Source organism: Opisthocomus hoazin, chromosome 5 (genome assembly GCF_030867145.1).
Source record: "Opisthocomus hoazin isolate bOpiHoa1 chromosome 5, bOpiHoa1.hap1, whole genome shotgun sequence".
NCBI classification, from domain to species: domain Eukaryota; kingdom Metazoa; phylum Chordata; class Aves; order Opisthocomiformes; family Opisthocomidae; genus Opisthocomus; species Opisthocomus hoazin.
In genome coordinates, this window is record NC_134418.1 from 21341076 (window position 1) to 21484167 (window position 143092).

General features: G+C 41.5%; 4 protein-coding genes and 1 long non-coding RNA gene across 5 annotated transcripts; 4 read left to right on the forward strand and 1 right to left on the reverse strand.

The window, feature by feature from the left end:
* Positions 1 to 25389: 25389 nt before the first annotated feature.
* SEPSECS (Sep (O-phosphoserine) tRNA:Sec (selenocysteine) tRNA synthase) lies at positions 25390 to 52899 on the reverse strand. The gene is made up of 11 exons (XM_075420649.1): positions 52698 to 52899; positions 51307 to 51461; positions 48939 to 49057; positions 48694 to 48852; positions 45193 to 45346; positions 41087 to 41189; positions 38691 to 38820; positions 38480 to 38571; positions 31070 to 31163; positions 30356 to 30446; positions 25390 to 28342 (listed from the first exon to the last, which is right to left on the reverse strand). Exons 1-11 carry the CDS (start codon positions 52809 to 52811, stop codon positions 28093 to 28095), a joined length of 1461 nt encoding a protein of 486 aa, XP_075276764.1. The 5' UTR covers positions 52812 to 52899; the 3' UTR covers positions 25390 to 28092.
* Positions 52900 to 55715: 2816 nt separating this feature from the next.
* On the forward strand, positions 55716 to 80018 carry PI4K2B (phosphatidylinositol 4-kinase type 2 beta). The gene is made up of 10 exons (XM_075420650.1): positions 55716 to 55997; positions 60578 to 60735; positions 65936 to 66136; positions 66652 to 66783; positions 68168 to 68321; positions 69902 to 69969; positions 70485 to 70584; positions 73760 to 73893; positions 74992 to 75051; positions 78408 to 80018. Exons 1-10 carry the CDS (start codon positions 55721 to 55723, stop codon positions 78579 to 78581), a joined length of 1458 nt encoding a protein of 485 aa, XP_075276765.1. The 5' UTR covers positions 55716 to 55720; the 3' UTR covers positions 78582 to 80018.
* A 271-nt stretch (positions 80019 to 80289) lies between these two features.
* Positions 80290 to 92580, forward strand: ZCCHC4 (zinc finger CCHC-type containing 4). The gene is made up of 13 exons (XM_075422085.1): positions 80290 to 80392; positions 80651 to 80769; positions 82125 to 82207; positions 82936 to 83211; positions 83717 to 83797; positions 84129 to 84201; positions 85926 to 86076; positions 86606 to 86706; positions 87947 to 88068; positions 88670 to 88745; positions 89249 to 89300; positions 90060 to 90204; positions 92350 to 92580. The coding sequence occupies exons 1-13, from the start codon at positions 80290 to 80292 to the stop codon at positions 92471 to 92473; spliced, it is 1506 nt and encodes a 501-aa protein (XP_075278200.1). The 3' UTR covers positions 92474 to 92580.
* Positions 92581 to 93405: 825 nt separating this feature from the next.
* Positions 93406 to 114542, forward strand: ANAPC4 (anaphase promoting complex subunit 4). The gene is made up of 28 exons (XM_075420652.1): positions 93406 to 93521; positions 94413 to 94518; positions 96097 to 96229; positions 97440 to 97514; positions 97643 to 97669; positions 97784 to 97828; positions 99571 to 99655; positions 100050 to 100160; positions 100743 to 100826; positions 101088 to 101174; positions 101867 to 101931; positions 102025 to 102067; positions 102178 to 102254; positions 102692 to 102792; positions 102872 to 102923; positions 103231 to 103286; positions 104450 to 104496; positions 105125 to 105181; positions 105346 to 105402; positions 105945 to 106038; positions 107671 to 107768; positions 108279 to 108340; positions 108424 to 108462; positions 108550 to 108651; positions 109708 to 109785; positions 110569 to 110739; positions 112735 to 112858; positions 113286 to 114542. The coding sequence occupies exons 1-28, from the start codon at positions 93414 to 93416 to the stop codon at positions 113499 to 113501; spliced, it is 2400 nt and encodes a 799-aa protein (XP_075276767.1). The 5' UTR covers positions 93406 to 93413; the 3' UTR covers positions 113502 to 114542.
* A 3132-nt stretch (positions 114543 to 117674) lies between these two features.
* Positions 117675 to 132709, forward strand: LOC142361539 (uncharacterized). The gene is made up of 3 exons (XR_012764157.1): positions 117675 to 117739; positions 130481 to 130558; positions 132433 to 132709. It is a non-coding gene; the product is annotated as an uncharacterized LOC142361539 (long non-coding RNA).
* The last annotated feature ends 10383 nt before the right edge of the window (positions 132710 to 143092 follow it).

A 143092-nucleotide genomic window follows, 5' to 3' on the forward strand; every position in this document is an offset into this window, starting at 1 on the left:
CCAGGGATGTCTAGATCAAGAAAGAAGCAGATGGAGGATGACACCATAGAATTATAGCTGCTTCGCAAAACATTATATTACATCTAATTAATTAGTACGTGCGCCTGTGTTAAGTAGTGAATGATCAAATCATGCTGTATCTGAATGCCTGAAAGGTACAAGAACCATGTGCAGAACTGCATTCAGGGTGCCCCGATTTGGATGGGACACCTCATGCGTGTGAATAATAGCATGACTCTTGTAACTCCATCCTCCGCATCCGAGCCTCTCTCCTTGATCGGCACGGGCCAGTTGTGAGGTTTTCGTGACAGTTTCTGCTGCTGCAGCCTGTGTCTGCTGCCTCTCACCGCCCGCTGGGCAGCTCCAGCACGGCCTCCCATGAGGTAGTTGAAGACAGCAGTTAGACTCCTCTTCTTCATGCCGAGCAGACCCAGGTCTCATCATCTCCAGCCGTACATAATCCCTCCAGAAGGCAAAAATTCAGAAAGCATGAGTAACACCTGGGTGAGTGGGTTAATTCCTCTAATGTCTGATTAGGTAGAAACAAAACAGAGAAATGATTTGAGGTCAGCGTACTCCCCATTTGCTTCGCTTTGGTTTGTCTTCTCAATGATTTTAATGATTCATGCAATACACCTCTTTGCAGGAGCTGTTATGCACACATCTGCATCTTTATTCAACAACCACAATAATGTCAGGATGTTTATGTCATTGGCAAGCGGACAGAAACTGTTGCAAACCGTGAGCCCTGTTGGATTTTCTTGTCATTCGCTTCTGGCTGGGTCACGGGTGCTTTATCCTGAAGTCACTGTAAACACCCAAAAAATAAAGACAAGAATACTATGAGAAATCAAAAGATTTTGGTACTGCCTCTCACAGTATCCTTTTGGATAAAAGGTCCAGCACACGGCTAGACAAGTCCATAATACATTGGCTGAGCAATGGGCTGGAGGGTCGGACTCAAAGAGTTTGAGTAAATGGGGTTACATCAGGCTGGTGGCCAGTCACCAGTGGGGTTCCCCAGGGCTCGATTTTAGGCCCAGTGCTCTTTAATGTTTTTATAAATGACCTGGACACAGGAATCAAATGTACATTAAATGAGTTTGCCAATGGTATCAAATTAGGAGGAGCTCTGGACTCCCTTGAGGGTAGCGAGGCCTTACCAAGAGATTGGAGGGACTAGAGAGCTGGGCAATCACCAACCGTATGAAATTTAACAAGAGTAAGTGCCGGGTTCTCCCCCTGGGATGGGGTAATCCTGGTTATACGTACAAACTGGGAGACGAGACGCTGGAGAGCAGCGCCCCGGAAAGAGATCTGGGGGTCTGGGTTGATGGCCAGTTGAACAGGAGCCAACAGTGTGCCCTGGCAGCCAGAAGGGCCAGCCATGTCCTGGGGTGCATCAAGCCCAGCATCGCCAGCCGGTCGAGGGAGGGGATTGTCCCACCCTACACCGCACTGGTGCAGCCCCACCTCGAGTACTGTATGCGGCTTTGGGCACCTCAGTGTAAGAAGGACATCAAACTACTAGAGTGTGTACAGAGGAGGGCAACCAAGGTGGTGAAAGGCCTTGAGGGCAACACTTATGAGGAGCAACTGAGGTCACTTGTTCGGCTCGGAGAAGAGAAGGCTGAGGGGTGACCTCATCACAGCCTACAGCTTCCTCGAGGGGGGTGGTGGAAGGGGAGGCGTTGACCTCCTCTCTCTGGTAACCAGTGATAGGACACGAGGCAATGGAGTGAAGCTGCGCCAGTGGAAGTTCAGATTGGACATTAGGAAAAGGTTCTTCACTGAGAGGGTGGCTGGTCACTGGAACAGGTTCCCTGGGGAACTGGTCACAGCACCAAGCCTGTCAGAGTTCAAGGAGTGTCTGGACAACGCTTTAGTCATACAGTTTAGTTTTAGGTAGTCCTGTGAGGAGCAGGGAGTTGGACTCGATGGTCCTTATGGGTGACTTCCAACTTGAGATATTCTATGAAATAAAAAAGGCACACCAATAATTTCCCAAAACGGCAGCAGAGTTGTGATGTTCCCATGAACCAGCCAAGACATTTCTCCAAGAAGGACAGCTGCTGTGGCCATCCAGGAATGTCACTTTGGGAAGCCTTTGATGTGTCCACCTTTCCAAGTGGCACTCAACATGCTGTCAGGAAACACAGTCTGGGGTTTGCTGTTGCTACAAGGTTTTAAATGTCTGCAAATGCCATGCTGGTATGTAAAGCACCTTCTCTAAAAGATACACACCTATTTCACCCCAAAGCCTTTAGAATCGCTGTTCCATGACTCAATTCTGCAACATTTAGTCGTGCTGAGCTGTTTCACACAGACGTCAAAATCTCGGGGCACGTCTCAGAAGGGAAGCCTGTTTGCCTGTATCGCTGCCCGTGATCAGTTTTGCAGACAGGGTGTTTTCCGATCTAACTGCAGTTTATTTGGCGATCATCTCCCCCTCCTCCCGGAAGATGAAGGAGGGTTTTTCTCTCGCTCTCTCCACCTGGGCGCTTCACGCAGCTTTGCCTACGTCAGCCCTTCTGCGGTGAGGGGCTGCCCGGCACCGACCATGCTCCCCGGGGCTCTCGGGGATGCCAAGGAGCCTTCCTCATACGCCAGAGGAGGATGAGGTGGAAGGGGAGGCAGGGGCAGCGGGGCTGGGTAAAGCGGGGAGGGAGCTGGTGCGGAGAGCGAGGTCTTGGCCGGAGGCTGAGGAGAGAGCCTGGGGCGCCGGCAGGATGGAGCAGACGGCCTTGTCGTGCTGAGACAAAGGATGAATGATTGCTTCAGAACATTCAAATGACAGAAAACAGGTGGGGGGGTGTGTGGAAATATTAATATGCATATACACAGGAGCGCGCACACACACACCTATATAGATTTCCTTAAAAGAACATTCAAAAATTGCTTGTTTTAAAAAGTGATGCCTGTTGTGTCCTTACAGTAGCCCTGCGTAAAAATGAAATCTTCTCTTTCAGAAGAAAGAAGGCATTGATACAGAGCGCTGAAGAATGAGAAATAACACTGAAATGTGCACTCTGTTGCTTTCCTTCAAATTCCAGTTCACAGGCTGAGGTGATTTTTTATGTAGACTTTGCAGGTGCATCCATTTAAGTCATGGCACAAATGAACGCAGCCAACTGCGTATGAATGATTGCGCTCTCAGACACCCATAGATGAAACGGCATTTCGAACGGGCGACACAATCAAAGCAGCGCTCCGACAGCACCTCAATGGGCACGATATAAAAATCTGAACAGGTACGTGAGGGGCAAAGGCTGGGCCACGTCTTTACACAGTCGCCGTGACCGGGTGTGCAGGGGAAGACGCGGGTCCCCTGGGGCACCGCACGTACCCCGGTGCGGACGCGTACAAGGGGGCACGTGACCCTCCGAGCGGACAGTGAGCGGAGAATATTCTGATTGCCAGGTGAGTACGGCTCAGACATCTTGTCACTTTGATGTATGACGTTATCACCGTCATTCCTGCTAACACGACGACTCTTTCTCTTTTCCAACATCTCGGATATTTATCTTGAATTGCCAAGAGAAATGGAATCAGATGAACATTTAGGAGCGCATATATATATATAAAAAAAATATACCCCGGTGTGAAAGTTGTCAGCTCTGTTCCTTCAAGATCAGGAAGGTATTTCACACATGTTCTCGTTTTCGCTTCTCAATCCCCTTTTCATAAAACCCCTGCTTTATTGAGTAAATATTAATGTAATTTCACTGTATTTTTTCCTGTAGCTTGACAGAAGTGGACAGAAAGCTGCCAGTCAGCTCACGCCATACAAAATGGGAACCATCGAGGGGAAGAACACTTCAACCATTTGTCTGAGAAAATCTAATTTGTAGGTTAATTTGCAAATAAAAATGAGCTTCACTGAATGACAACCGACCACCTGCACAACGTAAGAAATTTGGAAATAAAAAAATTGTGGGTGAGAGGAAAGTATGTCAGTGGAAATGTTCCCACTATGAGGACTCTTAATTGCTTGTGACCCTGCTGTGGAAGAAGGTATGGGAAAATTAATGCTCTGAGCAATATTCATCTTGCTGAGTGTTTTCCTTTCTTTCTTCACTCATGGTTGATGTGACCTTTTTGGACTCCAACTGCTAGAGGAGATGTACTGCAACATGCAGAGCACGTTATTATTATCTTGAATGTTCTCCAGCTTTCGTACCAAATGTTTAGTCTGCTTGGTCAGGCTTAAATGCCCTTTGCTTTTGACTTCTGAAGATTTCTGGTCCAGATCGCACACCTGGTATGTTACTGCAGTTTTCCTTTAAAGAAGCACAAAAGCAGTTTTTGTTGCTGAAATGCAGCACTACAGGATAGGCGTTTACAAAAACTATTTAAAACAAAATATTGTCAGAAATCAAACAAAAGTACAGCTTGCCAAATCCTACTTCGGGAGAGCTGGCAAGTCCTCCGCAGTGACACCCTGCTCACCAGGCCCGGGCTCTTACACCAGAGGTGGTGCCACGTGCGGTGGAGGTGGTTATTCACATTACACCAGAAAAAGAGGACTTGGTCACACATACTGTCCTTGCTTTCATGTTTATCCAAAAGGCCCCTAAACAGGGACTTACAGTGGCTCCGAACCCCCAGATCTGGAGATGGAAAGAGGAACAGGCAGAACAAGTTGGGTTTTCCAGAGGTTTTCACACATAGCTTCACCTACGGTCTTACCCTGCAATAAGAAGTCTTGAGAAAAGGTATTAGTAGTATATTAGCACCATGTACAGAGTAAAAACAGAAATCCATTTCTTTAGGACACCAGGCAAAAGAAAAACCCTATAGACAGGATGACAATTCTATGAGAAAAAGAGATTTTCATATTTGCAGGATGACTGCATTTCACTGATATGATGTATCAAATTTGGTATGCTATTTGACCCCCTAGCCCCCCCCCCCCCCAAATCAGTAAGGAATTGTAATTTTTCTCTTTCCACCTTAAGCTTTGGGAAAAATATTTCTGAATTGGACTTGTAAATGAAAGTAAAGTACAGAACAGCTGTAGCACTGGCTACAGAAAAAGTGGTCCACTCATGAGTAGATTATGCCCTTTGAAATCAATGAAACAGAATTGCTGTATTTTTTTCCATGTATGGCCAAAGCTCAGATAACCTGCAGTCCCTCAAAAGTATAGGCACTTGAATATAAATCCTTAGATAACCCATAATTTCAGATAACCCACAAAATGAGACAGGGAGGCTGCAGGAGAAGGAACGCAGGCTTTGTGGGAATCATATCAGGGGACTATTAAGATACAGAAGGCTAGATTTTGCCTTGTATATGCCTGTCTACTGACAACTTATACGATCAGCTAATAAATTTTGATGCCATTTGATCAACTGCAGTTTCCTGACCTTTTCACCCCAATTCCGCCTACTGATTTCACATGCACTGAACCCCTTCAAACCTTGCGATTCAAACTGGGATTGCTGTGTACAGCACCCTTACAGAACAAACAGTCACTAGGTTTTAGAAGAGGATCAGCCCTCTGCACTTCCAGTTTCCCTGAAAATGACCCCAAACTGGCTTCTGCACATTTGAGATGAAGCTAAAGATAATGTCCGTCACACCACAGACATTGCTCAGCTTGTGCGTGGTAAATCTCAGGTTTGTCTGAAGCAGTCAGACTCAATCTGACACAGCTTTGTTTGTGCCAGAAAGCGCTACAATATTTTCTGAATTTCAGGAAAGTCAAACCCTGTTTTCTTGGCAAAGGAGGACAGGCAGAACAGCCCAAACTACCTGAAGAGATGTGGAGCAGCTTGGGTGTATTGGCAACATGGTTTTTGGTGCCATCTTTGCCAGATTTTTCTCATCTTCCTCCTAATTCCTCTGTGGTTTCGGTCTGTTGTGCAGCCTGGGAATGCTCTGTGCTGCTGCAACCGTGAAGGGGGCAGCGGCGGCCATAGGGGAAGGGGCCTTGTCAAGCCCTGACTGCTCCTTTCTCTCCCTTGCAAGTCTGTCCTGCTCCATTTCCACCACTGGATTTACACACTGGAATGCTTGTAGACGTTTCTGTCCTCTCACCAGCTCATTCTTCATAAAGCAACAACCTGAAGGGGGATTGCTCATCGCTGGATGCCCTCCCGCCCACGTGGAGAGCATCGGGATGGAAGGAGGCTCCTCCGGTGCTGTTTGCGCTCGTTTCCATGCGAGATTCCCTCCCTTCATTTTCTCTTATCCCAGTCCCATGAAAATCATGTGTGGTAGCCACTGTGCTACAGGGTGTGAGTAGTACTTTCACTAAGTATGTTCCGTGTTTGATGATGTTACACTATGTTAAAACATGTTTTTTATTTAGTAGTTTAATTTGCCTACCGTTACTACACCATACAACCCAACCCAGTGCGCTGAAAAGCTTACCCCAGTGTACGCCAGTGAAGAAGGCAGGTTTGAAACTGCAGGTACTAAGGAGGTGGAAATCATGATGCGGAGACCACTAGGTTACGACAATCATAAGATCATTTTGCCTAACTTGGCAAACACTGCAGTTGACTTTGAGCAAAGGATAAAATTGCCAAGTCTGCCTATGTTACGTTTGTCAGACAGCTGACCAAGACCCATTTCTGTGAGGGAGTAGAAGCCCTCCTGTGTAACAAGATGAGGCGTATCCCTGTGTGTATTTTAGCAATTAACCCACTGTCATGTGCACGGGGAATGCTGAGGACCTCGGTGCTTACACCGCTGGTCCCCTCCGAAGGCAACGGCCGAGTCCCAGCTCAGCCTTTGAAAGCTAAAACTGACTCGGGTGGTGGCTTCGGGTGCGTGACTCCAGGTGCGTGACTCCAGGTGCACTTTCCCCACCCCTGCTCTGCCTGTGCCTGACTACCCAGCTCAGGAAGGCTTCCTGCCACTCTTCAAAAAGTTTTTTAAAAGCTGCCCATGCTTTTCACCCAAAGTGTTCATGACAAAAGTTGAATTTTTCCTCTCGACTCTCCTAGCCTGTTGCCTTGCCAGCAAAGGGACCCTGCCCTCTCTGTTTGCCCCACTGCTGGAACGCACCAGGAGTTCCCTCAGTCTGCCTACTCCTCCCTCTGCTCCAATAAACCTTACCCAGACCAGCCCTGGCACTTCCCAGCTGCCACCATCGCACCAGACCTTCAGCTGAGAGGCAGGGTTGGAGGAGGAGATGACCAGGAGCGGGTGAGGATCAAGCCAGGGACCTTGAGAGAACTCAGCCCATAAGTGTCCATGGGACCTGGTGGGCTGCAGCCAAGGCTGCTCACAGTGCTGGCTGCTGCCCTTGTAAGGGCAGCGTCACCTTTGGAAGGTCTTGGAGAGCAGGGCAGGTGCCCAGAAACTGGAGGAAGGCAAATCTTCCACCCGTCTTTGGAAAAGGCCAAAAGCACAACCTGGGGAACACAAGCCAGCCTGATTTCGGTCCGTGGGACCTGTCCAGTCTCTATCAATGGCACCATGAGTGCACTCTTATCAAGTTCATGGATGACACCAGACCAGGGGGACCAGCCAGTGCACTGGAGGGCAGGTCTGCCACCCAGAGAGACCTGGGCAGGCTGGAGGGATGGGCTAGCAGGCATCTCCTGAAATTCAGCAAGAGCAAACGCCATGTCCTGCGCTGGCAAAGGAAGAGTCTCCCGCAGCGACACAGCTGGGGCTGAGCTGTGCTTGAGCCAGCTGCGTGCCCCAGCAGCAACAGCAGCCGAGAGCAACCTGGGCTGCACCAGCAGGAGCCCGGCCAGGAGGTCCAAGGGAGTAACTAAACCCCTTTACTTGGCAGTGGTGAGACCACGCCTGCAGCAGTCTTGTGTCCAGTTTTGCCCCCCCTTAAATAAAAGAAAGATGATGATCAGTTGGGCTGAGTTCAGAAGAGGGCCCCCAGGCTGGCCAGGGTCTGCAGCACTTCCCTGTGAGGACCCACTGAGGAAACTGGGTCCAGCCTGGAGAAGAGATGGCTTTGGAGGCACCTAACAGCAGCCCCCCAGCACCCGCGGGGAGGTCATCGAGGAGGCAGGGCCAGGGTCTTCACTCACAGAAATGCATGGTTGGAGAATGAGAGACAACAAATAATAGAAACAAGAGAGGTTCAGGCTGGATATGTGGAGAAAGGTTTTCCCCAGGAGGACAATCTGGCCGCGGGACAGCTGCCCTGAGAGGCTATGCAGTCTCCATCCTTGGGGATTTCAGCGAACAGCTCTATCAAGCCCTGAGAAACCTGGCCTGACCTCAGCGCTGGCCCTGCTCCGAGCAGAGCCTGGACCAGCAACCTCCTGAGGGTTCTCCCAACCTGAATCATCCTGTGATCACATGAGTCGGTGGAAATGGAGCCTTGTGTATAGACTCCATAAGCAAGGGTCCTGGCTGTAGGTGATGTCACTGAGAAGAAGAAACGTAACTTGGAATTTTTTTGTCTTCCCTATGTTTAAACTCTCATTCAAAATGATGGATTATTTCAGGGTTTTCTTTTACATTACCCAGATATATTCATACACACACACACGTCCGTATATATAGAAACAGAGACCGCCTGTGCATTTTCCTCTGTGTATTTATCCACTAAACGCATGTTTTATAATCCTCAGTGTTTTGCCAGGCTACAGGGTAATCTGCTTCATTCAGTAGTTACCCTTGCTCAGGAAATGCACAACAGCCACAGACGCTCCACAGCTCGGTTGCTGGGTAAACCACAGCTCATTTGTATGCAGCGCCCTGCGCAAAAGTGATAAGAAGCCAAATACTCCTAGGAAACAGCACAAATGAAATACAGCACGCGGGAGGCGAAGTATTTATAGAAACAAAATATCAGCATTTTCCACACATTTACACAAAGCAATTTCAGTCTTTTCATAGGAAAATAAGAACATCTCTGGCACTCATTTACTCATTTCCCTGCAGTCATATATTTTGGCCGAAAAGCACTGACTACATAGAAAACCTTCAGGTCACAGCAAATTAAAGATCAATGACAACCTAAAATAGACGCTGTCATATTTTCACTCCTAACATGTCTTTGTAACAAGAGCATTGTTTTAGTGAGTAAATAACGTGACATTTCTGCTTGAGTGGGATTTTAGCACCGTGGCTGAACCCTGCCCGCAGATCCCCAGCCTGCTATGAGAGAAAGAACTATATCTGCACTTAACTGCTCGGGACCTCTGGATCGATTAGCTGAAGTCTCTTGAGTGCAAGACAGAGGCTCGCTGATGAGAAGAGCAGCTGACCACATCCTTGGCCACGGCTCTGTGCAGGGCGGTGAAGCCTTGCTGTGTCCGGGTGTGATGCCCACCGGCACCCCTGAGGACAGAGCCCCTGCTCCACTGCAGGCACCAGACCCGCCCCGGCTGAGGGTACTTCTGGCAATTTGGCCAAAATGCTTCAGCCTTGCTCACGGGAAGCAAGGAGAGGACCGTGACAGCCTGTTCCAGGACCAAACATTTGCATCCTGTTCGTGCCAAACACGGCAGAGAGAGAAGCGGGTCAGGCCAAGCCTCATCACCCACCCACGTCTGGTGTTGCTGCTGGCGTTTGCCCACCCATTCCCTCCCAGTGCATGCCGGGGCCACCGAGCACAGCACCCGTCCCGCTGCCTCCCTCGCCCGGCTGACGGAGCCGCCTGCCCTCTGCCTTGCAGTGGATAGGTAGGAACAGAGACCTACCTTTAAAATGCAGGTGGTGGACTCTTCAGTCTAACGGTGACATTTTAAGACTCTGATTTTGTAACGTGTACTCGGCCCTCCCTGCGTGTGTGGCTCATGTGGTCTTATGAGTAGCATTAAGCCTGTGGAATAACACTTAGGAACTGGAGCAACAGTACAGCTGTTTAGTCATTCCACAGTAAAGTAATAGAATATATAACAATTTTTGCAGGAAGGTCTGGAAATAAGCACCCATTCAGCTAATTCCAAGTATTATTCCCATTTAGCTAACGATGTGAGCAAAGGTTGGGCGACAGCATCAGCTGTACCTTCTGCTACAATCCTCTGGCTTAAATCATGCTTTCCCTTCTGTAGATTTTCGGGGTGGGGATTTGGGAATGCGTGAAAAATAGATGACAAAGTCCCAGCTGAAGTGGGAATGTATCTTTTATTGCTCTTTTATTGCTGGAGTTTTTATTACGAACATGGAGAAACAGGAAAAAATGAGAGAAAATGTTGGAACCTTCTAATACAAAGCAAAGAAACAAAACAGTGAATAAACGAGAGCATTTGAACTAGGAAATGGAAGAAAGACATAAAAATGTCTTTTTTTGCCGCCATAGCCTACCACTGAGTCAAAAAAAATTGTTAGGCAGAAATTGTCTTATCTATTAGTAGAAAAGTCATGAAATGTAATGGTACGAAGTAATCTTTTGCACGTCTCTATTTTAGCCTTTGTTCTCTTCAATCTCTGTCAAGGTTAAATAAGGGACTAGACATGCAGCGGTCAGTAGCTGCCGGTGATTTACAGAGAGCCAAAGGCAGGCTTGGGCACCAGCGGAGGCTGTGCGGCAGGAGCCATGAGGTGCTGCTGGTCGCACATCGTTCCACCAGGGATTTTCCCGAATCTGTTTTCTGGCTGTATCTACACACACAATGTGTGCAGGTAACGCAAAGACATTTAAAAAAATTCCTGCAGCACAGGTTTCTTGCTCAACAGGACAGCAACCTGCGAAGCTTCAAATCTGTTCCCACCTGCCAGAGGAGGGATGTTATGTACTGGCCCTACACAAGCCTGATAAAATGAAATAAACTGGGGGAAAAAGGACGCAGTTATAAAATATTTAAAAACCTAATCCTAAAGCAGCTGCAAAACAGCAAAGCTGAGACTCTTTTAGGCCAAAAATGTGGAGGCCTTGCAAGTGACTCTGCTTAGGAGGAACTGCTGCGATGCCGTTTTCTTACAAATTTTCCGAGCCCTGTTCCTTCGGGCATTGGAGGGATTAAGGAAACAAAGACAGCTTCTGTGCTTCTACCAGACGGCGTGTTTCCAAACCTGCCCCTCCAGGCTTTTTCTCAGGGTCACGCTTATTTAGGGTAGGTCTGACTTTCTGCTCAGTTCTCTGTTGTTCTCTTCCCTTGCATCTGTTGTCAAGGATCGGAAAAGTTCCTCTTCCCAGCTCCTTCCTATTCTTCAGTGAATTTACATACGTCTTCTACTGTGTCTGGTGCTGATACTAAGTGCAAGATGGTTGCTTCACCAACTCCTATAACACAGCTAGAGTAGTATAAAACCTATTGGAGACAAAGATGAATATCCAAGCTCAGGACATCTGTTTCACCCTTCAAGACACTTAGTGATTTACTGAGGTCTTTGAAATTAATGCGGACACTCCATTATGTTTCGGATCATATGGTTAACATGATCTGGGTTCTCCAGAGCTGTAACAAAGGCATCAATGTTTCCAACTTGCGTACCCAAACAGCATCTCTTTTCCTCATATCAGATTTCTGCTTCCCTTGCTAGGATCCTTGTCTATATTTCAATACTCATAAATCATACCGATGCAACAAAATAATTTCTTTTATTGAAGAGTCTCTTACAGGGTCAGCAAGATCTTATCTACAGCAATGCACACGCGTTAGAAGCTGCATTTTAGGACTTGTAACTTTCAGTTAAAGAAAAAAAGACAGGTTAGGAAAGTAAGCTAATAGCTCTCTGCACAAGGTCCGGGTGCAGAACACTGAAACCTCTGCAAGGCATCGGATGGACTTTGCAGGCCACATAAGGGAGGGCACAAGACTTGTCCCTCCTATAGGCAGAAGGATGGATCAGGGACAACAACTGACTCGGGGTAGGCTGGAGGTTAAAAGAAAAACAGCAAATCTGATGTAGAGATGCTAGGTTAAATGATTGAGGCATCCCTTCTTGTGCCTTGACCTTTCAGAGAAAATTGACCGTGTCTGAAGTCAAGCAGGCTGCACATCTTGGGAGTCCGGGCATCACCTACAGAACACGGTTTTCAGCAGCGAGGTGGCCACCTCTCAGATGGCTTGGTTGATGCCTCTCTCTGGTGATACCAAGTTCAAAAGGTGCCCATGCCCAACACTGCCCAAGACTTAGGGCTCCAGATCAGGGGTACTTAAATTCAAAGGAGATGTAGAAGCTGGACATTTCTTTGCCTCTGTCCCCATGAAAGCCTTGAGCCACTATGTTTGCTTAGAGCACCTTAACCTATCATGGCATCAAGGACCTCATGAAATGCAGTCCCAGCACTACTTCTAAAATATCATTATAAGTGCCACCTTCCGCCTTCCTTCATGTGCTGGTTTTGGCTGGGGTGGTGTTAATTTTCTTCACAGTAGCTGGTACGGGGCTGTGTTTTGGATTTGTGCTGCAAACAGTGTTGATAACACAGGGATGTTTTAGTCGCTGCTGAGCAGTGCTTACACAGCATCAAGGTCTTTTCTGCCTCACACACCACCCCACCAGCGAGTAGCCCAGGGGTGCAGAAGAAGCTGGGAGGGGACACAGCCGGGACAGCTGACCCCAACTGACCAAAGGGATATCCCATACCATATGACATCATGCTCAGCATGTAAAGCTGGGGGGACGACGAAGGAGAGGGGGGACATTCAGAGTGACAGCGTTTGTCTTCCCAAGTAACCGTCACACATGATGGAGCCCTGCTTTCCCAGAGATGGCTGAACACCGGCCCCGGCCGATGCGAAGTAGTGAATGAACTCCTTGTTTCGCTTTGCTTGTGCACGCGGCTTTTGCTTTACCTATTAAACTGTCTTTATCTGAATCCATGAGCTTTCTCACTTTTACCCTTCTGATTCTCTCCCCGATTCCACCAGGGGGGAGTGAGCGAGCGGCTGTCTGGTGCTTAGCTGCTGGCTGGGGTTAAACCATGACACCTCCACAGCTTTCTGATCACCATTTGTCAAGGAAATGACAAATCTATTCTCAGTTTTGCCCCAGGTGATTCTCTAAGCCTTGAGGAAGAGTCTTAGCCTAAGGCTTCGAGTCTCCTCTGGAGGAAGAGGAGGGATGTACTTCATCCTTCCAGGTGTGCCAAGGAGGGGGGAAAAAAAATCCCCCTCAACATTCATTAAACTGAGCAGGAGGCACAAATAGGTTGGTGGCCCGTGGCCTCGGGACTCAGGAGGGAGGGGGCAGAGCTCCAGGGATGCCACCGCTCTGTGAGTGAGGGTGCAGGTGCCTGGCTGAGGCATTCCCATGTCTGCCTGCACCTCCGAGTGAGGCACCTTGGTCCTTTGGATGTATCATAGGACTCGGAGTTTCACAGAATCACAGAATGTTAGGGGTTGGAAGGGACCTCTGTGGGTCATCTAGTCCAACCCCCCTGCCGGAGCAGGGTCACCTACAGCAGGCTGTAGAGGACCTTGTCCAGGCGGGTCTTGAATATCTCCAGAGAAGGAGACTCCACAACCTCCCTGGGCAGCCTGTTCCAGTGCTCCGTCACCCTCAGAGGGAAGAAGTTCTTCCTCATGTTCAGACGGAACTTCCTGTGCTTCAGTTTGTGCCCGTTGCTCCTTGTCCTGTCGCTGGGCACCACTGAAAAGAGCTTGGCCCCATCCTCCTGACACCCACCCTTGAGATATTTATAAGTATATATTAGGTCCTCTCTCAGCCTTCTCTTCTTCAGGCTGAACAAGCCCAGCTCCCTCAGCCTCCCCTCGTAGGAGAGATGTTCCAGTCCCCTCACCATCCTTGTAGCCCTCCGCTGGACTCTCTCCAGTAGCTCTGTAGTTTCGATATTTTTAGGTCAAAAAGTTTTGATTTTTTTTTCTCGATTTTTTGTAGTTTCGGTATTTTTAGGTCAAAAAGACTTCTGGCAGCTTCTTTATGAACACTTTGGAGGCTGTGGATGCCATTCAAAGGGGTTCGGGAGTGCAGCATCGCACTTTGACGTACCCATGTCTTTTTTTGTTTCTGACTGTTAGCAGATAAAAGTGTTCCGGCCTAGACATACCCTCTCTCAGGAATCGAGAGACAGCTGAGGGACATGGACTGGCCATAGTGTACTGCTGGGGCCCTGGAGATGGCAGCTTTCCTCCTCTGATGAGTTATGCCCCACTCCAGACCCAGGCTCGCAGACACCACCCCGAAGCACCCCAGTCAGCAGATCCTCAGTGTTGAGTCCATTGCCTATTTTACAGGCAGCACTGGAAAAAGGAGGCTTAGCAAAGCCCTCGCAAACGGCAGCACGTACCCGAGTACCACAGCTCAGGAGGAGGTTTGCTGTCTCTGGTGTGGAGGCTTGGCTCAGGCCGTCCCGCTCTGCCCCCGCAGCCACCGGCACCTCTGGGCTCCTGCACAGGGCTCGGGACAAGGCAATCTGCAGTGCTGACAGCCGAGTAGCGACGAGCCTGCTTCTCCCCGTCGAAGCAAATCTAACGCCATGGCTTGGGTCGGGAGAATCAGCGCTGCAATATCTGCTTGCTGGAGTAACGGAGCACTGCTCCGAACCAGGCAGCCACTGCACACAGCAAACACCTCTCAGTTCCAGTTCTGAATCTAGGAGCGAAAAGAGTATCCTTGCTTAAGACAAAAGACTAAAGCCACCGGAGCTATTCTACACCATTCGACTGACTGTGCTTTATATTTATATGACCTTTTCCTTTCCTAACATTTTCCCGTTTGCTTTTAAAAGCAGAATTAAAAAAAAAATTGCATTAAAGATGAGTTTGAGTGAAAATGATTTATTTGTTTTGGAGCAATCTTAAGACCCATTTCCAGGCAGAATGGAAAAATACAGTCAAGATCAACGTACTTTGAACAAAGACAAAGGTAAGCTCTTCGGGAGTGCAGCCAAAGCTCTGGGTGTGGGAATCACGTTCTCAGAGGTTCCTGCTTGACAGTTGGCTGCAACCAACTGGAGCACAGGGAAAACCCAAAGACCAGCATGCAAGAGCAACTAAAGGTCATAGCGGCAAAGAAGGAATATGGAAAGATGAGATTAATCTGTTGGAAATTGCACGTTTATCAAGAATAGGCTTTGAGGAAGATCTGCCAGGAAGAGGAGGCAGGCAGGAGAACTTGCTCCAGGAACAAATGGGAAGAACCTTGGATTGAATTTGGAAATAGTTAGCACCACCTATTGGTGACCATTTTAGATGGGAAAATGCTGGCATATTCCCAAGGATGTTTATGAGATAAAAGTGAAGAGCCATTGCTACTATGATGTTTGTTTTTATAATGGACACTTAAAATATTTATAAAGATGGGATTCTTAGTTGCACTTCTTGTGACATAGTTTAGGTTGCTTCTCCATAATGCCCTAAGTACTTGGAAAATACATATGTTTGAGCTTAACAAGATATGATTAGGCCAGCATTATGTCTGACCTCATTTCAATTAAAATGAGAGAAAATCCACTGAAAAGCCTCTCCCATGTCTCTCATACTTATTAGTATTTACAGATACATGCAAAAAACTCTATATGCACTAACAAGCAGCAGACTGGAAAAGACTACAAGATAAATATCTGTAATAAAGAACTTGGTGCCTTCTCTCCAAAGCCTGTCTAATCAATCAAAATGCATTTTGCTCTGCATATTTGCCTATTGTGTTTGCTGACCTGTGTGAGCACAGCTTGCAAATATTGGCAGTCTTGTGCTTTTTGGGAGAGGAGATTTCAAGCAAGGCGCCATCCATCATAGCATCGGCGCTCTGAGGAGCTGTTCAGAAATTGGCTACGAGCTCTTGGGTTGTTCTGGGGAATGTTGGTTAGCTCTTGTCATCGTTATAGGAATGGTTACTGAATGGTCACCAACAATGAAAGGGTTTCTATAATGGCACATTGGACATGGAGGAACACAGTCGCTGCCCTAATAAGCCTACAAAGTAAATGCATTAAATTGTCTGTTACCTGCGCACATTTTCTTTTATTTGACCTTTTTTTGTTGTTTGGATTTGTTGTTTGGTGGGGTTTTTTTCTTTTCTTGCCAGTCTGTCAGCTAGAACCCTCCCGTCAGAGGAATCGGACTCGTCTGCAGTTCAGACAGGTCCAACATCAGTGGGAAAGGCCTGTGTGGAGAGGCTTGATGAAGGTCCATCAGAAGCTGCACCTGCTGCCCAGGCTGATGCCAAGTACCAGCCCGAGCCTCAGCTTCCCCTGGACCTCATCTGCTGGTTGTCAACAGCCGGCAGGATCAGGCCCCCCTCCTGCAAGCTCAGTTAACATCTACTTGGATTTGTTCAAAGGCGTTCCCAAAGAGCGTTGTTTTGTCTCACGCCTTGGCTTCTCCTTCTCGCATTCAACAACCGGTTACGCAAAGGGCACCGGCAAGAGCGCACGATTCTGTGGGGACCTGGCAGTGCTCGGCCCAGCCGCGTGGCAGTGATCAATAACCCAGCGCGGTGCCAGCCCTCGCACAGACACAACCTGGCCTGAAACACAGAGTGCACCGCTTACATCTCTGTCTACCGCACGTGCCTATTGCTTAACGAATGCGGTTCTTATTTCTATTAACTATTAAACACGTCAGGGTTTCACAAAAATCTTGGAAAGGTATTTGTGTGCTGAAAGAATTCATGTAAAATGTGAAACCATAGGGGAAAATTTGTGCAGGCATGGATTAAGCGTGGGTAGGTGATCGGGATTTGCAGCACCTACTTTTTACTAAGAATAGTTTAAATTAAACTATTAGGATTTTTTTTTTTTTAATATGTCTCAGAAATGACTGGTTTTGTTAATTTTTGCCTTTAACTTTAGATATTTTTGTATGCCTTCTGTTTATTTTATTGTTGAGACTGTGCAGTAGAATTGACACCAGATCTCAGCAATGCCCAAAGTTTGGACAGAAGTTATACCCTCACTGGAAAACAAACCAAATCTCCGTGTATGGGTGCAGCGTACGCTGCTGCTCTTCTGCACTCTCGATCTGTTCAAAGTCAAAGATCTGCTCTAAGATAGAACCAGAAAGAAAATGAATGTTTCCAACTAGCTGATAGTACTGAAATTTTTGCTGTCAAAACCTTATTTTAGACACATTGTTTTCTGGAAAGCTACAAGTAACAGCTTAAAAAAAATAAAGTGTTATAATATGACCAGACTTCCATTGTGTGTGGATAAGTTATTGGCTTAACTTTAAACAAGCTGTACTAAACTTTCTTAAAACCATAGACTTCAAAGGTAGGATTGGCAGTGCACGAGAGGCTATGTAACTATCATTCCTGAGGTACTTCAAATACTTCAGAAAAATAGCTGTTGACAGGCCTGAAAACTGGCATTTTCTGGCAGGACACATTCAGTGAACTGGGAGCTATAGAAGCGGTGGTGGCTCAGTGTCACTTCCCTGCTCCTCCACTGTGCCTCTGGAAGGAAATCAGAGGGCTTTGTATTTTCTAAGCTCCTTTTATCTTGGGCCCTCTGAAATTATCAAAGGAGTCAGATAGTCAAAGCCACCAGCCTGGAAAACAGGAGCGGCTGATTTTACCCCTGTATATGCCCTAATGTGGTATTTGGTCCTGTGAATTCTATAGCAAAACTTCTTCAGAGAAAAATGTATTTATCCTTGTTTAAACAGAAAACAGTTAAAAATGGAAGAGTTGAAGTAATCTGCCCTGTAAAGAGAGAGATGCAAGGACAGGGGCAGCACGTGTCCTGAGCTACCTGTCTCGGGCATCATGGCCAAGCCCAGAGAGTGGTGGTGAATGGAGTTAAATCCAGCTGGTGGCCGGTCATGAATGGTGTCAGTTTTGGGTCAGGTCTTGTTTAACATCTTTATCAATGATCTGGATGAGGCGATTGAGTGCTCCCTCAGTAAGTCTGCAGATGACACCAAGCTGGGTGGAAGTGTCGATCTGCTCAAGGGTAGGAAGGCTTTGCAGAGGGATCTGGACGGGATGGTTCGATGGGACGAAGCCAACTGTATGAGTTTCAACAAGGCCAAATGCCTTGGGCCCTGCACTTTGGTCACAGCAACCCCATGCAATGCCACAGGCTTGGGGAGGAGTGGCTGGAAAGCTGCCCAGCAGAAAAGGACCTTGCGGTGTTGGTCAACAGCCGGCTGAACATGAGCCAGCAGTGTGCCCAGGTGGCCAAGGCGGCCAATGGCATCCTGGCTTGTATCAGGAATAGCGTGGTCAGCAGGAGTAGGGAGGTGATCGTGCACCTGTACTCAGCACTGCTGAGGCTGCACCTGGAGTACTGTGTTCAGTTTTGGGTCCCTCAGTACAAGAAGGACATTGAGGTGCTAGAGTGTGTCCAGAGAAGGGCAACGAGGCTGGTGAGGGGTCTAGAGTTCAAGTCTTAGGAGGAGCAGCTGAGGGAACTGGGGCTATTCAGTCTGGAGAAGAGAAGGCTCAGGGGAGATCTTATCACTCTCTACAACTACCTGAAAGGAGGTTGTAGTGAGGCAGGCGTTGGTCTCTTCTCCCAAGTAACTAGCAATAGGACAAGAGGCAATGGCCTCAAGTTGCATCAGAGGAGGTTTAGATTGGATATTTGGAAAAATTTCTCTACTGAAAGAGTGGTCAGGCACTGGAACAGGCTGCCCAGGGAAGTGGTGGAGTCCCCATCCCTGGAGGTGTTCAAAAAAACGTGTAGATGTGGCACTTCAGAACATGGTTTAGCAGGTGTGGTGCTGTTGGATTGACACTTGGACTTGATGATCTTAGAGGTCTTTTCTAACCTTAATGATTCTATTTTGGGCTCTCCAAGATGGACCCAAAGGCCATAACCAGCACCAGCCAGCACACCTACACGAAAGGCAATTGGGACTTGGAGGTGATACTTCTGTCTTTTCTATCCTACCTATAAAATGGGAAGGACACTGCCTTGGCTCCATCTCACGGAATGATGGAGAAATCCATGCTGTCCATTTCAGACTTTGTAGACCTCGGGCAAAATGAAAAAGTATGTGCAAGTGTTGTACTACAAAGATCATAAAATAAAGACTGAAACTGAATTTTATATGAAAAGATATAGGGGTTTTTTCGTATGTGCAAAGGTTTGTCTGAGATCAGCTTTTCCCCTTTTTATGCCAGCTGCTAGTTTCTACTGGTCTTTTTGGAAAGCCCTGAAGCAAGTCCCTCATGACGTGTGTGCTCTTAGTCTGGACCAGTGACACTATCAATCTTCTCAGCCACCCCCACCCCCTGCACTGTCATGACACAGTGCTTACACTGCTATATTTTACTGAGGAAACGAGGTCACCCAAGACTCACAGGCTCCTAAATACAAATGGCTGTTATTGTAGAGTAAGGCAGAAAACAGGAGCAACCTCAAACCCTGCGTGACTGGAGAGCAGAGCAGCCTGAACAGCCCTGCCAGGCAGTACAGCCGACAGGCATATATTTGTGCGTGGGGCCATGCAGCAAGTCCCACAGCACAGGATTTCTGCCAGGGAAATCTGTTTCGCTACATCCAACATAGGGGTGAGGAAGAGAGAGAAGAGCTTCAGGACTGCCTCCTAAATGCAAATAATATCAGCACTGCTGTGGGGGAACAACAACAACGGAGCAAACAGTGGGGAGGGGGAAGCTGAAACTGCCTTATTTAATAAATTCATGCCTGATCAGTACAGACGCAAAAGCAAATCTAAACCCCCTGGAGTCCTGCCTGCAGAAAGGACGGGGGTAAGGCTTGAATTAGGGCTAGCCCCTCCAGAGCGCTCTGGAGTTACAGCTCCTCTGCTCCACACTGAACTGCAGACCCGCTTGAACCTTTCCTGAGCAGCCCCGATCGGCACTTTCCAGACACTGGCTGCAGCCGTGGCACTGCCAGCCACGGTCAGGCTGGCCGGGGAGGCAGCTCCGCCTGCGTCTCCTCCACGAAGGACGGCCCCACCTTGGCTGAAGGTGGGATGCAGCCAGAGGTGGGATGCAGCGGCAGAAACACGAAGCAGCCGCACGCACAAAAACAAACCCGTAAGGTTAAAAGGCAGCAGGAGAACACCCAGCGACTGCAAGGAGAAAGGCAGAGGGTGACAGCAACCTGGTAAACTAACAAAGGAGGAACTGTTAGCAGGGAGAGATTTATCATTAAAAAAGTACCCTGCACTTCCCGATGTGTTTATTTTGGGAACACATTCATTGTGCACGTGCAGCTTATCTCTGTAGCTCAGAGAAGCGTACAGATCAGCAATGCGCTGCCACCTCGACTGACAGACAGCTGCTGCCGCAGCACAGTGACAGCTGAAAAGCAGCGCGATTGATTCCAGTATCGTCCTGCTCCACTGCAGCTAACGAGAGGCTTGTGTTCATTCCGCTTTTATTGAAGTGATCTCTTCTGATTGCCTATTTAATGCCTTAAAAAATACCGGGGGATCCAGGTCAGCGCTCAGGTAAGCGGTAAGCTGATGTCCAGGCAGTGTTTTCCAGGTACAAATGAAGATTTGCTTACGCTCAACACAAAGGCTGCAGAGAAAAAAACAATTAATGATCTTATCAGGTAAAGCAGGTGTTGTGGTCACACCGGCAAGGTCACGAGCATTAACAAAACACTCCAAAAACAGAATTGTGGCATGTTCCCAGCAAGGTGCTGGAGTGTTGTAGAGATAATGTGCTTGGCCTCGAGGGGAAAAAAATATGATGCGCTAACACTCGCTAACAGCTGTTAATGGCAGAGCATTGTGGACACGAAGGATGCTTGACCTACCAGTCCTTTGGAGGAAGATGTAAACAACTGGCTTGATTCCCCGCTGCCTTGCCCCTGCTATGGCCTTCTATGCTCGTGCCAAGTAAACGCAGCATATATGCTAAATGCTGTCACATCAAGAGAGCCGAGTTTTACCACCACTTGCAAGGATGTAAGGCAGGGGAAAATTCGGGCCTGGAAAAGCAGGAAGGGAGGCTTATGCAAGAACGAAGCGAACAGGGAGACTCAGAAATGCAGTTATATAGCAGCTAAACGAAAACAGCATCTTTCGACTCCGCTAAATGGTGCCCCACGAGCCTTGTGAGTCACAGCTACTGGCTTCCATGACAGAAATACACTGTTATTGCCTCTTCTTCCCGAGCCTGCTGCATCTAGAAAGCACCACTCCCTTCTGGATCAGCAGACCAAATCACCCAAGGCCAGCTGCACCGTTCACTTCTGCCTAGCTCAGACCTGCGGGAGGGCCACCGCAGCCCCCGCCTCACTTGGCAGCGCAACGGCATTTCATGATTCGGAGCACAGCGCGCACCCTCGCTGCCAGTGCTGGGGCTGGAACACCCCTGGCCCCGCTCCACTCTGGCGCCAAGCCCACACACACCTCACAGCCTTGTTTGTTCCACTCGCCGCAACTTTTAATACTGATAAGGGTGTGCAAACAATAAAGAAGCGTTTGTCCTGCCCATCTCAGTGCAAAGAGAGATCAAAAACTATTTACCTGTAAAAGAGCACGTGGATCCAGAAGTCACTGCATGAAGTCACCACTAAGCACCGTGAAGAGCACGTGCAGCCTACAAAGTCCTCCAGCAGCCACAACAGATTCCTTCTGAAGACACAGTCACTGGGAAACGTCTCACTTCCAAAGGCCTTGGAGCTAAGGAGGATGAAATTGCTCAGCATGCCTTCAGAGAGGGAAGGGGAACTGTGTGGGGCCTGACCACACAGCCGACTGCTGGAACACTGACACGGTGTGCGTCTCTGCCGAAACCTGAAGTGCTGCCCTGACACAGATTTAACATTCACATGAAATTTTTAGAAACAGAACCAATGAGAAAACCAGAGCGTGACAGTTTGTGCCATCTGCACCGAATACGAGCTTGAGTTTTAATAGCATCAGTTATATCATTATTAAAAAACATTTTTATATTCAAACCCATTTACTGATTATAAACCCTTCAACAAAAAAGGCCAGCAGCATGTGCACTTGCACCTGCTGCCTTTGTGCTCTCCAGCTGACTTCTTGCACGTGAAGCTCTGCGTCAGCGGGGATGGCAACACGCTTGTAGGCATCCTTCCCCCCTCCCCATCCTTCTTCTGATGCACTAGGACAGCAGACTCTGCTCAAAAAAGCCACCCAAAAATACTCAGTGGGGTGAGGGGAGGACGGAGTACTGGAAATTAATACTATTAGAGGGCAGGCTACTATTGCTACAAAATGAGAGCTGTGTTTTGACAGCATTCTCCAGTGCTTGCACCGTGCAGCAGGTCAAGCCTTTACTCTGCATACTCAGATCCTGCTGGACTGGCTGCTGCCTCAGCTGCACAGCAAGCATCTCAGGCTATTGCTATTTTTATAAGCTTCCTAGACACTTTCCTCGTCTTTCAGTAAAAAATGCCTCTTGAACTGTACCCCTCCACCCACTAAGCTACTTGCAATTCCTCTGCCACTATTGAAATTGTATAAAATCAGAAGCCAGAATCTGCATTGTAGCTTCAAAGAGGGATCCAGAAGAAAACAACGATAGTAGTAAGACAAACAGTATTTAATCAAGAGTTTACATAATACGTTGGAGAATTTTAAGAGATGCTCCTCTTTAGTTACGTTTGACAGATTCTTCTTCCCTCAACAGCTACATTCCTTGTTTGACACATCACAGACCAAACTCAGCACTCCTTCCGCCTGCAGTTCCTCAGACTCCAGAAAGACTAGTTACAGGATTAACTAGCTGCTCAAGAGTATTTGTGTCTACAAACTAGTCCTACCCATCACACCTGCTTGGCAGCCCAGTATCAAACCGAAGCGGGAACGCTTTCCCCTGCCTGGGCACCGAATCCTCCTCCAGCAGCCAGACCGCGCGGCTGCCCAGCGACCGGCCAGCTGCGGTGCTGGCGTGGCAGCCCCTGCCCCAGCGCCTGCCGAGGGGTCACGGCGCCGACGTGGTTCGGAAACAGCTTCGGTAAGGGACGAGAATGGCTGCCAGCATTTTTAAATACGAGCTTTATGCATAGCAAAAGCCAAAGGCACATAACCAATCTGGAGAGCTTCCAAAATGTTGGAGACCTTGCTCCTTTTCATGGGCCATGTGCACCTCTGGCACCCTTTGATGACAAGAAATGCGCCTGAGGAACGCATTGCCTTTGGAGAGCGCGGATCAGGAGGAACACTCAGTACTTGCCTCGAATTCCCATCAGTACGGTGCGCTCCTACTTGGGATGCCTCGAGAAAGATTAGTAGCGCGCACACCTCCGCTGCCGTCACGTTATTTGTTATTTTGACCAACTTTCCCCCCGACTCCCACTAAGTAACCAGAGACCAGGAGTGACAGTAGCCCAGCGTTTGCAGCTCTTCGAGAGCAACAGGAGAAAGGTAGTGCCGCACCCAGCTGAAACCCCTGCTTTCACTCCATCCACATTAGGTCAAAAAAAAGAAGCAGTTATAATTTTGCTATAGCTGACTCAACCTGGATTTGAATCCAGGATCTAAAGGCAAATTAAATTTCGCCATCCACGTTAAGAAAGCAATTCAGCTTCTGAACTGGATCAGCTTTGGTGCCACACTAAAGAGTTTAGTTGAAATGTGGTATGATGAAAGACTCCTGTTCAGCAGCAGATATAATTATCAAACCGATCTTAATTGGATCATGAACTTGACTTTAGAATCCCCAAAGGAGTATTAAAAGCTTGGTCCAGTTGCACTGAACTTGATCCAGAACACTGAAGCTTATCCATCACGATAAATGTATTACTAGTTCTTTGATGTGACAGATGCTTGATGAGTGACAGAGCAAATGCCTTTTTAGCTATGATTTTAAAAAAGAATTATTAAACCGCACTAAAGTGTATGCTGTTATCTTTGAGGGAAAAAAGTATAATACATGGAAACCAATTATTACAGAGCACATAGAGCACAATTTTTCAAGCACTGGTTTCAGAATTAAAAACATCTGAACAAAGGTTCTCTCTGTGGAGAGTCACTTTGTAACCAATTCAAGCCTTTAAATAGCTATTGTTTAAAAAAAAAAGTCAGCTACAGAAATTGTTTTCCTTCAGATTCCAAATCCTGTCAAGCCAGGTTGATTAAAATGTTGCATTAAAAAAAAAGAAAAAAAAAAAGGCAATCTAATGATTCCTTATAAAAAGTGAAAACAGCAACTCAATTTTGAAAGCACCATGAACAAATGGCTATGGCCCATCTATCATTCACATATGGATTCATGTAATGATTCTTCAATTAGAATTATTATCTATACAGCAGCTGAAGACTGAGAACTGCTGATACGCTGCAGATGAGAACATTTGCTAGTCTCTGGGCTCCAGCCTTTCTTGAAAAATGATGATCGCACAATATAGATTGCTCAGTTTATATGTGTATTAAGCTGCAATGCCAGCATTCACATTTGCAACATTACAATTTTGCCTTCTTAGGCTCAGGAGAATTTGCTGCATCTGGTAGATTTTATTTTCTTTGTATCTTAGGCAATCGTTACGAACAAAGTGTGAAAAGGCAGTATTATTGCTCAAACGGTCCTTCGTTTTGTTCATTATCTCGGATACTACAGAAGAAATAAGCTAAGAGTGGGCCTGTGAGATGGGTCATTCAGCACCAGTTTGCTTGCACCGTATTATCCCAGTGAAATTTTTACAAGGCAAGTCCATCTGCTCCTTCATTTCTTTCACCTATATAGATCCAGATAGCGTAAGATGTAGTATCAGAGGGAAAGTAAAGCATCTCGCAGAACCGTTACAGGGACCATAAGGGAGGAAAGTCACTTTGGCAATTCAGACTGCAGCAATCTGAGGGGCCTGTGCCTACCCACGCACCCTGCCCGTTGCCAGATGTTACTGTCTTCAGAAGCAGGTATCCGCAGAAGACAGGCTCTGCAGAAGCGGAACGGGAAACACGCTAGCTCTACAGCCACTGCTTCTCACCTCTGCAATGCCCAAACACACCCCAGCGTCAGTATTTCTCAGTACACTGAGAGCTGCGGTAGCCGCCAGACCGATCACTGCGCTGCCTCTGCTACGGGGCGGTAACTTCAGGCAGAGCAGCAGACTCGGTAGCAAGACTGGGAACCTCCTATACTTCTCTTTCTGAATCCTCAGCTCTTCTGGAATACTGCAAGCGCTTGCCCCTTCCGATTTCACAGCTGGCAGCCACATGGTGAGACCTAGGAGCTGATGGAGATGGGTAGCTACATAAATAGCAGCTGTGAGACAGCCTTACAAAACAGGCATCTGTTCCTGGTGTTCCTGTTAGGATTCTTGCTGTACGAGCCCCAAGTGTGTTCTGAAGCCCAGATACCCTTCCTAGGCATCTCACTGGCAATGTGGGTGCTGGAGACGGCAAGCTGGCTCTTGCAGATTTCTGAGGTATGTGGAAGCCCGTAGCAACATGTGCCTATATAGAGGTTAGGAAAAACGCTGCACAGGTAACCAAGTTAAGCAGCTTCTTACTTCACTGTACAATCTTAGAAAGATCTTCATAGAAGGCAAATATTGTTAATATATTTGTCTTACTCTGCACAGTTTGACACACCTATGCCCATGCTATTACCATCTTTCACAGTACTACTTTTAGTAGGAGAGACCTGCCGTAGCCATGAAATCTCTCCATATCTGTTATGCAAAGGAAATGAAAACTCTGCTCAATGTTATTTCACTACTTTATTATAGATATTAGTGAACAGAGAATAAGTGATTTACACTCTTCCTTGAAAAATACTTTTTATCTACTTAATCTCCTAAATAACCAATTACTTTCTACTTACTCGAAAGTATATTGCCATTCAAATTACTTAAAATTTCATTGTATTTACAATGACATTATATAATGCTTCAATCTCTAAAAATTTAATATTAATTAAATAGGCATTTAAGGGAACAAAGCAAGCAAACAAAACTGAAAACTGGTACACCAGCTTACCAAAGTAACACAACACAAATACTTCGTTCAAGAGTTTATACACATGATGGGGCACATTTCTCAAAATATTTTAAATTTCCTGACTTCAGGTGGCATCACTAAGATTGCATTGCAAAGAGATGTTATGACATATGAATTAAAAATGTGGGGTTTTTTCAGTTAAAGCCACCATCTTAAAATGTTGTGGTTTTTTACAATAGAAGGTTTAAAAGGTCAAAATCAGAACAAACCACTTAATTCTTTCCCTGGATACTTGTTTATAGAGATTTGTTGAAATTTTCAGCTTTGATTTCAAATGGGAAACATTTTGAAGACAGGAAAAACACTACCTGAGAAAGCAGTTCAACCTACAGTAGAAGTGAGTGAATTATTTGCAGCAGATAATTCGTTATGAGAACATAAAAGGTAGAGGCTTCTTCCTCTCAGAGAAGGCAACTGCTGTTTTCTTTATTCGGTTTCAGGATATTATTCATCAAATGCTTATTTTAGCTGCTAGCATACATCTCCCTAAACTCTCATAACAATAGTTCTAACGTTCGCATTATGTGACTAGTCATCTAAATTAATAATTCATACTCCTTCAGCAAAGAGCAGCAATATCGAAAACTAGAAAGAAAGGTATCACTAAGGCCTTGTGGTTTTCACTGGCTGCTCCTATATACTGAATACTGAGGCAGTGAGCTGTGGAGTTTTGGCTCCCAAGCTTGTGGAAGAGCTTTACTGACCGCAAAAACTGAGGTATAGCGTGCTCTCATTAAAAAAAAAAAAAAAAAAAAGGTGGGGGGGAGGGGGAGAGAAGGAAAAAAAAATTACATCTCCATATAGCCACAAGGACTCAGTGGTCAAGTTATATTACATTTCTCCTAGGGTGCGTTTGTACAGCAAAGAACAGCTGTGACTGTAGTACAGGGAGCCATACCTTCACAAGCTTTAATCAATCTAATGTGAAAGTGGAGCAATAACAATGTAGAAGCAGCAGTTCAATTTAAGCTTAAGACACAATGGACCTCACTAAGTGAGAGCACCTTCATGATTATTAGCATACTATTAACTTCTGTGTATTGATATCACTTCTTGTATCAATTCATTTGAACATGCTGGATCGACAAGCCCGTCAAAAGCACCACTATTTTGACTAAGCAATTTACAGAGGGCTCTGAAGGATTCATGTCTCGGATCCCACCAAACAAAGTAGCTAGAATACTTTTTGACATTTAGGATTCATTAACTGTGATGTCCCAAGTATTACTACATTACCAACAAGAAAATGTTTTTGAACATTAAGCTCACTTTGAACAGTAATTGACACAAAAAACTAAATACAATGTAGTAATTGCATTTAAGAATAATTAACCAAAAGTTTTGCAACCTACAGCACTGTCACTCTGGTGATACGGAACCTTTGTTTCAGGAACAGACTCTGAATCTATTGTTTGCTTAAAGAATTCAAATCAGCAACGGCACACAGCCACCGAAGCAACAGTGCCAATGGCAAGAGACACTTCAGAAATGGAAGTCTATACATTTTAACAACCATGGACTAAAAATGCCAAAATACCCTCAGGTCTCACTGGCTCTTGAAACCGCTGCATTAATCCCACAAGGCATTCCTCCTTTTCTGTGGGTCTCTGACCTCATCACCCTATCAAAGAGAACATGAAATGGAAAAAAAAAAAAAGCAAAAAAAAGACAAAAAAAAAAAAAGAATGTACCTCTCCACTCCACAACCCCTTGCTTTCATTATTAACATTCCTTTGGGTTGCTGAACTATGCAAATGTTTCCAAGAGCTGAGCACGGACAGGATATGAGGTATTCTAGGTTTTTCTTTGCCACTGAGGGCTGCTTTGTTCTAGGCAGTTCTTGAGAGGTGAGAACATCTGAAAACACTACTATTCCAACTCTATCATTTCCTCATGTAGTTTTAATATTGTATTTAGTAAGGGCTATCCCAATACTTCTATAAATCTTTGAAAAGTGATACGTATGCTGATGAGAAACAGGGGATATTCTGAGAACAGTGAAACGTTTCTTGCTGCATGGTCTATACCTAGGAAGGAATTCAATCACTGTCACAGAAAATCTTGTTAACCAAGAACATGTGAGTAAGCATTCTGTGATTTGCTGAACACTGGTCCAAATAGTCACCCACAGACTGAAAGGCCAGCTCCAGGTCTTTATGAATGTAAAGCTTTACTTTGGCAAGATATTAAGTGCGTATTTGTGCTGCAAAAAACTTGTATCTGGCACTCAGTCTTGGAAAGAATATCACCTACTTTCTTTAAAGCTGAATTTCACCCAAGTTTTTTTGTTGCTGTTGATTTCAGATCAGGAATAAATTTTCTCCACTGCTGATTCCCAATGCTAACCCAATACAAACCTGACATCCTTCAAACAAAAGCGTATCTTCCTGTGTTACCACATCTCTATCACCTACTCTTCAAGGTGTTCTGTGCCTGTATCAGAATTACCTATTTCATTTACACTTTTTTCTTTCTTGGCTTCTTTTCTAGAAGTCTTCAAACACTTGTCAAGTCTTTTCAGGAACACATCTACATCTTGCTTTTTAATTCCAATTGCTGAGGCAGCATTGAGGTAAGCACAGGGATAGTCATTTGTATGTGACATGAAGCCTTTAAAAGTGTAGTTATTCACTGTTTGTACAGACCCACAGGGAACAACCCTGAAACAAACAAAACCAAATTGTGATTCAGTTAAAGATGCCTTGGATATTTTCTGTGATACCCTATGATGAACACATTTACACAAGTTCCTATACAGTGTAATATCTACTAACTCTAAACAAATTAATGTAAGCAGGCTTAGATCAGGCATTCTCCAAGTTAGTGCCCAAGCATCGCCGTGAGTGACAGTAGTAGCAGATCCTGAATTAGCTCGAGGCTGTGTGCATATGCATATGTCCTTCCCCTCTTCAGTCAAATTATTAGTCTTCATTACTGGTATTTATGAGCTCCCCCAGTATGGGGGGCGGGGGAAAAGACATCTGCAGCAAACTTTCCTACTCCATAACAAGCCTTAACTATCTGACCTGCTCTGTCTCTGACCTGGGCCTGTTCACCCCTGCTTAGGCAACCTGGCGACCCCGAGTTCCCCGGGTGACCACTCTGACAGCAGCCTCAGCACAGGTATCTGCTTGGCACAGTGTACTGCAGTCCAAAACGTCTGGGCTCAAGTGATTCAGAGGGCTCAGGATGCCAACTTCTTCCCACCCATTCCTCCCTACTGCATCTCCTTTTCCACCATCCTATAATGTTAACCCCACGTTTACTCCCTCCCTGTAGCGTGTACTTTTTGCTACCGCTTTTACCTATTGCTCATACTAAGAACCTCTACCTGTTACACCCTATTTCTCAGCACTTTCAGTACATATCCATCCCTGATAAATCAAGACCGTAATCCACATTCTTACTTGTTAAAGGAACAACTTGCCTTGTGGCTACAGTTAAAGCCTACATAAGCAGTTAACACCAATCAATTGCTAAGAATTTACTACCTCTGTGGACACATTCCCTGCAGTTCATAAAAGAAACTGCATTCAGACAAATACCACTAGGATTAGCAGATCTTTCCTTGGTCCAAGAGCTCAGACCACAGGTTATAAAGAGCCTGCACACTAGTGAAGTAGGGAGTTGCTATTCCTACCACTGACATTCAGCACAAGCATAACATTTAAAATCTGTTGAAATGCTGGGTCAAACAGTGTATCTACTACAAAAGAATTACTCACATAAAAAAAAAAAAAAAAAAAGGAAAAACTTGAAACCTTTATATCAGACAAAGAATTGGAGAGTTATAACTTTTCAAAAACTGAACCTCTTGAATAATTTCAACCAAAGACGGCTGAAACTGCAGGACAAGCCAAGGTTAGGACAAATTAAAAAGAGCATCTAACTACAGTACATATAGATTTACTGCCATTCATCTGTGCAGGAAGTGAAATAATCCAAGCTAATGAAGCATACCTTCTGATGTGGAAACATTCAACTCTGCTACAAAAAAAATGACATTAAATCTATGGCAGAAGTTAGCATGGCAGCAGTAATATTCAGATTAAGGAATCCTGCCAAAACTTATTTTAAATCATTCTCTTCTTCTAAAAGGTTTAAACCAAAATCACTACAAATTATTTGGCCTGCATTTCTACATATCAGTGTCTCTAAGGGTAAATCCAACTCAGACTGGCTCAGGTTGTAGATTTTTTTTTTTTTTTAAAAAACACAATTAGTTCTGGAAAGCAGGATTTTCTTCCATATGACAAAAGGCTACGTAGGGTATTAAAAGCTTATTCCCCTGACATGCAGCACAACCATATTTGTGCTGCAATAAACAAAACAAAGATCTTCCCTAAGTAGCTTACAACTTAACTATAAGATCAGGCAACAGCTGGAAAACTAAATGAAACCAAGCGGCACTAGGGAATAATGACACTAAATTAAATGGGCATAGATTATCTATTTAGCCTACTACAGCTAACAGGGCCTCACTGCTAACTCAGGCAGGTAGGCATTATTAGTACATAACAGTGATGAAGAAGGGTATATTAGTCTCTGAGTTGTTATTGTCAGACTGTAGTCTGTAATCATGAGACAACTGTTACAAAACAAATAGTATTGGATTTCATAAAATATATGCAAATACAATCCCCATGAATTTTTAAAATTCACATCATTCTCACCTCGCTCCAGAAACTTGTCTGGTGAAAAGCATAGATCCAAGCTGGGTAACAGCAGCATCATTATTTTCATCAAGATTCTTCAGTGACATGGCTAAAGTAACAAAAGGTCGGGTTAAAACTGCTACAAAGCTTCTTTTTCTTGAAAGAACCACCACAGAGGACAAGCTGTTTTCCAACACCACCACCAAATATTTGTGTTTAAATACAAAGAAAAAAAAGACTTCATCATTTTTAATTTTCCCACAAGCTGTCATAGATTACTTCTTTGGTTAGAATGTCATGTAAGGCAGAGATTCTGCACAGGTAGGCAATATCACTTCGGTGTTCAGCAGAATTTTTGTTTAGAACAAATACCTTGAGTAGGAATTCCATAATCTCTTCTACAGCACTATAAGATGATGGGTAAAATAATTATAGCCTAATTTATTTTTAAATCTACTTATTTATAAAGTATTACTACATGCTAACATCTTCTGCCTGCCTTGATTACAACAAATGAGTATGTTGGACAGGAGCAATTCTGTAAAAAAAAAAAAAGCTCAAGTCACAACTCTTCTTTTATAGTGGGTTAAATTATTAGGTTCAATGGTTTCATCTCAGACGAAGAACAATCTAATGGAGCAATGTTTAATACATAGGAACTGTTTGTGAAAGTGCATTATGAATGTATAGTATATTAGAAATTTTATTTAAAAGATAAAAAACAACAATTACCTAAGGAAATGGGATTATGTGGTGTGTCTAACAATCTCTCATTATGGATATCTGCCAGCTTCTTCAGCTCACTTGAAAGATAGGAAAACATCTCCTGGAAAAAAAATATGCAATACTGTTCTTATTAGCTAAACAATAGAGAAAACAGTACCTATTTCACAAAACTGTTAAGTCTCCATTATATCTTACAGGTGGCCAGCGGATCCTCTTCTCATGTCTACTAAGTGGACCAGACAATTCTCCAAAATCATTCTATAAATGAATGGTTCCGTTACCTGAACACCGTTTTTCCCCTTCAAGCTGGTACAAAGCTCTCTATCTGGTCTAACACATGTGCTTGCGATCTCAGCCATTCTCTTTGCAGCCCTGAAACCTAGGGAGGTAAAATCTTGAAAAGATTCCCACGGCCCAGCACTCCTGCAAAAGCTTCCCCCCACCCTAGCACCCTGAGCCACAGAGAATGAACTGTTACCATCACAGATGGCCACCTTAAGGCAAATTGCTCCTTACTTTGGTTTCAGACTGAGTAGTGCATTTTGTTACTGTGTATCCCACAAGCACAATTACCACTGGCGCACAGACTCCTTTTTCTGTATGAGAATGGCAACAGTCTCTTAATGAGAAGGCTATGAGTACATATTTGAATGTATTTTGTCTCACACAATCCATACTCTCCTGAATACTGAGCTCTGTTGTGTAGCCAGTCCTCTTCCCAGGACCAAACCCTCCTGCTCAAGCCTACTAAAAGAATGGAGATATCTGAATCTCTGCTATCATTTCATTAGATTGCACCTTTATTGTGAAAGTGTCATAAAACTGAGATTCACAAATGTTTTGGCTCAGATACAAGTCACGCTGCACCTAAAAGGCTGCTTCTCCTACTTCATCTTTATTTCCTCCCTCTTCCCCAGTAGTAATCTATGATAATTGCTCACGGTCTTCCTCAGTTTAGTACCTTCCTCTTCATGTCTCAGCTCAAAACCCTTATGGCCAGAGCGAGAACAAACACCATTCTTCTTACTGCACCCTTGGGCTTCTTTGCCATCCTTTTTAATTCTTAGTCTCTAATAAAAAGTAGCAAAAAGATACAAACACTGGGTAGTCTTTTTAAAAGATACTAACCACCAGATTTTTCCTGTTTCTGGCCACAAAAATTGTGCTGCTCATCTGCTTCAGTCTGACTGCCTGTTTAAGCACCCTCATCAATTTCTGGACTTGACAAGTGATTTTTCATTCTTTAAATAGAGTTGCCTTTTCTGTTTGTAGACCAGGATCCTGTTCTGACCTGCGCACTCTGACAGATACAAATTATAGCTTGTGATCAAAACTATGTTTTTGAGCAGAATCTCCCAAAGGTCTTCTGAAACCAAATGAGCTTTGTGGTAGCTAAGCTGGGAGAATGTTACAGTTGCTTTCCTTCAGCCACTGCAGTGAACCCAGTCTCACTTCATGAGTGACCAAATGAACACAGCTCCCAACCCGTTCTTACTAATACCACAGAATGAATTCAGCCAGAGAGGAAAAAGTACCGTGCTTCTGTCTAAATGAATCAGGCTATTCATTCAACTATCAACAAGAGCATAACGCTTCTATAATACTTGGAACAACAGCAAAAAATTTTGGGAGGCATCTACGGTTAATGATCAGAACTTGAAATTTGTGAAAAATCATCCTTATTTTTCAGAGGCATTTGTAAATCACGTGATTTTAGGGTTTCAATTCAGAGCTTATTTACAGTTCACTCACAGAAGTTGAAAAACCTTTATGTTTCAAAAGTTCAGACACTTTTTTCCTTCCTTCTGGTCCCTCACTGAATATAAACACGTTACTTATTTGTTATTTGCTTCCCACAACAAGCATCACCAATGTGTTAGCGATTTTGTTAGTATTTTTTTGGAATCCAAACCATAAATTAATTTGTGCTCCCTCTGCTGGCTATTTACTTCTACAATTGAAGCAAAGTATTACAGAAATATACATATATTGTGTCTACTATGGAGATATTATTGGTGAAACTAGTACTGAGAAAAACCTGTCCCGGAACAGGAACAAATTCCCAAATAATTAATTTTTGTGTGTTGTACCTAGGGAATTCTCTATTGCACCTCTTAAGATTTATTACTTAAAGGACTGCAAGTTGGTATAACCAGCACTTATTTATACAATCACTGCATAAATGTATTGAATTAAATTTAGATTAAATACTTAGGTTACTAGATGAGCCTTTACATACACAGGAATTTGTCAAAGCAAGGGAGAATGGAAAGATGGCAAAAAAAATCCAAGTATGTATTTTCATCAGTTTGACTGAAGCTACCTGAATACAAATTCAGAACTTACTTTTATGAACGACACTATTTTGCATCTTTCCACTGGAAGCCCTCTAGACATTTTACAGTTTCAGAAGTTAAGCAGTTTGCTGCAAAGTAGATTCACGGCCTTTGCAAAAAAAAAGGAAAAAAGCAGTATTTTTGTGAGGTCAAATCTATAACCAACCTCCATCATAAAATATTTCTGTTACATGGAAAATTTATACGTGCCCTAAGCAATTATATACAAATGAGTTCTTACACAATTGATTTTCTGTGATAAGCACTCAAGTTTTCTCCAATGAAGCTAACTATTATGCTAAAGTTGCACTGAACAACCCAAGCACTAAATGTCAGTTAAGTTCCATTATTTAATTCACTCTTTTCCCTTAGAAACTTCTCGCAAAACCTCACCAGGCTAGTGAAATGAACGCTAAACCATGTGAAAATGTCTTGCACTTCTTCTGGTCTTTCTAGCGCCTAAAACAATAAAATACATCAAGAAATACGAAGAACATGTCAACAGTAGTGTATGCATCAAATGTGCCAAATTACTCAATTATTTGGGCAAAATGGTCTATTCCACATACGTATACAAAAATATTTTCAAGAAGTTTCATAACAACTATTAAAATATATGAAACACACTGTATTTACAGTATTAAACTATTTTTTAATAGAACCTACACTAATACAAGTGACTCTTCATTTGTTGCTCCATTGCGATGGGCACTGTTCTTCTTCCAAATGAAAAAAATAAGAGGGAAACAAGTAAGGAAAAAGCCAATAACTCTAGAGAAAAAGCAGAAGATGGGAGCACTCAATATGCCGTTAGTCCCGTATCAGGTGACAGACAGACAACTGGTGAAGGCCAGAAAACTTTCTGTGCGTGGTTGGAACTATCCTAGCTGGTTCTAACCACACAGCTTGCTTACGCTCCGAGTCTGTAACGCTCTGCCTTCCTCCCCATTTCATCTGAAAAAATGAGTTGTCCTTGGAGAACAGTCATATAGCTGTTTATGGCGCTGAAGACACTGCAGAAGAGTAATTTTACAACCTCTTTGCGCTAGATACAGACTGCCAACTCTCACATGCTGTACCTGAGACTGATCTGGTCCCATCTTAAATGAGTTTGCCGCAGCAGCTGTTTATAATGCAGCCACCCCAGCCTCTCTTCTGCTTTGTGTTAGACTGACCAGCTGCACCCGGCCTGGGATCTGATCTGGCCACTCGGCCAGCACATCGGTTCACGCAGACGAAGGGAGGCTGCAGTGCTGAGCATGGAGACCTGCTGAAGCACGTCCCGCAGAGCCCCGGCAGACGGCTTTTTCTTGAAATGCAGCCAAACACATGGCAGAAACTGTATCTGCACGTGTGTGGTACCTACACATGCCACCACAGATTCTCTTGCACTGCAAGATCGAGAATTTTGTGCTGAGTTTGTAATATACTGGAAAGTTTTAAAAATATGAAATTAATTACAGAACATTTAAATCTTTGTATCATATACAAGTAATCCAACAGAAGCTGCCCAGTAAGTCTTGCCAATTTGATATGGTAACACTAACGCTGACAATCACTGCACTCATATTGTTTTAAAAGGTCTTTCTTAACACCACCGATTAACACATTCTCTCTTCAGCACTTCCAAGACCTTGAGATCAAGCTGATTGTGGGACATACCTCTCCAATACATGCTTTAAGTACGTAGGCCTCTTTGAAGCTTCCACTCATACCTGACATTTGTTAAATTACACAACACAATTTAAAATAATGATTACACTCATTTGAACTATCTTGCCTCCAGCCAGTCTAAAACTTGGATATGGTTCCACATTTTTCACATGAGGAAAATCCTGCAGTATTCCCATGTTTGACAAACTACAGTGTAGCAAACTGATGATAAAAAAAAAGAGGAGTAACAATTGTCTGTCTTATTGTAAGAATATTTGATTTTTTTCCTTTTTCATATCCAGCATTAAACGGCTTTTATTCTTAAATTCAATCGTAAGTAGAGCAGCAACATAAACTCATGCTGAACTGTGTAAATAATTTATTCTTATAAGAATAATCACACCAATGATAAACCATGAAATGTAAAGCCAATATTTTACCGAATTGTAAAAACCAAACAATTTCCTCCCACTCAGTGTGACTTTAAGTATTTTAGATACATACTCCATAAGGACATAAAAATTACTCCAGTTAATCACTCTTAGAAAGTATACAGACAGATGGATACAGATATAAAAAGCTCCATCATGTCCAAGTAACACAGAAATACATTTAAGAAAATAAGAATTATCTTGATTGGTAGACTGTTATGGAAAATCTAACGAGGAAATTTGTAACTGCTGAAAACAAAATGAAGCCATCACCTCTTCAATAATACCAGTATAATAATTAGTTAAATGGATTAAATGGACCACACTGGCAAATAGTTAACATGTATTAAACCTGATACGCAGGGTCCTGAACACAAACCCTGAATGTTCTTGCACTCCTTCAATTCTGAGGTGACAACCGAAAGCTACTGTTTATGCCGTTACACAGTGTAACCACTATATTTGCTACTTGTGGCCTGGTTCAGACACATAAATACATACATGAAAATTGAGTTTTAGACCTGACGATGCAGAATATGGGACACAACATAACCTGCACCGAGGAAATCAAAGGAGTCGCTACAAAAACATAACCTTTACAAAATACTATGATTTCTTTATCAGGAAAGATATAAACAAATTTGACTACAGATCAACTGCCATTGTCTACATTACTAAAGAACCTAGAATCCCCTACTGAGATCAGAAAACCACTGTCTTAAACACTACACAAACATATAAAAAGGACTACTGAAAATTCAGAACAAGTGAAAAAACGTTACTGTTGGTGGTCTTCTTCCACTCTTTCCCTGGAAACATCAAGGCTAAATACGACTGTTGAAAACATTCCTTATTAAGCTTTCATATATGGCCACTTTTATTCAGACATTTGGACAGCACGTGTGTTATGCCCTTGCTCTTCTGCCCTCAGATGCACTGCACCATTTTACTCCTTCATATCCTAACATACAATAACATATAATCTCATACTCTCGGACAATTGCACGCTCCATGACTGCCAGCCTGTCAGAAAATCCCATTCCGTGTACATGCTCCTCTCCCTTATATAATCTCTCCCCTTCCTATATTAGTCCATCTGTGTAAAAGAAAAACTGGGCAGACTATTTCTTTCCTTGGTCGTGCAAGATAAATCTCCTCTCAGTAATATTCTGGTCTTTCTGTCTTGAGCTCAAACAACCTGAAGTAACACCATGTGAATACGGATAAGGTAAAAAGAGAAAGGAAAAAAAATACTTGAAGTTTTTTATAGCTGACTTTTTGTGTTAGTAGGTGTAGCTGCACCAATATAGAAAGGAGTACTCAATGTCAAGCTATAAATAGCTCCTGCTGGGAGCCTAATAGCTCTGCCTCTGCTTTCACAGAGCACAGGCAATAAACTATCACTATTACATTTTTACAATTCAGGAACAAATAGATTTAAGCAAAAAAACGTTTCTATTTCTACAGCAAATCCAATAAAAGAAACATATTTATGCCATATATAAGGCTGTGTTTATAGAGTATACTCACATTTGAAATAAAATACCTGAAGTTGTAAAAATATAATGCTTTATTCACTTTAGAATTCTACTTCAAAGAAAATTACATTATTCAAAATATAGAGCTATTCATTAAGACATTTTATTTATGAATTAATTATTATTTATGACTTGGAGAATATTTATACTGCCCATTATGTATCCGCTACAAGTGTAAATCTAACATCAAAATCAGCTTTGCAGAAGACATGGTAAAGCCACTCGAGATTTTTCTGGAGATTAGAGTAAAGGGGGAAAAATATAATTTGCTTCTAATGAAGACACAAACCATACATGGGAATACATACAACAGTCCAGAATAAAATGTTAGACACTGCATTGCAATAGCGGCAAAAGTGGTAACTGCTTTCAGTGTTTCACAACCGTGTTTTCACTTTAGTTGCACAGATCACTTCTTACTCTGTGTAAGGCCATTACGCCAGTTTGGTTTTCTATAGTCTAGCTACTCCAATGGGATCTCAATTCCAGTACAGAATTTTTGGATGCCTCTGAAAGCAGCTAGAAACAAGTCACAGCATCCAGCACTATTGCCCTGCCAGGCAATCAGAGGCACCAGCAAGCTGTCAGCAGGAAACAATTGGAATGTAGCTTCTAAATAAAATAATGGAACAGGTCATGCATGATTTGAAACTATTAACTTCACAGTACTCAGTTCACAGCATTTCCTTACCTAAAATCCTCTACAAAAGAATCCTCTGTGTTAATATATAAAGATAGCAAAATCAGGCCTGTTTTACTTCCAGAATTAAGGACAGTCAAGGAACCTGTACAGGTTCCAACCTTAGACCACTTGCATGCTTATGCAATGCAGTTATACCCAACACAAAACACATAGTCTGTGAGAGGCAGAGAAGAAACCTAGCTCTGTATCTAAATGAATATCTTAAATAACAGTACTTTTCTCTTTTTGTGGCCATGCACAGTATTTATAAGCTAACCAGAAGCTGTGATACTCCAGAGAATGTGGTACACAAACGATCAGTTAAACACTATCACAGCACAAAGGCACAACAGGGCCACAGGAAGAACAGCAGAGACCCCTGGGTTACCTCTGAATATCCCATCTCATGCTTTAGTCCTTGAAGCAGTGTGACCGTAATAACAAAGCACAGTACTTTTCAGACTAAGCTTTTGTGAGCAAAATTCTGCTGTATTAGTCACACTTTAAAACAACAAATGTGAATACTGTACAGGATAGTACAGGACCTCAGTTTAGCTTTCTGGTTTGGAAGACAACATGGAAATCATGCTTGCTCATGGCCACCAATTAGCCAAAAAGTAATTATATCATACTGCCTTTCCAGATTCGGAGCTGTGAGCTCCGAAGTAGTTAAATGGCTTTCTAGACAGAAACCGGATCTACTACATAAAGCATTTTTGCAACAAGGCTTTTTTAACAGCTGACTTCAACAACGTGCTGGTTGCCAAAAAGCTTACCTTTCTCTCTTTCAGCAACTGTTTGTAGCCACTGGCACCTAGAGACAGAAGCGTAATGAGGACATCTAAAGAAGGAGATGCAGATGCTCTTCCTGAAAAAAAACCCCACACAAATTAAATTGGCAAAAATAAACTTTATGTGAAAGAAGGCTGATAATCAAGTTTTCTACAGTTATTTCATATGGATGAAATCAGTCCATGAACTAGTTACCTGGATACATTTTGCTGATCTCCTGAATGAAGGACTCATTGAAGCCAGCAATGATAGCACCACCTACTGGAACCATAAAATTTTTGTCCAAGCTCTGAACAAAAGCATCTATTCTGCCTACTCGAGCACCCTTTATCAAAAAGGAACAACAAAAAAAATTACACAGCAGACATTAGACAAGGGAAACACATGCTAGCATCATAATTACACGGCAATGTAATAAAAATAAATACAATTCCTGAAACTCTCTCAGATATTGGATTTGTGATGAAAAATTAAAAATCACAGTATTAAGTTTTCCTAGCACTGCTCACTATTATTACCATTGTCTGCTTACATAGTACCTTACAAATTCCTATTCTGCTATGATTTAAAATATTGACTCTAGTTCCTGCAAGCCTAAGTGTAGCTTATTTTCAACAACAAACAAAAACAAAACCCTTTGAATTTAATGGGAATTATACAGTTAAAACCATACAACTCAAAACATTTCAGAGGTTCTCACAGTAAAGGGCTACAGGTTAATGCTTCATCAGAAAAGAATAGTATTTTTCTTGATACGTGTACAAATTTACATTAAAACAAGTGGGCTGTGACAGCACTACTCCTTATAAGACTGACTGCAAAACCAAGATCCAAGTAACTTCCTAAAACAGATTTCCCACTTCCCAGAAAACAAAATGTCCTTATACCTAGCTACTCAGATATTCTTAAAGGAGAAAAAAAAAAGAGTAGATTCTGCAGTATATCTTCAACTTGATTAATATGCCACTGTGAACCGAATAATTAAAAAGCATGAAGCATAGCAGAACCTGAAAACTATATTAAAGAACATACATAATAACGTATATTCAAATACATACATATTAAAGTACTACATACTAAAACCAAGAAACAGAAACAGAGCCTATGGAAAAGAGTAAAAAAAGCAGATCAGCTAACCACAGTTATTATTCCTATGTTTTAATAGCTCAGTGCACAGGAAATGGGAAGAAGCACTCCAAATTTGTCAGCTTTTTGATGGGAAGACGAATGCCAGCAGCTATCATTTGATTTAATTGACAGGAGACCACCAGAGAAAAAGCATGACAAATGAAGCGGTCACAAAAGCTCTTTCCTGTGATACTCATGCAAGTTCTGTTCACACTGTGCTCAGCATGTACATATTCCTAAGTATTCATTAAAAACTACTTCCTCATAGACAATACATATTCTATTGCAGGAAATAGATTTTTGTAAATAAATGTAGAATAAATCAGGGCTCAAATGTATACATTTGCATAAACAAAGAACAAACAAACAAAAAAAACCCAAACAACCTATCACGAAGCCAAGAGAAAACACAGAAACCAACACAGTAACAGTTCTATTTGTAGCTTTATAGTCTGAAAAGGTTATCATTAGACACATTTCATGCAGTAAAACTCAGCAATTCCACAGCACCATTCATGTTAGAATTTCACTAAACTTGTGCAAGTTAAACACAATAAACACGTACCAAGCACACTGCAAATAAAGCATATGCCATTTTCTGTTCCACATATCACTTCGACTTCTGTCGTATTCCTTCAGTTTCTCAAGATTTAGAAATGCCAACATGACGTTCCTGTCATTCTACACGGAACTGGTCTGTGCCCAGTTAATTGCAACGTGTTTGTCATTAGAAAAAAAATGACCAGCATATTTTAAATTCATGATAGTTCAGAATCCCATGTAGGCTGTTAAAAAATATCCCCCTATTCTTTTAATATGGGCAACAGAGAGAAAAGAGAAATATTGAAGAAACCGTGCATGTACACTGCAGTGAGCAAAAATGCAAGAATTCTAAGTTTCACGGCTGATCTTAGATACTAATCAACCTCCTCTTCAAATCAGACAGCAACAGAAATTAAATTTTTTTTGAGATAACACTGAACTTAACTGAGTTTCCTCAGCTGTTCTCTGTGCCAACAATATTTTAACAGTGACAACATCTATGAAGTGATGCTGTAGAATCTTGCACCTTCATTTGAAAATCGGTAACTTGCATTCTGTTGAAGGCTTAAGCCCTATTCAAGTATGATCCACTGTTTTATTTTTAGTCAACAAGTTTAGGAAATATTTTAGGAAAGCTTATTAAGGACATTTTTCCATTATGAAAATACATTTGAACATAAACAAAACCTAAATAAACATCAGTTTATTACACAAACAGCACATAACAGAAATAACAAATACTATTTTTAAGTTCTATTTCCCTCTGCTCTGCTTTCTCAGAAAATTGTTCAAATATCAGACAGGCATAGGATTAGTCTCGAAGCTGTGAAACACCCAATAAAATCTGCTAGTGTTGTCTACAATCAGAGATTTACTCATATGTGTAAAAAAAAATATTATTGGAAATACACAGCTCCTACCTGCTGGATAAGATGCATACATTTCGAAGACTGAACTCCATATGCATTGTTGACAATATGGGGAATGTCATAATTAGCACTAATCACAGCCAGTTCCTCCAGCCTATGAGCATAAAACTGTAATTTAGAGAAGCACTGATAACTGTAACTCATGTTACAAATGCGACCATTAAAAGACTGAAAGGTCTACAAGGAGGTCAGAATGAGAAAAGAAACTTTTTTTATTAGTACCTCAGGGCAGCACTTGTCACCTTAAGCCATAAAGGTTAAGAAGAAAATTCTGTTAGCTTTTACATATACTACAAATCGTTGACCTGGGCTGAAATTTTTCACGCTTCACTGAAAGTTTTGTCTGAAAACGAGTAAACAGATCCCAAATCATTCTGCTTCAGATAAGCTTTTTTTTTTTATACTACTTCAATGACAACTAACAGAGCTTTAGCTATTCACACTTTTTTTCCTTTTCTTCTAATATTCAACCTGAAAATGGCCTAATGGAAGTTTCAAGATGTGTCTTGGGAGTCAAAAGCATCACAGAACAGGAAGGTTTTACATGCTTCTGTTTATTTCAAAGAACCAATATTTCAACCCTTTGGCTGAAATCTCCCTTGCATATTTCAGATAAACTGACAAAAATAAAAAATATTCTTCAAAGGAATGGAGAGCCCCAAAATGTCTGAATGTGGAGATCCAACAAAATTTTGTTCAACTGTTTACTTAGAAATAAGGACAACACTTCATTTGCCTTTAGAAATCTCGAAATCACAGTGAGCTCAGCCTGGATTGATTTGTTGGTCAAACTAGGATTTATGTGAGTGCATAGGTCATTTTGGGTAAGGGCTTTCAGCATTTTAAACACACATGGACTTAGTACCCTTTTTTTAAGCACTCTGATCATGCTGTATTTTTTAAAAAGCTCTTTATTTTCCCTAAACTTGTGAAAATATTTTAGAAACAAAACCTATTTGAAAAAATAAAGTAACATATAATAAAGTGATGATAAAGGTAGTATTCTTTACAAAACCTAATCAGGAAACCCTAAACCTCCAATACATTTTTACTCCATCTCCTTCTGTACAGCCTCTCACTGTAATTTACTGACGTTCATATAAAACGTGTCAGAGTATGAAAACACTTTCCAAGAGGTGACATCCCTTAGCACTCTACTTCTATTACATTGCCCAGTGTTGTTTTGTAACGCAAAATTCAGCTGCAAACCTCAGATTAAATTTTCTGAATCTCGATCCTTAGGAAAACATCATCACCGTATTCTCCCTAAAGACATCACAAGTATTCAATGCTTAGGAACCACCAGCAGTCTAATGTACGTATGATCTTCTAAAGTCAAGATACTTGTCAGGAGCTGCATGTCCAGTAATTTTTCACGTTTATCAACATCCTGAATCCTGAACTACACAACGTTAACAGAATACTTCAGGAAATGTAACACTACACAGGGCAAAGTTTTTGCCTTCTGATCCGCTGATCTTAATCAGGCTCATTCCTTACCTTCCACGGAGATTCAAAGCAAAACAGTTCCCCTGTTACAGGCTTCTTTTCAAGTGCAGGTAGAGAATTTGACCAAACTGGAAACATAGAAGGTGTACTGCTAGGTACATTTGCTTTTCTCACCTCCCAAGACTTAAAGGAGCAATAAGCTAGCTTCTACAAGTACTGAAAACAGAAAAGTCTCTTTACCTAAAAATATTCTACTGAACAATTAGCTCCATATTACAATACAGGGCTAGAGTACTACAGTTTGAAAAGAATACGTGATTACGCAAGGGAAGCAAACAATTATGCACACCACTTGTCTGCTTCCAAGGCTTAAAACGAACCACTAAAAGTGCTGCTAGTTATATCAGAAAAATGAAGCATTAATATAACTTTCATTACTACTCAAGTTCCTAAAAGTCATAAATAGGACTCACAGAAATATTATCCAATTGATTCTTTCTCTCCTGCTTGTGCAAGTTCATAAAAAGAAAGCTTTGCTCTTTCTTCTAATATTAATGAAAGTAACAAGATACAGAGTTCTGCTAAGTACATAAACTGAAAAAGACACTTTTTTTTCCTGTAGTTCTACTTTAAATAAAGTAGTTACAGAGACAGCTCCCAGCAACAGCAGGTAAAAGGGAGAACTGATGTCTCTCCGAGGAAGGGGGTTTATACACTTAGTGAATTATTCTCATAAATTTAAATAATACTTCAAAGAAAAGCTACAGGTACACAGGCATAGAACTCTTACCCTGACCTTTTAACAATCCTAGGTCACTTAAAATCTTAAAGCACGTCCACCACAACTACACAAAGTCTTACAAATGCAAGATATTTAAAAACAGACGTTTAAAATGGTACTCTCCACAAATGCTGTACAGGATTTTTCTTCCTGTAGGAAGATGAATGTTATGGCCTTCAATAGTTGACAGTATCCTTTAAATAGAAAGTGCGTTCAAATCCTTCTATATCTTTAGTATATCATAACACAGTGCCACTACCTAATAATTCATCTCTTAGTTGCAGAGGACAAAACAATCGCATGTCAAAAAGAGGAGGCAGATAAGGAAAAGATTCATTTACCCAAGCTATAAAACAGACCATTCACTTTTGATAGCTGTGATTTAAGTTAGCCAATAAATCTGCAAGTCATCTTCAAGCAATGTTCATAGTATTCTGGCAGAATTATACAGTTTTAACTTCCCTCTAGCAACTGGGTTAACCTATGATAAATACTGTTGTTTTTTTTAAAGGTAGGAAAACAGAGTGAAACATATCTTTACTTGCCCTGTTTCAGACTCAACAATGTTTCTCTCCTACACTTGCAAATATTCAACTAAATTTTCCAGATAATAAAGTAATTAACAAAAAAGCATGCACTGCAGAGGAACTATAAACATAAGTCTTTTCAATTTTTGACAAATTAAAAACAATTAAAGTGGAACAGAGGCACTACATTCAAAACAATGTTAAAAAAAGACATCTTACTAATATCTCGTACTTCAGTGTACTGTACAGAAGCCCATAAAAATATACCTGTTCAATTGTAAAAACCAAACAAATTTGCTTCTTGATACTTCTTTTCATAAGCAAACAAAGCAAGCAGGCTTTGTGAGTAACAATGGTGCTCATTTTGGACAAATGACTCAATACACCAAGTACTTTAGCCACCTCTACCCCAACACGCCATTTTCAGATTAAGAAGTTTTTCAAGTATTTCATACCCAAGCTACACACTGAAATAATGTCTCTGATACTCTATTTCCCATCTATAACTGCAGCGTTCATTGCAGCTTCAGCCAGTGCTTGAATGACCACTTTATACATAACTTGCACAAGTGCTACATAGACACGTAGTAATAAGAAAGAATGCAATGTATTTTAAGCTTCTTTTGATGGTGATTTAACAGTGGGAAATTATAAGAAGTAGCATCATACAATCAGGCAGCAAATGTTCAAATCAAAGTAAATTACAGCAGGGCAAATCGTGTTATATTCATACAGCACATTTGCCCTAGATGCTTCCAAGAGCTTCCTTATGTCAGTACTTCTTAAATAGCCCAATAAACATCAGTATAATACATGAAAGAGTAACTTAAGCAAAGATTTTAAATTTCACTGTAGCTTTTATTTTTTTTTTTAATCTGTATTAAAAGCCTAGGAAAATTCATCACTGGCTAGAGGAGAAGAGTAGAAAAGGCAAAAGTAATATTAAAACGTGGCACTAGCTATGGAACTACATTCCTTGCAGTATTCCCTTACATAGACTAGGCTTCTATGAAAGTCTGTTTCTACTACTTCCATGAAATGGTGAGAAAATCACTGCCAAAAAGACATTCATTTCATCACAAGAGATCATCATTAACCTCAGCTATAAAACTGAAGGAAAACCTTCTGCATTATTCTCACTTATTTAACATACTTTTCTGAAAGTGGAACATTGTTTCAATCTGTCATTTTCCTTAAGCAAGGGGATTAAAGTATCTTTACTAATTGTTGGCAGTAATTAAGCAATTTTAGCATGATGGACATTCAAAACATGAAGGCTTTGTTTGCTTGTATTTTTTTTTACAGTAACAAACAGCACACATCTTACAAAGACTACTTACCTATCAGGTACCCTTGGAGCAAAGCAAGACGTTGTAGAATGTACACAAAGAATATTTTCAGCACCAAGAGCCTGGATTTTAGCCTCCACTGCTTCGATGTCTGTCCGTAGCTCATCACCTTCTAACACATTTTCTATCACCACAGGCTCAAAACCTGACCAAAAAAAGCAAGACCTGAATGTGCGTCATTAAATCTCTGACTAATGGCGGGTTTTTAGCTCCAGTACAAATCTGAAAAACCTTCTTGTTTCTGTTAAGAACGCAGATACATAAACTTTTTTACTGTACAATGTCCATATAACTGAAGACTACAATAATATTCTTGTTAAATACTGGACTTCAGACAAAAGCTTACCTTACACTCTTTGCATGCAACAGCAACAGGGTTGAAGATTGTTTTAAAAACAGATTAACCTCTTCCTTCCCAATTAAAAAGAAAGTGTTTGAGTGGTATTCTAGTAAAACATTAGCATGCTAAAATAGCCTCTAAAAAAGGATGCCATTAGATGTAGCAATGCAATAAAGATCATTATGAATTGGCTTTCTTCAAAAGCCACTGCCTTATTCAGTCTATAAACTTCCAAATTACTTCTTAAAAGATAAAAATGACCATGTTTTACCTCATTTTGAAAGTGAACTTTGTCATCTCATAAAAACCAAGCTATTTCCCAAGTCTTTTATTTTATTTAAGTTTCCAGTTTAAGTTTGTATTTAAGATGTACCACAGTTGAACCTCATGAAGTTGTTTCTCCAGGACACATATGAGAAACCTTTGAAAAAAGGAAGTTATCCCCTTCTTCTAAATGCTGGAATGCTTCCAGTTTTGGAATGGACTGCTCAGGAGGGATGCTGAAAAACCAGAGAGGGTCCATGAGAGGGCTACCAAGATGGTTAGAGTATAGCACATACAGCTTAGAAAGAAAGACTGCAAGACCTAGACTTTTCAAGCCTGAAGAGGCTCAGAAGAATATCTAACAGCAGCCCCCAACCATGTGAAAGGGAATTACAAAGACAAGAGAGCCAAACTCTCTGGGCCCCGCAATTTAAACAGGATGTGAAGGTCCCTGAGCACGTCCAGGGACAAGGACAGGAGGGCAACAAAGCTGGTGAAGGCCTGGAAGGCATACCCTGTGAGGAGCGGCTGAGGAGTTCAGGTTCATCTAGTTTGGAGAAAAGGGGGCTGAGGGGTGACCTCATTGCTCTCTACAGCTTCTTGAGGAGGGGCAGAGGAGAGGAAGATGATGAGGTCTTCTCCCTGGTATCCAGTGATAGGACGCGTGGGATTAGTTTAAAGCTGCGCCAGGGGAGGTTTAGACTGGACATTAGGAAACATTTCTTTACCAAGAGGGTCGTCAAATACTGGAACAGGCTTCCTAGAGAGGTGGTCGATGCTCCATGCCTGTCAGTAGTTGAGAGGCATTTGGACAATGCCCTTAATAACATGCTTTCATTTGGTCAGCCCTGAATTGGTCAGGCATTTGGACCAGATCATCTTTGTAGGTCCCTTGCAACTGTTCTGTTCTATTCCGTTCCTTGGTAACATGCAGTAAGAGGCAACAGCAACAAATTTTGGCTTGAGAGGTTCAGAATAAACAGCAAGAAAACCTTTTTGTCCAGAGAATAGTACAGCACTGGAACTGCTATCCAGAGGTTGTGGAATCACCATCCTCAAAGATTTTCAAGATTCAGCTAGACAAAGGCATGGCTGACCTAACTGAGCACTTAAAGAGTTTTATTTCTTAAAGAGGGAAGCCTGTTACAGTAGTTGCTCAAATTTCTGCCTCATAAATAAACAAATAAATCAGAAAGGTTCTGTTTACAGACTAAAACACTGGAAACCACATATTCGGTTCCACTGGAAACTGTATATTCCCCTCCCCAAACAGGTGTGGCATGGCAGCAACATCACGTCAGCTGAAGTGACTTACTTTCTTACAAAACAGAGAGATGTTCAGTTTACTGAATGAAAGTAAAGGAGAAGAGGGAGGGGAAAACGGACAGAGTGAATTCCAAACCAGTGTATCATGGCATCAGCTATGTGAATTTTTCCTTCATGGCTCAGCACCATGCCTTAACACTGGCACGTAAGGCTCAAACTCTACAGAACTCGGACTAGAATGATTTATTCACATTATTAGCCATAGTCTGGTTTTCAGTTAGTGATCCAGAAGACAGAGACCGCATTTAACAGATAGTTGTTAGATATCTGATACCTGCTTCTTCCTTATTTTTAGTTGATAATTCTTTTAATTAATTGTGATAGCTATCTTAAGTATTCAAAAAAATAAGAGATCAATTGTATTTCCTCACAACCACCTCCATTATAAATGTAATTTCCTTAGCTTGATGTTCTAAATTGAGCATAATATTCCAAAACCACTCCCACTTTTCTTAAATATATGTTCTATTTGTTCTGATCTGATTCCTTTTAAACACCTCTGCACCTTAGAATCACAGAACGGTTTGGGTTGGAAGGGACCTTACAGATCGTCAAGTCCCAACCCCCTGCCATGGGCAGGGACACCTTCCACCAGACCAGGGTGCTCAAAGCCCCATCCAGCCTGGCTTTGAACACTGCCAGGGAGGGGGCAGCCACAGCTTCTCTGGGCAACCTGTGCCAGTGCCTCACCACCCTCATAGTAAAAAATTTCTTTCTTTTACCTAATCTAAATCTACCCTCTTTCAGCTTGAAGCTATTACCTGGACAGAATCCAGTTCCTGCTTCCAATTGTTTAGTCATTTTTATCTAACAAGTCTTTTATGCAAAAAACAAATGTGTCCTAGGAACTAGGACCAGAATCTATGCCACCACCTGAAGGTACGTGCACTGAGCTGGAAAATTACGGCCTCCCTTACTTGCCCTTTCCTTGATCCCATGTATCTGTCTGCAGGAGGGGACAGCTTCAGTGCAGGGATAGACTTTTACCCTTAGTTTACTTGCAGTCTGGTAAACAAGGAATTCCATTTAAGAGAAATTAAGTTTTGAACTAAAAAAGGCACCAAACATATTTCCTGAGTGATCTGAGTGACACTGCAAGATTAAAAACAAACGGGGCACCTAACACTTCCCATGTTCTAGAAGAAAAACAATGTACAAATCAGACGGCTTGTCACCTTCTGATCACAATTCCTAGGACACACGTGCTTTTTGCATAAATCTAAGTAAGAAATTTGAACCATGAGCCTTTGTTTTACATAATTCTCAGGACAGCAAATTAGGCATCTAACTGGGAGAGCAAACTGTAAATTCCTTAGTATTGTGTTCTCTGTTGACTACTTTACACACCTCTGTACCTCAGCATACGCCTATATTTTACAAGGTGTTAACAAGACAACTCATACGTGCGATTGCATGTTAGAAATCAGGAGCATAGAAATAAAGCACGATCCTGCATTAGGCCTTCTCTGGATCCTACTGCAAGCATATAAATTGATCTCTGCTAGATGAAGTGTTATATCTGTTAAAAGAATACACTGTGTAATCAGTTACCTTCTCCTTACCTGCAGTTATCATTGATTTAAAGCAAGATTTCTGGTCTATCCGTGGCCAGATAATGTACTTTGCCTTTGGTCTCTTGTGCCGCAGTGTTAAAAAACACAGAGTTAGACTCATGCCAGTTGCCATAGGAACCACAAAGCAATTGGTCACCGTCCGGACACCTGCACATAAAAAGCAAGTCAGAAATTAACACGAAGAACCCATGACATTCCCCCCAAATGAGAGATATTTTCAGATTTACACCTACCAGCCAGCTTTATAATATCCAGAACTACTGAATTAGTAAGTTTGTTCAAAAGGCTAGACCCTGCAGCTTTAGGCTGGACTGCAGAAATATCACCTGACCTTCCAATTCCATGGATCAGCCTAAACAAAAAAGATTGAAAACATACATCAGGTTGTTTTCACATCCCAAAGCAGTAATTCTTGCTGACTGAAGAGAATTTAATTTGATAAACAATTGTGGAAAATGCTATATCCAATGCAACATCAATATCTGCTATAATGAGTTCCATTATAACAAGCTACATATATTCCTATCAAACTGCTATTTATTTTTTTTTTTAACAGTAGATTAACAATATTCCTGTATGCAAGTAAAAACTTTGAGAAGACCCACAGTAGCAACACCTTCAGCATCTGGCAGGCTTCCTTTTCAGCACACCTCAGCACTTCTTGATGTCTGTTGAACTAGCATTATAAATGCTGATGCGTTCAGAAATGCAACTCCAAGGAAAACAAAAGTCAGTCGCCTATAGTGCAGCATATCATAGGCATAGTGGTATTATACAGATGCTCCCCTGACAAATGCTTCATCTCCTCAGGGCAAAGAAATAATATGTACTGTGGCAAAACGTCCTGAAAGACAGTTAGGTTAATGTATCACTTTGCCCATCTTTTTCTACATCTACCTCATTCTACTATTCAATATTATGTATCATGCAATACCATCTCTCTCTGCATTCTGTTTATAAATTATGTTTATAAACAGCATTTATAAATGTTAGATATTATTTAGCACCTTTCAGGAGTGGAGGATCCTGAAATCGTTTATAAAATACATGCTTACAGAACTATCTTCACCCATGGCTGAAATGCAGCAGCTGCTCACATAAGCTAGTAACAATACGCATCTGTTTCTGACTTTGATTCTGGTTTTGTCTTGGGAATAGAGTAAAATGCAGTCCGATGAGTGTGTGGAACTCAAAACTCCTTGGAGCATAGTTTTACAGCTTGAAATTTTTCCCCATTTCAAGCTATAGGTTGAAATAAAAAATAGCTTGATAATTAGTGGAAACTTGCACATAATCCTCACTCCATTAGAAATATTTTCTTCCCTCGTTCCTGCTGCTATGTTCTTAATAGCTTTCTCATACTACTACTTTTTCTTTCCTGCACCTACATACTCCTTCCTAAAGAGCAATCCTCCCTGAGAGCGGCCCTTAGAATTTATTAAGTTGAAAGGAAAGGCAGCTTGAGAACCACCTCCTGCTATCTCCACCACTCCCAAAGTTACCTGTAAAACTTATTGCAGAAATAAGTAGAGTGGAGGATGCCTCTACCCCTTTCCTTGTTACTGCTGTCACTCACAGGTGAAGGTGAGATGCCAGGTGACAGAGCTGCATCGGACCAACAGCAGTTAAATGCCAGCGCAGGCGCGCTCTGGCCAGAAGCTGGGCATGCTTTCCCTAGCACTGCCAGAGAGCAGCACTTCCTCAGACACTCTCCCCGGTGTGATCCTCTGCCTCCCTCACCACGCATATCCAAGACGGAAAACAAAAACAACAAACTGATGTATTAGTGGTTTTCTCCATTCATTTTTCATGGTACTATAGGGCTTATGAAAGCCATTAAGCCTAAGTAATTCAACTTCCATATGGTAAAGCTTAGTAAATTTCTGGTCTCTAATATGCTTCTGTGTTTATCTTTCTAGGCAAAACAACCCAGGAAATATCACTTTGTTTCATTCCTGTTAGACAAAACATCACAGCAAGGTACTCGGCACAGAACTCCAGGCAAAAAAAGTATATTTTCATAAAGAAATTAACGCAGATCCTCTAGAATTATAGCATCCAATGTACCCACCAAGTGTCAGAAGGGCTGCAAGCTACTAAAAGCTCTTCTTGCCTTTATGGATCTGCTTACTTCGTATCAAATCTATTTTAGATGTACCGGGTTTTCGCTTGAATATCAACTAATCACATTATAAAGGTATTAATGAACAGAACATAACAAAATACAAATAGCTGTTGAGTAGGAATGTTTGATACTTTACAATCTGCAGTGTTTTTTAATAATATACTGATAAAAAATGGCCAGTGCTAAAAAAGGCAAGTAATGCATGGATTATTTTTAAAACAGGAACATCTCTGCTTCCCTTGCACGCAGTCAACTCAACATCTTAAGCTTCTACTGCTTCAGCATACAGGATGTAACCCCGACAAGATTTTGCTTCATTCAAGACTTTCCAATGAGTTATTAATGAAAATTCAATATTGTGTTATACTGTTCTTCTCAAATGCTATCAAGGTGTCAGATAACAATACACAACAAAATATGCCATTTGAAAGCATTAATAATAAATCTGAATAATTCAAGCTGGCAGTAATTTGTACCTGTAATGCCTTCGGGCAACGAGTCCTGACGCCACTCTTCCTTCCCTCTCACCCACACCACAGTTGCCCAGAAAGTTATTGCTATCCATTATAGCAAGTTCATGAAGAAACAGTTCAATGGTGCTTTCATCCCATCCATCTTCAGGACATTTTCCCTTAATAACAATAATATAAAGGTAACTACCAAACTTGGAAATTAAAAATGTACACAACTTTATGCAACTTGTTTGATTAATGTTACCCTTCTTTCCCACACCGAACAGCAGTTTATATTTTCGTTATGCTGTTTTATATTAGCTAATGTTATGACCCTGTATTCAGAGAAACGTTAAATAATTATTTTTTCCATACATTCAGTGTGATTACATTAGCATGTCCTGATACTCAAACAGTCCAGTTACTTTAACTTTCACGTTAAGGTACTCACAAAACCCCTGCAGCACATACGTGTTAATTACTCCCTACAAGACTATAGATTGTGTGATGTATTCTCTAGACAAGAATCTAGTGCTGTAGGAACTCAACAGAGAAAACTAGATGAAAGGGAGATAAGCGGGTATTACAGAACCAAAAATATTAATTATGATCAGAAGTGAAATATAGTTTCACTTGTACCACATCTTCCTACCTACGTATTTTCCTTCCTAGATCTAGTAAGTACGGAAACCACTTGCAGAACGTAATGTGCCAAAACTTTAACCAGAGGCATGCTCTTTCTTGCGCTCTCTACCGCGTTAAGAACCGCAATTGTCTTCGCAAGCTGCAGAACAGCTGCTCAGCAGAATGGCACCCGTAAAGCCACGGAGCGTTCCCTCAGCAGCCCGGAGGCTTTCTGCTAGCACGCCCCAACACCAGTGCCGGGAACTGGGTAAAACCGCTTCATTTCTGAGGTGGCGTAAGGCAGTGAAGTTTGAAGCAGCGGCTGACAGAATCACAGAATGGTAGGGGTTGGAAGGGACCTCTGTGGGTCATCTAGTCCAAGGACGCTGAAGGACTGAAACCTTTGGGAATTCGTCGGTGATGGTTTCTGCACACTGGAGACAAAGCAACACCTTGCCTGGGCGCCTTACACGGCCCGGTTTTTACCTCATGTAACAACCTGTTGGTATCTTATTGTTTTAAAACGTTTCTTTCGCTGCTCGCCGGGCCTTCCTCAGCAAACGCACAGCCTGAGGGAAATTTTTTTTCTCCCAAACGCGGCCTCTCACTCCGGGGCTCCGCCAGGTCCCTGCCACTACGACACGGCGGGCCGAGCCCTCCCGCGCCACCGAGCCCAGGCCGCAACAGCAGCGCGTGAGCGGCGGGGGCGGCAGGGCCCAGCAGAGCCCAGCACCGCCCCGCCGGGGCCCAGCGCCGCTCCCAGGCCCGGCCCCGCCGCCCGGCCCGGTTACCTGCTCCAGCAGCGCGCGCAGCCGCAGCTCGTGCGCGCGGCGGCCCTGCGCCCCCTGGCGCACATAGGCCGCCGTCACCAGCCGCTCGCTGGAGCCGAAGTTCTCCGCGTTCATGGCCGCGGGGGGGGCGGAAGGCGGCGGCGCGGCTCCCTCCCGGCGGCGCGGGGTCCCGCCGCCGCCGCTCCCCGTCAGCACCGGCGCTGAACGTACCGCCCCCGACCCCGCCAGTTCCCGCCGGGTGAGCGCGCTGCGCATGCGCCGCCGCGGCCCCTCCCCTCAGGCAAGCGGGGCAGCGCCGCGCCCACCCCGCTGCCGGGTGACGTGCTGAGGGCGGCGGCCTGCGGGCAGGCTTCGGCCTCTGGGTGCAGCGCTGCGCCGGCCCCTGCCAGAGGTACAGGGGCTCCCGCGGGCCCGCCGCCGCCTGCCTCCAGTTCCCGCGCTCGGGGCTGGCCCTCCGTGAGGGGAGGAAGCCCACCAGAAGCTAGGCTGTGGCGAGCCTGCTCGTGGGTGGCTTGTTCCCCCGGAGTTTAGGGTGAAGCAGCCGAGAGCAGGTTCCTGTCGGGGTGGGAAGCTCCTCTGCGCCTCACGGCGCGCCTCTGAGCGGAGGCGGCTGGGTGGCCGCCGGCAGCAGGTAACGGCTGGTCTCTTGCTGGGGACCGCTGCAGCCCGGCCTGCCCGCCGCGGCTCCGCAGGCAGCGGGGGACATCGCGTCACAGAGAGAAGGGCGTGCTGCCGGGACAGACCTGAGCTGCTGCTGCTTTACGTTCTTTGGGAAAAGGCAGGCCAGTAGGAAGTCTGGGGCAGGCATCGCACCTTTCCAAGGGACTGCTGGTGGAAACTCAGCAGGTGGAAGCTCGCCTGGCTTGAGCACCCGGCTGCCTCCACCGTCCTTGGCTCTCGGGCAGCCGTGGCGGCTGGCGGGCTGCCGTTGGCCTTCCCAAACCAACCGCTAGCGAGCGTGCAGAGATTGAAGGGGTGTACTAAGTACATGCTGTGCTCGTTCCAATGTTTAGTTTTAACCAGCCTGTACCTGGTCAACTGAATTCGCGTATGAAGTCTTATCTGATTCTTCTGGTTTATAGCTTTGAGCTCAGACGGCTGATTAACATGTACATAGTGACCGTCCTGCTTCTGTAGGTTTAATTAGCCTGATTAGGATCTTTCAGGCGTTCTGACAGAGTAACCTTAGACACCTGTTTGAACTGTTGGCTCAGACTAATTCACACAGTTTCTTAATCCTTTTGAGCAGAAAAGAGCTTTGCAAGTCGGATTGTCCTGCCTCTTAGTCCCCGCGGTCACGCTGCACCTGGATTGCTGCGATGTGCCGTGTGGCCGTTACTTCAGAAATACTGAGCAGCTGTTCCTCTTGTTCTTTGTTTTAAGGTATCACAAGAGGGCGCTCACTTAAAGCTAAAGTGCACGAACGGGCGTGTATTCCGGTGTTTTTTCTTTTCTGTTTTTCCCACTCCAGTGTCTTGACTTAGCGCTCAGGTGTGTGTTATAAACAGATGACTAAGTATGCCCTGTGGATTAGGAGAGTCGGGAAAAAAGTGTTAGCATGAGGAAAATGATCCAATTTATACATGATTTAATTGTTAGTAATTTTAATCCAAGTGGCTAATTAAGAGTATTAGCTACTCAGAATTAAAATTAATAGTTTGTTAATAACTATGATGGTGATGTGTATTTTGTTTAATTACGAGCTGTTGTAGTGTACGAGCTCTGCACTGCTGAAGACTGAGGCAATGTAAAGATTTCACTAGATCGAGGTCTGCAAGCAAGTTGCAGAATTCTCAGTGCAGCAGAGAACTGTCAGCTGCGTTTAGATATACACTGCCATGTGTAGATGAATCCCTAAGTCAGAAGAAATAACTAATGAGTTACTTCTTGTTTAGTTTATTGAAAAGAAAGAACTTTCAAACTTTTTAGAATCCCATGGATGAACTGTTTGACAGAACGTTATTGAAACAGCCACAACTCCCTCATAACTCCTGTAGCTGGAGGGAGATGCAGCCTTCCTCAGTAGGCTCCGGGGCAAGATGTCAGACTTCTCCCATTTTAGTCTGACCGTTTTGTTTGCTTCGCACAGGAATTAACATCCGTTTAATTTTCTGTACGGAAAATTACATCCAGTTGCTGTAACCTTCATGTGCTTGTTTAGTAGGCATAAAATGCCTGTTGATCTGGAGTCACAGCTGACTATGTTAACTTTTAATGGAAAGGGATGGAAACAGAAATGCAAATGTGAACAGGTTTTATCAAATGTTACAGATATTAATAGTTATGTAAGTAAATGACAGTTCCAAAGTCCACTGGCTGACAGGTAACCCGAGACAAAACAAACACAAGCCAAGCATTTCAGTAAGGTTTTATTTTGCCGGTAACCAAGCAAAGTCATTTTCTTTCTGTGATCCAGGCAATGTACAGAATGAGTCCTTATATCGTGAATAATTATGAGAATGATGAATAATAAATAACGTGCAATTGCTGTTTTAGCCGAGAACGCACTTGCTCCGGGTGTGATCCGGAGCCCCCGCTCTATACAAGCGCTCGGTGTGCGCGTCTTTCTCCCGCGTTTCACCACAGTCTGTGAGTCCTGCGCCGACGAAAGCCCCTCGTCTGCGGAGATGAGGCCGAAGGGGTCAGGCGTGGGGAGAAGCGGGGGGCGCGGGGCTCGGAGCTGCGTTCTCCTTCTCCCAGCCCGCATCACGGCGGCTGCGGGAACACGGCAGTAACGAGGATCACGTTGTTTCCATTCACATTGTTTTTAGGCTTTCTTCTCGGAAATCGGCGTGATGCCTTTCAATGCACCGGCCCGGAGGAGACCTCGCGGCGCTTCCCGCCCGCTCCGGAGCCCGTCGGCGCGGCCCCTTTAAGGCAGGTGGCGGGGCGGGGCGCGCATGCGCAGTGCCGGGAGAGAGCCGCGGCCGCGGAGCTGGTGCTGCACCGTGGGCCGCGGAGGAGAGCCCCGAGCCCGCCCGGCGGCGCCTCCCCCCGCGCTCAGCCCCCGGCCGCGGCCGCCCATGGCGGAGCCGGGCGCTGGGGAGCCCGACGAGCGGCTGCTGCTGCTGGCGGAGCCGGCGCCTCGGGGAGGGCCGCCCTGGCGGGGGCCGCATGGGGCGAAAGCCGCCCCCGGCGGGGCCGTCCGTCTGTGTGGGGAGCTGGGACCCGAGGAGGAGGGCGAGGACGACTCGGGGCCCGAGGGGGACGGGGAGGACGAGCCTCTGCTGCGGGCCGCGGGCGCCGGCCGCGGGCGCCGAGCGGGCGCCGCCTGGGACAGGGAGCCCCGCGCCGCCGCAGGTACGGCCCGGGCCGCCCGCGTCCCCGCCGCGCTCGGCGGAAGGCGAGGGGGGCGGCGGGGGATGCTTCCCCCGGGGGGACGGGTACCCCCCGCGCTGCCAGCGGGGAGTGCCCGTGAGGGCTGCAGCGCGCCCGGCGTGCCGTGCCCGGGGGCTCCCCGAGCCGCTCCGGGCGGGCTCCTGCCCTTGGCGGGCACAGGGGCTCGCTGCCCGGCGGCCTCGGGAGGGAGAGCGCTGCGCTGGGCTGTGCCGTGCGCGGCTCGAGGCTCAGCAGGGCTGCACGAACTCGCTCACGGCTCTGTCAGCGTCTCTGCTGTTGCTTCTCCTTCTTCTCTGTCTGCTGTTTTGTTGGGCTTGGCTTTGTTGGTTTCTGTATTTTTTCTTTTTAAACTTCTGGCTTTGCATGTTTTACAGCCTGTTCTGTGGTGGGGCTGGCTGCTGCTTGCTGAACACTTGGTGAACTCTGTCAAGTTTTCACTTTGTCTCGCCTGTTCCAGCAATTACTTTCATGTGACACCCATCTTTTCATCCTGTAAAAAAAATTTGCCCTGTTTCTGTTCCTTGCTCCAGTCATCTGTTCGCTTCTTTGTACCATCACGTGTATGAAGAGCTTTAGATGTGGACTCTTCTGCCATATTTTTGGTTTTCATAAAAATGCGTCTGCTTTTCATGTTTTGAAATCCAGTCTTGAAGAAAGGAAGAAATGTGATATGAACATTCAGAAATGCAGGAACATACTTATGAATTTGAAAAGAAACATAAGCACGGCCATTATCTGATTGTAAATATACGGGTGTCCTGGGTTTGGCCAGGACAGGGTTAATTTTCACCGGACTCCAGGAAGGGGCACAGCCGGGGGGTGGGGGCTGACCCCACCTGGCCAAACAGAGCCCAGTATTCCATACCATGTGACGTCACGCTGGGTTCCGGTCGGGGGGGGCGGAGCGGCGGGAACGCTGTCGCAGCTCGGGAGCGCGCGGCGCCGGTGCGGTCCGAGAGAGCGGGTCTGTTTTTGTCGTGTTTTTCTCCTTATCTGTATCGTTGTTCCTGTTCCCTCTGTTTGCTGTTCTGTTAAACTGCCCTTATCCCGACCCACCAGTTTCTGCCTGTTTCTTTCCATTCTCCTCCGCACGCCGGCAGGGGGAGGGGCGGCCGCGTGGCGCTTTTGTTGCCGGCGGCAGCCGAAACCAAAACAACGGGCAAGATGAGAAAGTACACAATAGTTATTGCTTACTTTTTTTTGTGTAGACTTTCAAGCTTTTTGATTCTGTACAACTTTGTAAATAGATGTACATCTAAGAAAGGTTTGCTGACAGAGATCTGTGGACTTCTGTGACTTAATAGTTTTTGCTGTTGTAGTTTTACTGTAGGATTTCTTGCATGAGACTGGTAAAAAGTAGTCCTTTTACAATAGTGTATTACAAAAAAAATCCAAACAAAACCCCCATCTATCTGAATGAAATAAATTATGCTACAACTCTTTTTAGTAGCAAGAGAGCTTTTACTAGTATACTGTGTTTAACCATAGGAAAAAACCTCTCATGTTTTAATCAGCGGTCCCAAGTGTAGAGCAGACCTGTAACACGAACATGCCCTTGAAATGTTGGAGTGCTCCTGCCTGGTTCCCGCAAGATTTAAGATGTGTTAATGAGATGTGTTTGCTTAGAGCAAAACATCGTAGTTAATGCTTCAGAGTAGAGACGAGAGCTGTGGGTCTTGCACTGCTGGGGCAATTAGGATGGTGAATGCAGAGTGCTTCTTGGGGTCTGCCCCAAGAGTATGTCAGAAAATCTCAGAGCTGTGATTGATCGCATCTCATCCCTTCCTCTTGTTTCCTTGTCCTTCCCTTTTCTGTGTGTCTGACACTCGAAGGTACAGGATTATTCCGTGTGTCAGGTGGAACAAACATGCAATATGTTATTCGTGCATGTCATTGCAGCGCAGAGAGTGTTTTCATAACGGAATTACAGTCACAATGTGAGACTCTGTATAGGAACAGATGGAATTGATTCAAGGGACTACCTTTAATTATGTTAATGTTAAAATAGCATAAAGCTAGTTTGAAGGAGTTCATATGTGTTACTCTTGCGAAGTGTATCAGTTTAGCTCATGTCATGTTAACTTGACGGAAGAACAGGTTGAGGTGTATACACGGATGATACCATTATTGTATCTTCTTTGGTGTGTCCTCGTCATTCAAGTACAGCAGCTTCACAGCCTTAGGCCTTGTCCAAATTAATGTGAAAAAAGTTATTTAGCTTGGTAGTTAGACCGTGTGTGTGTGAGCCCTGATCTCCTGCCTGGGAGTTTAATGAGAAGAGTATTTTTCAAGAGTGGTTGCAAGAAAACCTTTATTAGTTATAATTGCAACTTTAGAGACTCTACTGGGACTAAGATGTGACTATGACATGCTTTCACAGCAGAAAACTTTTTGAAGAAACCACCTCAGAAAATCCCGCCACATTCCACAAATTCTGGTTTCAATTAAAATAGCTTATTTTTGTCTGGAGAATGTTGATAAACTGAAAGGAAAGTTCTTAAAACTGCCAATTTCCTGGTTTTCAGCCTAAAGGTTTTTGTACGGTGACGTCACTGTGGTAACAGAAGGCTTTCTAGTAGCACAGTAACAATAATGAACAAATCATTAATTTCAAAAATTATTTTTCTCTTCTTGCTTGAACATACAGCGAAATGTGGTTTGATGATTTTTAATTTGATTTTTAATTGAATATATTTTTCTTGCAGTTATCTTTTATATTAGAAAAGACATGGTTGAAGAATTTCCTCAAGACAGTGAGACTTCTTATGGTTTTAGATTCTGGAAGGAATGTATGGAAATTAAAAACTGACCTCTGAGAAAGTTGTCTTCTGCATAGGCAGCTTCAGTCCTGTGATAGAAAGGTCCTCTTCATCTGGAAGATTAACGTGCAGGGCAACTTAATGTTTGGGAATAGTATAATGCACAACCCTAACTTTGCTTTGACTGACAAAAATAGGTAGTAGTTGCAGCTCAGCTGTGTGATGTGGTGTTTCTTGCATAGATACAGTTGAGGCTTGAATATGGAATAAGAACCACTGATTCAAAGTGACTTTTTCCCTAAAAATAAATGTATTGTGCTTTTGTTGTTTTATTTCCCTAACTCACTCGAGTACTTTGTGACAGGGAAATCTTAGAACCCTTTCCCTCTCTCTTAATGGCTGACTCTATCGAATGCAATTTATTGATTGTCCCTGACAGTCCCAATAAAAGTGTTAAAATTAAACTATGGTTTAAGCCAGAATTATTGGCCGAGTAGTCTAACTACTGATCCAATGGGTTGTAGTTGTTGATTCTTAAGAATGAGCTGTTGTTAGTTTTAAGGCTTCTCTTGCTGTTGCCAACTTATTTTAAGGTTCTCCTATGTTTTATGCTTTTCAGTTATTTTTGTTTGGAAAGCCACATTATTATTTGTGAGTGGTTCATGCAAGGAAGTGGTAACATTCTAGAAAACTTCAAAGAATGTCCTGTGCTACAAAAAGGTGTTCCAAAACATTGAGTGATTTTTATAATTTATTTTTTATTTGGCTGTCCACAGACTGTTAGGAGTCTCTTTTCTGAATGGGTTCTGTGTGTCAGTTGTTGGTCCAGAAGAATGTATGTGTTTTGCCTCACATTTCTTCAAGCGCTGAAATGGGAACAAGGCAGCTTTCTCTGGGAGTGTTTAATTTAGTATAATGTAGATGTTTCTTAATGCAGAAACGAGCCCCAGCACACAGACCCATTAAAATGCACTCAGAAAGAATCTGGAATAGTCCTAGCCTTAAAAGTAAGGTTCAGAAATCTGCAGTTTCAAAACTTGCAGAGAAATTGTCTGAAAAAGTTGAAAGAGCAACAGAAGTATTAAATCCTAGCAATGTTGTTTCTAGTTGTCTTCCTAAATGTTTGCTTTGAGTTTGCACAAGTGCCTGCATAGAGCTGATCTTTTGGTCAGTATGCAAAGAAATTCTACAAGTAGTGGATAAGTGTTTTCGTGTTGGAATGGCGGTGGCATGCAGATATTGGTGCGACCTGTTGTGCTACATGTAACGGATTGTTTTGTGAATAACATCATTGTGTCTTAGATTGATAATGAACATGTCAGCCAAGCTGTTAAATGAATGGTGTGATGCCATTCTAATAGTTAGTGGGTGATTGACAGTTTACTTTCAGGTAGCTTTCCCTATAAGAGGATACAAAAATCGTAATAAAAATGGTTTGTAAAATATTTAGCTTTTTTTTTTACAGATATGATTTTTAAGGGATTTTTTTTTTATAGGCTTCCTTATGTAAATTGAAGTTTAAAAAAATCCTTAAAAAGTATAAACACTTTGCAGTGGTAGTCTCAAATTGTTACAGATTCGGCTGATTTACCTTGAACAAAAGGTTGGCTAAATGTGGGTAAATCAGCGGGGAAACTTGCACTGCTTTAATGGAGCGGATTTTTCAGCCTGCTGTTAAATGGGCGTGAGCAGGGAAGGCTGTTAGCTTTTCTGTGTGTTTACTTACGTTGTTAATTCATAGTACAAATTACAGTTGAGATTGTTTGTTTTCTTATTTTTCAGGGCATACAGGACATACTGCTGATATGAATATATTTTTAGATGATCCAGAATTTGCAGAAATTATTCTGAGAGCAGAACAAGCTATAGAGTGTGGAGTTTTTCCAGAAAGAATCTCTCAAGGATCCAGTGGGAGTTACTTTGCAAAGGATCCAAAAGGGGTGAGCATGTTACTGCAAAGTCAGAAATGCTGTCAGCAACGAGTTTAAAATAGAAATTTAAAAGTTGTTTTCACATGGAAATTCATTGGAGTTGTTTAATAATTTACGATATGCCGGAATACCTTTTGGAAAAATGAGCACAAGTAATATTTAGATTTCTAATAATGTCTTGCAGCATAAGCTAAGCGAAAGTAACTATTATTTCTCTGTTGCGGTTTTACCATGTTTTGAATGATCTGCACCAAAGAAATATGGAGAAAACAAAAGGGCGTCTTTAACATCTGAAAGTAATTCAGGAATCCCTTTGTGCAAAATCTAACATTTTGTTCTTTGTTTATTTTAGTTGATTTTTGACACGGCTGAGCTTCTGACTTGGGTACTGTTTAGGTTTCTTTAGCCAAGCCTCCTATATTTTTATCTGTTTTCTTTTCAGATAGTCTTTTGTTTAGGTCACATCTCCTTCCTCCTATGTGACTGGTAGATGGGCAAGAAGAGTGACATAAACCAACTTACCTTTTTACCTGCACTTGTCTGCTGAATCTTAACCTGAAGATTTGGGTTCCCCTCCCTTAGTGGGGAGTGGTACCTGGAATGGTGCTCTTCACAGAGGTGTCCTAAGGTTACTTTGAGACAGAAAAGTAACAATCACCTGAATGTCTTGCTTGAAGAGTAACATTTGGTTACGATTATTTAGTGAGAGGAAAAAGATGTTTCAGACGTACTTTCACGTTGTTTTCTTTAAATCAGAAAATGTTGTCTGCTTACCCACCTGTTCCAAAAAAGAAGACTCCCAACCCCAACACCTTTGTTAATTTGTCATATCTCATTTTATTTTAAGCTCAGTCAGCAGTCTTCTGGTCTTAAGTAGACACAGGAGTTCATTAATCCTGAACACTCCAGTTGTGTTGGACATGGAAGTTGTAACGCTTAAAGTGCCTAGGTTTTCAGAATATATTCAAGATGGTGGTTCTTCCCTGCATCCCCAAAATGGTCATTTCACATTCGTGTAGGAAGGGTTTTTGTTTGTTTGCTTAGCTTTTATATTATTGGTCATTACAGAATATATTACTGTTTTGGTGATGAGTTTTCATGGATGTTTGGTTTTAATACCACTTTTCTGGTGATGGTTTTTACACCTTGAATGAATGATTTTTAGAATAGTTACCTGACTCAGTGCAAATAAATATACAAGTTTATTTCTGAGGTGGAAGGTGGCAAAATTCTATCTTAGAAATGAAGAAGGTAGAAACTACCCCTTCAAAATCTTCTAAGAACTGCATGTTGCATTTCATACTCCTGTGTTCCAGGAACCTTAGTTAGTAATGATCCTCTTCATTCTGGTGGAGGAGAGCCAAAGCAGGTTGGGCAGGAGAGTGTCTCTTTCTGAAACTGAAAGGAAAAATAAATTTCTTTCTCTAATCGCTTTGTGGGATTCTTGCTATCGTGTACAATGCTGTTAGTATGAAAATCTGTTCAAAGTTTCATCGGACTTCTTAAACTTCAAGTCACTTCCCTACTTCAGTAGTGAAGTTCTTTGTAGGTTTTCAGGCTGCATGCTTATATATACATATATATTCAAATTTTATGCTTTTTTTAAAGAAGTATTCTAAATTAGGATTGTATTTTATTTAATATTCAGCAGGAAAAAAGCTGAGTAGCCAAATGTTTAAATAAATTCTTTTTCAAGAAGTCAATGCTTGACGTGTCTAAAGAATATTCTACAGTGTTACGTTGAAAATGCTTTGAAACTGCTTAAGTGGATATTTTTTTTTTTTAGTGCAGTGCAATCGAGATCTTTTATTCTTAGAAAGTTAGTTAGTAGAGAAATTACTAGGAAAAAATCATACTTGTTCTGGATTTCCATATGCGCAAATCTGTTCTGTCTGAAGCCTCTCCAGGCTGATGTTGTATTTTTTTGGTGACTAGCAAATGCCTGAGACTCACTGTGCCCTGGGGCTAATGAGAGAGTACTTACACATCATTTTTTCAACCATAGTATTTTGGAAGCAGCACCTGATTTCCTTGTTTCTTACATGGTGATTTTCTTGTTGGTTTTACTTCTGTTTTTCAGTGGGTTTTTTTGTTCCTAGTAGTGCCTTGCCCTCCACCTTCATGCAGGTCATGTATTTGAATGTAAATATTTAAGGGAAATGAAGACTAAAAAACCACCATTTTTTTAATGTGGGCCAGAAAAAATTTCATTGCAAAATCTGAAAGTATTTACCAACATGGGACTGTGAGAATAGTGATACTGAGTTCCTAGCTGACTTTCAATTTTCCTTTTATTCTTTGCACTAAATTTAGAGCTTATCAGACCTTTAATATGGATAACAAATTCAGATAAAGCTTCATTTTGTCAATAGTGCAACTCCCGTTTGTAGAATGGATTTCACATCCTGTTTGACAGAGTATTGCATCATTCTACTTCAGACCAGTTTTGTGACTTGCTTTCTCCTGTTCTTCTTGAGTAGTCTCCTCCTCCTTATGCTGGGAAAGAGCTTATTAAAGGTGTGCTAAGCGTTCTTACTGGTCATCTTCTGAAGTGCTTACCCACACTAATACCAAGTTACAGATAAAATAACCTGCTTCCATTAGGTTATTTCATTCACTGATTTCAATCTGTCAAAAAGATAAAACTAAAATTGCCTAATTAAAATTGTGAAGTTTTTACATTTAGTGGCATAGTTGTATACTGATGTAAAGCAGTCCAGTACTTAAGCAGCACTATTGCTGAATTGTTGACTATTTCTGCATTTGTTGTTCATTGTGCAACCAAGAAACTAAAAGAGAATGTGTCTGTTGCAGACCGTTCTGCAACATGTTTTTGACAGTTTAGCTACTGGCTAATTGGTAATGCCAATGAAGTCAGTCTAGAAATTAATTTTGTCTTGCCAATTTAAGACTGGCTTTGGTAGGTTGTCTGAATATTGAGCTTACTGGTTCTACTCCAGTCCTCATCAGCAGTGGCTCTGCGAAATTTAGCAAGGTTCTAACTTCAGTGAAACATAGAACACCATATCTGGATTTGATAGTGTAGCACAGTACAGTCCAGGCAAGTAATGGAAAGAGCTAAACTCCTTTTGAAAATGGGCAGATTGTAGGAAGTATTATGCAAAGAGCGATTCAGAGAAGAGATGATGGCTTGGCATATACTACCAAATACACCACTATGTTTCTGGGAAATGAGAAGCTGCTAGCTTTGTTTTGAGCAGGTAGATACCTGTGATTCAGTAAGAAAAGATTAAAGAACTTTTTAACAATTCTAGACCTAACATTAGAATTTTGACTAAACTAGTATACCAAGAAAATTCAGTTTCCAAAGTGTAGTGATTTTAAAAAACAAGGAGTACAGTATTCAGGGAACATCCCAGCCTTTCACATTGCATAGAATATTTATTGGAAGTGTAACTTTATGTGTCGGTCTAATTTGAATTGTGCCTGTGCAGTTGCATAGAACTTAGGATTTTGAACGTAATCTTAGAATCACAGGTAACAGCACACCGAAAACAAGAGGATTTTTGTCAATTTGTTTCCTGCTCCTGTTGATAGGAAACGTATTTTATAGGATGAATGCAAATAGTGATATTTTGTAACTTATTTCTTCTGGTAGTTGATGGGAGTGAATCAAAGTAGATGGATGAGACAGGTGATGCTACCAGTGACTGGTGGCTTGTCATCTGTTTACATACTGAGTGAAGTAAGTTAGTACTGTAGTTAGTTTGTGTTTGGGAATCCTGGACTAGTTAGATTGTCTTGGACAAAGTGGGTGGAAATTCTCTAGGAACTAGAACAACTAGTCAAGTCCTCTCCCTAATCTAGTTGAAGCAGCAGTTACTGAAGCAGAACGCTAGTTTCTGACTGCCAGCAAACCTGTTCATGACTTAAGAGCGTAAATCAGCTATGAGTGTTGGTGCAACAAAGGGCAGTGTTTAGCTTATTGAGATACTTTTTTGAGAAGGATTTAGGAAAGTACTAATATGTGAAAATGCTTCTTAAATATTTATTAGATAAGAATTTGATTTACTTGCCGTGGTCCTGAGAGGAGGAATGAAGATAAAGCATTTCTACAGCATTTCACTTGAGCTATAGAAGAGTCATCACATGAACTTCATGCACTAGGCTAAAGTTCATCACAGACAATTGAAAGCTTATATATTTTAGGGTGGTAATAATCTTGTGGTTTGAGGTTAACAAATATAGAATCACGTGCAGAAGGCACCTTGAGAAATCATCTGTTTCATGCGTGTGTTGTGGAGCAGGATCGTCTTAACATGATTGCTGATGAATTTCTAACTAACCTGTTGTTAGTGACATCCTGTTTCGGTGACTCCACAAGCCTATCGTTTATTAGCTCATTAACAGTAAATGTTCCTTTTTTTCTGTATAGCAACCTATTGCATAGTTCATCGTGCCCCATTTTCTCTTAGGCTAAACAATACCTGTTCATACAGTCTTTCATTATTCACATTTTTTGTGCTTATTCTCATTGGTTTTTCAACTTTCTCCAGTTTGTTAACAGATTTCTTGAAGCGTAGTGCCCAAAACTGGGCACAATACTTTCAGTAATTTTAAGCTATACTACAAGTCTCCAATGTAGATGGTGGCTGATAGTGTGAACCATTGTCAGCTTAGAGTTGAGGAATCTACAGCAGTGGTAAACTACACCACTCTGGAATTGCGAAGTGCAGAACGTTTTGATCCATTCTAACTTAAAGCAATAAATAAAATAGATGTAAAAGAGGAAAGGTAACATTTGATTATTAGCATTCTGTATTTTTGTCACTTTCCTGGAACCATTATGTCTGTCTGAAATATCTTGTCAATGAGTTAATTGGTGGGCTGAAAATAATTTTTAAAACTACTTTTTAAACCCTCTTTTTTAGAAAATTGGCATAGAAAAAAATGTGTTTTTTAAAATGCAGTCCTCTAATTTTGGAAAAACTAGTAAATGTTAGTTGGTTTTGATTTTCTCTTATGAAGAGCTTGTTTTGAGTTTGTACTACTTCTAGATAAGCAGTTGATGATAAATTTATTTGAAATACCATTTTGTTAGTTTTATCATTTCATCATCAAAAAAGAGCAACTGAAAAATGCAATGTATAGTGTCTAACCAATACTTTCAAATAACTGATTTTCAGAATAATTTGAATCTCTTGCAATTTAAAGCATTCATTCTTTAATTTTATATTATTTACCCTAGAAAATTATTGGAGTGTTCAAACCAAAATCTGAAGAACCTTATGGACATCTAAATCCAAAATGGACCAAATATTTTCACAAAGTTTGTTGTCCTTGCTGCTTTGGCAGAGGCTGCCTCGTTCCAAATCAGGGATACCTCTCTGAAGCTGGTGCCTATCTTGTGGATGACAAGCTGGGGTTGGGAGTTGTACCTAAAACTAAGGTAAAAGTTAAAATACGGAAATTATTGAATGCAAAAAATATATAGTGACAGATTTGTCAGTCTCTGGACTGTAGTTGTGGAGACATGCTTGCATATCATGCATTATCCCAAAGTCATTTATAAACTACGGCAAGTCCAAAGGCGCAGGGGTTTGATGTAGAAATTGTGACTGTGACTTTTGTTTTAAAAGAGAAGTTGTGATCTGAATTGAATCTCTTCTTTGGAACCACTTCAGTTTCTAGCATTTTCTGACACTTTTATGCCTCACGTTTTGGTGAGATGCATCACAAATGCGAAAAGCAGCATATGAAGATTCTGGCTTGTAAGTGTTTTACCACGTTTTTGTTTGAGATATGTAAAGTAGCAAATACTCACCTTTTCATATGAAATTTGTCTGTTGGAAATGTCTGATGTTTGCTTTTTGCTTTTCTGACACCTAAGCATAGAATTTACTGTAAATTTATATTTGAAATAATAAGCAATTCTGAGTGGTGTTTTAACTTTTGTATCTTAAGGTTGTCTGGCTTGTCAGTGAGACTTTTAATTACAGTGCAATAGATCGTGCAAAGTCAAGAGGAAAAAAATATGCTTTAGAGAAAGTGCCAAAAGTTGCTAAAAAATTTAATCGAATTGGACTACCTCCTAAGGTAAGATGAAAAATAAGTGATTTGTGCATTTCCTGATTCTTATACAAAACTTTGAATTAAAAAAAGTATTTGTAGCTAACTTCAACAGTAGAAGAAAAACCTGGTGGTTTGTTGTAAACTATCTCTGAATGACTGAAGTTTGACAAATATGACTGTTTCTATGCAAAATCTGTCCACTCTGTTACATCATTCCTTCATTTGAACTACTTTAATAATCTTGCCATTTTTTGTGTGTCTGCAGTCTAGCTTTCTGCTGGAAGACTAGCATTAAAATGTTGTGCATCTCTCACGTTTTTTTTTCTTGACTGTTTAGTACATTTCCCTTCAGTGTCGTGCTTTTATATTGTCTCATTGTTTCCTCCCTGCAATTTATCTAGTTCTTTCATTTTTCCTAAATATTTTTTTCCCCTTCTATTGTTTGTTTTTATTCTTTTAGGTACCCTGTTGTTGAGTTCATCCTACCTTCCTTTCATCTTGTGTGCAGTACTCCACTGACTAAAACCTCACATCATTCTTGCCTAATGAGCCTTATTGTATCCCCAGAATATCACCACAGTGGTTCTACTCCTAAACTTTTAAAACACAGGTTATGTATAGCTTGGGTAATCCACTTGTGTCAGTTCCCAGAAATTTTGATCCGTGTGACATATGTTATGCAAGCTTGTGCCAGCATCATTATTCCCTGTGCTGTCTCTTTATCCACGTCTCTGCACATGTGCCTCTGTCTGCATTTTACTTCTCTGTCCTCTTTTGAATTTTACTCATGAGCACCTTTCCCATTGCGCACACACATGGAGCCTATGCTATCTGTAATTTTCTTACTTGAACTCTCTTGGGAAATACATTTCAGCCATTTTCATGCAAAAAGTGTCTGTCTGGAAAAAATGGTTAATGCTGCTGTTATCATCAATGAAACATATGAGCTTTTCAGAGGAGAATGTTTTTCTCCTGTAATTTTTGGTGAGTTTCCTATGAACTATTGAACCATGTGTTTCCAATGAAAAAGGGAATAGGTGTTATTTCTTTCTCTTAGTTTCAAATATTTTTTGTAATACCGAGTGTGCATTTGTGTTGAGCTGTCTGGCTACGTTTTATTCCTGGTAAGCTCAGTGAATGCTTAAACAAATATTTTAAAAAAAACCCACAAAAAACCCAACCACATAACACCAAAAAACCCAGAAAAAAATCCTCATGATTTGTGTCTTTGTTTTAGAATTTCGGAATGAAGGAGAAACTACTTACTAATATTTTTTTTATTTGTTTTTTAATGTCATACTTCCTGTGTTCTGAATTTTGAAAGCTTTTTGGTTTTACTGTTAATGTTAAGATTAGTTGTGTGACCTACCCAAGTGCATTTTCCAAGTGCAGTTTCTTAATGATTCAGGTTGGCTCCTTCCAGCTGTTTGTTGAAGGATATAAGGAAGCAGACTACTGGCTCAGGAAGTTTGAAACTGATCCTTTACCTGAGAACACAAGGAAAGAATTCCAGTCACAGTTTGAAAGATTGGTTATCTTGGATTATGTCATCAGAAATACAGGTATTTGTTGGTGTCTCTCAGTATCTATCTACTTTTGTGAAGCAGAAAAGGTAAGCAATGCTGGCTGAAAGATGCTGCTGAAGGCTTTTAGTGCATTTCAGGTGATTTTTTTTTTCTCACAGATAAAGGCCAGTGTTGCATTTTAAATTTTAAAACATTTACTTTGGATTCAAACATTAAATACTGCACTATGACAAAAGCCAAACAACCCTTTTTGGCTGTTACTTGATATTTTTATGCAATAGAAGAAATCAAGAACAAATACTTTCTTTATGCGTTAATTCTGTCAGTAGGCTATTAACTGTCTCCCCTGATTAGGATAAGGGATGGTGGGGTTTCAGGTACCATAAGAAAAGCCATGACTACCATTCCTTTTATGCTAAGCTGGAGCCGATAACCGCAGTTTTGCATCAGTGCAAAATAGTTCATATTGATTGTGACTGGGCACTGAAGTGTAGCTGTGATGTGTATCTCTCGATTCTCCTGCATTCTCATTTCTTTCACTCTAAAGCTGGGATTCTTCTGTTGATTGTGTGGGTGGCTTATTTCCTTAAGGATCCAAAGGCAGTGTTATATTTAAAGTACTTCTTTTGCTGCTTTGTCAGAGGTGGGCACTTTTACTCTTCTTCAGACATACCAGCTCTAGTTCATTTTCCTCTTCTTAAATTCACTTATTAGAAAGGAATCCAGCTCAAAATAAGTCACTCTAACCTGTGGCTTTTTAGAAGCAAACTAGAAAACACTTTCGTAAGAACATAATACTTTCTAGCTGCTGCTATGGTCCGTCAGCTTTATCAAACAGATCCCAATGTTTCCAAACAATTACTGTGTCCTGTGACGTTCTTAAAATTGTAAGGAAAGTACTCCAAATGCAAAATCTCATTATGTGGATAATTTTACCTTCATCTAATATATCTAGTCATGATATAATGTGTAAATCTTCTGATAGATATTCAACTAAACGGAAGGGGGCACCTAAAGATGGTGGAAGGACCTACAAATCCATGCAATCATCCTTTGTCTGAAAGACCTTCTCAAAGCCTTCAATGCCTCAATTTTGTCTTAACGGTGCAGACATTTTCAGCTTCTGAAAGGCTCTTCAGTCTTCCCACCCTCCATCTTTGAAGGGTCTGATTTCTCCATGTAGTCAAACATCAAACTGTGTATAGTTTTGGAGGGCTGATCCCTTTCGCCATCAGCATTAAAACAAGCTTAAAAATTAAGTCATTGTGGCTGCTGCGTCTTAGCCCAGGAAAAATGCACACTACAGCCAATCTTTCTGCATAAAATGGATAAAAATAGTTTCTCTTATCTTTCTTGATATTTGGCTGTATATTCAGCCAGTTAGGGAAGCTAAAGCAGTAATACATACCTAAGAATGCTTGGTGAATTTTTGGTCTTTCCAGTAAGTCATTTCAGTAAAGCTAAAACACAAGTGTTCTGATGGAAAAACTTTTTGAATAGTTTTGCCTGATTCCTGTGGTAAATTCTCGATTTACAATGTTAGCCACTGCGTATCACGTTAGATGATGATTTCTTTGTAAATGACATGTTGTGACATGCATTTTTCCTGTTCAAAGACAGAGGTAACGATAACTGGTTAGTTAGGTATGAAAAACAAGATGATGGACCCGATCTGTCAGAAAAGGTAAGAGAATTGTACTCTGAAACTTATGTTCTTCAAATTGTTTAGTTTTATAACTTGGTCTTGCAGGGGATAAAGTGCATGGCTTTAATCCTGGTGCATATTCTCAAGAAATACAATAACAACCGCGAATTATTGTAGGAGAAATGAATGGAAAAGCTGTTTGGATTAGACTAGTCTGAATAGAACAATGCCAGAAGTTATTTTTATTGTTCTGTATTTTTTTTCTTTACCAGCTTGGGCTATAATAATAATAATAAAACTTCCCACTGTGGCTCATGCACATTTCTTCAGCTATTTGTGTGCGCTGCTTGTTTTGTATTTGGGGGAAGGGCTCCTCTTTAATGGTGGTAGAGTAGGAATTACATGTGCTGGAGTTTATTTGGATACTCCTTTATATTGTTTAAGTTGACTTTATGCAGTGAAGCTATAAAGTATATTATTTAGTATTTTTAATGTATTTCACTATTTTTGTAAACACATAGATATTACTTATTTTTAAAATATTCCTTCCATAGGATAGCCAATGGACTATAACTAAGGAATCTGCTATTAAAATTGCTGCAATTGACAATGGTTTAGCATTTCCTTTTAAGCATCCTGATGAGTGGAGGGCATGTAAGTATTGCATTCCTCGATCATCTTCCTTTTGGGAGAGTAACTTCCAAATAATTATTTTTTCGTTTGGGCTGTTATAGTAAGAAACTAAGAAAGCATCATTGTAGTTATATATTGAATTTTTATATAACGTACTCTTCAGAAAGTTAGCAACAAATGCCATTTTTGCAATGGTATATGTGAGTTAGTCCTTGTTCATTTTTTTTTTTTACCCTTATACGTTTAAAAAATACATGGATATTCATAAACATACTAATGTATGTAAACTGGCTGATGGTGGAATTGAGAAACATGTTGCTAAATTTTTCCACATGTGTTTTCTGAAAATAGTGGTGGAAAATTACTTGAGTGCAAGGATATGCAAGTTCTCTGTAATGGCAACATTTCTGTTTTCAAATAAAGGGTGCTGTTGCAGGTAAACAAGTAGACAAGTTGCATGTTTTTTTTACTTGTTCTCCGCTTTAGCTTACTTTGTACCAATTAAACTTTAAGTTAGTAATTTTGATCAGACTGAAAACTGATATTACTGTTAAAGCTAGATTGCTTCTGATCAATTCTCTGACTACTTATTGTTTAGAGGGAAGTGCTCAAAAGATTTTACAATTATTTCTGTGGGCTATTAGCTAGTGAGGTAATTATGACAGTTAAGCATGGCCTGGTTGTGCTGTCATAAGTCTAGTCAATTACCCCACCCAGAGCTCTGTATAGTCTCTATGTATCTTGATACTCAGTAATTACTGTCCTATGTATCTCTTGGCTACAGTCACTTCTGCAGCTGTTCTAGAGACATGGCACTTATTGCTTATTTTATGCCATCTTTTATTTCAGCATCAAAAGTAATCACAGAATCACAGAATGTTCGGGGTTGGAAGGGACCTCTGTGGGTCATCTAGTCCAACCCCCCTGATGAAGCAGGGTCACCTACAGCAGGCTGCACAGGACCTTGTCCAGGCGGGTCTTGAATATCTCCACAGGAGGAGACTCCACAACCTCCCTGGGCAGCCTGTTCCAGTGCTCCGTCACCCTCAGAGGGAAGAAGTTCTTCCTCATGTTCAGACGGAACTTCCTGTGCTTCAGTTTGTGCCCATTGCCCCTTGTCCTGTCACTGGGCACCACTGAAGAGAGTCTGGCCCCATTCTCCTGACACCCACCCTTGAGATATTTATAAGCATTTATTAGGTCCCCTCGCAGCCTTCTCTTCTTCAGGCTAAACTAGCCCAGCTCCCTCAGCATCTCCTTGTAGGAGAGATGCTCCAGTCCCCTCATCATCCTTGTAGCCCTCTGCTGGGCACTCTCCAGTAGCTCCTCATCTTTCTTGAAGTGGGGAGCCCAGAACTGGACACAGTACTCCAGATGGGGCCTCACTAGGGCAGCATAGAGGGGAAGGAGAACCTCCCTCGTCCTGCTGGCCACACTCCTCCTAATGCATCACAGGATCCCGTTAGCTTTCTTGACAGCCAGGGCACACTGCTGGCTCATGGTCAACCTGTCGTCCACCAGGACACCCAGGTCCCTCTCCACAGAGCTGCTCTTCAGCAGGTAATAAACTTGGATGATTCTTTAGAATTCTTTTGCAGTTGGACAAGTGTGTGACAATTCTGTGAAGGTAAACTTGTGTGATGTTGTTTAAAATCGCAGGCTCTTTAGGGATAGAGCATATTTTCTTGATGACTAGGGCTGGTCATCATCAAGGATAATCTCCTCAAAGTCAGAGAACAGCCTATCTAAAAGGCAGGAAGCTGGTCCAACAAGGATGAGCAGGGAACTCCTGACTGAACTGGGACACAAAAGTAAAGTATAAAAAAAAAGAAGTAGAAACTCTCCTGGAAAAATAGAGACTTTGTCCAAAAGTGTAAGAATGGAGTCTGGAGAGTTGAAGCTCAGCTGGAGTGAAGCTAACAGAGGACATGAATGGCAACAAGAGAGGCTAAGTGAATTAGAAGTGAGAGTGGGACTGAAGAAAAGCGCAGCAAGGACCTAAAGATAAAAGGCGTAAGAAAGAACAAATTAATCAATGTGGACTTTGCCTCAGTTTTCACTTTTAAGATTTGCTTTCAGGCTTTTAGGTCTTAGAGCTCATAAGAGGAGCCTTTGGGAATGAATCATTACCCAAAGTGGAAGAAAGGGAGCACTTGAGCAAAATGGACATATAGAAGTTCATAGCAGTAGATGAGGCACATTGGAAACACGGTGGGAGCTGGCTGATGTCGTTGTGAGGCTGTTTTCTCATCACTCTTGAAAGACTTTATTAACGTGGGAGGTTGCTCATGACCAGAAGAAGGTGAGTATCGCATCCAGCTTCAAGAGGGACAAGGTGCAGGGTACCAGGAATGACGGGGTAGCCAGCCTAACCTCAGTCTGCATGAAGATGATGGAATGAATCCTCCTGAAAGCCACATTCAAGCACGTGAAGAGCAAGGTGATGGCGAAGCCAGCATGGACTTAGCAAGGACAAACTACGCTTGACTGACTAGACAACTTTTAATAAGATGACTAATTCAGTGGATGAGGGGAGGGCAGTGAATACTGGTTTTCCTTAACTTTTGTGAGGCCTTCCATGTGGTCTCTCATGGTATTCTTGTAGGCAGAGTTCAGTGGGTGGCCTGCTACTAAGGACACTTGTCAGTTCCTGCAACTGATACTGTTTGGTGTCTTGTTTAACATCTGGTAATATTAATTACTCTTGCAATATCTCTTGAAACAGCTGTTTAATAGCAATTATGTGAAAAGCTAAGAATGTTTTCCTCAGTGTGCTTAGAAGGCAGCATTTTAATAAATTAAGAATTAAAAAATAGTAGCTACTTTTTTGTTAATTCTTCAGTATGAGTCAAACATCTGAAAGATTTCTATTTGTTTGCAGCCATTATTTTACTCCAAAGGAAACTCCATTACTAAACTAGAAGGCCTCTACTGTTGCTTCCAGTATTTCATTTATATACCTTTTTTACTTACTGCTTCACCTACATATTTAATACTTAAAAATGTTTGGAAAAAAGGCCAAGTAGCTGTAAAACTGCTTTTGTAACTGTAGCCAAAAGAGGGTAACAATGTTGTGAAAAACTGTGTGTTACGGAGAACTTTCAGTAGGCACCAGAGTACTGTAGCAGTGGTAAGCACTTGGGAATTTAATTTTTGCCCGTTGTGAATCAGTATATGTACTGTTTTTCTGCATTAGATCCCTTTCACTGGGCTTGGCTGTCTCAAGCAAAAGTTCCTTTCTCTCAGGAGACCAGAGACTTAGTTCTTCCTCGCATTTCTGATATGAACTTCGTACAGGATCTTTGTGAAGATCTTTATGAGCTATTTAAGGTGAATTGAATGCTGCTTTGAAGTGAGCCTTACTGAAATAGCCAATACCTGCAGTAGAACAGTTAGATGGTTTTTCTTTTTTTGAATTTAACTTCTGTGTGTCCTGATACTGTGCTATTTTAGCTTTAACACTGGCATGATAGAAAGGTTTTGTATAATTAGAGGGAACTGTGTCACTGATGTATGTGGCTAATTGATAATAATCAGCTCATCTAAAAACATAATTACTTTTTATATATCAAAGTTTCACATAATTAAAGCTAGTTAACTTTTATAGCACGAATCTGTGTAAAAACTCCATTTAACATACCTGTGTGGTGTGTACACACTTGAGATTAAACTGTAGCAACATGAGGAAATCATGTGTTTAACTTAAAGTACCTGCATACATTTCATATACTTGTTTTTACATATATACATTGTCTGAAGTTGATGTTAAATCTTGGCCATGTTTACAGTAAGTCAAACTTACTTTGAAGATAGTGAATCTGTGCTACAATATTGACATATGAAGGAGTGTCGTTCTCTGAAACATTCCACAAGGAAACGTGTCAGGTTTTAAGTGAACTAATCCAAATGATCAGGATGGAAAAAAATGGAAACTTTAAACTTTGAATGAAAGTGCAGCTGTAGTGTCAAGACTAGATCCTGACACACATTTGCAATACTTGCATCTTTGATTCAGTTGTATTCAAAGTGACTCTGGGTTGTCTGCTAAACGCAGTGGAAGCTGAAGTGTTTAATAAATCTGAAGGAGGAAATAGTTTGGGTTTTTTTTTGCCAGAGCAAGGGTGAGAGACAGAGTGGTGTAACATTATGTGATGGTGTTAAGCCTACCTGCCAATGCCGTACAGTGGTATCCACTGATGTATTTTGCTTTCATAATGTGGAACATCCTTCATTTTCACATATGTAAACTTGCTGCAATAAATAGACCTTTTTGTGCGTCATACTATGACTATTTGAAGCTTCCAAAAAATATTATAGTGTCAGTAAATGTTACTGTGTATTATGAAATTGACCAATTTACATGCTAAATATATAGCTAAAAATCAGTGGGTCATTTCCTGTAATAACTGTTTGTTTTCTTTATTAAAGACTGATAAAGGATTTGACAAGGCTACTTTTGAAAACCAAATGTCCGTTATGAGGGGGCAGGTAAGACTGCTTTTTTTACATTTTTATTTATGTATTTAATTTGTCATGACTTCTCAGCTGTTTTTTTAGAGCTTCAAAAACTGACTCCTATTGAACTGAAAGACACTTGAAGGTATTTTCATCTGAGAAGACTAAATTTCTTTACAGAGTTTATTCTTATTTGCATATAAATGAGACATCAGAAAGTGTATACTTATTTTTTTATTTTTATAGAAGAATGTTTTCTTAATGTAATTGGGTTTTATTGTTTTTGTAAGGAGTAGTTTTGTAAGAAGTAGGGTAGGACTTAACATCTATGTATTAGAAGGTATTTTAAAAACTAAATACTGGGAAGAGTCAAACTTGGATGGAAAATTTGGTGGGCAATTTTGTTACGTTAGTAAGATAAATGCGACTTTGTTTTGGAGTATTAACTTGATGATTGAAATACCTCTCACAAGAAAGCAATATTAGGTAATAAAATTTCTTTGTCCTAGCAAATGTTAGAATGATACTTGGAACCAGTGTAGCAATTTTCAAATTAGAAGTTTGATAGTAATTGTATGTTGGATTTTTTTAGCACTGAAACAAGAGAGAAGTGTTTCACAGTCACAGAATGGTAGGAGTTGGAAGGGACCTCTGGGGATAATCTAGTCCAATCCCCCTGATGAAGCAGGGTCACCTACAGCAGGCTGCACAGGACCTTGTCCAGGCGGGTTTTGAATATCTCCAGAGAAGGAGACTCCACAACCTCCCTGGGCAGCCCGTTCCAGTGCTCCGTCACCCTCAGAGGGAAGAAGTTCTTCCTCATGTTCAGACGGAACTTCCTGTGCTTCATTTTGTGCCCATTGCCCCTTGTCCTGTTGCTGGGCACCACTGAAAAGAGTCTGGCCCCATCCTCCTGACACCCACCCTTAAGGTGTTTATAGGCATTTATAGGATCCCCTCTCAGCCTTCTCCAGGCTAATTAAGCCCAGCTCCCTCAGCCTTTCCTCATAGGAGAGATGCTCCAGTCCCCTCACCATCCTTGTAGCCCTCCATTGGACTCTCTCCAGTAGCCACTCATTTTTCTTGAAGTGGGGAGCCCAGAACTGGACAGAGTACTCCAGATGGGGCCTGCAGAGTAGAGGGGGAGGAGAACCTCCCTCAACCTGCTGGCCACCCTCTTCTTTATGCACTCCAGGTTCCATTGGCCTTCTTGGCAGCCAGGGCACACTGCTGGCTCATGGTCAACTTGTCATCCACCAGCACTCCCAGGTCCCTCTCTGCAGAGCTGATCTCCAGCAGGTCCACCCCAAGCTTGTGCTGGTGCATGGGATGTTCTTCCCCAGGTGCAGGACCCTTCCCTTGCTCTTGTTGATCTTCAGGTCCCATTGAATATTTCTCCATCTTCTTGCTGTCTTAAAATTTAAGTCTGGTGTGATATACTGGAAAACAAGCTTTTGCTAAGAACAAAATTAGTTGATTGTAGGCATAAAACAGTGATTTGTGAAAATGTAAGGGAATTGGACTAGACAAATCAATAGTTCTGTTTGCACTTAATTTATTGAAACTGACTTCTGTGTTCATAAATTCAACATGGATAGTTTAAAGCCACACACTAACAATTCCTGGAGTGGCTTAATCTCACCTTGCTCTGTAGAGTTTGCTGTATCAAGAAGTACCTTGCACAAGACTGCAGCTCTGATTAGTCAAACGTAATCCCAGTTAACATTAGTTATGCGTGGTGGCTGAAAGCCAGCAAACCTTACTTATTATTAAATTGAATTATAGGAGTTATTTCTGAAATAACTCTTCTGAGAAGTTTGTGCAGTCACTGGAAGGTCAATTCTGAAGTATTCATCCATCTTCAGCTGTGTTAAGTAGCTTTTTTGTGAAGAGACAGTTGCCTACAGGGAATCTGTTATTTAACAGAAAGCTTAAGGAAAAAAAACAATCTATGTAATTGAGAGAGATCTAGCTAAGATTGTCTAAATTAATTTCCCACCATAAAGGCTACATCTGGACCCTTTCTTTGCACCCTTTCCCTGAGGTGGATTTCAATAGAGTTTGTTTTTTTAGTGTATTTTGTTTTGTTTTTAAATCTCTAGCTATACAAGAATGTGTTTCACTGCAGGAGATGTCAGGTTTTCAGGCATGGATTTAGGGAAGGAATGCAGATAATGAGTTATTCTTGGATGTGATTGGAAATACATCAGTAAATGATGCCTTTTAGCACTGATCTTAAACTTGCTTTTGGTGTAAAACCAAAGTATGTTACAAGGGCATTATAGAAGAATTGGCTACCTAGATCACATGATAATGGATTCATTCAGTTAAGATGAATTTGCAGGATAGCGAAAACATCTGTAAATATATCCTTTAAAATGAAAACTTTAAGAATTATAAAATGAAGAATCTAGTTGACAAATATAATGAGGCTGAAGAGAAATACACCGTGCACGTAAGGGGCAAGATCTTTAGTAGTTAGAAGTATATTTTTGTGAAGCAGGGCAAAAAAACATTGGGAAGGGTTTCAAATCCAAGACAAACAGTTCTCAAGAATATAGAGACTAAGCAACCAGGTAACACAGATCTACAAAGGATTGCCTTAGAACTTAGAAAATGTCAATGTCAAGTGGAGTTGCTGCAAGAGTCAAATTACAGTAAACCATCAAAAGACTTTTATCTGGGTTCTTCAGCTGTCAAAGTGCAGAGTGAGCAGGGGGTCAGTAAGTTTCACAAGGAGCAAAAGGGCTTTATGCAGGGGGAAAAAAGGCTTGATATTAAGGATAATGGAAGTGTGTCACCAGAACAAAACCGAATACTTGCCTCAGTTTTCAGCAGGATGACATTGAATGTGGAGTGAATTATCAGGGCAGTTCATGAGTGCTGAATTTGGGAAGGAGGATAAAAAAATCCTGGGAGCCGAGGTTGGAATTTGGATCTTAGCACAGGGTTTGGTGTGGGTTAATAATATGGCATCATATCTTCTGATATGAAAATAATTTGTAGCTAAACTGCTGGTATAGATCCTGTGTTAAATACACATTGATTGCTTTCTTGTAGTTGTTTTTTTGTTAAAGGTGCAATGCTCTTGAGATGTGCTGAATTTAAAATGCTTTTAGATTTTTGTCTCTAACATTTTCCAGACATTCAAAGAGGATTGCATGAAATATTCAAGAAAAGAATAGAAGGGCAGTCAGGTAGCAGTAGGATGTCATAATGTTACCAAATAAATAAAATATTTCTACTTGCAATAGAGTATCTTTTAAAAATAATTTCCATGATAGTGCAGTCCTCTACAGAATTGATTTAAGAGTGGCATCTGAATTGATAAGCCTGTTAGCCACAGTTTTATTGGTGTGCCCTCACCTTACCTGCTTTTACTGTTTTAGATACTAAACCTTACTCAGGCGTTAAAGGATGAGAAAAGTCCCATTCAGCTGGTTCAGATGCCACGTGTGATTGTGGAGCGAAGTAGCACTGGAAGTCAGGGCCGAATTGTTCATCTGAGTAACGTGTTCACACAGACTTTTCATAGCAGGAAGCCTTTCTTTTCCTCCTGGTAGGAAGAAAAATACCTGGGAAGAGTAAGTTTCTCTTAACTTTAGAAAGCTGCTTCTGTGTAAAGGCTCTGCAATAACGTACTCCTGCTGTATACAAAGAGCTCCGACTGCCGACACCTCAGAACTTAAATTCTAAAGACTTAAGAAATGTATTTTGAATGTAATAAAAGTTTACAATTTTTGTCTCAAAATTGTGAATTCTTATGTCAGGGAACGAGAAGAACTTGTCCATATTGTATTTTTATAGGCTAAATTAATGTATTCTGAATAAGGGAAGACACAGTTTGCATACGCTGAGAAACTACTTTTGAATACAACAGGAACTGTTTTTGTTTAATATAAATGTGAGAACCTATACACTATCAATTTCTTTTTATATGGTCTTTAAAGAAAAAAGTGCAGATGTTATCTTTGATTGTGAAAATGCTTTTCCTTGGAATTTCTTCCTGATATTTTAAGCTGTTTATAGACTTTCGTAGGCTAGGTACTTGAAAAGTCATGCACTAAAAAATGAATTAAAACAAAAAAAATCAACCTGTCCTTGACAAACAAGTGAAAGAAAGGGAGACGGGGAAAAAAGCTTCAAGTAGGTTTTTTGCACGTGAGGACCAAAAATAGTTATGTAGTTGGATTACAGCAACATTCAACCTGAGTAAGTACACACCGCTCCTACTGTGACAAAATAAACCGAGTGTACGCTTCAGAGGTTGAAATTTCACCTGTAGCTTTTAGAGCCTGTGTCTTTAACCACATGTATGGAAAATGGTGATATTCCTGTATAGATCCGTCACAACGGAAGAATCGCACCGTGTTGTGACGGGTTGGTTTTGCCATATGCGTGTGAACGTGTTCAGCAGCAGTCGCCAAAGTGGTTCTGCACTGTTAACGCCGGGAGCACCCGCATGGTCGTCACAAAGCCAGTCTGCCTTCTAAATGTCTGTCTGAACACGCTGTTATTTTTTGACCAGAGGGAAAAAAACCGCAAGAGACTGCAATAGGTAGAGCAGAGACACCTGTTCTGGTGCCCTCACCAATGTCACGCTCATCTGCCGGTCGCCATTTGCATTTATGTTTAAGTTGTGTGGTTTAAGACTTGATGGTCACGTTCCTAGGTCTGTGGCTTATGTAACACAGTAAGTATTTTTATTCAGTAATTTTCTGGGCGGTTAAGACTGGGACTGGGAGAAAAATTGCTGCTTTTATGGAACCTTCAGTATTTCAGACATTGCTGTATTTTGTAATTCCAAGCAATACTGTTGAACTTAAGAAATAATAAAATGCTTGTATTTTGTATAATTTTGAGTGGATGTAAATATTAATGTAGCATGTCACCAATTTACATGATTAACTGAAATGCCTTAAATGTGAAACTGACTGTACAGCAGGGTTCAAAACAAGACTGAAATGACCGCCTTTATAATAAACTTCCCATCATTGTTTTTTTCCGAACAGTTTATTAAAACATTGAACATGGTGTTTATGTGCCGGACAGGCCTACGGAAGAAAATAAATGTCATCGTCTAAAAGGCACGGGCGTTATTTGCTCTGCAGTAAGCGGACCCCGCTTCGGGTTGGTTCCAGCCGAATGACCCTGCCGCTTTCTCCCTTGGCGGTGGGGCCGCCGCGCCGCTAGGGGGCGCCGCCTGCCCCGCTCCTGCCGTACCCTGCGGGCCGCGGCAGCGGCGAGGGCTGCCGGGAAGGCGGCGGTAACATGGCGGGCGGGGCCCCGGAGGGCTGGCGCGGCGCGGAGCGGCCCGGGGCGGGCGGGCTGGCCCTGCTGGGCGCGGCGCCCGGCGCTCCCAGCTGCCCGCACGGTGAGGCGGCCGGCGGGGCGGGGTGGGGGTGCGGGGCCGGCCGGGGGCTCCGAGGGGCCTGGCTGAGGTGCCCGCGTTCCCGGCGGGTGCGGGATTTTGCAGCTCCCGGAGCGGCTCCCCTGCCTGGGGTCCTGTGTGGCGGCAGCCCTCGTTGGTGTTCGTCAGCCTTTGTCAGCCTTCATTCTGGCAGCGGTGGAGGCGTGAGAGCAGGTCTGCCGGTGCCCCGTGTGCCGTCGTGTAACGGCGTCTGTCCTTCAGGCCCTGCTCTGCTGTTTGCGAAGTCCGGCCGAGGGAAGGAGGAGGGAAGAAGATTCTATGCTTGTTCAGCTTGTAGGGATAGAAAAGATTGTAACTTTTTCCAGTGGGAAGATGAGAAGGTGAGAGAGCCCTGCTTAAGACTGTGGGGGATTTTTTTTCCCCTATTTAACACAAAATTAGAAAAAAAAATGGGGGTATATTGGGTTCTGGAAGTCTGGCAATTTCTGTTTTATGAACTTGTAATAGTTTGCATTTAGGGGAGCACTAATTTCTGTCAGGAGAATATGCTCTAAATATAACTTTCAAGGAAGGCTGTGTACATTTTGAGCAAAACTGGGATTTGTTACTGTTTTGCCAAAACACTGAGGTATTCAAGTTATGAAATTTGCCAATACTATGTAAGGTTGAACAAGATAGCATAGTTCAGATCCCAAGATGTCCTCATCTTCCACGATTAAGACAGAAAAACTGGTGTATACAGGTGAACGGTGGGATCGACAGAACAGTGAGATCGCGGGGATCAGCGTGATGCTCGGTAGTCTCAGAATATTTGCAGCAATTTCTGTTTGTCTAAAGAACTTTGGTCAGATAATTGTAGGGTAACAAAACTGGGACTGATCTGTTTTCACGGAGAGCTTACCGCCGTTTTTGTCCACTACATTTTGTGTCACTTTCTCTGTTTCCTAAATGAGTGTCTTGTGTTGTGGTCGTTGTCCTCAGCGGGGTGGCAGGGTGGAATTTAATTGGGTTTGTAAGCATTTCATTGCTGTGCTCGTTACTACTGAAAAGTTGCATAAAGAGAAAATGACATGGTTAATTACTCGGTTGCATAGATTTAAATAGTGTTCCTGGTGAAATTTCATTTTGAATGTGACTTGTAGCATGGCATCTTTTGTTCTACGGAATTTTACCGTCTCCCTCTTTAAACAAATCAGTGCTGTAAGTTTTGCGCAAATGTCTTTAAACTCTGTTAACTGTGAAACCAGTAAGTGTGTTTTGTGGAAACAAAGTAGAAGACTCAGAGAAGAGCTCTCATGCTTTTAAAATAATCACACACAAAAGACTTGGGCAACGTTTCTGCTGTCATCAGTTGTGCAGAGTCAGGTCATAGTTCTTCAGAGGGAATGCAACTGCTGGCATGCATTAATGGAAAGTATACCTCTTTCAGTCTTCACCATAATCATGTTTTGAGTTTTTCTGTGAGTATTATGTGTGGTAGAAGAATGAAATGCTTCTATTTATTTTTTGCACAGTTTAAATTCACGAGTGACTTGTGTTGTTATGCAGCATGCCTCCATGCTGCAGTCATTCTTGTTCTTCTGAAACAATCCAAAGAATGTGATTATTTTTCTATGCAGAGTAACTAAAGCATGAACCCTTTGATGCACCTTTATTGTTTAATATTGAGATTTAGTGTACAATACAGAGTGGTATCTGTTTGTTTTGTAACTTTTTATGTACATACATTTTACAGGTGTCAACAACTAGGCTTGCAGCACGTGAAGAGTATAATAGAAATCATCAGCCTTCTTTTACACACAGACAGAATGTGGAAAGGTATTGTTATGTAAATTTTCTTCAGTAAAAATCAAGTAGTACTAGTTTAGGTAATCAGAACGTAGAGATAATATTTTCAGGATTCTTTTGAATATGGAAACATGCCAGAGGGATTTGGAAAAATAAGAACTGGTTGGCTGCAACAGGAAAATAACATGAAATGTCTAATGAGAGCATGGTATTTTACATGGTACAGTCCCAGGAACTGTGTCCCTTGGGGTTTTTGGGCGGTTTTGGGTTTTTTTTTTGTATATGTGTATAGTAGTTCTTACGTTAGTGCTCATAATGTGCTAACAACAGGTTAATAGCAGTTTCAGTTCCAAAAATTGTTCCTGCCTTTAGCGTGCAAAAGTAATAGGCTTAACATTGTGAAAAGAAGCAAAGGTAATACGGTAACAAATAATGTCTGAGTTTCGTGTGTAAACGTACAGGACTGCTTGCTGCTAGTTGATATGGAGCCTTCCTCTAATCCAGTTATTTTATGGGGACTCTCAATATATTTGGCCAGCGTATTATATGCTTGCTTTCAGGGGAGGCTTTTTCAAAGTCTCCTTTGAATATTTTTTTTGTTAACCTAGAGACAGTGGAGTTTTGCAAGAGCAGCTTAAACTACATTGCCTGTTTAAATTGAACTCTTACAAAATGTGAAACCTCCTTCATAGCTCTCTTTCACATCTTTTATAGAGGTTTTTTCAAAGTTTGTTGCCTGTTGTCTTTTGTATTTAAAGGTACAAGAATTTTATTCTGTTGCCCTTATCAAAGAGGAGGTTTTGCCAGGAATGCCAGCAATTGCTATTGCCAGATGAATGGGAAGAACACTCGGCTCACCAGTTCCTGTGTGATATCTCCACTGCCCAGCTGAAAAGTCCCAGTCAACTTCTTTATCCACTGGAGAATAAAAAAACAAATGCACAGTATTTATTTGCCGAGAGAAGTTGCCGGTTCCTACTGGATCTTATTACTGATTTAGGATTCAGACGAGTGCTTTCTGTTGGAACACCCAGGTACACCAGTGAGAATTGTTATGCTTTCAAATAGTATTTTTGTCTCAAAATTGTGCAGCTTACTAATATTTAAGTAATCAAAAATTCTCCCATAATAAGAGGTTCACTGTGCTTTAATTGGTTGAGATTATGCAAGCATCTAGTGGGTTCTTACTTTGAGCTCATAATATACTGGAGAAGCCTCGCTGCACTGCAGATAACATACAAACACTTTAAATGTCTTGCTTTGTTTCTTGTAGAAGTGACAAAGAGTTTCTTTGCTTGTGTTTTGTTTTTTTTTGTTCATGGTGATCCAGTAGGCTCCACTGACTTTTCATCTTTTAAGACTAACAGATTTTTCTGACTTTGAAGATTAGCTAAATGGAATCCTCCAATTTCAGATTACTTGATTTTCTCTATCTGTTTGGTTTTGGGTTTAGTAAAGTATCAGGCATTCTTGTCTTGCAAGATAATTTCTGAAGCCTATGATTACACGTTAAATTTCTTTGCTCCAATTATACTTCAGGCTTCATGAGATGATCCAGTCAAAAGCATCACAAGAAGAAGATTTCAGGGTTAGAAGCCTTCTGCTAGATATTGATTTCAGGTAGGTTTTGATAAATGTTCATCTGTCTGAAAAGTACGTACAAAGATCTGTCTGAAAAGTACGTACAAAGATTTGTGTTCTTACTGCTTTAAAAGATAAATTGGTGGCTGTTTTCCCTTTCCTGTCTCTGCATCTCTGTTCCTGCACACATACATAAATGATATCCAGTTTATGAGAAAAGTAATTAATAATTCCCAGTATTGGTCTGTATTGTCAGTAATCAGAATCCAAAGATGTTGTTTTTCTTAAGGCCTCATTTTCTCTGTAAATGCCCCTTAGGGTGGGCAAGAAGTTGTTTATGTTTTTCTACTACTTAAAACTTATTTTACAGGTATTCACAGTTTTACACAGAAGATGAATTCTGCCACTACAACATGTTTAATGATTATTTTTTTGGTGGAGAGGTAAGGCCGAGTATTTCTTCAGTGCTTTGTAAAGAAGTACATGTTATTGATGCAGAATTTTGTAAGAAAGGCATGGTTAGTGTAGTAGAAAACAACTATCATGAGACAAAAATGGTCAACAGTAGTGGAAATTAAAGAATAACAATGCCTTTTCAGTAGTTGTCTCCCACTCGATTCAAAGATAAAGTTGCCTATTAAATTTATGCTAATTAATGTTACTTACACACCTTAACTGCTGCTTTTATTAGAATGACAGCTTGGTGTGAGTTGTCACTTTATATAAGCATTCCTTAGGCCTGTTCTTGTGTTGCTACAACAGAATTATTTTATTTCCAGCTTTTAACAAGCCCAATGGATGCCATGGGACTTCTTCACTGGTACTTGAGGTGGGAGGGGAGAGGAGGCTTTCCTGCCTTACTCCAGGCGAGCAAGACGGAAGGTTAATCTTGTTGTCAGAAAATGAGGTTGAATTAGTGGGACTTCTTCACTAGTACTTGAGGTGGGAGGGGAGAGGAGGCTTTCCTGCCTTATTCCAGGCGAGCAAGACGGAAGGTTAATCTTGTTGTCAGAAAATGAGGTTGAATTAGTGTCATGGTTAAAAAAAAATGCTGATTTTCTTGTTTCTTTTTAAATGTCACAGTAAGTGTTTAATTTTGAGTTCATTAGGAAACCTGCAGCTGCAGTAGGACATTTATTGTAACTTTGTACAGAATCTCATGGAGTAATTCAATTCCAAATACAAATTTCAAACATTTATCCCAAGAGTATACTCACTCGCTCTTCCCCTGCTGTTACTAGTAAGCCACCACTGATCTGCATAAACATTTATTGTAGTACCTTTCACACTATGTAGATAATTTTCAGATTTTTTTCTGTTCTGGAGCCTAATGTTGAATGGGATCTTGAAAATGAAAAGAATCGTCTAGAATGAACTGGGAGACTGGTCTGAAAGCCTTGCCTTTTTGAATTTTTTTATCCGTTATTGTATTCACGTTTTGTATTTTTCCATTAAAACAAAAGACTGTTCACCTGCATTTGTAAACACTGTAGTGTTCTTTTCAAGGTGTGAGAAGGTGACACCTGTAATGGCACTGTATTGCAGTGTATTCAAGGACTGAGTTGCAGCACTTTTGAATGCGTATTAGTGTTAAAAATCTGGTTTTGGAATGCAATAGAATCTTAAGTAATAGTGAGAGAACGCTGCAAGGTGGCAGGGAGTACATAACTTTCTACATTTCCTTTAATGATGGACCCCAGGTTGGATTGCTAAAATTTGAACACTATGTATTTTTATAACCATATGGATTGAATTGGTTTTGAGTGGACTGAATTTTTTCCCATTACTTTGATAATGCTTTACAGACTAAAACTAAAGGTAAAGAGCATGAATAAAATGTATTCTGAGCCTGAACTTTGCTTTCTTGCGATGAATAGCATCTTTTTTCAAGGTTAAATTTAGTACCCTTAGGAAGAAGACTATCTTAGTAAGCTTGAACTGCATCTACCATTGATACGTTACCTGTAACTGAGCAGGGCACTTGTTTTCAGTGGTTCAAATCTAGGGTGGGTGGATTTTTTTTTAAATGCTACACAAGAGGAAATTGATCTCCACAAGAGGAAATGGTCAAAGTTGAAACTTCTAAAATAATTACTTGATTGCCAAGCACAATATTTTTGTAGTTCTTGAATCCATATTTCTGGAAATTAACCTCTGTTTCTTACAGGCTGCACGTGAAACTTGCAGGAAATTCTTGTGTCAAGACAATGGTGAAAGAGTCATTATGGTAACTGATCCCCCATTTGGAGGTTTAGTGGAAGCACTGGCTTCTAGTTTTAAAAAACTGATGGCAGTGTGGAAGAAGACAGAAAAAGAAGGTATGTATTACAGCCAGATGGGGGGCTTGAGTTGTAACATCACTGTAAGAAAAAAATACCTACTTAAAAGTCTATGATTCTTGCTACTCAAGTGAGTGTGAACACACTTGTGTTATAAGATCTAAAGATGAACTACTATGTATCTAATACACTCTCCTGATACTTTTAGTTTAATAATACCCGATAGTTTTACTTTAGTAATACTCAGTTCTGTAAGTCTCTCTTAAAAATTTTTACAAACTGTTTAAAAATCTACTTTGCAATTAAAATCGACTTTAAAGGTAGAGAAGAATAAGCCATCAAACCAATACCATTTCTTACCAACGTGGGCAGGTGACAGGAGTTATTAGTTAAGTGGAGCTTGCAGCTCCGCATATGTAAAATATAGCAAAACTTTCTGTCACCTAAAGGAACTAGTTTTTATGCCCAGCATGGCAAACATCTACATGTTTATGTATTTGCTGTACATTTTTCATGCTTCGTGTACCTTGTTTTGCTTTAATGTACATCTAAGTCTTTTTACTACTAGGTCATAACAACCAAGAGATGCCCATGTTCTGGATATTTCCGTACTTCTTTGAGTCTCGTATTCTGGAATTTTTCCCAAGCTTCAGTATGATGGATTACCAGGTAGAACTGAACCCAGTGAATCTGCTAAATTTCAGTCATGTGCATTGTGAGCAGGAATATGAATGAAAGCAGATGCAATGGTAGCACTTGTCTGTAAATGGGCCACCTTCTTGAACTTCAGTTTTGACTGTATTGGCGGCACTGCAAACCCTGTGGTGCTCATCATGTGAACCTCAGATTCTATATTTGTATTTATTAGTAACACCCTCGATAACTTTGTCACACTCCTACAGTTTGTTACGTACCTTTAACTCGTCTGTCCATTCACTCATTTTTTCTACCAGGTTTTCAGTGTGACACAATTTGCACTAATTTGGACAGGTGTATATTGCAGAGATGAGAGAGAACTTGAAGAAGAGTGTTTCAGTTTTCCCAGATGTTGAAATGTCAGTAGCTTGGTGGGTAATCCGCAGCCCTTGTCAAAAAAAAAAAAGTAAGGTCTTTAATTTCCAAAACTGCTGGGACCAGAGTAGGATTACAGCAATGGAATTTCTTTGAGTTTAAGTAAAAAATGAAGTTGTCAGTGATAAAGCAGTAATCTGGCATCAACTTCTATATTGTATCCATTCTGTAGGTTGTTTAAGAACCTGTACATCAGTGACTTTTGAGAGACCAGTGTGGCTATTCATGATGTTCAAGTTTTATGTACTCATGTAACAGCTCTGCGTAATGTTCTGGACAAAATACTTGTATCTTGTAGAATGGAAATTTGTGGAAGAAAATTGGAAACTCGTGCTAGGCTAGAGTCTGCATTGCTGCTAGTGTTCAGAGATTTTTGTGACAAGTCGCTGAAGGCAGCGCTGCGGAAAGCAGCGTTGATTGGATTTGCAACTTCATAATTATTCTGAGATAGGTTAAGATGCATGTCAACACGTACCACCAGATAGACCCAAAGGTATAGCTCTGGTTTTTTTAATGGGTTGCTCATTTGTAGAACAAACAGCTGCAATATTATCTCAGATATCCTGTGCAAAAGAGCAAAAAGGGGTAAGTAAAATAGGATTATTGTAGCATTGGGAACTTAGTTTCTTGAGTCTTGCCTGATACTGTGGTTGCACAATTTAAAAATAAATGCGGCAAAATACATGTTGTAGAATTTGTAATCTATTTTGGGGTTAGAGTCTTTTATATAAAAAAGAAAATTTCATAAGGCACATATAAAGATAATAATCATGTAAATAGTTCTGTCTGTGCTTAGCATTCAGTTTGAGACTCTTTTTCTATGGTTTCATTTTTCTAGGTGGACTATGATAATCATGCACTTTATAAACATGGCAAGACAGGTCGTAGACAGTCCCCTGTCCGCATCTTCACGAACCTCACCCCAAGTAAGATTGTACTTCCTGTAGAAGAGGGTTATAGGTAAGATGTGTTAATGCTCAACTGACTGAAAGAGTGGTCTTGTTCTTAATGAGGGCCTGAAGTCTCCAAAGGAACTTGGGATGGTGCTGTTCAGTATTGTCATGCCTAACTTTTGAATGGCAGGCTCAGGAGCACGTTTCTCGGTCTCATTCTGAGGTCGCACGTTCTATAAACAATGTGTTTACATTTTCCGGAGTGGAATGATGAGATTCCTCAGCTGGTCCATAGGAAGTGTTGTGGACGCCTGCGAGAGGCAGAGATTTACAGCTGTCCCTGATAATCAGCTTGGTTGAGACAGTAGTTGGTAAAATGAACACTAAGAGAAGCATCAAGGACAAAGGAATGGATTTGGTTTGATTTACTGCTGATAGTGTTGCTAATTTGAATTCAAGCACTTGAATTTTACTATTTGGATCTACAGTGTCTAAATGATTATGAGGCTCTGGACCTAAGTGGTGATTTTATGCATCAAAACCATCATTGTTAATTTAGCAAAGTGATTTTGCAATCCGTATATTTATTGTTGAGCTTGTGTAAAATTCATGTATATTGCTTCTTGAGCAAATAGTGGACCAATACATGTATATTTGTTTTTTTCCAGGTTTTGTGCTCTGTGTCAGCGGTATGTTAGTTCTGGTAACCAGCACTGTGAGATATGCAATTCATGTACATCAAAAGTAAGTATTTTGACTTCTTTCTGGATAGATTTTTAGCAGTAGTCACGTAGTAACTTCTGTAATTTTTTTTCTGGTAAAACCCTATTCTGAAATTGATTTTCTTGCGAAACCCCAGACAGTCTGGTTTTGTAGACTTAATATTAACTTTACAGGACATAATTCGTAACCCATTGGGCATTGATTTGTTTCCCTGATTCCTTTGTGGGGAAAAGAGGACAGGAGAAGTGTGCTACCTGCCATTTACACCATACCATATCTGTCAGTGGTCTGTCTGTTGGCACGTTTCCTATGTTTGTGAAGTGGTAGAACTCGCCAGCTTCCAAGTGGAGCCATTTTGCTGCGGTTGTCACCGATTCTCAGGACTGTCGTTTTTAAGTTACAGTCCTTCCTACAGAGGACCTGTTTCTGTAAATAATGGGGACCATACATTAATAGTTTAGTTTTAAAATAGAAGCAGTGCTTTTTTTAAACAAACAAATAATGCATTTATCCATCTTTTGTAGGATGGTAGACAATGGAAGCATTGTGTTCTTTGCAAAAAATGTGTAAAACCCTGTAAGTACAGAAGAAGACTTTTCTAAATAGAAGTACATTTATTGTTTAAGCTCTAGTTGAAAGAAACTGAGATGACAAACCAGAATCGAAAATACTCTGTAAAAGAAATAAAATGTAATCGTTCAGAAGACACGGAGTAAAGGAAAAATCTCAATTCTACATGAGTTGACATTCGATAACTTGGGTATATTTGCACTGTGTGGAGATTTGATAAATTGTCAAGGTGTAGTAAATCCCATTTTTTCCCATATTTGTTGTGAGAAAACGTAAGATATTTTGATTTGTCATATAAGTGTTTCCTGATTTTGTGAACTTTTTCATTAGAATTTTATAAACAAATGGACAATTACCAGAATGTTTGTGAGGGCACGATCAAGCTGTGTTTCATACACAAAGGCAGTTGTATTGGTAGCTGTGTTTAAATAGCTGAAGTAATCATTTTTGTTACCAATACAGAAATTGATATTTGTAAGTCCATTTTAACATCTGGACTGTTTTTCATCTTAAGATCATGTACAGTATAATAGTTCTAATGGCAAAATAATGCAGTTATATTGAAATAGTTACATGGTATGTGTAATAATGAAGTACCTGGCTGCCTTATGAAATGTGAGAAGGCACCAGAAACTGACTACGCCCATGTCTGCAAAACTAAAACAAAACTAAAAACCTGGTAATGTAGCCTGTATTTAAAGCTTAGGCTCAGAACTATCATTCTAAACCTGTTGAAGATCATAAATAATGTTACTTATTTTGCAGCTTGGTTTCACTGTAACAATTGCAACTGCTGCGCTCTTCAAAACCACACTTGTGAGAAGACGGATGCTGGCTGTTTCATCTGTGGGAAGGCAGGTCACAAACGCAGCACCTGTCCCAGCCTCCCCTGCACCAGAACAGCTTGCCAGTAAGTGTGATATTGCACTAATATAATAAAAGATGGCATTCAGACAAGATTAGATATTTTTTCATGGAAAGACATGGACCTGTTGGAGTGGGTCCAGAGGAGGGCCACAACAGTGGTCAGAGAGCACCTCTCCTGGGAGGACAGGCTGAGAGAGTTGGGGCTGTTCAGCCTGGAGAAGAGAAGGCTGCAGGGAGACCTGATTGTGGCCTTTCAGTACCTGAAGGGAGGCTTATAAGAAAGATGGGGACAGACTGTTTAGCAGAGCTTGTTGCAATAGGACAAGGGGTAATGGTTGTAAGCTAAAAGAGGGTAGATGTAGACTAGATGTAAGGAAGAAATTCTTTACAATGAGGGTGGTGAAACACTGGAACGGGTTGCCTTGAGAGATGGTAGATGCCCCAGCCCTAGAAACATTCAAGGTCAGGTTGGATGGGGCTCTGAGCAACCTAGGCTAGTTAAAGATGTCCCTGCTCATTGCAGGATGGTTGGACTAGATGACCTTTAAAGGTCCTTTCCAGCCCACACTATTCTATGATTCTATGGTTTAGAAAGACATAATTTTTGGCTTTGAGTGCTGTCAGTAGCTTTCACGGTTGTCCACTTGCTGTGTTGCTGGGAACTATACACTGGAGAAAGATATGATAAAAAACAGGCAGGGCACTTACTGTGGTTCCCAATTCCTTAACTGTATTTTTTTCTTTCAAAACTAATTTATATGGATCCCAAACCTGGTGAATGGTGCATGGGACAGCTTTGTCAAGAAGATGCAAAATTAAAGTAATGAAACACTTTTACCGTCTCCGGATTCCGCATGAAAGGGCAGAGATAAGAGTCACTACGCTGGTTTTATTGCTTCATGTCTATTTTGCTTTGTTGTGGCATCTTTTTCTTTTTTCTTGCCGGTATTTCAGGTGCTCTCTGTAGGATGTTCTAAATCTCCACCGTCTAAGATCTGTATTAATGAGGGTCACGTTAAGTGCTTTTATTCTGCCGTGATGGTGCTTCTGTAACATACGCAAGCACATACTTGTATGTATCAAAAGACAGAAAAAATTACGTGTGATGGTCTTCAGATGGAGCTAACTGAAAAGAGGAAAGGGGATTTGCTAAGAGATGATCCATCACTTGGTGGAGTCTTTGCAGTTCAGGATAGCTGGCCCACACTTTTGTAACTTCCTCTCCAGAGTGCGTGGGTTGGTTTGTGATTCTCGAGTTAACTGGCTGTAGCAGTGGAAATGCAAATCTTCCCTCCGAAAAGATGTACCTCTGGTGCGTGGTGGGATGCAGATAGGTGACCTCTGGGATCAGCATCAAGAGGTTCACCAGATGCCCGCGGGATGGTAGGGGACCGCAGGTGGATTGCTTCATGTCCTGCCATGACAGTTATCAGAGTTCAGGTATGGAGTATTAGTGCTAAAAGGTAGCAGTATTTCATTTTACGTATATCTTTTAAAAATCCCATCCTTTAATGTTTTTTTCTTCGCTTAAGAAAATAAAAAGGTACTAAAAGAAATTCATTAAACCTCATCTGTTTCGTCTGTCAAGTAAGATATTATTCTGTTCATTGTAGTGGAATGGTTTAGTCCTTTCAGGCAATCAATTATTTCTTTTGCTGATTTACTGCAGAAGATAACTTAGGTTTCTTTTTCTAGTAAAAACATCTATATGTTTTATTTGTTAAAATAATTCAGTGTTTTGTGTTATGAAATATGTCCTTTGTCGGAGACGGAAAACAATTCCCTTGCTAGTTTTATTTAGGTCCTGTGTTACTTGCAGGAGTCTTTATAATGTTGTTTGTGTACTTTCTTCTAAGCCTTTCTATTATATATTCATGCGTTATATATTGAGCACGAAAGTCTGTATGTGCTTTTTTATACTTGGTGAGTGGCATTTCATAAGTTTTATACATCTGTTTAAAGGTAAGTGCTGAATAAGTACATTCACAAAAAGTAATCAATGGCAGTAAAGTGGACAGACTGCTTTGGGAAGATTAAATGTCGTAACATTGTGTGGTGGAATGTTCCTTGTGGTTTTTGTGACCGTACTTCTGAGCTCATGCACTTATGTGTACAGATTATTTAAAATGCCAACGAATGTAGATGTTTGATGTGATTCTAACCTGCATGTTCCTTTTTTGCTTTACAGAGCTGACAAAAAGCAAAGGCAGAAAACTCTTAAGAGGATAAAGCTGGGGATCTGTAAAAGATCAGCTATGAAGCATGCCATGTTCTCCAGGAAGAAAGTAAAGAATAAGAAAAAAAAGACATGACTTTGCTGGTACTTAGTTATTAATATCTTTTTTTATGGCCAGCCTTTGATTCCATTTTCTAAAAATGTTAATATTAACATCCAAAATAAAGCTTGATTGTGTTGTAAGTGCCGATTCCAGTATTATCTGTCATTACTCGCACAGAAACAGTGCTGAGTAAACCAGGCGCTTACCAGGCGTTTGTGCAGTGTAACCGGTTTTTGTGTTGGGGACCGGCTGCTGTCCTGATGTGGCGGGAGCCTGGAGTCGAGGGAGGAGCGCTGCGGGAGGTGCTGGGGGGCTTGGGGCAGGGCAGGCAGCGGGGCGCGGGATGGTAGGGGTCTGGGCTCCGTGATCTCCAGTCCCCTCCCGGCGTGCTTCGGGGCTTTCCGAATTTTTTCGCAAACGGAAAAAAAAAGCCCAAGAGAAAAAGTACTTCAGAAGCTCAGTAAGCGGGGAAAGGTGACCTTGTAAGCATGTTTAAATTTATTTTTAAACTGCCTCCACGAGTTAAATAAATCAACCACAACCGTCAGTGTCACTATTTCGGCTCGGCGACGCGGGCAGAGGTACAGATGTTACCGCCAGAAGCGGAACGGAGCGCGGCCGCGGCCTGCCCGCAGCGACGGGCGCCTTCGGAGGAGCAGCCGGCCCGGCCCTCCCCGCCCCGCCCGAGGCCGCGGCCCTTCTCGCCCCTCTCGGCCCCGCGCCGGGAGGGAGCCGTCTCCCGCCGGGCAGACCCCTCGCCCCGCGGAGGGGCACCGGGCGGGCCTGACCCGCCGCCCCGCTCCCCGGGCTCGGCGCTCAGAGCCGGGCCCAGCCCGCGCCGCGGCGGGAAGCGCCGCCTCCGGAAGCCGGGAGCGGCGGGCGGGAGGCCGGGGGCCGCCCGGGGCGGGGAGGGAAGGGAAGGGAGGCAGGGGCCCGGGCGCTGCTCGGAGCCCGGCCGGGGCGGCCCGCCGCCATGCCCGCCTTCCGGCAGGTGGGCGAGAAGCAGCTGCCGCAGGAGATCGTCTTCATGGCCTGGTCCCCCAAGAGGGACCTCATCGCGCTGGCCAACAGAGCGGGGGAGGTGAGCGCGGGGCTGCCGGGCCGGGCGGGGGGGGGCCGGGGGGAGGCCTCTGCGGGGGGAGGGCGGCGGCTGGCGGGAAGCGCGGCCCCCTGCCCTCACCCGGGCACGGCCCTCGTACCGGAGTCGGGCGCTGGGGAGCGGCGGGTTTTGTCAGGCGTCTGGGCGCTTACCGCCCGGTCCCCTTCCGCTTGCTCATTTCCAGACAAATCCGCGGGCGGTGCTCTCAGTGCCTGCATCTGTGGGATGTCAAAGGACGTGACATTTAATTTCAATTAAACCTGTTTTGTGTGGTGTTGTTTTTTTTTTTTTTTTTCCTGGAGCTGCTGTATGCGGTCGTGCACGGAGAGAGACTGCCGTGCTTTCAGGCTGTCTCTGCTGGGGAAGCGTGGGGAGCTCCCGCTGGTCGTAGAAACATAGACTGGTCTGAGTTGGAAGGGACCTTAAAGATCATCTGGTTCCAACCCCCCGCCATGGGCTGAGAATCCTTCCACCAGACCAGGGTGCTCAGAGCTCCATCCAGCCTGGCCTTGAGCACTGCCAGGGAGGGGGCAGCCACAGCTTCTCTGGGTGACCTCTGCCAGTGCCTCACCACCCTCACGGTGAAGAATTTCTTCCTCACGTCTAATCTAAATCTGCCCTCTTCTAGTGTACAGCCACAGGCTTCTAGGCTTACGCCAGGCACAGCTTGCTTCTCCGTACGCTGTATGGTAAGCAGTGTGCTGTCCTCTGAGATGGGATAGGAGTCAATCGTCTTGCTAGAGAAGCGGGTGATACTTAGCACAGAGGACTTACTAAGAAATGGTATCAAAAAGTGCGTCTTGAACCGGTTTGCAAACTGGTGTTAATGGGAGAAGGTGGCTGATTTTTGTCTTCAACGTGTTTGCTTCGTAGGTTTTGCTTCATCGGCTTGCAAACTTTCAACGAGTGTGGAGTTTGCCTCCAAATGAAAATACAGGGAAAGAAGTGACTGCCCTTGCTTGGAGGCCAGATGGCAAAAGTAATGTCAAGTATATGAGGTGATACGGTGCAATAAAAACCGCGCTGGAAATCGGTGAAAGTCGCGGTGGTGATACCTCTTATCAGTGAAGGAAATTTTCAAGTAAACTGTGTGTGAAGAGAAGGGTGGCTTGGTTTTATGTAGGTTTATTCAAAGTAATAAAAGTTACACTGTTGGAAGCAATTGCAAGGAAGGTTGGCAAGGTGGATTTCTGTCCAAGATACCACTTTTCAAGGTGTAGCAAAACTTCCTAACTAAGCCTAATGTTTTCACATGAATGACAAAATTTATTGTGTGAGTAGAGAGAGAGGCTGTCACAGAATCACAGAATGTTAGGGGTTGGAAGGGACCTCTGTGGGTCATCTAGGCCAACCCTCCTGCCAAAGCAGGGTCACCTACAGCAGGCTGCACAGGACCACGTCCAGGTGGGTCCTGAATATCTCCAGAGAAGGAGACTCCACAACCTCCCTGGGCAGCCTGTTCCAGGGCTCCGTCACCCTCAGAGGGAAGAAGTTCTTCCTCATGTTCAGACAGAACTTCCTGTGCTTCAGTTTGTGCTCGCTGCCCCTTGTCCTGTCACTGGGCACCACTGAAAAGAGTCTGGCCCCATCCTCCTGACACCCACCCTTGAGATATTTGTAGGCATTTACAACATCCCCTCTCGGCCTTCTTTTTGTTCAGGCTAAACAAGCCCAGCTCCCTCAGCCTTTCCTCATAGGAGAGATGCTGCAGTCCCCTAATCATCTTTGTAGCCCTGTCCAGTCAGGGTTGGCTGAAGAGCTTAGCTTATTTAGCATAGGCTCAACTTTAGAGGCTAAAATTGCTCTAATAATACACCAGAGAAGAAAAAAAAGCCTTTTCCTTATCAACAGAAATAATACTGACATTAGTAGCTAACCTAAGCTGGAAATTAGTTAGTTTTTTGACTCGTGAAAAGCTGGAGAATGGGAACAGCCTTCTTCCGTGGGTAAAAAATATCTGTATAGTTTTATGATGGAGTCAGAGGAGTTTAAGCAATTTCTTTTTAATCTGGTTGCCTGTGATTACAAGGAAGTAAGCACAGAAACCTATTCCTGCCATATGCTTTTATGGATTAATAAAGTTAAGAAGATGATGCAAAAGTTGCTCAGCAAGTCTTAAATTGTATTTTGTTGTAATGAAACCCAGACCTTCCTGGTGCACAGTCTTTAGGTATAATTTTGGTGAATTTTGTAATTTGATAATTTATAATTTTTTTAAATTTTATAGTTTATAATTTTAGCAAAAATTTGCGAAAGCTGAAGCCTCTGCTATATCAGAACTAGTGTTAGAAATGTTAGAAGTGTGTTCAGCTAACATGTAGATAAATAATTGTGGGATAATGCCTTTGACTTAAATTTGTCATGAAAAATGCAATAGGAGTTCAGACCTTCATTTTAATGAGTAGGTTTCGAATGAGGATTTGGAAGGACTATAAATAGACAAAGAGAAAATTTCTGCCCAGAAGTTGGCTTTGAGGACACGTTATTTTCTAGTTCAGTATAAAGTACAAAGTTTTGCCCACTGGTAGTTTATATATTTTACTTAATCTTTCTCTAGTTTTGGCTTTTGGCCTTACCGATACCAAGCGGATTATTCTGTGTGATGTAGAAAAACCTGAAAGCTTGCACTCTTTCTCTGTGGACTCATCTGTTACATACATGCATTGGATGGAAGTAACTGAGGAAAGCAGGTGAGTCCAAAAAACTCTAGAAGTAAATTATGGGTTACAAGCAGTCATATAAAATAATATAATGTTACGTAGCTGTGGCTTTTTTTTTTTTATCACTTGGCTAAAATTTTCCTTTTTTGTTAGGCGCTTTTCATATGCGTATTTTTAGTGCTGATACCTTAGTCTTGTGATTCTTTAGGTTATACACAAAAACTCCAGCATGCTCTTGAGCCCCCAGCTCTTAGGAGCTGATTGATCTAGTGTTAGCTTGTACAGCCTGTCTTCTGATCCTGTTTACTTCAATACCAATTAATTTATTAAACTAGTTATAGGAATGTTATTATGTTAATCTATTTTGTTACTCAGAATAAATATTGCATTTAGATCTTTCTTCTGTTTTCAAGATCTTTAGTTTGGTGCTTACATCTTTTGTGGTGTGCCTTTGGTGTTACATCCAGCCCCACTGGCAGTTCTGTTGTGGGTGTACTTGCTTCAGGAAGTCAGATTGCCCCTGGTGACCATGAGCTCTGTGGCATTAGACAATTCTCAGCAGCACTTGTGAGCTGGATGACATCATGGTCTCTGTTTCTGTGGTCTTACAGAAACCTCCAGTATGCACCTTATTGCAGTGCAGGGCAATAATTAAACAAAATATTTATTTTAAAAAGGGAGGTGGTGTAAGCCAGACTTAGGGATTCCCCCCCACCTCCAGAAAACACCAGTCTTAAAATAGCAAGAAAATAACTTTTACTTAAATCACTCTAGCATTCTTCTCCTGATGGGGGTAGGAATCTCATCCTTCTGGTTTGTCTAAGGTGTGTATTAGACTAATACTTGTCTTAAGTATTGCACTTTAGTCTTCCTCTCACTGTAATGTGTCTTCAGAGTGAAGCTTTTTTGAGCTGTAGGTAGGTTGTACTGCAGGGTTGTGCAGGGTTTAAACAAAGCCTCAGTCAGTAACTGCGTTACAGATGAGGAGTGATTTGGTGGTAAGCGGCTGAGCCAGCAGATACAAACTTCATATTCTCCTTTCGTGAAAATGAAAACAGACTTCTTTTATTAATTTAATAAATTATTAAAGGCCTCATAAGGGATGACCCTCTGATATTTGTAACTCTTTAATATACATGACACACTGAGTATATGCTGTAACTTTCAACTTAGAAAGAAAGTCTCTTCCCCCCCGAGTTTTAGAGCTTGGGTAGTAAAGACAGTCTTATTTCTTTTTCAGTGTTCTCACTTCCTTTTACAATGCTGAGGATGAATCAAATCTCCTATTACCTAAATTACCAGCGCTACCAAAAAAGTAAGCATTATACTGGTAAAGATTGAGAGGATACAATTTGTCACTGTTTTGGTTATTCATAATGCTTGACAGATGCTTTGGGTTAGATGTCTGCTCTTTGTTATTGACGATAATTATTTTGTTTTCAGTTACAGTACCACAGCAAAAATTTTCAGGTAAGAAATTGTCATGTTGTATCTCGCTCTTTTTTTTTTTTTTTTTGTTTTATGTTGTTTTCTGGTGTTGAGACAAGGTACATAAACCCCAATCATGTTTTTTTGTATTTTCAGTGAAGAGAAGTCCGATGAGATTATGAAGCTTCTGGGTGATGTAAGGTAAATTATGTATGTGCGTTGTTACGGTTTTATGGGTTATTTCTTGTTGGGTAGTTGGGTTTTTTAGAGCTATTAAATAGTGGGTAAGTGGATTTACTTCTGAGTTATTCATAATCTGTTTTTAAGGGTCCTGGAGAAAAGGTATGGAATATCTCTTTTTTCATATAAAAAGAATAAAGTTCAAAGAATATTTTGAAGAAAAAGTCTCTGTCAGTTTACACCTTTTCTCCTCAATTTAGAGGGATTATAAGGCACTTCATCAGGAACTGCTGTTGGTGCCATGTCTTCTTTTCCTTAGAAGATTTTTTGAGGCACGTGTGAAGGCAGTGTTGTACGTCTTGTAGATGTTTGGTCTTGGAGACCTTTGGAAATACTTGTTATAGACGGGGAATTCCTGTGGGTTTGCATGAGTGTGACAAAGCTAGACCTAAAATTAGCTCTGAAATTAGCTGTGTTAGGATTACTTTGAAGTAAAGTTAACATCTCTTACTAGGAAACACATGAGGAGCAGCTGGAGGAAGGGTAGCTTAGCAGACTGAGACTGGCTTTGTGCAGTGCGTGTGGTGCGTCTTTGAGGAGGGCGCTTAATTTCTGTGCCTGACTGCTTTGCTTTGCTTTCTTTCACTGTTCCTTACAATCTCGCCTCTGAGAATCATCCTCCTTATTTTGAAATTTGCATCTCTCTCTATCAGCAGTTATTCCTTTTTAAGACTTGATATGTCTTCTTACAGTAGGACTTCCTTACTAGAAAGAGACGTGGCGGCTATCTGTGGTGTAGGAGCTTTCTGGATTCTGTGCTCCTTCATTCAATTAATTAAACCAAAAGTTTTTCAGATACTGTTTTGTTAAGTTCCGTCCTGGTTTTAATGGAAGCAATCTCTTTTAACATATATTTAGGTGTGTAACAGGCAGAATTTACAGCTAGTTCTCTTGTGTTTATAAGGGCACATGTGAAACATTCTCATTTTTTATGTTGGAGAGTTTATGTTTACTACAGCTCGCTGTAATGTGAGCAGATATATGTAGTTGAAGATGTATGGGTGTATGACAGCAACAGATAACCTCCCTGTCCAAAGTTTAATGTTTTAAACGTAGACACAAAGGTAGGGGTCATAGAAAAACTTTTTCCCAAGTCATAGTAGTGAGTTGGCTTTCATAAGTGAGCAAAACACTGAGCTGTCTGTCCAAGGTTCTGTTGTTTGAATTTGGTTTCTGTTCCCAATGCTGTTGTCACTCATGCCTGTTCTTTGCTGCTGCATCCGTTTCAAATGTTTATTCCTGTTGAGGTTTTGCTGAGGAATACCACTGAGTGACTGTGACAAACGTACTCTGTCTTTAGTTAGGATAAACTCAGAGGAATACAAAAGTAGCTTTGTAAGAATGCTTTGCAGCCTGTGTTGGTAGGTGGGCTGTTGCTAGGAACTGTTAGTTTTTTTCTTCTAGAAGGTGTAAAGTTAGCAAAGAAGGACTTCTGTGCCTAAATTTTATTTTTTCCCTGTTCTCTCAGTTAATTTAGTAATTGATACTCTTTCTGTAAATGTTAGAGGCAGGTCTTATCAGTGAAATCCAAGCAAATTATTTCTTGTTTTTAAATTTCTTGATCGTAGACAGTAGTACAGTCTTTCTTTTTGTTCAGTGATCCTTTAGAGGATCTTTAGGAAAGGGATGGAATTTAAGTATTAGGAGTTATATCTGTATGCATTAGAATTTGCTCACCAACACATATTCTTCTGTTTTTATAGGCTTAATGCTCTTGTCCTTGGTGGCAGCTCAGGATTTATTGAGATTTATGCGTATGGAATGTTCAAGATTGCTACAGTAACTGGGGTACGTCCCATCCCATTCCATGTTTTTTCTTCATAATATACCAAATTACCGCTGAATGGAATGAAAAAATTCATAGGTGTGCTTACATATAAGTGAAACTGGCTTGTTGGAGTTTAAAGAAAGGAACAGTTGTTTCTCTCAGTTGGGTTGTGTGGTTATTGTTGGAAAGACATTCTACCTCTGGCGATTTTAACATTTTGTTTCACAGGAAACAAAGTTCAACACAAATCCACAGTAAGAAGAGTGCTTTTGTTGCTGAACAGTAGCTGTAAATTCCACTTTGTTTTTGCATGTCGTTTAACGAAGCCTGCTTTGTATGCAGATATGTTAAAGCAGTAAATAAATCTTAGAGAAGATGCAATTCTTCATTAACTTTTAAACTGGAATCCTTCAGGTGGCAGGTTCTTGTCGTGGACTATGTTTGTCTGGTGATTTGAAATCACTATCGGTTATTACAGAGGTACGAGACTCTTCAGACAGTGAAGCAGAGATAACATATTTTCAGGCAAGTAAAGTAGTTTTAAAATGTTCTTTAAAAGTAAAACTGCTTTTTTAATTGCTTTCTGGTAGTTTTCTTGATTTCTCATTATTTGCAGAAAAAACACAAGCTGCTATTTCCAGCCCTTCTGAAATTCACCCCAATTTAGCTTTTGGATTTAGCACGTTAACGTGCAGTTTCACTGATGAAACTGATGATGATGATCTGAGGCATTCTTTTAAAATACTAGTTTAAATATAACATTCATTTTTTCAGTTAAAGTCACGGTTATTCAGATTTTCTTCATTCTGCACACAACAGCATAGGAGCAGTGCTGTTGATTATCCAGTCTGCCCAGAACAGTCATCCTTAAAACTATTACTGTTTGAACTCCAAAATGAGGAACTCTGTCAGGTGTTTGTATAGATGTATTAAAAATATTTGTTGTCCCTTTGAATTATATGTATTTCCCTCTTAAAATCAGCTTTAAGGAAATGAGAAATGACAGCTTTTCTGAGAGTCCTCGCCATCTGTCTTTTCATTTCTGTAATCTAAAATTTCTTAAAAGACAAGCCATCCATTAACTGTTGCTTTTTTCATTTGTTATAGCTGGACACTAGTCTGTTATCAAGTTACTTACCTGAGGTAACTCGAATGGCCCGGAAGTTTACTCACATTTCAACTCTGTTACAGGTACAGTTGTGTTATGACATCTTTTTAATATCACAGTTCTTACACACTTCGATATTGTTAATGCAAATGAAATAAATACTTCCTAGTAGGAAGCTTAAGTTGATGTTAAGTAAGCGTAGAGTTCTAACTTGGAATTTGATAATACATTTTATATAATATCTTCAATACATCTTCCCTTTGTATTGTATCATCCGGTTCTTACATGTGTTTTGAAGGGGAGGGAGGGAAGGAATAACACTGATGTCCGTATGTGTACTACAGTATATAAAGTTGTCATTGACCTGCATGTGTGAAGCATGGGAAGAAATATTGATGCAGATGGACTCACGGCTAACAAAGTTTGTACAGGTACTGCAGTATTAACCATTCTTTTGGAAAAACTTTTTTTTTGCAGTAGTTCTGTTGTTCATGTTAACGTACTGCATATCGTGATGTTGTTTAAGCGTAATGCCTCCTAAGTTCAGAGGCAACCTGGAAGCTATTGTGTGTCAGGTGCTCTGACACTGGGGATATCCAAGTACAATCATGTACGACTGTATTGTGATACTTCTTTGTTTTGTTTATTCTAAGTTATTCAAAAGTGATAGCTTTCAGCTTGCACAGCTGTTGGTCAGTTGCTTGCTGTTTAAGGTCGTGCCCTTTGTGCTTCAGTCATTGATAAACTGGACACTGTAAATGTTGAGTAACAGCTCACCAATGCTTACAACCTAGTTCAATACCGCATGTATAACAGCCACGGATTTGCTTAAATTTTGTGTTCCTAGACCATGGCTAGAAGTTAATGGAATCAAATCAAATAATCTATTTATTTAAAAAAAAGTATATTTTTGGTGATGGCAAACTGCTCAGAATTTTTACTAGGTAATACAACCGAAAGAACTTAAAATACTAGAAAATTTCCAGTGGTCGGTAGTCTGATTTCAGCATTCACGGATATGGGTGTGTTTTCCGATACACTGTTGATTAAAGTATTTGTGAGATTATTTGGTAGCCTGGATTTAATCTCTTCACCAACCCATTTCAATCATTTTGACTGACAGGAGAAGAATACAACCACTTCTGTTCAGGATGAGTTTATGCAGCTGTTGTTATGGGGCAAAGCAAGGTAGTTACTGTTGTTTTATCTGAGTATGCGTTTGCATTTGATACTGAAATACAAAATGAACGTTTATTTGGTTCTCTCCCCCACGCCCTTTAGCCTGGAACTTCAGGCATTACTAATGAACCAACTGACAGTAAAGGTATGTTAATATTTTTTAACATGTTAAAATAGTCTATTCCAATATCTTTTAATCACTGATCGGTTAAGTTAACAGAACATTATTGTATGTTTGTATTTCTTTTTTAACAGGGTTTAAAAAAACTCGGTCAGTCCATAGAGTCTTCCTATTCCAGTATACAAAAGTTGGTCATAAGTCATTTGCAGAGGTAAGTCACAGAATGCCCAATGAATTATAGATAAAATGGCATATTATATGCTTTGCTGAAAGACAGTATGCTGTATCAGTGCTTCTTTGTATGGAGGTGTGCTGGTGCTGAGACCGTGATCATGGTGAAATGTACTATTTTGCCTTTGGGTAATGGAGAGCTATTGAAGTATTTTAAACAATCTCTGGGACACATCATCTGTGTGTCACTGCATGGTGTGTTTATAGGATATATGCAAAATATTCACACCGACTTTGTGTGATGGTTAAAATCATTAGGACAATATTTGCTTTTCTGTGAAGTGATACTTTAACTCTTATATGCCAGACCACCTTATAAATCTCTCCACTTTGTGCGATAAAAATGTAGCATGCAGTGAAGCAGAGAATTTCCAAAGGGTGACTAAAAGATTATACTACTTTTCTCTGCCTTCCTAGTGGCTCTGAGGCACTGTTACACCACTTGAGCGAATTGAAAGGAATGGCTTTATGGAAACAAAAATATGAGTCTCTGGGTTTAGATGTGTCTGGAATTGAAGGTACAGTATAGTGTGTGCTGCTTACGCACTCTGATTTCACTTTTGAAAGCTTAATGATAATGGTTAGCTCTTTTTGCAGAGGCTATTACTGCTGTTGGCTCTTTCATCCTGAAAGCAAATGAACTGCTTCAGTAAGTATAAAGTCTGGAGAATTTGAAAAAAATGTCTGTTGAGTCTTGTATCTAAGGGGAAGCGTGTGGCTGGGAACAGACAAAGTTGGGAGAGCGAGGCTCCTCTGTTGGTGGTGAGCTTTATCTTGTCTCACTGCATCTCATAGACTTACACCCCAAGAACAGTCTTACTTGGAAGGTTACATTGAGCGTTTTTTTTTTTAAATCGATAGTGCTTGCAGGCCTATCTGTAGTAAAGATGGGACTTAAGTCTGGAGCAGCTTGTGACATTTAGATCTGGTAATTTCTTTTCTTGTTTCTTGCTCAGAGTTATCGACAGTAGTATGAAAAACTTCAAAGCATTTTTTCGATGGCTGTATGTTGGTAAGCTTGATGACCTAGTAAGCATCCAGTATCTGTTTTGTATTGTAAGCACTGAAAAGTCGGCAAGTAGTTAAGCCAATCTTAGTTATAACTATCTGTTTATTTCTATCACAGAAAGTTTCTGGGCATTTAAAAGGTTACAGATGATGAGGCAAGAATAATTACAATATTAAACACATAGATCATAACTTTAATAGTTCTCAATTAAACGTTGTGTCTGTACAGTGGGTATTGTATATACTTATCCTGTAATGTTACTCGAAACTCTTGTCTACTTCACGAGAAATTTGCTCATCTTGACTTGGAGAAATTCAAGGACTTTGTTTAGTTTATGCCAAATTTGAAGTATCGTCTAACTCTCCTTGACTCTGTCACTGGCTGTAAGGCTGTGCGCAGATGTAAACAGTCTCTTGAGTGTCCGGATGCACTTAATAGCCACCTCCCAGTGTAGCTGGGTAGCTGCAGGTAAAATGTTAGAAGGAAGTGCAGAACGCCGTGGTTTAGCCTGCTTGTTTTTGCAAAGTGCTTATGAATAGGTTTATAATTTTTAAATGATCTTTTTAGAACTACTTCACAAAAAACTAAGCAGTCTTACTCTGCAGAAGCACCAGAAATGCAGTGTTAGCACTTACTAGCAGGAACATAGTAATTTTAATTTTTAAAAATGCAGAGAGCAGAACTATCATAACTATCATAACATTAGAACTTTCATTATTTAAATGTTCACTGTGTTTGCTTGTGTTGAAGCTAAACAGAGAACTGTTTATCTGAGCCTCACTGGTTTAAAACTACTTCTGTGCAATCCTCTTAAAACACATTATTCTGGGCATGACAGTATTCATGTGTTTTATATATATCTATTTTACTACTCCTAGTATGTACGTGAATAAATTCTTATGAACCTTCTTTATAATACTTGTGCAGGGTACAATGCAGTTGGAGAAGACTAAAGATAAAAATTCTCCAAGATTTTTATTGTAAGCTAGTGGGGCAAGTGAAGCTCAATTTCAGTCTCAATTCATAATTCTTCATTCCAGACTCTTTTGCTTCTGACAAATTAATCTTTCCTATTTTATGAGCACAGTCTTGTTATGTAGCCATGGAAAATTAAGAATATTAGGAAAACAATATTAATGCAGTAAGAATGTTATTTTTTTCCTCAGCCATGTTGAGGATGTCAGAAGATCACGTGCTTCCAGAGCTGAACAAGGTAGTAGTAACATTTTCTAATTAGTAGTGGTATACTCTGTATTCTGCTTGACTTAGAGGGCAAGATTAAAGGTTATTTTTGTTCAAAACTTAAAGCATAGTGCCTTTGAGAAAGCTGGTGCCTGCAGGTTCACACTAATATGCTGTCTCGCATGAATTACTTTTTCTGTTTTCTTTGTTAATACTGCTCTTTTTAGTACACTGTATGTGAATGCAAGACCTCTGTGTATAGCAGCTCTTTATATGCCCTAAATGACTGTTAGCCGGAATAGGATTTTAACGTCTTTACCCACGCCCCGGTAGAGGAGACGGAATACACCTACATCAGATTTGCAGACACCATCACGCTGGTTGAACCACTTAACACGCTCGAGGGCAGAGGTGCCTTCCAGAGGGAAACAGATAGGCTGGAGGAATGGACAGACAGGGACCTCCCGAAGTTCAACAAGGACGAATACACGTTTCTGTCCCGGGGAAGAGTAATCCCCTGCGATTGCACAGCAGGGCCCCAACTGGCTGGGGAGCAGCTCTGCTGAGATGAGCTTGGGCCTGTTCAGCCTAAAGAACATGTTCACTGAAATGTATTTCGTATTCTTTGCTTTTCTCACCGTTTTTTTTTTTTCATTTAGATGACTCAAAAAGATATTACGTTTGTTGCTGATTTTCTTACTGAACACTTCAATGAGGTAAGTTGTATTGGTTTGCGAAGTACAGCATCTGACTGTATTTTTGCTGCCAAGAATTGAATCTGAAAAATCTTTAATAGTAAAGTAATTCAATCATCTTGCTGTACACTATTTCTCATTAACTTTGGGTTTAAATAATGGTTTTGTTTGCATTATTTTTTCAGGCACCAGAACTTTACAATCGTAAAGGAAAATACTTCAATGTGGAGAGAGTTGGCCAGGTAAAGAGCTAGGGAATAAGTGAAAAAAGAACAAATGAGAAAATGCTGAGATGGAGAAGCTTTTAAAGCTGTGCCCACTTTTCTTCTCTGTCCCTTTTGCTCTGTGTTGCACATTCCAGTACTGATAAAGGAGAGTATTTTAATTATTTTCCCCTTATTGTTAGAAAAAGGAGTGTTTAAAAACATATCTTACAGTTTTACCTTACACATGCTGTATTTTTAGGAAAACAGTGATATTTCTTCATGGCCGGCAATAGTAACATAAAACAGAAATGTGTTTGTTGTCTTTATACTATTAATCACTGTATTTCAAAACATTTGTGCTCAAACGTGATTTAAAAATTAATTTCTTACGGAAATGTCACTATATGATCTTAGACAACAGTTGATTTTTCTTATTGTTTCTGGAAGGGGTGGAATATTTAGTTTTAGGACTAGGACATGTTATATTAAGAAGAAATTTTTAACAGACTCTTGAGGGGCAATGTTGGAGGTCCCTTATTCTTTAAATGCAATCTTACGAATGTTGGTCTCTTTTCTAGTACTTGAAAGATGAAGATGATGACCTTGTGTCACCACCTAATACAGAGGGAAACCAGTGGTTTAACTTTCTTAAGAATAGTACTCATCTTAAAGGTAACGTGTGCTTTAGTAAAAAGTAAAAGTGAGTCAAAGATACACATAGAATGTACCAAATGTGGAAGAGTAATCTGTTTTTTTGTATTTACGGGTTATTTCTATAGTGTTAGTCATGGATCTCCATCTGAGGAGAACAGAAGTGGGCCTTGATATTCTACACAGGTTTATGTAGCTGTTTACCCAGTCAATTACCATTTTCTGGGTATTGGGAGTTTCCTACCTTTTATGTACCAGTCCCAGAATTGTTGCCTTGGAAGGAATCCCAGGAGATGTGTGTTTCAGGAGATCGTAATTCCAGTTCAAGGAAGTAATAATTACACTTAGGTCATACCTGTGGGAAGTATCCTAACTTATTCTCTTTGACTGGAGTCAGAGACTATTTTGTTAGTTAGTGGTGAAAAAGAAGTAAGAGGCTGTAACAAGCTGATGGTGAAGATGATTCTTGTTTAACTTTGGAAACCATAGACTGTAAAACTTCTACGGCATAAGCAGTCTTGAAATAGAATTTGCTATAGCTGCCTTTTTTCTGCTTACTTAATTCAATAAAAAGCAGGGAAGTGGTAGCATTTTTGTTTGGAAAAGTATTTAGAAAACATATTTTTAGACATACTTTGAAAATATGTTAGTTACTTCAAATGTGTAGACTACTTGACTGGTCACTTCTGTTACTACCCAAGATGCATGACTGTTCGTAGAACTGGATTGTAAGTGATTTTGTTGATAATAATTTGGCAAGTGTGGAGATGTTTGTTTCGCTCTCAGGATGGTAAGGTTTATAGGACAAGTAATGCTTCTGTGATGGACACCTTCTGCCCTTCTTTGATGTTTTACATTGTTGTATTGATTGATGTAATTTTTATGATTTTTCCAGCTAAACTTCAGAAAAGAAGCAGGTTATGTACTAAAAATAAGTATTGAGATTTATCCCGAAAGCTAAACGTCTTCTGACATAGTAGTTCGTTTCATAAGAACGAATCAGTGCTATTGAAGCCACATCATAGCTATATAAAAAGTATGGAAATTGTTTTGCTTAAACAAGACATTTTATGGTAACTGTGTTTCTAGCTCTTGGCTAAACACAATTCCATCTTTTTTGCAATTTTGAATGGGCTGTCAAGGAAAGTTGAAAGGGCAGACAGGCCACCATTTCTCATTCATTTATCTAATTTCATATTGTAATTGAGTTAGGTACTTAAGTTAGAACAATCTAGGCAGTCACTTAATCCAAGCAAATCGGGGCTAGTGTTGAAGCAAGGCTGGGTTGCTCAAGGCTTTATGTAGTTGGGTCTTCTACATCTGCAAGGATAGAGGCTCTGCAGACTCTCTGGCACCCTGCTCCAGTGACTAACCAGTCCTTGTGAAAACTTATTTCCTTATATCTAATTGGAATTTCCCTTGCTGGAGCTTATGACTGACATCATCTCCTCTCACTGTGTTCATCTTTAAAATGATGCCTTCTGTATCTCCTCCTTTGGGCAGCTGGAGAGAGCAACAGGTTCCTCATTGTTAGCCCTGTAACCATCTTACTGACCCTCCACTGGTCTCATTCCACTTTATCACTTTAATGACAGTGTAATATGTTTTTATAGAGATATAAGCATTTTTAAAATGAACTTTATCTGTTTACAGAAAGTCCACTTTTGTTTCCCTACTATCCTGAGAAATCACTGCACTTTGTCAAAAGGCAAATGGAAGCGGTCATTGATCAGTGTTTACAAAAGCCAGCGGTAAGTCCAGTCTATGTAAGTGATAACTTTCTTTTAGGGGTAGCACTCAACTGAAGATTGTAGTCATGCTTAGTAAGGCCTGAAGTTTTAAGCTTCAGGTGCCTACAACTTAGGTAGTACCGTGTAGCCCAGCTTCACCACTGCTGGAATGTCTCAAGCCTTTGACTAGGGAAAGCGTAATGGGGGATTTTTTGTTTCGCATCTTCTATTTCCACATTATTGGGATCTATTTTTAACATTAATTAGCTTGGTGTATGTACTGTGTACTAGGTAACTGTGTTAATTGGCAATACATTAGTCTATATATTATGAAGAAACATGAAACAAGTGTATCAAGTGACAGTAGTGTTTGCATTAGGGATGTTTATTCCAGCATAAATATTGGTGAACTTTTATTTCAGATGTAGTGGGGTGTTTTTGTTTATTTGGTTAGGTTTTTTGGTCTTAAAAAGGTGCATAATTATGAATAACTGCCTGCATTTTTTGGCTTATTTTCATTATATTTGTTAGGATGTAATTGGAAAGTCAGTGCATCAAGCAGTCTGCCTGTCTCTCTACAAAACTTCACAAAGGTATTTCTTTACACTATTTCTAAAGCTCAGTTGCACAAAATTACAGCAGCATTTTATAAACTGCTTTGATTTTTCCTTTTCAGTGAAGATTCCACACCTCAGTTATTTAAACTGCCATTTCTGTAAGTATGCTGCTATTCATTGTTCTAGGTCATTTACCAATTATCAGAACTTGACTTATATTTTCATTTCCTTCTTCTGCATAACAGGTGGAATGACAAAACATCCAATATACATTATGTTCTCTTCACTATATTAGAAAATTCTGTTTCTAAAATACACATTTTGAGGAGACATACTGATACTTCCAGGTAAGACAAAAAGAGGGAAAAAGTGATTTTTGAGCTTCAGCACATGAGTACAAAGACAATTACGATTTGAATCTTTTTGTAAAAAGAAGGAATGAGCAGCAGGAGTGCAGTCTTTCTGGGATAGTAGAGAAAACGAGGAGGACGTTAGGAAGTGCGGTAGAAAGCTGCAGCGGGAGTTTGTGTTGTGATAGACTCAGAAAATCTGGTCACAAGACCCAAGATTGTTTTAGGCTTAGGAAAAAAGTAATCAGGCTCCCCTGGTTTTGTTCCTCACAGAATTACTTGCTTGTGCAAGCTTGTGAAAAATTACAGGGAATCACGCTTTCATTGCTGCTCTGTCTTACTGTAAATATTCTTTGATTAACCCCTTGCAATCTGTAATCTAATACTCTTAACAAAAAATGGGAAGTGGACTCGTAGGTGCTACAAGTAGACTACATCTCTTTGGGGCGTAGATTTGTGTACCTTCAGGAGTTTCTGTGTCCAAGATGGAGTTTGTCACTGTCTGGTTGTGCTGATACAGCTGTTTAAGATGAATTCTGTCAGTGGGATCACTGAAATGACCTGGGTTTAGAAAACAACAGAAACTCCTCATCTCTGTAAAATACTGATTTTTACAATCTGTGTCATTTAATTTGTGGAGATCATGAACTGTGGTGGGAGTGGTAATTTTTAAAGCAGCTTTACTGCTGAAGAAAATACGTGGTAAAACATATCTTTGTGTTTACAGTTAACAGCTGTCGATGACAAAAATTATCTTATTTCCTTCTTCATTGATATCTAAACTAATCTAAACTCGTTTTCTGTAGATTTGAGTAACAAGTAACATAGCAAACCTAAGACTAGGACGATTGAGTTTAGCAAAGAAGAACTGTACCCGACAAGCCAGAGGCAGTTTCCCGTTTCACCAGTTACATCATTCTGGGATGTAGCCGTGCATTGTGCTAAGCTTCAACAGACTTACACCGTCACTTACCACAGTTGCATTAGAGATTTTGGATTCTCTATGAATGGGAGATAAATTAGTCACTGAAATAATGAGCACTGTTCTTCTAGGTCTGTCAGTAATGGAATTCTTGCAGTTGAGTTTGGAAACTTCTTGAACAACAGTATAAATGAGAGCTCAGACTCCAGGTCAGTATATTTGACTTTTCTTCCAGAATTGCAGATTGCTAAATTGAAGACCAGGTTTTCTAGTGTTTATTTTACATTAAGCTAACTTCTCAGGCATTGTAGCTTGGCTTTTGTCCTGCAAGTTAGTGTTTCAGACGCTGGACCAGCGTGTAGTCCCTGAGTGAGTCAGGCTGTAAGAAATGGCACAGGTGCATGAAGCTGCAGGATTGTGAGAGTCTAATTTTGCACTTCATCTCAAGGTCAAGTAAATTTTAGTTTTCTAGTTGAAAACTAGAGCTTTAGCACACATGCAAGAAACAAAGCTAGCTGGAAACAGCTCTTGCTTATACCTGTGATGTTCTTTAAGTAAGATGGAATAAGACTTGATATGCCTGTACGAAGGCATCTTAGGAGGCATGGCAGACTAGGCTCATGCTTTTCATGTAGAAAGGCCAGATGTGGTTCCTCTCGGTACATTCAGTTGTGTTTCTAAATATTCTTTGGTGTTTGTGTTTGCTCTTTCTTTCATTTCACCTGAAATGAGAAAAAAGTAAGATTGCTATTAAGTTGTTTTTATTTTGTTTGGGTTTTTTTTTTTCAGAATAATTTCTCCTGCATGATACAGGAGTCTGCTGTGATTATGATTCTTTCAGTGTTAGCTGCATGACTGACCTTTTTATCATTTACAGTAAAGCTCACTGTTAACTACTGAATACTTTTTAACATGAATGCTGTGCAGCTTAAAAATATTTAAGTTCTGTGTTCACTTTTATTCCTTGATGCTTTTTAATTTTTTTCCTGTAGATGCTACAGTTGTTTAGATGCACACTTCTATGATGATGAAACTGTAAGTGTAGTTCTGAAGGAGAGTCTGGAACAAGAAGGGAAGGAGAGAGTCCTGGCTCAGCTACCTTTATCTTCAGTATACACAGATGAGGACCAAGATAGGGAATTCATCTGGGATTCTACTAAAAGGTACTGAAAATCTTAGAGCAAGTCTGAAAATGCAGAGCTGAAAGGCAGATTAAGCAAATATTCTAATTGTGTACAGTTACTTGTGCTTTGTGTGGGTGTGTGTAAATATTTTAAAGACAAAAACTCTTTGTGCCAGGGAGAGTGAGGTGGGGAGGTGGAAGCTTCCTAAACAGTTGGTGGACGACAGGTTGACCATGAGCCAGCAGTGTGCCCTGGCTGCCAAGAAGGCCAGTGGCATCCTGGGGTGCAACAAGAAGAGTGTGACCAGCAGGTCGATGGAGGTTCTCCTCCCCCTCTACTCTGCCCTAGTGAGGCCCCATCTGGAGTACTGCTTCTAGTTCTGGGCTCCCCAGTTCAAGAAAGATGGGGAGCTACTGGAGGCAGTCCATCGGAGGGCTACGAGGATGATGAGGGGACTGGAGCATCTCTCCTACAAGGAAAGGCTGAGGGAGCTGGGCTTGTTCAGCCTGAAGAAGAGAAGGCTGCGAGGGGACCTAATAAATGTTTATAAATATCTCAAGGGTGGGTGTCAGGAGGATGGGGCCCAAGCTCTTTTCAGCGGTGCCCAGTGACAGGACAAGGGGCAATGGGCACAAACTGAAGCATAGAAGTTCCGTGTGAACATGAGGAAGAACTTCTTCCCTCTGAGGGTGATGGAGCACTGGAACAGGCTGCCCAGGGAGGTTGTGGAGTCTCCTTCTCTGGAGATATTCAGGACCCACCTGGACAAGGTCCTGTGCATCCTGCTCTAGGTGACCCTGCTTGGCAGGAGGGTTGGACTAGATGACCACAGAGGTCCCTTCCAACTCCGAACATTCTGTGATTCTGTGATTCTGTGTTTGGTTTTGTGGGTTTTTGAGGGTTGGGGTTGGTCTTACTTTTTTGAGACTGAATACTACCTGTGTACACGGCACTCATGAAAATGGGAGGACCAATTCAAGACATCCTGTCGAATCAGAAGTCTTGTTTTCTTTAGGGGGTGCTAACTTTGCTGGTTGGAATGCTTGAATTTAGGATGTTTTCAGCATATTTGCTCATACACCTCTGCCTTGTAATAAGAATTTACAGCTATTTCTTCATCTTTTCCCTGGTACTCACACTTGTAAATGTTGTCTTAGCCTTGAAACATCAGAATTGGTGCCTCACTCTGTGTTGGCCTAGGCAAAGGAGAGCACCTAGGGGAAGTGAACACACACGCACAAAAAAGGCCAATGTAGTTCAAGCAGTGAATCCAATCCTTTAGTTGTTGTGCCATGCTTGTTTTTTCTTTTTCTCCCTATGCCTCTGGTGGATTGTTTAAGATAATTTTTTACCTCAAAATAGAGAGCCATACTGAATTGTAAATTTTTTTTCTGTGCCACAAAGAAATTGTGTATTAAAGAATGAAAATATTAAAACCAAGTTCAAACTAATCCTGGCCACTGTAATAGGCAGGCTGTTCCTTCATACAGTCGCTATGAATTGGGGTGAACTGAAGTCATACAACTTTGAGAGGTCATGCAGGCCAAACCTGTAGAAGTGGAGGCATCGCCTCCAGGACTTTGTTCATAAACTCCTCTTCTTGCAGACGAGATGTTTGAAGGAAGGCCATCCTCCTGCTGTAGCTGTTACTTGTGGGAAGAACAGGCTTTACGACTTCCTTCTCACCTGCTGTAATATTTTACCTCAGTTGAAACATGGTGTGTCTCCACAGTTGGATCACCCCCTGTAGAACGCCTGTAGCAGAGTTATGGAAATAACTTCATTGAACATCATGGAAATAATGCCCACAGCTGCTTTATGAGCAGGTGGGACTCCTTGAGAAGGTCCCTGACCTTGGAATGTGCTGGGTGAGCAGGAGGTTGGCTTCTTTTATGATGGTTTCCTTCCTTATCTACTTGTTGCATATGGTATAATAAAACTTAGACATAAAAAACTGGAAAACTGAGGTTTTTCTTGGTACTGGAATTATTTCTTATGTGCTGGTATTATGCTTTTCTTCTTGGCTGTGTGCAGGCTGGATGAGCAAAGTGGTGAGATACCCACACGTACTGTCTTCTTGGAGAATCAGTGGAGGGTGCTGGAGAACATGAAAGCTCAGTATGTTGCTGTAAATGGCATTAGAAAAGTTTCCTGTGTGGTAAGTGCAGTATCTGTGAACAAGCCTGTGAACTATTAAAGAAAACATGCTGTGGGTGGAGAGAGCGGTGACCTGTTTCTGCTAGTTTAGTGAGAGTTATCAGAACTTTTTTTTTTAACAAATAGGTTATTCTCTCATAATCTAAGTGTGACACGATGCTGTCATACCTCTCTCATAAAACAACATGGATAAACTTTAGTAGAAGTTAGTAGTTCTGCTTGCCTTACTTTTCAGCCTACAGAGGCATAAAAAAGTTGCTAATTTTCTTGATACCTCCATTTCAAAGATAAAGGCTGTTTACAAAGTTATTGGCTGACATTTAAACGGCAGGGGGCTTGGAACCAGATGATCTTTAAGGTCCCTTCCAACCCTTACCATTCTATGCTTCTATGATTCTATTAACTGAAACTTCTTAACGTCCCTGTAGCTAAGTTCAAATCTCCGTCATGTGAGGGTGTTTGAGATGGATGTAGAGGATGATGGGGAAGTTGAGGAAGAAGAGGAAGAAGAAACAACTCAGATTGCAGCGGGGGAACCTGAGGAGTTAAATCAGTCTGCAGATAACCAGGACAACATGTGTGGTGCATCTGCTGAAGAACTACCTGATGAAACTGAAGAACAGGAACCAAGTCTGGATCCTTGATGTAGACTTTTATACTGATAAAGGGCCAAGACTGTAATCTGACTTCAGGCTGCTGAGACAATGTATCCTGTACCTCCTCAAGCAGCTGTAATAGGATGTTGTGTGTCAGAATTCTGCATTGCTTCTCAGCTAAGACTGTCTGTGTTCTAGAGTATGTTTATTTGACCCGTTTTTTGTCAGGCACATGGGTTTGTTATGAACTAAAGTTCCTTCAGAGCTTTACCATTTGCATTTTTTCATAGGCGAGGAAAAGAAGAAATACCAGCTGACTTTTTTGTAGTTAACCTGTTCAGCCCTGTGTACTGCTATTAAGATAAAATGAACTGGTATGTGAAAACAACAAAACTCAGAACTGATTTCTTTTCTTCTCAGACTTTGTGCTCTAGTAGTGGGTACAGAAACTTCCCGTGGAGGTCAAATTTAAGAGCATGTGTGGCCAACAGCAAGCTGGCAGATCAGCATAAGACTAATTAGACAGCAAATTACTTAAATACATACTTAGAAAAACTCTTTTGATAACATCTGTCCTCAGTGACACAGTATTTTGATCTGCGCAGTTCTTTAGTCCTCAGTGCAACATTTGTGTATGTGTACATGTGTGTATTTTGTCAAATGTTTGCATGTCTCAGCCTGCCTAGTTTCTGTGAGATTGTTCCTGAAGGCCTGTCTTCACCATCTGGTATTTTTGTAATGAAAAGTTACAACAGAGAATATATTTTTTTATTCTGATGTGGTATTGTATATTGTGCATAAGCTTCAGCATAATCATGTTCCTTGCTGATACATATATTGCTGTAGGAATGGCTTAGTGCTAAGCAGTAGAAGCTAGAAACAGTGTTCAGAAATGCAAAATATTTTCTTCTTCCCTAGTAGCTGTCAGGGTCTTAACTGACTTAAAACTCAGCTTTTTGACTGAACAATGCTGCTAAATGCGTGATCTTCCTTCAGAACAGTGAGTGTACTTGTATTTGTGGAGAGGACCAGGTCTTATGCATGTGCTCTGTTCTGTACTTCAAAAAGAAATAAATCTTCTGAAATTGCTGTTTGGCATTGCAAATATCAAATACTGGACTTGCTGTCTTTCTGTTGTTTTGAAATACATCATTTTTAAGTAACGTTTTGAAAGTAGACTTTTGAAGTTTTCGGACTTCTTGGGGGAGACCGTTATAAACAAAGCTGTTCAGTTTTGAGAGCAACTTCTTACTTTTTCCCTTCCTTGCCAACCTCCTTGAAAGCTGCTTGCTGTTCAGCGTTCTCATCTGACAGATGCTAACAGTTGAAGGCACAATGAAGCTGTGGGACAGGAGGGACAGAAATGCCTGTTGATAAGTGCTGTGGGTTTTCTGTGTAGGGCAGTTACTCTTGGTGAGAAATCGCTGCTACAACAGAACCCACTCAGCTTAAGCCCGGCCTTGTGTTCTTCCAGGAAACTTTTGCTTCTGATCTAACTTTAAGAAATGTCACACTAGAGTGCTTGAAAACAATTGTTTTGCTGTGCTTTCTGCTAAGTAGTTTTAGTCCCTGGGCATACAGAAATCTGATGTGTCCTGCCCGTAATTGTTCCTAAATTTGTGTTAATAGCAGGTGTGTCCGTGCCACAGGGACATGTCCTTCAGAAATCTCCCTGAGGTTATTCTGTGCATCTTTCTAGTCCAGTCTTGGGTATATTTCAGTCAATGGGAGTTTTGTTTCTGGCTTGGAGAAGTGCATTTGCACTTTCTGCATTTCACAGTGACACCATACGAATGCACCAGTTTAGGTCAGTGCTTCTGAATGCGTTGCTGATTCCTTCTGTCCAAGTTACTTTTATTTTGGTATCAGATTTCTGGAATAATAAATGTGTCAGTAATGTGTTTATGCACCTGTTTTCAGAAGGGTAATAGGAAATACTCGATCTAGGAGTTTTTCAGGATTTTGGTGGGGTCTGGACATCATGATCTCACATGCCACTTTGATCTCTTCTTCATCTTTTTTTTATGCTAACTGAAGGCTCATTCAACCCTTTTCTGCTGTGAGTTCTTATTCTTTCTTGGTAGTTTTGTAGTCAAAGGAACTTTTATATTCTCAGCAAGTGTGCATGCAGTCCACTCTTTGTAATACTAATCTTTAAGTCTCTAAAAATCATTCACTGCTGCCTCTTTTTTAATATATACTTGTTTTTTTTGTGTCATTTCTAGTTTTGTAAAGATCTTGGGCAGCTTTTCTTTCATTTTCTGCTGTGCACCTTGTGTAATCCCTTTTCCAGACCTTTTCTGGTCTGTCCATGCCTTTCCTGCCTGATCTCCAGGACTTGAAAACTCGCCACAGTGCGGAGTTTCTGCTTCAGTCTCTCACCATTTGGTGCTGGTTTGCTTCACAGCCTGGGCGTGCTGTGGTGCCATTGCCTCCCATTTATGCGGCTCTCATTGCACACTCGCACCTGCCTTCATAAACAGCCTCTTCAGCTGCTCAGGAGGGCAGGAGCTGGATGGAGAGAAATAGTGAACAAAAGCTTGCTTTAGTTAACTGTTTCTTTTTGCAGAGGGGACAAGGGATGTGTATTTTTGTAATAATACCTACAGATGGTCCTAATGCTGCTTGGCTTTGAAAAACCTACTTAAAAAAACCTTACACCTGTATGTAAACCTTGACAGAATGGGAAAGCCATCTATGTAAGTACTTAAGTTCTTCAGTAAGTTTCTGTGGCCTGTGTTAGTATCTGTAGTCAGAGTTAGCTCATGTGTCTTGTTACAGACTGCAGTAATATCTGAGGAGATCTCTTTTGCTACCTTAAACTAGCTGTTGCTCTTGGAGTTTTGACACTAATTTCTTGCTCCACAAGCTGGTTTAGGGGAAGGGCTGGCTTAGCTTGTGCCATGGAGCAATGGTAGTGGTCTAAGAAGGACATTTTGGAGAGTGGAAGGAACACTTCGCCATTAATCACTTCATAATAACCAGTAAGGACAATGCATGTGAATGAGGAGAGAGGATGAAAGGAGTTGTCACAGGGTGAGTTTTCAAGGAAGGAGATGAAAAAATGACATAGAGATGTCTATAGAGAATGTCACTGTGGAGGAATTCTAAGAAACAAAACCACACCACCTCTGAAAGATAAGAAATGCCACTTGTAGGTGAATAAAAAGCATTTAATTGTACCTTTAGGTTAAGTAATAGAGCTGCTAGCAAGTCAGTCTGAAGACCATTGGTGCCATCAAAGTCCAGAGTTGAAGTAAGTTGTAATGGGATATAAATGTAGTGTGGGTGTTCCGGCATTCTTTCCCCAGGGGGTATTGTACAGCTGCTGCTCCTGGCTGGCTGTTTTGCAGCTCTGCTGGCAGCGATGTGCAAGCTGTATAATCATGCCTGCTCCTGTGAAACAGAAGACCTTGGGTGGTTTTATGCAGCTCTCACACTTAACCTAAAGAATAAAGTAAAGAATGCTATCAGGTTTAGTTCTTACAGTTCTCACCAGGAGGCCTGCCTCCTAGAATAAGCCTGTTCTTACTAAGAGAAAAAGAAAAGAACTTCTTAGGGCCTAGTATAGGAAATAAAAGACTATTTTCAAATCCACACTCTTACTGTCACACAAAATGAATTCCACCTCATGTCAGTAGAGCTGTTTCATGTTGGATCTGCTGTTGGAATTCTCTTAGTATGTCATTGAGTCTGTTCTGCTTTGAACAACCTGGTTATTATTTGTTTGACTGAAAAATGTTTGATCCTACAGTCTGGAGATTAGGGTACGTGCTAGCCACTGGAGAAAGTGAGGTTCAAGGCCTTCTTCCAAAGTGACCAGAAAATCGGTTTTGAAAAAACCCCCCTTTTTCTCACCCCAGTGATTATTTTACAGATTTAGAGGCGCAATCATTTTTCCCTGTACATTTTTTCTTAGTTATTAAAAGAAAATCTTCAGAGATTGATTCTGCTTCTTGTAATTCTCAAGAGAATTCATACATAAATTCTGTAATGAAGACTTGCCTTCAGGTGCACTGAAAATCATCCCTTAAACAGCCACTACAGATAAGACCCACAGGGGCAAAGGTGAGGAATTTGTTCATCTGGTCATGTATTTATTTTACACTGCTGAGGTAATCTACGGTTTCCTGAGGACAGCACAAAGACCAGTGCTTTCAAATGTTGCAATAATCTGAAGAACAATAAACTTTATCTTTCCGTATTTTGAATTAACCGTGTTCCCTTCATAGTGGAATCCTACTAGACCAGAAGCAAACTACTTGGAGATGCACATCCAGGTTCTTGTGAGTATGTGGGTGTGAGGGTGTGACTGAATGAAATCAGTTTTGTTTCTAAATGAAATCAGCTTCCCTTTTTACACTACCTGTCTTTATGCTCTGCCTGTGTTGCTGCTGCAGTGTTGATTACAGATGAAGTAATGGCAATGAGGATGGATGGATGGATGTAGCCAGGTGTGTTTTAAAGATTGAAAGGGTGGACGCGGTCTAAAGAGCACGAAGGGAAAGTGGAGAGCACAGACTGGATGCAAAGATTTTCAGCAAAGTGTCCAATGGGATCATTTTGGAAGACTTAAAATACCAGTCCAGAGTTTAGGGGTATGTTGATTTATCTGTGGCATCTATTAATCATCTTGATGTTTGAATGCAGCTTAGAAGCAAATTGCTCTGGGCCAAATTCCACCTTTGATTTTCCCTGTAAAAGGTCACTGGAAGCTCCTGGACACAATTCAAAGCAGAAAATAAATTCTTACTATGTTTATGGCCACAGTTAGATCTGACCTGGTTCTTGGTCTAGTTTCTCACCAGAATTTATGGCAGAGATTGGACATATTGAGGTCATGCGGTGTCAGTGATACTGTGACTGACAACGAATAGATAAAAAGTGTTCATCGTACTTGGTATCAATGTCCAGACTACTGTAAAAAAAGATATAAACTAGCAGAGGTGAGTACTTCATACGAGTTTTAAAAGATACTGGTGTTGCTAAAACAGTGCTTGACAAGTAACAAGTCACCAAGCCTTTCAGTTCCACAACCACGTTTCACTTCTACCTATTTTCTAAATTGAAGCTCCCTGCTTAGCAGGTGAGTCTGAGGGTTGATCTCTGCCTTCTAATAAAAGCAGCCACTACTCTGCAGTCAGAAGTGACTGTATGACTGGGCTTTCAACTTTCAGTTACTTCACACCTAGATGACTTTCTTCCTTACACATTTTGAATATTATTTCAGCTGCAGGGAGAGCTACAATGCTAGGTGTGCTGTGCTTCCAGAGAAGAAGATATGGGAGATTCACGTTCATGGACTTTTGGTGGTCCATAAATACATGGCTAATCACAATGTGTCTTGGTTTTCTCCCTTTTCCTGCCTGTTAAATTATAAAATACTTTTAAAAATAGAATGAATACTTTTTGATGTGAAGAATCCCTGTGGTTAACAGAAGTACTGGAATGATCACATGTCAAGTAACGGATGTCATGTCCTCTTATAAAGATGTAGTCTGTATTTTGGAAAAGTTTGAAGCTACTGAAGGTTGAGAGAAAGTAGGATCTGATTTAAATCAAGGGGTCTGGTGGCTCACTCGGCGAGAATGACACTCTGAGAGTTGGTTTGAGTTGGTGTTCAGGGAAGCGACAGATTGAGATAAACGAAGTGTAAGGGGTTTTAGACAAATTGCAGCTGGAGAAGAGTGAAGAGACACTCCGAGAGTTGGTTTGAGTTGGTGTTCGGGGAAGCGACAGACTGAGATAACCAGTGTAAGGGGTTTTAGACAAATTGCAGCTGGAGAAGAGTGAAGACACACTCTGCCGCCTCTTTCCTGTCTCTTCAGTTTGTCTCATCTTTGTCGATGTCCTGGTTTTGGCTGGCATAGAGTTAATTTTCCTCCTAGTAGCTGCTGTGGTTTGGATTTAGTAGAAAAAGCATGTTGGTAACACTGATGTTTTCAGTTGTAGCTATGAAATCAAGGACTTTTTCCAGTCTCCCATGTTTGGCTGATGAGCAGATGTGCAGGAGCTGGGAGGGAGCATAGCCAGCCAGCCAGCCCGCCCAAGATGGCCCATGGAAATATTCCATACCATAGACGTCATGATTAGTTTATTAATGGGGGTTGGCTGGGCAGCAGGAATGCTTTTTTCAATCCTCTCTTTTCCAGGAGTTCAAACTTTTCTGGAAGTTTGGTCTTTTTCTGTGAGTTTGGTGAATTATGCAAAATTTGCGAATCTGGCAAAATCCATGATGTTCGTGAGCTCTGTGAAACCCATGGGTTCCAAGATCACTGTTTGGGGAGTGTCTACGCAACTGGTCATCGGGCAGCGAGAAAAAGATTGTTTTGTGTATAGCTTGCTTTGTATATTCAGTAGTAGTAGTAGAGTAGTAGTATTGGTATTAGTATTTCCTTTGTTGCCTTCTTAAATTGTCTTTGCCTCAACCCAGGAGTTTCCCCTTTTGCCCATTTCTCTTCCCCATTGCACTGGGAGAAAGGGGAGGGGGAGCGAGCGGATGTCTGGTGCTTGATTGCTGGCTGCCAGGTTAAACCACGACAGTAGTTTACTGGCAATTCCTTGACCTGAAGCTTGATCATTCAATACTGAGTGATGGAGAGACCTTATCTGTCATGGTCAAGTATCATGACATATTACTGGCATGATCTCAGCTCTAGCTAAAGTCCTGTGCCACCCTGTCCTTAACCCAGCACAACTGATCCAGGGTCAGCCTTTGGTTCTGCGGTCCTGATCGAAGCAGATCTGCTTCCCTCCGCTCCCCCTGCTAGCTTATTGTGCTGAGCAGCTACACGAGCAGAGCTTAGAACAGGTCAGTGAACATCCGCATCGGATTCACTTCACAACATTGACATCAGCAGAAATCCGGAAGTCTTTACAGTCAATAAGAGTCAAAGAAGAGAAGTAAACAAATACAAGAAAAATGTTTACAATTTGTTGAAATAAATAGCATTAACAGAAGCACCAATTATACGTTTTGTAGAAGAAAATCCCTCAGGAGCTCCGACTACAGAAGCTGTCTCTTACCGGAGGGAAGCTGTGCCAGAGGCCCTGTAGGCACGTTGGAATTGAGTTGTCTCAAAGTGAACCAAGGCAGAACTTAAAGTGTATTTCTGCTAGTTATGATTTGGGGAGGTGATTATTATGATTATTATAAATTATTATGATTTGGGTCCTGAACAAATGTAGGTTAAATTTACAGCTTCCATTTTCCCACAATGTTTACAGACTTTTTTTTATTTTTTCTGTATAACAACGAGAGACTTTCAGATTTAAGGTTCTGTAACAGACCCAAACTTCCCTTCTAGTTTTTCTGCTTGCGTTAGAGATTACATATACTTTTTATTCCGTAACATCCCTCAGACATGCTAACGTGTGTGCTCACGACAACAGCATATATGGCTCAGCTATTGCTGCCTTGCGTTTGTAATCGGAGTCAAATTGGACTTCCAAGTGGGATTGTCTGACCTGTAGTGAGCCACTTTCAGTTAGAAACTGCAAGGCCAATTTAGTGTGCTGTGGTTGTGTCCCCTTTCTCCTACACAAAGTGTATACACAGAGTATAGTGTGTGGGAACAATAGTTCTCAGTGCAGTCATCTGGCTGGAAGTGGCATTGCTTGCTCGTTAGGCGATGCCATGTTCCACCTTGTGCAAGGTGGAGCCTATTTTAAATGAACGACTTGTATTCTTCAGTCTGCATTTGTCTTGTCCCTCTGCGGTTCACCATATACAGTGTGGTCCTAAGCTCTGGTTCATGGGTGGGACTTTGCTGTAGCTGCAGCTAAACTGCTGTCCTCTGCCCCGCAGCTCCAAAGTTGTGCTAGTGACAGCCTGGACTCACAAGGAAGCTGTGTAATATTTTGATCATGTGAGAAGCTGCTGGTCACTCTTGGTGAATGAAGTAGCTCACTTGCATCCATCTGCAAATGCTTTTAACAGAAAACTGTCTTCACTGCTCTTATTCTCTCTCTCAGGCTGGGTTCCTTCCACAACTTGAGACTGAACACATGCTTCTCTTTCTGCACACTCTGTACCCTGGGGAGATAGCCAAAGTCTGTTTTCAAGTGATGATATTTTAAAACAAGCTCTGGGGTTGACATCGGAGGAAGGTTTAAATCTGGAAACTGTACTTGCCTCCCTTCCACAGGGCTTCAAGAAGAACATGCAAGTTCAGGCTGAATCAGCTTGACTTGTGCAAAATCGGCACTTGATGGGCGTTCTGCGAGGTCCAGACTCATGCCCTGATTTCAGTCTTACCAGTTATGACAATATTTTTTCTTCCCTTTGGATGTCATGTGGTTTTGACTATCTTAGGATGCTTGAAGTACAGAATGAGAGCAACTTTACTTTATGGAGCTGTTCTGTGAATGTTGGGGGGGAGGGGTTGGTCAGAGGTTATTTTGGTGGTTTGGTTCTTTTTTAAACTCAAATCACTTTTTATTGGCCATTATAGTTTCATTTGTGATCTAAGTCTATGGATTTATAGCATGTGTGTTTTATCAGGTAGTTTAATGACTTCGTTTTGAAATCTGGTATAAAAGAGGTGAGTAAGTTCAAAGCTCTGACAGTCCTTCAAAGGGATTCGGGGGGCATTTTATAGCAAACTGCTGTGACTGTCTCGGAAATGAAGAATGACTGGACTGAGACAGGAGTTGAACAAGAGACTTCTAGGTGCTACATAGAACATCACTGGTGTTGTAAGGAGATAGCGTTTTTTCCTGAGTCCTCACTAAGGGTGGGACATACATTTGCCTTGGTAACTACATTTCCAAGCTCTGCATTGTTGCCCTCTTGTTTGTTACCATCGCTTCTGGGATGGATTTTGTGACTTTTTCTTAGCTGATCTATGGCAAAGTCAGTGTTGCTTATACCACTTTCTATCCAACGTAAGCTGATCCAGGTGAGTTTGCTCACAAGAACTTTTCTGCTGCCTGGGATTGAAAAATAGCAGTAAGTGTGCAAGGAAGACGACCTCTGCTCGATTTAGATTCCCAAGAGGATACCAGCCCAGGCACTAAAATAAAGCTTTGTCATGGTATTATGTCACTAAGGTGTCAGCGCTGGGATGTGATGTCAGTTGAGATTGTTTCCTGAAGCGCCCTCTCCCAAGAGAGAGTTTTGTTTTAAATTCAGTCTCTGCCAAATATAGTTTGAGTTACTAGCGTTGTGTGTCAGCGCTTCAGCAATATCTGAAAATACCATCGCTCTGCGTCATGCCGAGGTCGGGAAGTGCTAAGATCTGTTTTGCAGGATAAGAAACAACTGGAGCAGGACGTGGATCGTGCCATACGTTACCTTCCTTGTCTTCCATTCTTCCAACCACTGCTTTGATGCAGCAGACTTCTGCAGTGAAAGTCTGCTGCTCCAGCCAGCTCTTGCTATGAGGTGGGGATTTGCCTTCCCTAAGGACCTGGGATTTGAACATAGGGAAACAGCAGTGGTGGAAACCCTGTATTAGTTTCTTCCACTAGGGCACTGGGTTGCTGTCTTCTGGTCAAATTTTTGGAGACTGCTTCCACTGTGTCTGTCACAACCTTATTTAATCCTAACACAAACTTAATAGTTACTTACAGTGGGTGTTTCTGAATATCGCACATCATTATTGTTAATGCTTGAGATCAGGACCCGTGATTTTTTTTGTTTGTTTTAGAGAAGGAAAACCCTTCATTCATTTAAAATCCCAGTACTCCTCCTACATATCTGGAAGCCCTCTGAAAATGTGGGGCTGACACAAGGTGCTGTAGCTCCATGATAGTTAGAGGTCTGTTTTGGGATGGGAGGCAATGTATTAGTCACAGTTAGCCAGCAAAAATTTCAGACACTGACTTTGAAAAGTATTCAGTGTTGTAGAAGGCTGTGTAAGCTGCATAGGTGACACTCTTGTTTCAACTTTGTTCACTAGTTCTGTAGAAAAATAGAGAAAATGTCATATGGGAAAACGAAGTAAACAGTAGATTTCTCAGCTAACTTAAACTTTAGGTTACAGGTAAAACTCGGTTCTGATTTTTTTTCTGCGTACTCCATACTCATGTTCTCCCATTTTAACCCATGCAGTACTAAGGCCGTGCCTATATAGCTATATCCTTGACAAAACTCTTAATTTAATGCTTTATTTTAAACACTTGCAGTTCTGTAACAGGTGATTTTGAAGGAGCTTGTTGTTAATTTGAGGGAGACTGCATTTGTTTTTCAGAGGACTTCATATTGAGTCAGAATTTTGGGTTATTTTAAGTATAATTATTTCCATGATCTTTTTTTTCTTGGTTTACGGAAGTGTTTTAAATAAAAAGGGAAATATTTGATAGTGCCAATTAGACCAAGGGGGGGAGGGGGAGGGGAAGTATTTTTCTTGCTAGTAGGCTTTCCAAGTGTTACTTTAAAACATTTTTCCAGAGTTGAGAAATTCTCTAAAAATAGTTTTGTTTAGTCAAAGCAGGAAACAATTTGGAAGCGTTCAGAAAGATAGATAAGGGAGAACATCTATGAGAAATGAAAGCGAGTACAAAGTCTCTCTTCCTACACAGGCGTTATCTACATCATGGTCAAAGAGGTTTTTTTCCAAGTGTTGCGATCCTCCCAGTGTCTTTCATTTCGCATTGCAATACCTAATTATGGGACTGCTTTTAGACATTTATTGAAATAAATATGTAAGGGAGGCACTATTTCTGTTACTCATTGCTGGAAGTTGCTTCATTGTTTGCATGGAATTTACCTAGCATTTGCTCAGTAATGCAAACGTTTGGGCAAATATTCATCATTTCAAATAACTCAAAATAATTTAGCTAATAGAAGAAAAACTCTTACCAGAAGTGATTCTTCTCCAGAGCTTGCAGGAAGGAGTGCTGCAGATCCTTGAAACGCAGTATCCGAGTTCTGTGATCTCTGACATTACCTATGTGGCAGAGGCCTGCTGGAGAATGGAACGAGTGAACAAAGTCCTTTGTGTTTGTTCTTCCACGCTTTGGACAATCAGCTGTTCGGTTTCAGGAAGAGCAGTTCCTCTCACACTATGTATTCAAATACATGTGTTTGAAGTTGTCATCATTTCATAGAATAGAAAACACAGGCCATCACAAAGACAAGATAGATAGAAAAACTGTTTTTCTAATCAGGAAAATGCCATTTGACCTGATATTGAGGTAGGGAAGGAAAAGAAAAAGCCCATATGTATGTATGTATCAAATGTGTGTCAAATTTTCACTTTTATTGAAAAAATAAACCCAGCTTTGTCACTTGAGGAAAAAAAAAGCAAACCAAGAAAACTATTTTAGTACTTTCCTGTAGCTAACAAAATATTTATCTATCTTGTCTGTATGTTACCAAGCATACACCAGACAAAGGGTCAGACACAAGGCACGGTACATATCGTTTCTTGTTTTCTGCATATCCCCATAAACTTTAACAGTGGATTGTTTTTCACAACATGAATTTTCTGGGTGCTCTCGATGGAGGGGAAATATTTGGTGGATACCGACTGAGAGGTTGTTTCTACTAGAATGGGTAGGATATAAGACGGTCCACAGCTGGAGTGGATAAAGAATCCAAAAGGGTCAGTCATGAGTAATTTGGGAAGAGCATGGAGAGTGGGAGGTGAGCGTGGGAGGAAATGGGAGAGACATAGGTGGAGACAATATTGGGCAAAGCTGATGACATGAGACCTTGTGCCTTGAAAATGGGAGCCAATGAAAACTTCTAGAGCAGCCCTAACGTGGCAGATGGACATTTTGTGTCAGAGCACTTTGGTTCCAGTATAGAGTGTACCCAGAGAGCAACTTCCTTGGCCTGGGCTTTAATTATATTATTAATGTATTACCTGACGTACATCAGCAGGTAACTCTCAGTGTGGGAAGGGAGGAGATGGGATCAAGGGGCCAAAAGGTCCCTTCCACTCCTCTGTGTGCGTGTAGCACCTGCAGTATCACTTTCTGTAGGCTTTCTGGAGTGTTATATAGCACATGCCTTGTTCCAGCCATGGCAGGCATTGCTTGGGAGTTCACAGCCAGGATTTTTGCAGGCAGTCTCATTGGCTTCAAAATGAGAGAGGTGCCCAGGTACCCTGGGAGCTGGGCTGGGGCTCTGGAGGCACTGGGACCAAGAGCTGCCATGCTGTGAAACGCATTGGCTGAGCAGAGTCTCACCAAGTGAAAATTTTCTTTAGGAAAAATTTCTTTACTGAAAGAGTGGTCAGGCACTGGAACAGGCTGCCCAGGGAAGTGGTGGAGCCACCACCCCTGGAGGTGTTCAAAAAACATGTAGATGTGGCGCTTCATGACATGGTTTAGCAGGCATGGTGGTGTTGGGTTGGCAGTTGGACTTGATGATCCTAGAGGTATTTTCCAACCTTAATGATTCTATGATTCTATGATTTCCACATATAAAAATCACAATATTTAAAAAAAAAAAAAGAAAAAAAGTTCAGTACATTTCTTTAGCAAACTTCCATCAAGCAGGAGGTCCAAACACATTGCTGTTCTTATCACTGTTGATACAAATTTGTCAGCAATTCTGCAGAATTTATTTATCTAATGGAATGTGTCAGCCCTTGCTAAGGTGCACCATTTGCTGTACAGGCGTGGTAGGCATATTAAAGGAGTGCAAAGTTGCCCTGCATCTAAAAATAGAAGTTTCTGGCAGAAAGCAAATGGAAATCTGAGTCATACATTTTTATTTGAAGGAAATTAACTGTAAATCAGATCTGGACATAAGAAAGGATTTGTCTTAAAATTAACACCAGGTTTCTATTTGAAGGAGTGTATCTGCAAATCATGTCTGGACATAATGAAAGGTTTCTTTTGATAGTGTTGTAGGCAAATACTGATAATACCAATGCAATGCCAAATATGTAATGCCTCTTTGTAAAAATCTAACTGAAGTTTCTTACCTATCTGGAAAAATGTGAATTAAAATAGAACACACCTTTCTGGTGTCTCCCAATACCTGCTCAGACTGTTCTGTGTGCTGATAAGGCTATCTGTGATTAGCTCTGGGTAACTCATAGGCAGGCTGGGCTGTGCTTTAAAATTCCTGTGCTGCATCTCAATTAAAAAAGAAAATCTAGACAGTCATGCTTGTTGTAGTACATGCAGTGACTTAACGTAGTCTTGCTTAGTGCCAATCTGTAAACGCCTAACGGCCAAGTGAAATGCCTGCGTTCCTTTAAATATCTGGACCGATGTGTACGGATCCACGAACAAGATACAGCATAGTGGTGGGAGAGTGTGGTTTTATACAAATAAGCTACTGGCTGATGAGTGCCTGCACACTGATTTGGTAGCGCATGTACGGTGGCTAACGTCAGTGGTAGTGGAGTCAGCTCACTGGCACCGTGTAATAAGGGCATGCTCATGGGCAGTTTTTGTGAAATGCTAGTGTGCCATAAATCCACACCCTACCCTAGCTTACAGTGACTCATTTAGGTAGTCGTGTCTTCATATCTTTCTGTCAAGTAGAGTTGTTTTTGGTAAAAGAACATCCTAAGCCTTCTTTTTAATACAATTCTAATGAGCGTACAGAGAGTATATGCAGAAAAAATGCTCAGGTTTTGTTGGATGATGTAAATCTACACTGGTTCTAGTTATTCCTGGGTTCACCAGAACGAACTGGATGTTTCGTGTGTCTGAGAGAGGTTCTGCACACCAGGCAGGTACCTTTGAAAATCTGGGCTTCAGTCAGGAATGTTTTCCTGGGAGTGGGACTGAAGCATTTGGGCACATGCTCCTGTTGTTATGAGCTCATCTGAAATGTAGGTGGACCTGATGCATGCTGACAACAGATTGATGTAGATTTTGGTGAAAGGCATGATTTTTATTTTTACTGCCTCTGGATAAAAACTTGCCGGCCTTCAACCTGCTTGCTGCAGTGACTCTGCACACATTGTAGGGCTGGTCTGTGTAGGTAGAGTGGCTATTTATCAAGAATTTCTAGATACTTGATAGCCCCGTGGAAGCAGCAGTTGCCTAACATCCAGAAAACACAGAAAAATGACCAAATAAAATACCTAGAGGGGAAGAAGAGGGTCTGTGTGGGAAGAAACCCTCAGAAGTTTGGTGGTGCTACTTCCTGACTGCTGGAAAACCTGCGTGTTTTAGTACAGAAAGCACTACAATTTTTTTAAAGGTCCAGGTGTTTGACACATTCATTACTTTCTCAAAGCCAAACTTTGTACCAGGGGACAGAAACCATGGAGGCTTTTGATACTGTCCTTTTCCTTTATGTCATTTCTAGTTCAGCTGAAGACGATATTTGTGACTTGTGATTTCTGATTAAACCTGTACTTTCCCATTTCTGACTATATGTGATGTGATAGTATGGGAATATGGAACATGGAAACCATGCCTTCTTGGCTGGTCCTTCAGTTGTTAGACCCAGCTAGGAATAGATCTGGGATGGCTGAGAGTGTGAGAGCCCAACTGGAGAAAAAGGACAGAAACATTTTTCTCTTTGAGTAGATGAAGTTGTTTAAGAAGCCGTGAGACCCACCCTGTCGTGTGAAACAGAAGAGGGGGAAAATGGAGGAATTATGTTGTGAAGTTTGATTTCAGAAGCCTTCTTTGGGTTCACTGTGCTACTGGGGAAACTAGGAGCTGGGGGAGCATGTAGCTGGAGTGACTCTAGGCCTTAAGAAGCCAGCTCTACCCATTGCTTTGACTGCTTGCACATTTTGACTGAACAAAATTGCTTTTTCCTTCCCCCCTACGTGTCCAGTCTGCCTTCAGTGTGTATATTTAGCACTGTAAGTTCAAAGTGATCTCTTTATAGTAATTGCTTAAAAGTTGGTTTCTAAAAATACTCCACCTAGTCAAGTTGTTTGCAATAATAAGAATAGAGAGCAACTGCAGAAAGTGAGAACACAGATTAGGTGAGTTTGTTTTTAAATTAAATGAGTGGAAAATATTTGCAGGATTCATTGTTCTCTAACAGTAAAAGCTGCTATTGAATTCCTGTTTGTCTTCATCTTAAGTAAACATGCATTTCTGGGAGCCTTCAAGCAATGTTTTTCTTGATATCAGACATGCATTTCAAATGCCGGTGTCTTCTGCTTAATGACCTGCCGGAGGCCTCGTTACACTTTCCCTATTGACCTAATGGTTGTGTTTGGGATTTTTTTGATACAAAGGTGTGTAGGTCAGCCAGTGTCAGTCATCTTGTCCCATGCTTTGACCATTTGGAGTTCATCCAAAAAGTGCTTTGATGAGATACACTTTGCTTACCAATAACTTCATTTGGCCTACTTAAATCTGTACTGTCTTCATTTGCGCAGCTGTGGCTGTATTATTGGCACTTCAGAAATACAGGTTTAATCCTCCTTTACTGGTTGTCCTAAAATGACTCTTTAGTATACCAACCTATCATGATCGGTGGTTGTGGTGGCAGTTTTGATACATCTGTGATGCTTTGGGAGGCAATATTTATAGGGAGAAACTGATATATTTTATCAGCCCAACAGATGTAGCTGGAAAAAAGCAGAGTCACTTTAAGGAAGAAAAGTGCTGCTTCAGTCTCTGAAAGTTTGTTTGTTACAACAAATGATTGGTTGAAAAACCCCCAAATACTACTTCTTTCTAAAAACTTGTTTGGCCTGCGTTTTGAAGAAATGGAACGGCCATCTTCTGAGGTCATTGTAATCTACTCCTTCACTCAAATTGTTGGTGTAACTGAAAGTGGGGTTTGTCTGAACTCATCAGATAAAGAGGGGAGACTGATTTTTACCTCTGTATGGATTCAGATGAAATAGCAGTGTTGCTGTGAATGTTTCATTAGCATCACGTTCCCTAAATTTGTGTCTGATTCAGTTGTTTGGTTGCTGTCTCAAGATGCTTTTCAGAAGATACCTGAAAGAATCTGAAGAACAGTAGTATACTACGTGCTAGCACAGATAAACTAGAGCTGGCGGGATGTGAGAGTCCAGCAATGAGAACAGAGACCCTACTCCTCCTGTCTTTTCTTGAGCAGGGCTTTACCTCCTAAGCCATGGAATGAGGTCTGCTCTTTTTTTCCTGAGCAATTGCTGTGTTTCCATGGCCTGTGTGAGCAGTGCTACCTTGGAGATAAGCGATGGTCAGGTGCAAAGAAAGGGAGACGAGCCAGTTTTCCTGTTGCAGAAATCCCACGATGCTGCGGCTTGCTCTTTCTCCTCATCTCATTCCCCTTAGGTTGCCGGGGTAGCTGGAAGAATAAAGCACCCTTCAGCTGCGTCTTTTTGCTGCCCCCAAAAAGAAAGGTTGGAAAAATAATGCTGGACTCATTCTGCCATCCTTTCCTGCCAGGATTAATGGACAGCATGTACTGAAAGGTAGTTTGGACCAAAGCAAATGGGAAACTGGTAGCTAAATATTGGTTAGACTGCTGACCCGTCACTCGGTACCAGAATGCCACTGAGTTTTGGAGTTAATATGTAAACTCATCCAGTACTAATCTCTGACTGTGGAGAAATGTGGTGTTTGGGGTGGACTAATGATTCTCTCAGTTAGAAATTCCTAAATAAAAATGTGAGCAGGCTTTCCATAATCAGCAAATCAGGAAATACAGGCTAATTGTGAGAACTGTTTCGAGGGGAAGGATTTGATTACTCATCATTCTAATAGCTTAAGGTGTTTTAAATAATTTTTAAATCTCTCTTAATTGCTTTCTAAACTTTTTAGGTTACTCTATTAATTTAGTCATCTTCTGTGTAAATATATTTCAAAATAAGGTGATTAAAGAAGCCTTTTCTTCCTTAGCTGATAGAAACAATAGGGGACCTCATCCTCCTTGTGAGACTTGTTTTGAAAACATCTAATAATTATAGGATGAATGAACAATTTATATTTCTTATTTATGATGCCTCATCTGGATTTGCCCTTGCCTGTGAAGTTTCATTTGGACCTAAATTAATTAGGTGACTCTAATTAAAGGAAGGCCTTTGATTTGAGAGCAAGAAAGCATGTTCACGTGGAGGCTGCACCCTCTTCTTTATCTGACAGCATCCTTGAATGTTAGCAGCATGTAATAATTAGGTGTGTCTAGTTGTGAATTGATTCATCTTCAGGTGGTCCCGGAGGAAGAGGTGGAGGATGACTGTTCTCCAGAGGAGGCTGCAGACAATAAGATGCACAGTGTTTCTTGAGTGAGTATCCTCAATTCCTGATACTTCCTTAGAAGATGTTAACTGCCAACATTGAAGTTCCTGAGCTCTGCAACATCCCTGAAGTGCAGACACAAAGGAGACAAAAGCTGCTAAAGTAAAAGGTAGGAGAGTGAGCAGAAACATAGCATGTGCATGAAGGTAATGTAGCTGTGTTGGAGAAGCAGACCAAAATTAATTCATCCTATAGAGGTAAACCCAAGATCTTTGGCACTCCAGTCAGCACAGCACTTGCGTCGCTTCCACCTGTTTTGTGTAGTTTACTCTGTGGGTTTCAGCAAGTGTATATATTTAGTTCCTCCTGTAACTGATAAAAGTAATCAGTGTCCTTTTTAGTATGGAGCCCCGAACACCACAAGTTTTATTGATTATTTGCTCTAGGAGTGATTTTCCAGAGTTAACAGTGCTCTTCAGCTCTGATTTTGGGTTGCAATCCACCTACATGTGGATGCAAGTGCATCCTGAAAAGAAGATGCTATTAATTATACAGAGTACTCAAAATACAAACTCATGTCTTTGGTTCCCTAGATCCTGTAATAGCATCCACAAGTGGCTAACCTTTCTTAGGGTGTTTTACCAACTTTCTGGTACGTGTCAAAAACAGACCTCCCAAGCACAAAACTGTTCAAATTCCTGTGTCTGGACTAATGCTCCATGATCTTCTCCTTACACCTGCTTTGAATTCAGCAGCTCTAGTACCAGAGAAAGAGTAGGGGCTTCAGGTGTGTAGGAGGGATGATGGCATGGTCCTACCTACAACACAGAAGAGCTTTGTTTCTGAAGAAGAGAGTGCTGCGAGGAAGAGGAGAATGAACAAATGAGAGCATTTTTTTTTTCTTTTTTCTGTTTTCTGGCTCTTTTGGGGAGGAAGCCACTATGCATAATCCCATACGTCGAGGTGTCAGTGTGAAGGAACTTGACTGGAGTGAGGGATGTCATAGGAAGGGAACTGAATTAGGAATTTGTGCTACTAGTTTCTGTTAGGTTTATTTGCTGTTACAAGGAATCTGCTGCTGGAGATACATGTCCTAACCCAGGAGTTTTCCTTGAAGGAAATTTTTTTAAATGGTTTATTCTGAAAACTTTCACAATACTGCCATAATTTAATAAATAAAAGCTGGAAAACTTCTTCACTGGAAGAGGATAGTTAAACGTGGAAAAATTCACAGATAATAAAAGGGTGTAGGATGAAGCCATGTGTCTAGGGTATCAGAATTTTTACCATTAAATGAGAAGATCAGACCCTAGAATAGAAGCTAAGTCCAATAATATCTTCTACATGAGTTCAGGGTTCAGTCTTCACATAATTTAGTGTGATGATAGGGTGCAGGAAATAGTTAACAATCATAAAGTAGAGATAGGGTGTCATCTAGGGAGTTTCCTCCTGCTCACAAAGGAAAATGAGCAACTTGTTTATCTTATTTTGAAGATGTTAACCCCAAACACAGTAAGGGAACACTGAAAGCTGACATAGAATTAGTTTTTTGTCAGTATTAAGGTCACTTATACTGAGAAGAATGTACTAAATGAAAACTACAGTTGTAATGCTAATTGCAAAATTGATAGAGGGAGGGGAAGATGGGACCCAACCTTCCTTCCTCCTCTAGCTTGCCTTAGAAAATTTCAGAACTTGGCCTATACCTGGCTGACATGTTGGTGCTGTAAAACTTGTATTCCTGGCTCCAGCTAATGAGGTACGTCTGGGAACCCTCAGGCAAGGGAGGCAAAATCATCGTGGAAGGTATACAGCTAAATATCAGCTGGAATGTGTTCCACACTTGTGATACTTTTGTTTTCAGTCTCCTAGCCTCACCTGAAATCTTCCTAAATAACCTTTTGTTTGTTTTGTCTTTAAGATCGTTTGGCACCATTGGGGACAAGGACTCTCGGGGTGATATCAACAAACTTTAGAGGCTGCAGATCTGGACTGAAAAAAAAAAAAGGGACATATTCAGACAACCCTTCGAGAAGGCCATGTCAGGTGAATGTAGGGAATGCGGGACCTGAGGTGGTTTTAGATCATAGCACGAAGGACAACACTGGGGCAGACCAAAAATGAATGCCCCTCCTGCAAGGGACAGACAGGAGAGTGACTCCACGTTGCTCTGGGGAAAACCTAAACCACCACACTGAGGGGCTTTGCACAAGGAAAGGCATTCTAAATGTTGGGGTGAGTAGGGGGGGGACAGGAGAGTCCATGAAGATAAGATAGGAAGAACAACTTGCAGTTTTACAGGGCATCCTGAAATAAGGAAAGCCTTCTTTGAGGGGAGTTCGTGATCCTCACCTGGTTTTGGCGTAAACATATCAGTGGAGGTTAGTGAGTAAATACTTTTTTATGGTTGCTATAGTTTCAGTCTGGTTTTGTCCTTCCTGAAAGATGACAAACTGGGTGTGCACCTATCAAGCTGTCTTTCACAAAGAACACTTGCACATGTATATGTAAGCATACGTGTGGCAAAAACAATTTGCTTCTCATCCAAAAAAATAAATCACTTTGTTGTCAATACTGTTCCTATTTGCCTGCCAGATATAAGTTATATATCCCAAGAATAACAGGAAAACTTGGTCCTCAGATTGTCATTGTGTGATCTTAAAAAAGGGTATTTTTTTTTTCCTAAATGCAAGTGAAATGGTTTCTTCTGCAAGTGGAACGGTTTTATGAAGTACCCGCTCTCTCAAGCACAAATAAGAGTTATTGGAATACAGGTCTGCAGTCAGCTGATATATTCAAAGGGGTCAGTCTTTATTGCTGATGTAAACTGATCTGAGAATAGGTTCTCACCAAGGTGCAGCCTCATCCTCTTCCCCCTGCACTGGCTGTATGTTCTTACCCTGTAGTTAGATCTTGATGGCTGCTGGTGGCCAGACCAGAAAGACAATCAACAAATTCATGAAGATAATGTCTAATTGTCTGGTTTCAGATGATCTCCTCCGAGCTCAGCTTCATCTTTGTTGACAAACAGCTATTTGGAAGTGCTTTCCTACCCTGATATCTGTATTTAATTCATTACCGCACTAAAGAAATCAGTAAACAGACTTGATTAATTATACTTTTCCATAGTTCTAATATTTGTCTAAGATTAAAATAATGAGAAAAGATGTTCCTTGTAGAAGTCAACTGTCTGGTGTTATCTCTTATGACAAACCAGCTCCTGAAATACACTTAATGAGTTGTACAGCTTCCTTAACCAGGCTAGATGAATCATTAGATAATGTTGATTGTTCTTGTTTACAATTTTACAAGTTCTGCGTTCTCGCTTGCTATAATAAGCATGAGTATAATAAACAGCATTATGCTTCAATTAAAAATCACCACTCGAACTCAAAGATCAGAAAGTGATGTACAAAACCCCTCAAGTTTCTTGTAACAGATCCATAACTGCTTCTGGGCTAGGTGGTGGTTAATAACACGATATGAACTCCTAATGCCTGCAGACACTCCCATTCAAAGCATGTGTGCTGCTGTTTAAAATAGAAAGTAGCACTGTAGCTTGGACACGGGGAAAGGCTGAAGAGGCTCCCAAGCACTGGGTTGCATCCCAGGGGTTGAAGACAACTGTGCACTTGGTGGCACAGACTCAGTTGCTCCATCATCTCCTCCCTCTTCCCAAGATGGTCACGTCTCTCCCCGCCCTGCCAGTCTGAGCCTGACCTAGCCCTGTTGCGTGTGCACCCTGGCTGCTTTGTCATCTCCTCTGCTCTCTTTAGGTGTCTTCCACCAGTCTCCTTCTCCAGCCAGTCCCATGGAAATCGCTACCCAAGCTCTTTGAGCTTCCTACCCACAAACCTCCCTTCCTCCCCAGACACCAGTCTCCTTTCTGGGGTGCCCTTGTCCTGTCCCCTGTTAGTGCTCCAATATCTTTTTTGCATTTTGCTTGTTTAGCAGTTTCCTATTGCAACTAACTGCCTTTTCTCCTAATCTTTCCCTCCCTCTCAGCATAATTTCTTTCCCCAGTCTCCTCCTCCGTTCAGAGCTTCCCTGTTGTCTGGCTCTGTCTCACACTCTTCTCCAGCCTTACCAGTACTCCTCCTCAGATCTGTCTCTGTTCTTGCTCACCCTTGGCAAATCATTAATCTCTAAACCCTGATCTCCTTATCTAGCCAGCCCTGATGACCAGCTATGACTGCAACTCCTCACTATTAGACAATCAATTCTTGCCAGGCTCTAACTTGTTTCCTCTCTCGCTCTGCTGTTTCTACACACCTTTGTTCAGGTTAAAGGGCACTCCCTGCCCCAGAGTGGGCAGTGTCACCGAGGCCACCGCAGGCATCGGAGACCAGGCTTCCCTGGTCCTAGCTCCAGTGCTGGTTCCACCTGCCGTCGCTGCTGCCGCTTTGAGCTGATGCGTGCTTTGCAGTGCTGGAGCACACAGAGCCCAGAGCTGGGCTCAAATGGAGCCAGCTCTGATGGCTTTGTGTACAAAACCCATTACTTCTTTTTATTGTTGATATTTTCAAGACCTTTTGTGTTGTTCTGCTCTCTTTGGGAGTTAAGCTTCCTTTTTACCTTCAAAAATAGGCTACGTTGGTTTTAAACATGATGATGAAAGGCTAGCTGGAGCTGTCAGTAGAGATTTTGACACCTGTTTCAGCAGGGTTTATCTCACAACCATCATAGTTTTTTATTCCCATGCTCATAACGCTCAAAGCCTAACACACTGCAGTTATCTCTGTAGGTAACCTGTGGGTGCGTTCTCAAGGAATTAACTGAAAACGTAAAAAGCCTGTAGCAAGTACTCGGAAGTCGAAACACAGCCCATGTAACCCTGCCCATGTAAAATCTATGCCGCTGCTGCTTTTTACCTGTAAGTCTTTGTTATAGAATATACCATTTCTCAAATAATATGCTATCAGGTCATTTTTTTCCCCCAAATTGAAGTGTGTCTGTTAAGACTGAACATGAATGAATTCAGCTATGTAGTAGTTTTGGCTTGATTCATGTTTTATACTCTATATAAAGATTTGGGAAGTCACAAAACCAGTCCAAAACATTTAAGAAGCTTTCTAACAAAAGATGCTGTTTATTTTGTTAATGAGCTTTTTTTTTTTTTAAATTCTTCAGACCTTCTCTACCCATAGCATTTCAGTAGCATGCAAAGAGTAGCTATAATTTGTTTGCACTTGAGATTCTAGGAACAATTTTTGAAGGTGAAGAGAAAGAAACCAAGGCAAACACCTCTAATCAGAACTGTAAGAGAATTAAAAGAAAAAGCAAAAGTCTGCCAATGAAGCGAAAGGAAGGCAACGTACTAAGCAGAAGAGTGCGAGCGCCTGTGTCAGAGGAAGAGGAGGATGCTGCACCTAGGCTGAGGTCACTGCAAACTTTGGCAAGACAGGTTTCATGAAACTAAATGTTGCATTATGTCTGAATGTCACCTAGCATGAGATCGGGTGTGGCCGAATACCTTTTGTTTGGTAAGTATAGACAGACCGGCAGTAAGCTTGAGAAATCCTGCTTCTGGAGTAGCCAGCCTTTCACAGACCTGGGCTGGTGCGGGCTGGCGGTGTGGGACCCCCTTGACAAATCCTTCGCCTGCTCGCCCCTCGCAGGGCTTAGAAGCGGATGGCTGCTCCACAGCGCGTGGTGGGGATTTTTTGGTCTCTCCCACTGCAACATCTTGAGGTGCACGGTCCTCGGCGGGTGCTGTGCAGGGGAGCCCGGGTACCTGCCTCGGGCTGTGCGGGTGGGTGCAGAGCTGCAGCACCCGTGGGTCTCCAGCCACACCACCCCCCTGCATGGGGCAGGGGAGGGACCTCTCGCGTCCTTGGTTGCTTCTGGGGCATCTGCGCATAACCTGGCACTTGTTATTACTGAACTCTCTTTTGTAGTTAATTATGTAAATATTTTCCCTAAAGAACAAAGCATAAAAAAGCAAATATAGAAACAAAAAGATGCTTGGTTGCCACCTGTGGGTTTACAGAAATCTGTTGTCAGGCAGAGGGACTGCACTGTCTCCATGGCCGTAACATTGATCTGCTGTCTCTGGTAGGGATAACGCCGTCCTTCCATGCATCTCTGGTGACGTTATAACTGAGGGACGGTGAACAGGGCTGGGTGTGGACAAGGTCTGTGTGATTTGGCTGTTTGCTTGCTGGGAGATGAGTCCATTGACCAACAGGCAGCGTAGCTGGTGGCAGTTCGTCACAGGTGATGCAGTTTCAAATGTAAATACACACTAGAGATAAGTTATAATTTTACCAGCTATGGAAAAAGTGTGTTAGTGATTTTCAGCCACTGCTGTTGTAGTCTTCAATGTAAATACATGACCAAAATTAATTAAAATTTTACCTGATGTGGGAAAGGTCTGGTAGTAGGAATGTGCAAGGTAAATAATGGAGGAGAAGCCATAGAACAAAACAAATAGAAATAGAAATTAGTCTTTAATTTTTGCAATGATTTTTCTTACACGTGATAGCATAATTTATATTTCTTATCTGTGAATGTCTATTTGCAATTTTAAACCATTTAAATTTATCTTCTAATTATAAACATGCTAGGATGAATACAGAAAAAGAAAAATGCATTTGTGTATGGATTTTACTATAGCATGCAGTTCCAAAGTAAAAAATTATCTTGGAAAAATAATTTACTCGGCCCTTAAAATCCTTTTTTTTTTTTAAACTCCTATGCATTTTTTTTTTTTTCAGTTTGGCAGGTCGGCATACATGAATTTAAGTATGCTCAAGCTAGAGCTTGAGTAGTACCAGATATTTAATTTCAGTGCATAAGGAAAAGCATTCAAGATCTTAAGGGTGGACAGAGAGAGGCTTGGAATACAGTTAACGTTTTTAACTGCGAGGATCATTTACCCTGCAAACAGCTAGTTCAGGGATGTATTTGCTTTTTCATCATCTGGTCTCTATTAACCAAGACGAAGTAATTTCTGTAAACTAGATGCTTCAACTCCATCTAAAATTGTGGATTTGACGAAAAGTCATTTGGTTGAATTCGGAAACTGCAGTTGCGCAGATTGGAGCAGATAATAAATAATCAATCCCTCTTGTATCTGTACAAAATTTTTCCTCAGCTGTTGTTTTTCTAGAACTCTACACTTTCCCAAATATGTTTCAAGGATATAATGCATGTTCTCAGGTACTGAAACAATTAAAGTTATCATCACAATTAAGCACCAAGGCATGGCAGCTGCAGTCTCTGGCTTGGAGGAGAAAGCAGAGCAGATAGCAGTCTCCAGCCTGTTAATAAACTAACGCCAGTGCAATTGTTTCTGTCTCTACCAGGGACAAATCACCTCAATATGCTTTGCTTGTTCATTTTCTCTGAATTATTAGGGGATCCTTTGCTGTCTTTCTGGAGCAGGTCCGAGTCTGTAAATGGAAAATTCATCCGTTAGATTCTGATATTTATGCTGAGAAAGCTTTTCTATAGGCCAGCTGGTTTAATGGGCCTATGGTAGTGAGAAAGGTGCTGCTTACCCTGAGCGAGGACACGCCAGCGCAGCCCTTCGCTTGCCCTTCCTACCCACAGCGTGTGCCATGCAAACCAGCGCTCACTGGTTCGTACTCTCTCAACTTTCTCAGCTTTCCAACATAAGACCTATTCTTCGGGCATCCCGAGCACGCGGTGCTACATCGGCCAGCCTTGCGGATACCGGCAGTTCTGGGTGTTACGCAGCTTTAAAACTCGGCATTCGTTTGTTATTGCCATTTCTTGCTGCGGCTGTTTTATCCAGAGCCGTCTCTCTGGATGTTGTGTTCTTTGTGGTTGCAAGGGCGGGAGGTTCAGCTCTTCCCCAGGAAGTCGGTGGGTGGTGAGGAACCGCGCCTTTTGATCGCCGGCCCAGGGATCAAGGGAGTTGGGTCTTGTTATACAGGGGCTTGTGCCTGCACATGGCTGGTCGAGGCACAGCACCTGCAGGCTGCACAGGGCGTCCGATTCATTTGCCCGCACTGACTCTTTCCGTAGTGCATAGTCTGCCTTGCACGGGTTGGGGTGCTCTGTTGTCTGCCTGACTTTCATGGCAGGAATGCCACTCTGCTGGTTTAGTTCATATTCAGAGAAGCACATACTTGGTGCTAAAAATAGTAACGGATAATCATGACTACAAGAGAGAGAGAATCCGGGAACCCGAGTGTGTCAGTCTTCGGGTTTGGCCAGTGTTTGTTTGGCCTTTTTATTTGGATTTGTTATTTGTAATCAAATGAAACTTTGATTGATAGGTTTGCAGCTAAGCTGCCTTTTTCTGAAAGGCTAACAGGCTTTTCAAACAAAACATTTTTTTATTTTAATTGGATCATAAAGCTGTCTTCTGTGATACTTCGCAGGAATGCAGAAATGTTAAATGTTCAAGAGAGGCTTAGCCCACAGAATTTGACATTTTCAGAGGCCAGAAAAAAATCTGGGCTTCTCAGCTTCTTTGTCTATCTTTATCTGTGGTTCATTGCCACCTCAACTGGAGACATTTGGCTATTCAGATACTGCAAAATAGAAGAAAAGTAGAACGGATGTAAAAAAAATATATTCTGGCAGACCTTTTTTTGTGTTCTCCCATTCTGTGAAATGGGGGAATCCATTAATGTGACTTTTCTACTTAGTTATTTGCATCTGTGTGTCAGCTCCATCTACTTTGTTGGCTATGTGACTATTAGCACAGGGGATAAAATGCAAGAGCAGAACAAGCAGCTGTTGGCATAACCCTCTGACCATGAGTGAACGTTTCTCCAAATGACGGAGAAAGTTTATTACCTGTGTTTGGTGAAAAGCTGAACAAGTGAATAGCAGGACATTGGGGCCACAGAAGAGGAGAGGGATGTTTCTGCACGGTTTTGGGTCTGAAGTGCAAGCAGATGTTTGGAGCCTAGATTTAAGTATTTAACATCACCCATGACTCAGAGATTAAACCTCTTGTCAGCTAATTATGCATATCCTCTGTGTTGCTCTGGAAGCTGCACGGCTACGAAGTGTCACTCCCCAGAGTCCTGCTGCCCATGCAACCCAGGTGTGGAGAGCTGTACGTCGCAGCCTGCAGTCCCACCCGTGCCTCTCCTCTTGCAAGGCTAGCTTCCATTTTTATTCTTCTTTAAAAATGGAACTATTTTTATTATGCTATATGTATATTATTGTTACTATACCGTTTTATTATATGTTTTAATTGTATTCAGATACTGTTGGTGATCAACCATACGAACAGCTATTAGGAGAAGGGACACTGAAGAAGTACCCTGAAACATGGGATGTTGTGGTTCCTCATGTGTGCCTACAACTTGACTGTTTTGGCCAGAAAAGGAGTGTTTGTCACAGTATAATGAAGGCCTTGGTAATATCAAAACCAGTCTCACTAGATGTCTGTGCAATTTGGGCTTCTAATTCACAGACAACAGGTCAGCGCCAGCCACTGGAAGATGGCACAAGAGAGATGGGAAGTAGTGCCAACCCAAGCAAGCTCATCTGTTCATAAACAGTGTCTTTGCACAGAGCTGAGTACTTGGGTCCAAAACCATGGCAGTTGCGTTAGAGAAATGCTGCAGCCTGTCGCGTACGACCTGCTGGTCCAGACACTGCTCAGCACTGTCGTGGTGGCACCACTGAACCCCTCTGAACTCTGCTCCCTCTGTGCCCTGTTTCAGCAGTTCTGGAGACCAGTGTCAGCAAGCAAGGAGCCTGAGATACACACTGCTGTTCGACAAGGTGGGCTCCTTGGCACTTTCACTGTAATCTCATGGAGCAATTTTTCTTACAATCCTACTTGCTTTAGATATAGGACCGGTTCTATGGAAGTCAGGGAGTCCCTTTGGAAAGTCTGAGCAGGGTGAAGCTTGTAGTGAACAAACTTGCATGAAAAAAAAAGGGTCTGGCATTAATTATTATTAACACAGAAAATCACAGATATATAACACTTGCCCATTTGCTTCCCACGTTTGTGGATGCAAGTGAGTCTTACGTTTGTATCGAATTCTCTGAAGTTTCCATCAAACAAGGGCCAGCACTTGCTCATCCAGAAGCTGCCAACACCCCTTCCCACCAATGTCAATGGGAAGAGTTGCGTGGCTGGTTTCTGGTTTGGGCAATTGGATATAGTACAAATTCAGTGCAGTTATGAATGTAGCACAAGTCTGACAGAAATCAATAATTAGATTTTTGAATGTGAATGAAATAGGCTAAAGACACCCATTTGAGGCTGGGTGTCATATGTTGCATGACTATACATTTTTATAGGCTTACAGGTGGGGCAACAAATTCTCATATCTAGGCCTACATATACTAGCATTTCTTAATCAGCACTATGGTGTACAAAGTTGGTAAAAGCATCTGTTTAAAGTTTTAATGCTGCTTCTGGAATAACTGAAACAACTATAAAATACATGTTGAATTTTAACAGTAGTTAAGTATCAAAGAAGTTTGCAACACACACAGACTCAGAGCAACAGGCATAGCTCCTTAGAGCACAAAGCTGATACAACCTCTTTCAGGTTATTTTAGAAATACATTATAGAAAATCCGACCTAGGAACTTGGGCCAAGGAGAATGGTGAAGCTGGACTGACTACTCTTTGTATTGAACAGGAGCCTGTTATGTTATTAGTCTGTTATGCCTTTCTTTTTGTTTTTTAACCTAAAAAGTTCCGCTACTATGGAAAGATGAAGACAATGGAGTTAGACAAGACACACATATTTTGGAGTGTCTGTATTTTAAACCTAGTCTTCCTCTCACTTGTTTGAAGACAAGCAATGTTGCTGAGGTTTGACTTGGTTTTGGGTCCTAACTGGACAGAGATGTAATCCCATGATTACTTAAAAGGGAAAGAAGAGTTTCTTAACTACTTCTGCTGCACCACATGTTTTATGGAGTTAGCCGTTTTTCTGGGAATGGCACCTCTGCATTGATAGGAAACATCGAATTTATTATTCGCTTTTTTTTTTGGCTTGCAATCATAGAGTGTTGGCTTGTAATCTCCTCATAGCTTGCGTGCTGTTTGTTACCAGAGGCAAAGCTGAGGCTTCTGGATCCATCTGTAACAGTCAACAGTTGAGCAATGGGGGATCTTTCCTTTGTCATGCATTGCATGCCACTAGGCTTGAGGAACAGTTATTTGCTTCCTTCTTGTGAGCTGGAGATAAATTAGAGTTCCTGAGTATTTAGCATATTTAAATATCCCATGACATTTCTTTCCTGATCTGTGTAGTTCAGAAGTTAACACCCAACCTTTCTTCACCCCAGTGATAGCTGCTGATGTTTGCAAAACACTGTGCATCGTCCTAGCTGAACTCTCCAGGCCAGGTGAGTGTGGTACTGTGCACTAAGGCGACTGAAGCCCAAGGGAGCCTAAAGAGTATTGCTGTTGTAGGAGGTCTCCAGACTGACTACAACATCCTCTCTGCAGCACTGCTTAGGTGGTGCTGTCACACTATATCATTTCTGGACTGGTTTGGCAGTAGGTCAACAGGCCTAAATACTGACTCCACTGGGCACGTAAAAATATCTCAGACCTCTCTAGAGGCCATTGGTAGACAGCAAGCTCAGACTGTGATCCAGCCTACATCATAACTGGAAACATGGTGAGTTTTTTCACCCCATATTCTCCTTCTTGAGGGGTCATCCTTTTATTTTTGTAGTGCTTTGCTTCCCCTGTGTTCTGGCCTTACCCCAATGCTTTTGCCTAGGAAACCCCATCTTCCCAAGGAGAAGACTCACCACTGCTACGCCTGAAGTCATCAGGTCCTTCAGTCTAGTCCAGTGGACAGGAAAGACACTTATCATTGCCTCCTGCGAGCTCAAGATACCAAGGTTAGTCCCCTGACGTAACCTAGCAGGAGTCACAGTATACTGATTTAGTTCAGAAAATGAGTTTTGGGTGAGAATTCCAATTTGTAGGCTGCCTCTTCAGCTAGCAGAGAAAAAAAGCTGTTTTTGCAGGAGTATTGTGGTGTGTTGCTACCTTCTGAACACCTTCTGGAAAAGCAGGTCTCTCTCCATTGATTGTGATTGCCTGGAAACCAGCGAGAGTAAGCTCACAAGGCTAAAGCTAGCTACCTCAGTGCCTCTTTTGGGTACCAGTTCTCAGGTTTTTTACATTATTTATCTAATAGTAATTTTAATACAAGCATGCAGCCGTGTGCTCTTCTGCAATTCCTGATTGTTTCTCTCTTCTTTCTGCATGACAGAAATGCTTGCTGTGCCTTTCTATCTGCTGCATCGTCCAAATTACCCACAAGACTTTCTGCAGTGAAGGTATATGTTATCAGAACAAACCCTACATGATAAGAAACCCACAATTCTTTTGGCCTGAGTGCATTCAACGTAAAGCTATATAAAGAACTGGCTTAATACCAGTACCTGGAGGTAGACTGGCCCAGGCCGATGCAGATGGACTGCTTCCAGCACCTTTGTGTATTGCTTAGTTCTTTTATAGCTTTCTTATCCATAGGTTGAAAGGAGTCCTCGTATGGAGGTAAGTGAAATCCAGATGTCAGGAAATTGTAATGATTCTTTCTGTTTTTTTTAGACTATGACAAGACAGCAACTATTATGCTTGTATTGATTTCACTGAGCTTAGC

Excerpts from the sequence above, each read along its gene's own strand:
- SEPSECS (XM_075420649.1), bottom strand. The coding sequence starts at position 52,811 with ATGAACGCGGAGAACTTCGGCTCCAGCGAGCGGCTGGTGACGGCGGCC. Across the intron at positions 38,572-38,690 it reads GATCAGCAAAATGTATCCAG|GAAGAGCATCTGCATCTCCT; the intron begins GTAACTAGTTCA and ends GTTTTTTTTCAG. Across the intron at positions 28,343-30,355 it reads AGACAAGTTTCTGGAGCGAG|GGTTGTTCCCTGTGGGTCTG; the intron begins GTGAGAATGATG and ends TGTTTGTTTCAG.
- PI4K2B (XM_075420650.1), top strand. The coding sequence starts at position 55,721 with ATGGCGGAGCCGGGCGCTGGGGAGCCCGACGAGCGGCTGCTGCTGCTG. Across the intron at positions 68,322-69,901 it reads TTATGTCATCAGAAATACAG|ACAGAGGTAACGATAACTGG; the intron begins GTATTTGTTGGT and ends TCCTGTTCAAAG. Across the intron at positions 69,970-70,484 it reads GACCCGATCTGTCAGAAAAG|GATAGCCAATGGACTATAAC; the intron begins GTAAGAGAATTG and ends TTCCTTCCATAG.
- ZCCHC4 (XM_075422085.1), top strand. The coding sequence starts at position 80,290 with ATGGCGGGCGGGGCCCCGGAGGGCTGGCGCGGCGCGGAGCGGCCCGGG. Across the intron at positions 84,202-85,925 it reads ATTATTTTTTTGGTGGAGAG|GCTGCACGTGAAACTTGCAG; the intron begins GTAAGGCCGAGT and ends TGTTTCTTACAG. Across the intron at positions 89,301-90,059 it reads CAAAAAATGTGTAAAACCCT|CTTGGTTTCACTGTAACAAT; the intron begins GTAAGTACAGAA and ends CTTATTTTGCAG.
- ANAPC4 (XM_075420652.1), top strand. The coding sequence starts at position 93,414 with ATGCCCGCCTTCCGGCAGGTGGGCGAGAAGCAGCTGCCGCAGGAGATC. Across the intron at positions 94,519-96,096 it reads TTGGAGGCCAGATGGCAAAA|TTTTGGCTTTTGGCCTTACC; the intron begins GTAATGTCAAGT and ends ATCTTTCTCTAG. Across the intron at positions 102,924-103,230 it reads AAAGCAAATGAACTGCTTCA|AGTTATCGACAGTAGTATGA; the intron begins GTAAGTATAAAG and ends TTTCTTGCTCAG.